At 45.9% G+C, this 144,179-nt stretch overlaps 1 protein-coding gene across 2 annotated transcripts; it reads left to right on the top strand.

The window, feature by feature from the left end:
• The first annotated feature begins 66,385 nt into the window (after positions 1-66,385).
• Positions 66,386-136,182, top strand: SYT8 (synaptotagmin 8). 2 transcript variants are annotated; one of them, XM_077287884.1, is made up of 9 exons: positions 66,386-66,472; positions 118,965-119,119; positions 119,801-119,964; positions 122,404-122,499; positions 123,640-123,807; positions 126,624-126,791; positions 131,911-132,028; positions 133,430-133,563; positions 133,920-136,182. In XM_077287884.1, exons 2-9 carry the CDS (start codon positions 119,011-119,013, stop codon positions 134,151-134,153), a joined length of 1,191 nt encoding a protein of 396 aa, XP_077143999.1. In that variant the 5' UTR covers positions 66,386-66,472; positions 118,965-119,010; the 3' UTR covers positions 134,154-136,182. The 2 variants fall into 2 exon arrangements, with proteins under 2 accessions (XP_077143999.1, XP_077144000.1); XM_077287885.1 differs by lacking the exon at positions 66,386-66,472 and adding an exon at positions 118,821-118,848.
• Positions 136,183-144,179: the final 7,997 nt, after the last annotated feature.

The following is a 144,179-nucleotide window of genomic DNA, read 5'->3' as shown; positions in this document are numbered from 1 at the left end:
GTATCACCTCGCGGTGTTCAGGAGTCATGCACATGATAACCTGTGTCCAATACTGCGGTTTATTTGCTGCCAATGGCGTAGCATCAATACCCCTAAGAGGAATAGGATTTTCTAATGGTTCAAGAGTAAAACCACAGTGCTTAGCAAATGACAGATCCATAAGACTCAGGGCAGCACCTGAATCTACAAACGCCATGACAGGATAAGACGACAGTGAGCAAATCAAAGTTACAGACAGAATAAATTTAGGTTGCAAATTACCAACGGTGACAGGACTAACAACCTTAGCTATACGTTTAGAGCATGCTGAGATAACATGTGTAGAATCACCACAGTAGTAGCACAAGCCATTCCGGCGTCTATGAATTTTCCGCTCATTTCTAGTCAGGATTCTATCACATTGCATTAAATCAGGTGTCTGTTCAGACAACACCATGAGGGAATTTGCGGTTTTTCTATCACATTGCACCGAATTAGGTGTCTGTTCAGACAACACCATGAGGGAATTTGCGGTTTTGCGCTCCCGCAACCGCCGGTCAATTTGAATAGCCAGTGCCATAGTATCATTGAGACCTGTGGGAATGGGAAAACCCACCATAACATTCTTAATGGCTTCAGATAGGCCATTTCTAAAATTAGCGGCCAGTGCACACTCGTTCCAATGTGTCAGCACGGACCATTTCCGAAATTTTTGGCAATACACTTCAGCCTCGTCCTGCCCCTGAGACATAGCCAGCAAGGCCTTTTCTGCCTGAATCTCAAGATTGGGTTCCTCATAAAGTAAACCGAGCGCCAGAAAAAACGCATCAATATCAGCCAATGCCGGATCTCCTGGCGCCAGCGAAAAAGCCCAATCCTGAGGGTCGCCCCGTAAGAACGAAATAACTATTTTTACTTGCTGAGCAGAGTCTCCAGATGAACAGGGTCTCAGGGACAAAAACAATTTACAATTATTCACAAAATTCCTAAACTTAAACCTGTCTCCGGAAAACAGTTCAGGAATCGGTATTTTAGGTTCTGACCTAGGATTTCTGATAACATAGTCTTGTATGCCCTGCACACGAGTAGCCAGCTGGTCCACACTTGTAATCAAGGTCTGGACATTCATGTCTGCAGCAAGCATAGCCACTCTGAGGTAAAGGGGAAGAAGAAAGAAAAAAAAAAAAAAACTCAGAATCTTCTTTCTTATAATCCCTCTTCTGCAACGCATTAAACATTTAATACTGGCCTGGCAAACTGTTATGACCCCAATGGCGAGGGTCTCAGAGGTACGTGGAAGTCTGCAGAATACAAAAATCCAGCTCATAGGGCAGTGGTAACTGGGTTGACCATATATCTACTCCTAACGCCAACACTAGAAGTAGCCGGGGATCATTCCTACGTTGATTCTAGATGACACGCTCCAGCCGGAGAATCTAGCTACCCCTAGTAGAGGAAAACAAAAGACCTTTCTTGCCTCCAGAGAAGGGGACCCCAAAGCTGGATAGAAGCCCCCCACAAATAATAACGGTGAGGTAAGAGGAAATGACAAACACAGAAATGAACCAGGTTTAGCACAGAGAGGCCCGCTTACTGATAGCAGAATAAAGAAAGGTAACTTATATGGTCAACAAAAACCCTATCAAAATCCACACTGGAAATTCAAGAACCCCCGAACCGTCTAACGGTCCGGGGGGAGAACACCAGCCCCCTAGAGCTTCCAGCAAAGGTCAGGATATAGATTTGGAACAAGCTGGACAAAAATACAAAACCAAAACAAATAGCAAAAAGCAAAAGGCAGACTTAGCTGATATAACTGGAACCAGGATCAGTAGACAAGAGCACAGCAGACTAGCTCTGATAACTACGTTGCCAGGCATTGAACTGAAGGTCTAGGGAGCTTATATAGCAACACCCCTAACTAACGACCCAGGTGCGGATAAAAGGAATGACAGAAAAACCAGAGTCAAAAAACTAGTAACCACTAGAGGGAGCAAAAAGCAAATTCACAACACCCCCAAGGCGTTTGTAGCTGAAAGAGCCAGCTTGTGCAGCACAAAAGATGCAAAAGGAAAAGGTGGCTCTTTTCATCATGCTCCTTGCAAACACAGAACTAAACACTTATAAAATGTGTCCCCTGAAACCGTGAAACCGTCCCGGAGGTGGGACTTTCCTTCGTAATATGACGCAGCACAGCCGTCATTCCTACCCCCCCGGCGCCGTGCCCCGGCTCCTCAGTGTTGTTTGATTCCGTCCCGGAGCCTGCGCTGTTATGTTATCCCGTGGCCAGGCACACTTAGCGCTGCCCATTTTCTGACATCATTTGGTGTCAGGCTGTCTGCGCCTGTGCGGCCGCGCTGGCCGAGAGCCCGCCTCGCAGTGTCTTCTGATTTAATCCCACTGGGGGCCTGGGATCCATGGCCATGCGCAGTGCATATCCTCGCCTCTCACTCCCCTCCCTACGGCTTCTTAAGACTGTGCGGTGTCACGGCCGTGGCATGCTATTAGGGACCAGCTGACACCGAACAGTCTGAAGAAGCCATAGGGAGATGAGTGAGAGGTGGAGGTTCAGATATGCACTGCGCATGTCCATGGATCCCAGGCCCCCAGTGGGATTAAATCAGAAGACACTGCGAGGCGGGCTCTCGGCCAGCACGGCCGCACAGGCGCAGCCATCCTGACACCAAATGATGCCAGAAGACGGGCAGCGCTAAGTGTGCCTGGTCACGGGATAACATAACAGCGCAGGCTCCGGGACGGAATCAAACAACGCTGAGGAGCCGGGGCACGGCGCCAAGGGGGTAGGAATGACGGCTGTGCTGCGTCATATTACGAAGGAAAGTCCCACCTCCGGGACGGTTTTACGGTATCAGTGGACACATTTTATAAGTGTTAAGTTCTGCGAGTGCAAGGAGCTAAACAAAAATAGCTACCTTTTCCTTGTGCAGCATTACTGCTGCACAAGGTGGCTCTTTCAGTAACAAACGCCTTGGGGGGGGGGGACAGATTCCCTTACATTTCAGTTGTTGTGTCAGCGTGGCGGTCGCAGGACACATTGCCGGCTACACAGCTGGGGATCAGCTGACGTTACTGAAACCCAATAACACTGGGTCGTATGTTTTGACTGTGCAGACGACACTTCTGAGCCTCAACTGGCGGTGTTGGAGCCCAGGAATTAAAGTTCAGGTGGTAGAAAGATGAACACAACAGGAGACCTGGATACTGTAGACAGTCACCTAATTATTTAATCAGGAAGAGGAGTGGCAAATTCCTGCGAGATCCAGGCCTTGTTCATTTTCAGGAAAGTAAGCCGGTCAACATTATCGGAGGATAGTCGCATGCGACGGTCAGTTAGTACACCACCTGCAGCACTAAAGACACGTTCCGATAATACACTGGCCGCAGGGCAAGACAGCACCTCCAATGCATACTGGCTTAGCTCTGGCCATGTATCCAGCTTTGAGACCCAAAACTTGAAAGGGGAAGAGCCGTCTGGGAGTACAGCAAGAGGGCAAGACATGTAGTCTGTCACCATCTGACGGAACCGTTGCCTCCTGCTGACTGGAGCCGTCTGTGATGGTGTAGACTTTTGTGGCGGGCACAGAAAACTGTGCCACAGTTCGGCCATACTGGTCTTGCCTTGGGCAGAGGCACTGCTTCTGCTCCCTCTTTGTGCAGAGCCTCCACCACTGCCTGGATGCACTGAGCTGCTTTGTAAAGCACTAGCAGCACTTCTCTCAGTTGGAATGGAGAAGATGATGGAATTGACCAGTGTGTCTTGGTACTCCCGCATTTTTCGCTCCCGGTTCAACGGTGTGATGAGGCTTTCTATGTTGTCCCGGTAGCGAGGATCGAGGAGGGTGAACACCCAATAATCAGACATGTTGAGAATGTGGGCGATGCGGCGGTCGTTTCTCAGGCACTGCAGCATGTAATCCACCATGTGCTGCAGACTGCCAACTGCCCAAGAAACGCTGTCCCCTGCTGGAGGCGTGATCTCTGCCCGCTCGTCATCACCCCACCCTCGCTGTACACACTGAGTACTGGACAATTGTGTAACTCCCTCCTCTGGACGGATGTCTTCCTCCTCCATTGACTCCTCCTCATCCTCCTCACAAACTGTCCCCTGCCTACGCGTTTGTGAGGAACCACGTGGCGCTGACTGTCCAGAAGATGATGGAAATGGTGAATCCTCATCCTCCACCTCTTCCACAACATCATCCCTTAGCGCTTGCAGTGATTTTTCAAGCAGGCAGATAAGGGGGACAGTCATGCTGACTAGTGCATCATCTGCACTCGCCATCCGCGTGGAATAATCAAAGGGACGCAAAACCTGGCAGACGTCATTCATAGTGGCCCACTCTGTGGTTGTGAAGTCTGTACGGCGCTGACTGCGACTTCTTTGCGCCTGAAGCAGCTGGTACTCCATTACAGCTTGCTGCTGCTCACACAACCGCTCCAACATATGTAACGTGGAATTCCACCTGGTAGGTAGGTCACATATGATGCGATGTTCCGGCAGGCGGTGTCGGCGCTGCAGAGCCGCAATGCGCGCTTTTGCCGTGCTGGAACGCCGCAAGTGAGCACACTCTAGGCGGACCTTGTGCAGCAGTGCATCAAGATCCGGATAGTCCCTCAAAAAGCTCTGCACGACCAAATTGAGCACATGTGCCAGACATGGGATGTGAGTGAGGTTGCCGAGGCCCAGAGCTGCCACCAGATTTCGGCCATTATCACACACTACCATGCCTGGCTGGAGATTCGCTGGCACAAACCACACATCGCTCTCCTGCTTGATGGCATTCCAGAGCTCCTGCGCTGTGTGGCTACGATTCCCCAAAAAAATTAATTTCAAGACGGCCTGTTGACGTTTGGCCACGGCTGTGCTCATGTCGGTCGTAACAGGTACACGTTCATCACGGGTCCATGTGGAGGTGGACTGTGACGGCTCCTGCAGCGATGATTCTGAGGAACTGGTGTAAGAGGAGGAGTCAATGCGTACAGAATGGATTCCTGCAATCCTTGGAGTGGGCAGGACACGTCCTGCGCCACTCGCACGGTCTGTACCCGGCTCAACGACATTAACCCAATGGGCAGTGAGGGAAAGGTATCGCCCCTGTCCATGTTGACTGGTCCACGCATCGGTGGTGAGGTGGACCTTGCTACTGACGGCGTTCAGTAGCGCGTGTTTTATGTGTCCCTCCACATGCTTGTGCAGGGCAGGGACGGCTTGCCTGCTGAAGTAAAAGCGGCTGGGCACATTGTACTGTGGGACTGCCAATGACATCAAGTCACGGAAGCTGTCAGTCTCCACCAGCCTGAATGACAGCATTTCCAGTGACAGAAGTTTGGCAATGCCTGCAGTCAGAGCCTGTGCTTGTGGGTGGTTTGACGAGAAAGGCCGCCTTTTCTCCCATGCCTGTACTACCGATGGCTGTAGACTGGGCTGGGAGTGTGTGGATGACTGGGAAAGTGGTGCTGCGGGTGGAATTACAGCGGGTCTCTGGACAACAGGGCCAGAGGTTCTTCCACGGCGATCCTGGGAGGAAGCCGAACCAGCTGCGTGTGAGCTGGAGGAAGAGGCAACACGAGCTGAAGCGGTGGTAGCTGCCGCTGTTGGTTGGCCTAGCTCTTCAGTGTGTTTTTCTAACTCCGCCGGGTGCCTGGTGCGCACATGTTTCCACATGTTGGAGGTATTGAGGTTGCTGACATTTCGACCTCTTTTGACTTTTTGATGACACACCTTGCATCTGACATAGCAAATGTCATCTGCAACTGTGTCAAAAAAGGACCAGGCACTGCAAGTCTTGGGAGCGCCCTTTTTGGCTTTTGGAAGAGACATGCTCCTAACGGGTGCCAAAGCGGAGGCTGCAGGATCCGCAGTCTTCCCCCTCCCTCTCCCTCTTTGGGCCGTACGGGGAATCTCTTCCTCAGAGCTGCTCCCACCACCTTCCTGTCCCTCACGCCAAGATGGGTCAAGGACCTCATCATCTACACTACCCTCTGCCCCCAACTGGGTAGTCTCAGCAGCAGAGCACGCACCAGTAAGTGGCACCTGAGTGTCATCATCAGCTGATGCGGCCTGCGATGTGGTGACCGGAGCCACTGGCCCACCCGCCTCTTCAGAGGAAGAGAGAAAAAGCTGTTGGGCATCACTGCACCCTGCCTCTTCTTCCATTTCTCCAATGCTGCTTGGCTGGCCCCCTGTTTCCAAGCCAAGAGATTCAGAGAACAGAAGTAGAGACGGCTCCTGCCCTGGGTGGAAAGACACTAATAGGATTTTTTTGAATAAATTAGCAGCAGACTACACTACTTGGAAAAAAAAAAAAAGGACAGTATGAGGCAATGAACCACCCTCCCTGAACTGAATACAACCAGCTATGGATGGCCTATGTGGCTGCACTCAGACTAGAGAGTGGGCTGCACTCACACACACACACACACACACAGACCTTGCAGATCGCTGTGAAAACAGCGCTGCAAGGCAAAAGCAAGGTGAATAGTAGGTGAACACAGCGGTTGCTAAATTAGCCTTTGGAAAGCACAAAGAAGCAAATCGCTATCTCTAAACTGGCCCTCAGTCAGCAAACAGCGTCCTGTCACTAACTGAATTCACAGCAGAGTGATCGCAAAATGGCGCCAGCGACTTTTAAACTGCATCATGACATCATTTCAGCAGCCAATCACAGCCATGCCAGTAGTTTCATGCCCTCCATGCTGAACAGGATGTGCCCACACTTGAAATCATTCTCATTGGCTGAATTTCTGCATTTTGAATCTGGGAACTTCCGATTCCGGTATCCGATACGCGGCAAGTACCGGAATCCCGGTATCGGAATTCCGATACCGCAAGTATCGGCCGATACCCGATACTTGCGGTATCGGAATGCCCAACACTACACGTGATGAAAAAGACAGACATAAATAATCATGGCACCGCTGAAAATGTCATCTTGTCCCGCAAAAAACAGGCCGCCATATAGCTCCTTCAGCGGAAAAATAAAAAGTTATAGCTCTCAGAATAAAGCGATCCAAAAATAATTATTTTTTATATAAAATAGTTTTTAATCTTATAAAAGCGGCAAAACATAAAAAAATTATATAAATGAGGTATCGCTATCATCGTACTGACCCGAAGAATAAAACTGCTTTATTAATTTTACCAGACGCAGAACGGTATAAATGCCCCCCCCCCAAAAAAAAAAAAAAAAATTAATTAATGAATTGCTGGTTTTTGTTCATTCTGCCTCCCAAAAATCGAAATAAAAAGCAATCAAAAAATATCATGTGCCCGAAAATGGTACCACTAAAAACCATCAAGTGGTCGCGCAAAAAAGCAAGCCCTTACATGACTCTGTGGGCCAAAATATAGAAGAATTATAGCTCTCAAAATGTGATGATGCAAAAAATAGTTTTTGCATTAAAAAGCTTCTTTGAGTGTGTGACAGCTGCCAAACATAAAAATCCACTACGAAAACCCGCTATAATGGAAACAGGAACACATGGGCTACTTGCACAGTGAACAAGTCTGTAGGAACATGTTCACACACCACCAATAAACTTAAAGACACAAAAGAGCATAGTAAAACCAAAAACACTCAGTTTAAAAAAAATCACAGTAATCTGCAAGTGCTAGTAAAAAGATGTAAAAAACAGGGTATTTGGTTGATACGTTTTTTGCAAAAAATGTATACTAAGCTGCTCCACCAAACGTCAAGGTATACCCATATAGAGCAGTCCTAACTTATGTATGCAATCCCTATCTGATGTATTTAAAAACCCGCTATAAATAAACCCCCCTTTATCACCCCCTTACTTAGGAAAAAAATTATAAAATAAAAAAAGTATTAATTTCCATTTTCCTATTAGGGTTAGGGCAGGGGCGGACACAGACAGCTTGGGGCTCCTGTGCAGGAAATGTGTCTGGGCCCCCCTCCTTTTAAGGCGGCAAAGATATATATACTGTATGTATGTATATATATATATATATATATATATATATATATACACATATATATACACACACACTAAGGGACTGTGCTATACATAAGTGAGTACACTATATACTAAGGGACTGTGTTAAACATAATAGTCGACAATAACGTTTCTTCCACCTCCCCGTTCCTAAATCCATTATAAATCCCCTTTCTTCCCATCCCAATCTCCTACACCCCTCATTGTCCTCCTCCCCCCGCATCCCATTATTTCCCTCTCCCCCACTCCCATGATTGCCCTCTTCACCACCTCCATTATTGCTTTCTCCCCTCCACCCCATTATTGTCCATTCATCAGCTCCATCATTTCTTCCTCCCCCACCACCCCTATCATTGCCCTCTCCGTCAACCCAATCATTGCCTTCCACCCCATCACCCCCATCATTGCCCTCTCCTCCACCAACACATGCACTGACACACACAGCACCATTCACCTCTCTGCATACACACACACTCACTCACCTCACCTTTGCGCACGGTATCCTGAAGCCCCACCATCGCCGGCAGCTTCCTCTCACACAGCCGCGGCGCTCAATGATGATGTCATTCAGCCACTGCTGTGTGAGACAAGAAGCAGGACAGATCCATTCCCCGCAGCTCCGCTCCCATTTTCTCCTGCAGGCAGCGGACCTGCAGGGATTGCTCCCTGCCCATCGCACATGAGGGCAATCCGGCCAGGGGCCCCACAGAGCCGGATAAACTGGCCAGAAAGCTCTCAATATTAGCCGCTCTGCAGGCAGGCCCGGTTTTAGGCAAAATGGGGCCCTAGGCAAAGTTTAAAATGGGGCCCAAATGCTAACAAATTGCACATCACACACAAGCATTTCTGTTGCAGTTACATGCGTTTTGGTATTGCGTATTGGTAGTCAATTGTGATTGATTGATGCCTTATCACAGCCTGAAAAATTGTCTTATGGGCCCTTTTAGGGCGCTGATTTTTTATTGCTTATTGTGTCTTGGTACCTGTTAATAGTTCATTAAAAGTTATGTTTTAATTCCCCCTTTTTTGCAAAATTCTTGTTAATACCTTCTGTGCTATAATATAAATATATATATATATATATATATATATATATATATATATTTATGAATCAAAATTGCTATTTTTGATTAACATGGAAACCTCAAGGTGAATGATTAGTGTAGAGCTAAGAATAAATGTGACCCAAACTTTATATAGACAGTTTTATTCTTCGGGTCCAGCACAATTACAGCGAGATCAGATTCATATTTTTTTATGTTTTGCTACTTTTACATACAAAAAACTGTTTCTTGTTGTCATATTCTCAGAGCTGTAATTTTTTATTTTTCCACCAATAGAGCTGCCCGGGGGCTTGCTTTTTGTGGGATGAGTAGAAGATTTTACTGACCATTTTGGGGTATATAACATTTTATAATAGCATTTTATTAAGATTTTTCAGACACAGAATGAAAAAAAGCCAACAGTACAGATCTGATTTTCTTTATCAATGTTCACTGCGGTAAAAGCGATAAGATTATTCATTATTCAGGTCAGCATAATCACAGTGATACCAGATTTTTTTTTTTTTTTTATGTTTTGCTACTTTTGCACACTAGAATCAAGCGATATTTTTACAAAAAAATGTACCGTAATTTGTTTGTTGCATCGCCATATTCCGAAAGCGATAACTCTTAATTTTAAGGGTTTTTTTTACATATGACTTTAGCACTTTTTATTCCAGATCTTGTGTGCCATTATTATAAAAAAAGCTTTTAGTTGTTTATTTTAATAGTGTTCACAGTCAGTATTGGATAAATAAGGTGACAGACTTAAATCTCCAGTTGTTCTGGATGTAGCAACATCGGTTATTTGTATGTTGTTTTTTTTTTTTTCATTTTTGCTTTTTTTAATAAATAGCAAAACATTTTCTTTTTTGTGTGTTTTTTTTTAAACATTTTTACAAAGTTTTGTTGACTTTTTTTTATTTAGTCCTATTATGGGACTTGACCATTTTTAACTTTAATTGATGATCCAATGCAATGCAGTACTTATGTATTGCAGGGTCTTAGTCACTGTTACACTGACTTATGGCCTGGTTCAAGATACCTTCAAAAGTATTTTGAGGTCCATGCCTTAATGAAAGGTACAAGAAGAGATGGGCCATCCTCGATGTATTGCAGGTAGTGATTAATGTGATGGCAGAGTATATTTATGAAGTTAATGATATAGAACATCCTTAGACAATGGGTCTCAAAATAGGACACTAAAGGTACCTTCACACTTAGCGACGCTGCAGCGATACAGACAACGATGCCGATCGCTGCAGCGTCGCTGTTTGGTCGCTGGAGAGCTGTCACACAGACTGCTCTCCAGCGACCAACGATGCAGAGGTCCCCGGGTAACCAGGGTAACCATCGGGTTGCTAAGCGCAGGGCCGCGCTTAGTAACCCGATGTTTACCCTGGTTACCAGTGTAAAATGTAAAAAAAAAAAACAGTACATACTCACCTTCGCGTCCCCCGGCGTCCGCTTCCTGCACTGACTGAGCAAGAAAATTGTTTGTAGTTATCTTATAGTTGAAGGGCAGGATTGCTAAACTAACCACACTCAGAAATGTAAAGGGACTATGTCACCAGGTTTTTGCCACCTAATTTGAGAGCAATATAATGTAGAGACAGAGACCCTAATTTTGGCGATATCTCACTTACTGGACTGCTTGCTGTAGGGTACCGTTACACAAAATGATTTACCAACGATCACGACCAGCGATACGACCTGGCCGTGATCGTTGGTAAGTCGTTGTGTGGTCGCTGGAGAGCTGTCACACAGACAGCTCTCCAACGACCAACGATGCCGAAGTCCCCGGGTAACCAGGGTAAACATCGGGTTACTAAGTGCAGGGCCGCGCTTAGTAACCCGATGTTTACCCTGGCTACCATCGTAAATGTAAAAAAAACCAAACAGTACATACTCACATTCCGGTGTCCGTCAGGTCCCTCGCTGTCCGCTTCCCGCACTGACTGAGTGCCGGCCGTAAAGTGAAAGCAGAGCACAGCAGTGACGCGGCCCTGCGCTTAGTAACCCGATGTTTACCCTGTTTACAAGCGAACGCATCGCTGGATCGGTGTCACACACACCGATCCAGCGATGACAGCGGGAGATCCAGTGACTAAATAAAGTTCCAAACGATCTGCTACGACGTACGATTCTCAGCGGGTCCCTGATCGCTGCTGCGTGTCAGACACAGCGATATCGTATGGATATCGCTGGAACATCACGGATCGTGCCGTCGTAGCGACAAAAGTGCCACTGTGAGACGGTACCTGTAGTTTTGACAAAATCAGTGTTTTATCAGCAGGAGATTATCCCTAGGGGACTAGTAAACCTGCTGCCAAGTAGTTCAGCCATGCCCCCAATACCGATTGGCAGCTTTCTACCTACCCACACAAAAAATTGCCAATGAGTGATGTGGGCGGGGTTACACAGAGCTCAGTATTAGGCCGGCGTCACACTCAGCGTAAGAAAATACAGTCCGTATTTTACGGCCGTAATACGCCACAAAAATCCAAAAATGGTGATCCGTATGTAATCCGTTGGCAAGGTGTGGTCGCGTATTTTGCACATGTAATGTTGCGTAAGTAATCCGTATGACAGCCGTAATGCGTTTTTTTTCACGCAACCTGACAAAATGGACATTTAACGGTTTTTCAGGCTGAAATTGATTTAAATCACCATCATCAACCCTATTAAAGGCCTCTACAACAGGTGGCACCCTCCCATATGGCCATTTTGTGGTTGTGCATCTGTTGGTGTGTTGTGGTAACGTTTGCACCATGTCTGACCTACTGCACTTCACCCCAATGCAGCGGGTTTTGTTTGGCCATCCATGTCCTGTGATTGTAGATCCGCGAAGGAGGAGAAGATTGTGAGTGCATCCTCTTCTGACTAAATGCCTCACTAAAGGCTATTTTCAGAGGCTCTATACAGCTTTGCGGGCACATCCTGACAAGTTCTATGTGCACTGTCACATGACCATCATAACATTTGATACATTGTTGGAGAGATTACATCCAGGTATCACCTATCAGGATACAAGGATGCGCAAAGCCATATCTGCAGAGGAGCGTCTTCTCCTTACCTTATGGTATGCATTCAACAACCTCACATACTGTATGTTGATGATTTTTTTTTGTTATGTGTTGGCTTCTAGCAGGTATTTTCATGGATATGTCTACATTATGTGACAAGCAGATCTAAAAAAGTGTGGGGAATGTTATAGTTAAGTACCCTAAGTAAATATTTCATTTTACAGCGTTAAGCATGTTTGAGAAAAGAAAAAATGTAATTGTACTTCTTCATGTTTTGTCTGAACTCTTGGAACCTACCGAATATTTTTTTTTTCAATTTCAGCTTCCTGACAACTGGATTGTCGTATGCGGGACTACACCTTGAGTTTTTGATTGGCCGCTCCACAATTTCGGGCATTGTGCGGTCAACCTGTAGGCAAATATGGGAGAAACTCAAGGACCTTGTGATGCCTGAGTCAAAACAGGCTGATTGGCTCAAAATATCCCGTGGTTACCAGGACAATTGTGACTTCCCAAACTGCATTGAAGCCGTGGATGGGAAACATATCAGGGTGCGTAAGCCGCCGAACTCTGGCTCCCAATTCTACAATTATAAGCAGTTTTTCTCTGTAGTTCTGTTAGCTGTAGTTGACAGTAACCTATGGGCGAACTGGAGACTCTATTGTCTTCAATTCGTCCATTATGGGTCGGCGGCTACGTGACAACCAGTTAGATCTCCCACCTCCACAACAACTCCCAGGCTCCACTGCAGAAGCAGTGCCTTTTGTTTTTATTGTAGATGAGGCATTCAAACTGACGAGAAACGTCATGAAGCCTTATCCCCGGCGCAACTTCGAACACCGGCGGAGGATCTTTAATTTGCGGCTTTCTAGGGCGCACACACTGGTGGAGTGTGCCTTTGGTATTCTGGTGGCCAAATGGCGTGTCCTCCAGTCTGCCATTCAGCTCAGTGAAACTTCAGTGACTGAAGTCATTAAAGCCTGTGTAATTTTGCACAATTATACCCACATACATGATTGCTCCTCAGATGATATTGATGAACACATGTTGTTGACCAATGTGATTAGGCCTACACTACATGGCCCTCCTCCGCGGCGTCCCCTTTCTGGCATAAAAGTTAGGGATGTATTCACAAATTATTTTGTCTCTCCTCAGGGTGCTACTCCCTGGCAAGATGATGCTGTGTCTCAGTTGTAATTTCCTTTGTTTAAAAAATCATTTGTAAAATAGATTTTTTTCTGCAAATGAAACAGTACTGTGTGTGTTGTATTTCATTAATTAACAGATGATTCTGAACAGAGCAAATGTGTGTGATGTTATAATGATTAGTCCACAAACATCAATTTGGTTTTGTGTAACTTTTTTAGTAACTGCAAAAGCCTTTTTTTGGCAACTTGCCACCATATTTGTGTCATATGGTTATTTTTTTTTTTGTTTTGGCAAAACACTCAACAGAACAAAGTGCATATACACCACAAACGAGCCAAATACATTGTTTGGCTGAACATATAACCAGAAAATTGGAACATAAAAAGCATTACAGATCCCTGTGTGTTGGTGGGGGAGATGGCGGCAGCTCAGGGTCCTGTTCAGGGGGCCTTTGTTGGTCCAATTGTCCTTCACCCTGTGGATGCTGTGGCTTGCTGAGCCAAATACAGGCCTTGGCCATATTGGCCAGGAGAAGTGGAATCTATACTGACCGCAAAACCTGAACTAACACCGCAACTAGAAGTAGCCGTGGGGTGTGCCTAACAAAACCCTAGACACCTCGACACAGCCGGAGGACTAAATACCCCTATAGATTGAAATAGGAATACTAACTTGCCTCAGAGCAGAACCCCAAAGGATAGGCAGCCCCCCACAAATATTGACTGTGAATAGGAGAGGAAGGACACACATAGGCAGAAAACAGATTTCAGCAAAAGAGGCCACTCTAGCTAAACAGGGAAAGATAGGACAGAATAATAAGCGGTCAGTATTAAAACTCTAAAAATATCCACAGCAGAAAATACAAAAAGTTCCACAATCTAACTGAAGACATGGAATGTACATCTGCACTCCTGAGAATCCAGCAAGACTGAGAAAATACTGATACAATCTAAGCTGGACAAAAAAACACTGAATAGAACTAAATTGTTAAGCACACCGCATGTGTGCCACAAAAACCAGACACTTATCTTTGCAGATTTGCAGCAAGGCAGAAGGAACCAGGCAAGGACAAAACCTCCAAAAACAATTGACAACTGGCAAGGACTAATGAATCCTGCAAGCCTAAATACCCCAGTCAGAACTGCAATTAGCAGAAACACCTGACCAGGACTGCAACTCAGGGACAACTGCATTACCACCAGCCACCACCGGAGGGAGCCCAAAAGCAGAATTCACAACACCAAACCCAGGTTGGGACCAGCCCACATCACTGGGTCTGGAAGTGGCCATATTGGGAATGTGGGTTGTAGGCTGCCATTTGGTACAGTGCAGGCCTTTGTACATTTTGGGGTGGGAGGGATTGAGGTGTAGGCATACGTGGAGGAGGTGCTTCAAATCCTGATTGATCCTGCACCTGTTGAGTAATTTGAAGGTGCAAGAGGTTTGTTTGGGAAAGCTGCCTTCTCTCCAGAAATTCAAATACCTCATAGGGGTTATTTGGAGGGGTGCTTAAATCAATCAGGATTTCAATGCACCCTCTCACACGTAGCCTCACCTCACGGGGAAAGGGACATAGGTAACGGGCAAGGCTGCGAGAAAACGCCTCCTCTCCATCATCCGTGGCTGCCCTGGCCAAATAATTCAGGACCCCAGCGTCAACATCCCTCCTTGTGGCTTGCAGCTCTCTCCTTCGGCGCCCTCTTTGTAAAGGCAGAGCTGCCTGTGGGGAAGACACCTGTGGGCCAGTAGGGCTGCTGCTATGTGCTTGCTCCTCCTGGCTTCCAGGTTCATGTGCTGCTGAGGGTGGTGGTGCTGGATCTCCCACACTTGCTGCTGGGTCTTGTGATACTGTAGCTGATGGTCCCGGAATGATGGAGGTAGAGGATGAACAAGATGGGCCTGACACCTGTTCTTCAACACCAACCGGATCTATTACTGCTTCAGAATCAGACCCGGTCTCCCTCTCTGTGAGGTTGGACTGTGTTCTGTAATTAAACAATAAAGCAAAAAAGAAGACATTAAATATTGGATTAATTTGATAACATTATTTTCTGACACATCTGTGACCTCATCTCATGATAATGATCTACACACAACCTCCGATCCTCACAAGATCTCCTTCTCTACTCCCATCTTATCTCCTACTCCCACAAGGTGATAAAAGATTTATCTCGTCTATCACCACAACTGTGGAAACAACTACCACAACACATCATACTGTCACCTATCAATGTAAGCTACACAAAGAGCCTGAAGACCCACCTCTTCCAACAATCAGAAAACCTGCAGTAACCACAGATCAAACAAACCACTGCATGAACAGCTGGACCCTCGCCTACTGTATTGTAACTCATCCCTTGTTGTAGCTTGTGAGTAGTGTTGAGCATTCCGATACCGCAAGTATCGGGTATCGGCCGATACTTGCGGTATCGGAATTCCGATACCGAGATCCGATACTTGCCGCGTATTGGATACCGGAATCGGAAGTTCCCAGAATTCAAACTGCACGAATTCAGCCAATGAGAATGATTCCAAGTGTGGGCACATCCTGTTCAGCATGGAGGGCATGAAACTACTGGCAAGGCTGTGATTGGTTGCTGAAATTATGTCATGCTGCAGTTTAAAAGTCGCTGCCACCCCCTATGCTGTCTTGCAGCTATGCTCTGCAAGACAGCATAGGGGGTGGCAGCACCATTTGTCTCCCTTTTCTAGCACGTAGGCACTCATCTCTCTGCACAAGCAGGTCCCCTGATGATTGGCTTGGAGGAAACGCGTCGGGACTGACTACAGGGAGAGTGCAGGGCATGATATTGCAGGCGTAGCTGTGGACTGCCCTTGTAAGGGAGGGAGCTCTGGGGTTAGTGTATTTGTAGCCCCATAGGGAATGACAGGGTATTGTCGTCCCTACCTATCAAGATCCGGATCATCCCTTGACCAGAGGCTTTCCGGTGCTCCAGCCCTTTTCATCTTGAAACCGGTGAGATTGTTCCTTTACCGTGTTACCGTGTTAATCACTAGCAATACCTTTGCTGCATTTTTTTACAAATAGTGATAATTTTCTTGCATGTAACCATTTGTATGGAGTATGGCCCTGCCACCCATGTGTTAATGATCTTGGTAGTTGTGGCTTCAAAACCATACTTTGGTCAGCGTTCACTCCGCAAAGACTAATGCAGGCGGAGTTGCTTGGAATCCTAATTGGGGTTTTTGGATAGGTCTCATTGTAGGACCCTACCCCATTTTTTATTTAACACTTTGGGTGACATATTTTTCACCTACTAATCACCTTGCTTTTGCCTTGCAGCGCTATTTTCACAGCGATCTGCAAGGTCTGTGTGTGTGTGTGTGTGTGTGTGAGTGCAGCCCACTCTCTAGTCTGTGTGCAGCCATAGGCCATAGCTGGTTGTATTCAGTTCAGGGAGGGTGGTTCATTGCCTCATACTGTTCTATTTTTTTTTTTCAAGTAGTGCAGGCTGCTGCACATTTTTTCTAATAATTCCTATTAGTGACTTTCCACCCGTATCCAGCTAACTTGTGGAAAAACACTACATAGGATAACGTAGAGGAGTGTTTTTGGGCTTTGCAGCGCCGTTTACGGCTGTCTGCACGGTCTCCGTGTGACTGCAGCTCGCCCTGTAGTCTGTGAGCAGCCATAGCCTGGTTGTATCCAGCTCAGGGTTCTCCACTGCGTCATACCGTAAAATCAATTTTCCTTTTGTTTTAAGTAGTGCAGGCTGCTGCACATTTTTTCAAAAAATTCCTATTAGTGTCTTTCCACCCGTATCCAGCTAACTTGTGGAAAAACACTACATAGGATAACGTAGAGGAGTGGTTTTGGGCCTTGCAGCGCCGTTTACGGCTGTCTGCACGGTCTCCGTGTGACTGCAGCTCGCCCTGTTGTCAGTTCAGCCCCCAAAAAATAAATAAATAATAAAGTTCACCAAACACACTACTTTACATTTGTGTAGGCCACATTAGCTCATATTAAAGTCTGGTCCACACTTTAGAAAATTAGTGTTTCTTATACCTGTTAGGAGCTGTTCAGGAATAAGCACACAAAGCCGTTAGTACTTTTCTGCTTATCTTTATCAGTCAACCAAGATGAAGAAGGCAGGGAGTAAGGCACGTAGGCGTGGGCGCGGAGCAGGGAGAAGACGTGGGGATTCTGTGCCTGCTGCGGGCACCGGTGACTCATCAGCACCCACTTTCAGCAGGGAACAGTCGTTCATGCGCAGCTTTGTCGGAGAGCGCCGTACACCGCTGCAGCGTGAAGAACAAATTGAAGCCGTTGTCGGATGGATGGCAGCTAATGCATCGACTTCAATTAGTGCCACATCCTCTCAGACACAGAGCACTGGAGAGCACCCATCTGTCTCTTCACCACCTGCCAAATTGCCCAGGCAGACAGAGAGCCCAGGACAGGAGCCGTCTCTACTTCTGTTCTCTGAATCTCTTGGCTTGGAAACAGGGGGCCAGCCAAGCAGCATTGGAGAAATGGAAGAAGAGGCAGGGTGCAGTGATGCCCAACAGCTTTTTCTCTCTGAGTCTGAAGAGGCGGGTGGGCCAGTGCCTCCGGTCACCACATCGCAGGACGCATCCGCTGATGACACTCAGGTGCCACTTTCTGGTGCGTGCTCTGCTACTGAGACTACCCAGGAGGAGCAGTTGGTGGCAGAGTGTAGTGTAGATGATGAGGTCCTTGACCCATCTTGGCGTGAGGGACAGGAAGGTGGTGGGAGCAGCTCTGAGGAAGAGATTCCCCGAACGGGCCAAAGAGGGAGAGGGAGGGGGAAGACTGCGGATCCTGCAGCCTCTACTTTGGCACCCGTTAGGAGCATGTCTCTTCCAAAAGCCAAAAAGGGCGCTCCCAAGACTTGCAGTGCCTGGTCCTTTTTTGACACAGTTCCAGATGACATTTGCTATGTCAAATGCAAGGTGTGTCATCACAAAGTCAAAAGAGGTCGAAATGTCAGCAACCTCAATACCTCCAACATGTGGAAACATGTGCGGACCAGGCACGCGGCGGAGTTAGAAAAACACACTGAAGAGCTAGGCCAACCAACAACGGCAGCTACCACCGCTTCAGCTCGTGTTGCCTCTTCCTCCAGCTCACACGAAGCTGGTTCGGCTTCCTCCCAGGATCGCCGTGGAAGAACCTCTGGCCCTGTTGTCCAGAGACCCACTGTAATTCCACCCGCAGCACCACGTTCCCAGTCATCCTCACACTCCCAGCCCAGTCTACAGCCATCGGTAGTACAGGCATGGGAGAAAAGGCGGCCTTTCTCGCCAAACCACCCACGAGCACAGGCTCTGACTGCAGGCATTGCCAAACTTCTGTCACTGGAAATGCTGTCATTCAGGCTGGTGGAGACTGACAGCTTCCATGACTTGATGTCATTGGCAGTCCCACAGTACAATGTGCCCAGCCGCTTTTACTTCAGCAGGCAAGCTGTCCTTCCCTGCACAAGCATGTGGAGGGACACATAAAACACGCGCTACTGAACGCCGTCAGTAGCAAGGTCCACCTCACCACCGATGCGTGGACCAGTCAACATGGACAGGGGCGATACCTTTCCCTCACAGCCCATTGGGTTAATGTTGTTGAGCCGGGTACAGATCGTGCGAGTGGCGCAGGACGTGTCCTGCCCACTCCAAGGATTGCAGGAATCCAGTCTGTACGCATTGACTCCTCCTCTTACACCAGTTCCTCAGAATCATCGCTGCAGGAGCCGTCACAGTCCACCTCCACATGGACCCGTGAACGTTTACCTGTTACGACCGACATGAGCACAGCCGTGGCCAAACGTCAACAGGCCGTCTTGAAATTAATTTATTTGGGGAATCGAAGCCACATAGCGCAGGAGCTCTGGAATGCCATCAAGCAGGAGAGCGATGTGTGGTTTGTGCCAGCGAATCTCCAGCCAGGCATGGTAGTGTGTGATAATGGCTGAAATCTGGTGGCAGCTCTGGGCCTCGGCAACCTCACTCACATCCCATGTCTGGCACATGTGCTCAATTTGGTCGTGCAGAGTTTTTTGAGGGACTATCCGGATCTTGATGCACTGCTGCACAAGGTCCGCCTAGAGTGTGCTCACTTGCGGTGTTCCAGCACGGCAAAATCGCGCATTGCGGCTCTGCAGCGTCGATTCCGCCTTCCGGAACATCGCACCATATGTGACCTACCTACCAGGTGGAATTCCACGTTACATATGTTGGAGCGGTTGTGTGAGCAGCAGCAAGCAGTAATGGAGTACCAGCTGCATCAGGCGCAAAGAAGTCGCACTCCGCGCAGTTCAGACTTCACAACCACAGAGTGGGCCACTATGAAGGACGTCTGCCAGGTTTTGCGTCCCTTCGATTATTCCACGCGGATTCCACGCGGATAGTCAGCATGACTGTCCCCCTTATCTGCCTGCTTGAAAAATCACTGCAAGCGCTAAGGGATGATGTTGTGGAAGAGGTGGAGGATGAGGATTCACCATTTCCATCATCTTCTGGACAGTCAGCGCCACTTGGTTCCTCACAAACGCGTAGGCAGGGTACACTTTGTGAGGAGGATGAGGAGGAGTCAATGGAGGAGGAAGACATCCGTCCAGAGGAGGGAGTTACACAATTGTCCAGTAGTCAGTGTGTACAGCGAGGGTGGGGTGATGACGAGCGGGCAGAGATCACGCCTCAAGCAGGGGACAGCATTTCTTGGCCAGTTGGCAGTCTGCAGCACATGGTGGATTACATGCTGCAGTGCCTGAGAAACGACCGCCGCATCGCCCACATTCTCAACATGTCTGATTATTGGGTGTTCACCCTCCTCGATCCTCGCTACCGGGACAACGTAGAAAGCCTCATCACACCGTTGAACCGGGAGCGAAAAATGCGGGAGTACCAAGACAAACTGGTGAATTCCATCATCTTCTCCATTCCAACTGAGAGAAGTGCTGCTTGTGCATTACAAAGCAGCTCAGTGCGTCCAGGCAGTGGAGGAGGCTCTGCACAAAGAGGGAGCAGAAGCAGTGTCTCTGCCCAAGGCAAGACCAGTATGGCCCAACTGTGGCACAGTTTTGTGTGCCCGCCACAAAAGTCTACACCATCACAGATGGCTCCAGTCAGCAGGAGGCAACGGTTCCGTCAGATGGTGACAGACTACATGTCTTGCCCTCTTGCTGTACTCCCAGACGGCTCTTCCCCTTTCAAGTTTTGGGTCTCAAAGCTGGATACATGGCCAGAGCTAAGCTAGTATGCATTGGAGGTGCTGGCTTGCCCTGCGGCTAGTGTATTATCGGAACGCGTCTTTAGTGCTGCAGGTGGTGTACTAACTGACCGTCGCATGCGACTATCCTCCGATAACGTTGAAAAAAACAGGAATGGCTGGCGCACAACCCAATAGACACAACGCCAATATAGCCCTCTGACTGCTTGGGCCATAGCAGTCTAATAAATGCTGTCCAAGAATGATAAAGCCAATTAGTCCTATATGGATAAAAAGCTATGACCAAGTAGCTAATAGCTGGTTACAACACATAATAGTGTGGAACAAACTACCCACAAGGGCAATGATGAAAACAAGAAGACCCTGAACAGGTAAGGGGCACCGGCACATAATAGTGCAAAACAAATCAAACTGCCCATGCAGGAAGATAGTGAGGCCAAATGAAACCCTGAACGGGTCAGCGTTTACTGGGAAACATCTGTGTGCCAGGCACTCCAATAGTCACCTGTATTCGAGATGATACAAAAGCAGCAAAAGGAAGAACAGGACCGTCAGGCAGGAGGTCCCAACGCGTATCGCGGCTGCAGGGGCCGCTTCGTCAGGGGAAGTACTCACTAGGGTTGAGCGACTTTCATTTTTTTAAGGTCGAGTCGGGTTTTGTGAAACCCGACTTTGTCCAGAGTCGAGTCGAGTGCAGTCGGCCGATTATCGCTAAAAGTCGGGGATCGACCGAAACACGAAACCCAATGCAAGTCAATGGGGAAGCATAGTCGGCAGTGAGTGGAGGCCAGGAAAACACCTACAGTGCCCATTTTAATGCCAAAAACATCCATTCTTGTTTCTGAAGCTTGTCAATCTTAATTAACTTTATAATAATAGTTGGGCATTGGAACTTGGGGGTCATTTGGCAAAAGTTGTGGGGGGTAGGGCTGGTTCAAGGTTTTAGTGGGCCCAGGAAACGTGGACTACGTCACGGCGGTGGAGCAGGGAGAGGTAAGTATTTCAACGTTGCAAGTGCTGTGATCCTGAGCAAGCAGGGGGGGCCCACTCGTTCGCATTGGCACTGGCACAGGGCCCCTCAAAGTACAGCGGTGTGTTTGCATGGCGGGGGCGCCTCCCACCAGCAGCGACACTTTTGCGTACTCTGAGGGGCCCTGTGCCAGTGACGTCGCCAACGAGTATGCCCCCCCCCCCACCTGATGAAGGAACCTGCACTTTCATCTGCACCTTCCTCTTTGTCCCTGTGTAAGGTGGTATAACATGCGGGAAGGGGAACCTTACTTTCAGCAGGGTCAGATTCTGGCTGTGTAGAGTGCAAGGGGATTGTAGTGGTCTAGGTCAATGTACCAGCAGACTCATCTAGCAGTGGCTGGGCAATGGGCAGGATGAGGAGGAAACAGATATAGGGCCAAAGAATAAAGTAGGCTAAATGCAGTTCAAAATTGGTAACAGGACTAAACAGGCGGCATTGCTTTGTTCAGTGGAGTAGCAAACCCAAGAGCAGCAGACACTGTTTTAAGGGCCCAACCACACTAGTAGGCCAAATGCAGTTTAATATCTGCTACTGTAGGCCAAAAGCCAGAAGGTTGAAGCTCAGCTTTATTCAGTTGAGGACAAACAACATGGAGGGGCAGACACCGTTAGTAGGCCCTAACCACCAATTTTTAAAAACACAGCACTTAATGAGAGCCAGAAGGTTGAAGCTCAGCTGTATTCAGTTGAGGTCAGACTCAACACCAGGGAGGGGCAGACACCGTTAGTAGGCCGTAACCAAAGTTGAAGGCCAAATGCAGTTTAATATCTGATACTATAGGCTGAAAGCCAGAAGGTTGAAGCTCAGCTGTATTCAGTTGAGGGCAAACACCAGGGAGGGGCAGACACCGTTAGTAGGCCCTAAACACCAATTTTTTTTTAAAAAAACAGCACTTAATGAGAGCCAGAAGGTTGAAGCTCAGATTTATTCAGTTTAGGACAAACACCAGGCAGGGGCAGACACCGTTAGTAGGTCCTAAACACCTATTTTTTTTTTAAAAAAAAAGCTTAATAAGAGCCAGAAGGTTGAAGCTCAGCTTTATTCAGATGAGGACAAACACCAGGGAGCAGCAAACAGAGGTATTAGGCCCCATCCAGCAATTAAAAAAAAAAAAAATTAGAGCCAGAAGGTGGAAGCTCAGCTTTATTCAGTTGAGGACAAAAACCAGGCAGGGGCAGACACCGTTAGTAGGCCCTAAACACCAAGTTTTTTTTAAAAAAAACAGCACTTAATGAGAGCCAGAAGGTTGAAGCTCAGATTTATTCATTTGAGGACAACTTGAATTAGGGACTGCAGACAGACTTACCAGGCTGTCCCCTGTGTGGACCATGCATCCAATGCATTAACCCATTGCGCCACAAAGGACACGTAACCTTCCGTGGCCATGCCTACAGGTCCATGTGTCTGTTGTCAGGTGTACCTTTGGACTCACAGATTGACAGAGTGCATGGACAATGCGGTCTTTTACATGCTGGTGGAGGGGTGGGATGGCTTTTCTCGCAAAAGAATTGTCAACTGGGTAGCTCATAGCGTGGTACAGCGTAGTCCATCATGGCTTTATTAATATTAAATAAAATAAAAAAATAGGCTCTATGCACTGTAAAATAGGTTCCAGGGGTAAACGGGCAGCATTGGTGTGGTCAGTGGAGGAGTAATGGAAGTAGGGACCGCAGACAGGCTAACAAAGGCCTAAAATAACAAACAATAGGCTCATGGCAGTTTTACATCGGTTACATGGATACACAGGCAGGCAGCATTGTGGTCAGTGGAGGAGTAATAGAAGTAGGGACCGCAGACAGGCTAACAAAGGCCTAAAATGACAAACAATAGGCTCATGGCAGTTTTAAATCGGTTACATGGATGCACAGGCAGCATTGTGGTCAGTGGAGGAGGAGTAATGCAAGTAGGGACCGCAGACAGGCTAACAAAGGCCTAAAATAACAAACAATAGGCTCATGGCAGTTTTACATCGGTTACATGGATACACAGGCAGGCAGCATTGTGGTCAGTGGAGGAGTAATGCAAGTAGGGACCGCAGACAGGCTAACAAAGGCCTAAAATAACAAACAATAGGCTCATGGCAGTTTTACATCGGTTACATGGATACACAGGCAGGCAGCATTGTGGTCAGTGGAGGAGGATTGCAAGGAGTGTCTGACACAGTTAGTACTCAAAAAAAAAATACATGTTAATGTCTCACAAAACAACTATAAGTAAAAAAAGGGTGGCATGTTTAGGTACAGGGGTGGGCTCATCTGCAGAGTTTATGACAAAGTAATTTGGCAGTAAATTAGTATTTACTGGTGTCAATATAGGACACTGCCCCAGACTACTTTAACTAGCATCATAGATGCAAACAAATTGGTATTGTTTGTCAGTGCCAGGCATTGAATGATGACAGTGCATAGACTGTTGTGAATTTGCTTTTTGCTCCCTCTAGTGGTTACTAGTTTTTTGACTCTGGTTTTTCTGTCATTCCTTTTATCCGCACCTGGGTCGTTAGTTAGGGGTGTTGCTATATAAGCTCCCTGGACCTTCAGTTCTATGCCTGGCAACGTAGTTATCAGAGCTAGTCTGCTGTGCTCTTGTCTACTGATCCTGGTTCCAGTTATATCAGCTAAGTCTGCCTTTTGCTTTTTGCTATTTGTTTTGGTTTTGTATTTTTTGTCCAGCTTGTTCCAAATCTATATCCTGACCTTTGCTGGAAGCTCTAGGGGGCTGGTGTTCTCCCCCCGGACCGTTAGACGGTTCGGGGGTTCTTGAATTTCCAGTGTGGATTTTGATAGGGTTTTTGTTGACCATATAAGTTACCTTTCTTTATTCTGCTATCAGTAAGCGGGCCTCTCTGTGCTAAACCTGGTTCATTTCTGTGTTTGTCATTTCCTCTTACCTCACCGTCATTATTTGTGGGGGGCTTCTATCCAGCTTTGGGGTCCCCTTCTCTGGAGGCAAGAAAGGTCTTTGTTTTCCTCTACTAGGGGTAGCTAGATTCTCCGGCTGGCGCGTGTCATCTAGAATCAACGTAGGAATGATCCCCGGCTACTTCTAGTGTTGGCGTTAGGAGTAGATATATGGTCAACCCAGTTACCACTGCCCTATGAGCTGGATTTTTGTATTCTGCAGACTTCCACGTTCCTCTGAGACCCTCGCCATTGGGGTCATAACAGTTTGCCAGGCCAGTATTAAATGTTTAATGCATTGCAGAAGAGGGATTATAAGAAAGAAGATTCTGAGTTTTTTTTTTTCTCCTTCCCCTTTACCTCAGAGTGGCTATGCTTGCTGCAGACATGAATGTCCAGACCTTGATTACAAGTGTGGACCAGCTGGCTACTCGTGTGCAGGGCATACAAGACTATGTTATCAGAAATCCTAGGTCAGAACCTAAAATACCGATTCCTGAACTGTTTTCCGGAGACAGGTTTAAGTTTAGGAATTTCGTGAATAATTGTAAATTGTTTTTGTCCCTGAGACCCTGTTCATCTGGAGATTCTGCTCAGCAAGTAAAAATTGTTATTTCGTTCTTACGGGGCGACCCTCAGGATTGGGCTTTTTCGCTGGCGCCAGGAGATCCGGCATTGGCTGATCTTGATGCGTTTTTTCTGGCGCTCGGTTTACTTTATGAGGAACCCAATCTTGAGATTCAGGCAGAAAAGGCCTTGCTGGCTATGTCTCAGGGGCAGGACGAGGCTGAAGTGTATTGCCAAAAATTTCGGAAATGGTCCGTGCTGACACATTGGAACGAGTGTGCACTGGCCGCTAATTTTAGAAATGGCCTTTCTGAAGCCATTAAGAATGTTATGGTGGGTTTTCCCATTCCCACAGGTCTGAATGATACTATGGCACTGGCTATTCAAATTGACCGGCGGTTGCGGGAGCGCAAAACCGCAAATTCCCTCATGGTGTTGTCTGAACAGACACCTAATTCGGTGCAATGTGATAGAAAAACCGCAAATTCCCTCATGGTGTTGTCTGAACAGACACCTGATTTAATGCAATGTGATAGAATCCTGACTAGAAATAAGCGGAAAATTCATAGACGCCGGAATGGCTTGTGCTACTACTGTGGTGATTCTACACATGTTATCTCAGCATGCTCTAAACGTATAGCTAAGGTTGTTAGTCCTGTCACCGTTGGTAATTTGCAACCTAAATTTATTCTGTCTGTAACTTTGATTTGCTCACTGTCATCTTATCCTGTCATGGCGTTTGTAGATTCAGGTGCTGCCCTGAGTCTCATGGATCTCTCATTTGCTAAGCGCTGTGGATTTACTCTTGAACCATTAGAAAATCCTATTCCTCTTAGGGGTATTGATGCTACACCATTGGCAGCAAATAAACCGCAGTATTGGACTCAGGTTACCATGTGCATGGCTCCTGAACACCGCGAGGTGATACGTTTCCTGGTTTTACATAAAATGCATGATTTGGTTGTTTTAGGGCTGCCATGGTTACAGACCCATAATCCAGTCCTGGACTGGAAGGCTATGTCAGTCTCAAGTTGGGGCTGTCGTGGTATTCATGAGGATTCCCTGCCTGTGTCTATTGCTTCTTCTACGCCTTCGGAAGTTCCGGAGTATTTGTCTGATTATCAGGATGTCTTCAGTGAGTCTGAGTCCAGTGCACTGCCTCCTCATAGGGACTGTGACTGTGCTATAGATTTGATCCCGGGCAGTAAATTTCCTAAGGGAAGACTGTTTAATCTGTCGGTACCTGAACATACCGCTATGCGTTCATATATCAAGGAGTCTCTGGAAAAAGGACATATTCGTCCGTCTTCTTCCCCTCTTGGTGCGGGATTCTTTTTTGTGGCAAAAAAGGACGGATCTTTGAGACCTTGTATTGATTATCGGCTTTTGAATAAGATCACTGTCAAATTTCAGTATCCTTTACCGCTGTTGTCTGACTTGTTTGCCCGGATTAAGGGTGCCAAGTGGTTCACCAAGATAGACCTTCGTGGTGCGTACAACCTTGTGCGCATTAAGCAAGGTGATGAATGGAAAACCGCATTCAATACGCCCGAAGGTCATTTTGAGTACTTGGTGATGCTTTTTGGGCTCTCCAATGCGCCTTCAGTTTTTCAGTCCTTTATGCATGACATTTTCCGGAAGTATCTGGATAAATTTTTGATTGTTTATCTGGATGATATTTTGGTTTTTTCTGATAATTGGGATTCGCATGTGGAGCAGGTCAGGTTGGTCTTTAAAATTTTGCGTGAAAATTCTTTGTTTGTCAAGGGCTCAAAGTGTCTCTTTGGTGTACAGAAGGTTCCCTTTTTGGGGTTCATTTTTTCCCCTTCTGCTGTGGAGATGGACCCAGTCAAGGTCCGAGCTATTCTTGATTGGACTCAGCCCTCGTCAGTTAAGAGTCTTCAGAAGTTCTTGGGCTTCGCTAACTTCTACCGTCGTTTTATCGCTAATTTTTCTAGCATTGTGAAACCTTTGACGGATATGACCAAGAAGGGCTCCGATGTAGCTAACTGGGCTCCTGCTGCCGTGGAGGCTTTCCAGGAGTTGAAACGCCGGTTTACTTCGGCGCCTGTTTTGTGCCAGCCTGACGTCTCACTTCCCTTTCAGGTTGAGGTGGATGCTTCGGAGATTGGGGCAGGGGCCGTGTTGTCGCAGAGAGGCCCTGGTTGCTCTGTTATGAAACCTTGTGCCTTTTTCTCTAGGAAGTTTTCGCCTGCCGAGCGAAATTATGATGTGGGCAATCGGGAGTTGTTGGCCATGAAATGGGCATTTGAGGAGTGGCGTCATTGGCTCGAGGGTGCTAAGCATCGTGTGGTGGTCTTGACTGATCACAAAAATCTGATGTATCTCGAGTCTGCTAAACGCCTTAATCCGAGACAGGCCCGCTGGTCATTGTTTTTCTCCCGCTTTGATTTTGTTGTCTCGTATTTACCAGGTTCAAAGAATGTGAAGGCCGATGCTCTTTCTAGGAGCTTTGTGCCTGATGCTCCTGGAGTCGCTGATCCTGTTGGTATTCTTAAAGATGGAGTTATCTTGTCAGCTATTTCTCCGGATCTGCGACGTGTGTTGCAGAGATTTCAGGCTGATAGGCCTGAGTCTTGTCCACCTGACAGACTGTTTGTCCCGGATAAGTGGACCAGCAGAGTCATTTCCGAGGTTCATTCCTCGGTGTTGGCAGGTCACCCGGGAATTTTTGGCACCAGAGATCTGGTGGCCAGGTCCTTTTGGTGGCCTTCCTTGTCAAGGGATGTGCGGTCATTTGTGCAGTCCTGTGGGACTTGTGCTCGAGCTAAGCCTTGCTGTTCTCGTGCCAGCGGTTTGCTCTTGCCCTTGCCTGTCCCGAAGAGACCTTGGACACATATCTCCATGGATTTCATTTCTGATCTTCCGCTATCTCAGGGCATGTCCGTTATCTGGGTGATATGTGATCGCTTCTCCAAGATGGTCCATTTGGTTCCTTTGCCTAAGCTGCCTTCCTCTTCCGATCTGGTTCCTGTGTTTTTCCAGAACGTGGTTCGTTTGCACGGCATCCCTGAGAATATTGTGTCAGACAGAGGATCCCAGTTCGTTTCCAGGTTCTGGCGATCCTTTTGTAGTAGGATGGGCATTGATTTGTCGTTTTCGTCTGCTTTCCATCCTCAGACTAATGGACAGACGGAGCGAACCAATCAGACTTTGGAGGCTTATTTGAGGTGTTTTGTCTCTGCTGATCAGGACGATTGGGTGACATTCTTGCCGTTGGCTGAGTTTGCCCTTAATAATCGGGCTAGTTCCGCCACCTTGGTTTCGCCTTTTTTCTGCAACTCTGGTTTCCATCCTCGCTTTTCTTCGGGTCATGTGGAGCCTTCTGACTGTCCTGGGGTGGATTCTGTGGTGGATAGGTTGCAGCAGATCTGGAATCATGTGGTGGACAACTTGAAGTTGTCACAGGAGAAGGCTCAGCGCTTTGCCAACCGCCGCCGCGGTGTGGGTCCCCGACTACGCGTTGGGGATTTGGTGTGGCTTTCTTCCCGCTTTGTTCCTATGAAGGTCTCCTCTCCCAAATTTAAACCTCGTTTTATTGGGCCTTACAAGATATTGGAAATCCTTAATCCTGTATCTTTTCGTCTGGATCTTCCTGTGTCGTTTGCTATTCACAATGTATTTCATAGGTCCTTGTTGCGGCGGTACATTGTGCCTGTAGTTCCTTCTGCAGAGCCTCCTGCTCCGGTGTTGGTTGAGGGCGAGTTGGAGTACGTGGTGGAGAAGATCTTGGATTCTCGCCTCTCCAGGCGGAGGCTTCAGTACCTGGTCAAGTGGAAGGGCTATGGTCAGGAGGATAATTCCTGGGTGGTCGCCTCTGATGTTCATGCGGCCGATTTAGTTCGTGCCTTTCATGCCGCTCATCCTGATCGCCCTGGTGGTCGTGGTGAGGGTTCGGTGACCCCTCACTAAGGGGGGGGTACTGTTGTGAATTTGCTTTTTGCTCCCTCTAGTGGTTACTAGTTTTTTGACTCTGGTTTTTCTGTCATTCCTTTTATCCGCACCTGGGTCGTTAGTTAGGGGTGTTGCTATATAAGCTCCCTGGACCTTCAGTTCTATGCCTGGCAACGTAGTTATCAGAGCTAGTCTGCTGTGCTCTTGTCTACTGATCCTGGTTCCAGTTATATCAGCTAAGTCTGCCTTTTGCTTTTTGCTATTTGTTTTGGTTTTGTATTTTTTGTCCAGCTTGTTCCAAATCTATATCCTGACCTTTGCTGGAAGCTCTAGGGGGCTGGTGTTCTCCCCCCGGACCGTTAGACGGTTCGGGGGTTCTTGAATTTCCAGTGTGGATTTTGATAGGGTTTTTGTTGACCATATAAGTTACCTTTCTTTATTCTGCTATCAGTAAGCGGGCCTCTCTGTGCTAAACCTGGTTCATTTCTGTGTTTGTCATTTCCTCTTACCTCACCGTCATTATTTGTGGGGGGCTTCTATCCAGCTTTGGGGTCCCCTTCTCTGGAGGCAAGAAAGGTCTTTGTTTTCCTCTACTAGGGGTAGCTAGATTCTCCGGCTGGCGCGTGTCATCTAGAATCAACGTAGGAATGATCCCCGGCTACTTCTAGTGTTGGCGTTAGGAGTAGATATATGGTCAACCCAGTTACCACTGCCCTATGAGCTGGATTTTTGTATTCTGCAGACTTCCACGTTCCTCTGAGACCCTCGCCATTGGGGTCATAACAATAGACTAAACATTGGTGGAGCTGTGCGAGATAATTTTGCACGTGGTAGAGCACAGTTTGAGCTGGGGGGGGGAACTCTCTTGTGGCCGGCGGTACCGCCCCAGGGCCCCTCATGTTACAACGGTGTGTCTGATGTTAGGTGCGCACCACCACCGCCAGAGACACTACATTGTACTATGAGGGACCCAGTGGCAGTGCCGTCGACCAAAAGCGGGCACACCCACCTCTTCAGACAAACAGCACTGTAACGGGTGCTTGCGCCAAGTGGCGAGACAACGGCCCCGTGGGGGGATTTTTCCCATTGGGGGAGGTGTAAACATGTCGTATGCTGGACAAACAGCTGCTGCAAATTAAGAGATTGGAACACTCAGTAAGACCAGTCCACAAGCAAGACCTTTTTATAGGAAAGCTAGGTGTCAGCCGGGAAAGGTGGGGCAAAATAATTTGAAATCCAGGAGTGGTTCATTTTAATGAAGGTGAGATCATCCACATTTTGGGTAGCCAGACGAGTCCTTTTTTCGGTTAATATTGAACCAGCAGCACTGAATACTCTTTCTGATAGCACACTAGCTGCTGGGCAAGCAAGCTCCTGCAACGCATATTCTGCCAATTCAGGCCAGGTGTCTAATTTTGATGCCCAGTAATCAAATGGGAATGACGGTTGAGGGAGAACATCGATAAGGGAAGAAAAATAGTTAGTAACCATACTGGACAAATGTTGTCTCCTGTCACTTTGAATAGATGCTGCAGTACCTGTCCTGTCTGCGGTCATTGCGAAATCACTCCACAACCTGGTCAGAAAACCCCTCTGTCCAACGCCACTTCTGATCTGTGAACCTCTAACACCTCTGCCATGTAGCCCCCTACAGCTTGTGTGAGACTGAGAACCATCACCGGCGCTGTGTGCTGGGAATGCCTGAATCAAACGGTCTACAAGAGTAGCTTGTTTGGTTGCTAATATTTGTTCGAGGTTCTCATGTGGCATAATATTTTGCAATTTGGCTTTATAGCGAGGGTCAAGGATGCAGGCCAACCAGTAATCGTCATCGCTCATCATTTTAATAATGCGTGTGTCCCTTTTGAGGATACGTAAGGCATAATCCGCCATGTGGGCCAAAGTTCCAGTTGTCAAATCTGCGGTTGTGCTGGTTGGAGGGGCTGTTACAGGCAAATCTACGTCACTTGTCTCCCTTAAAAAAACAGAACCCGGCCTTGCAACGCCACTAATTTCTGTTGGCCCAGGAGAAGCTTCCTCATTCAAAAAGTACTCATCCCCATCATCCTCCTCGTCCTCCTCCTCCTCTTCGCCCGCTACTGCGTCCTCTACACGGCCCTGACCAGACAATGGCTGACTGTCATCAAGGCTTTCCTCTTCCTCGGCTGCAGACGCCTGCTCCTTTATGTGCGTCAAACTCTGCATCAGCAGACGCATTAGGGGGATGCTCATGCTTATTATGGCGTTGTCTGCACTAACCAGCCGTGTGCATTCCTCAAAACACTGAAGAACTTGACACAGGTCTTGTAGCTTCGACCACTGCACACCTGACAACTCCATGTCTGCCATCCAACTGCCTGCCCGTGTATGTGTATCCTCCCACAAAAACATAACAGCACGCCTCTGTTCGCACAGTCTCTGAAGCATGTGCAGTGTGGAGTTCCACCTTATTGAAATGTTGATGATTAGGCGATGCTGGGGAAGGTTCAAAGACCGCTGATAGTTCTGCATACGGCTGGAGTGTACGGGCGAACGGTGGATATGCGAGCAAAGTCTGCGCACTTTGAGGAGCAGGTCGGGTAACCCCGGGTAACTTTTCAGGAAGCACTGCACCACCAGGTTTAAGGTGTGAGCCAGGCAAGGAATGTGTTTCAGTTGGGAAAGGGCTATGGCAGCCATGAAATTCCTTCCGTTATCACTCACAACCTTGCCTGCCTCAAGATGTACAGTGCCCAGCCATGACTGAGTTTCATTCTGCAAGAACTCGGACAGAACTTCCGCGGTGTGTCTGTTGTCGCCCAAACACTTCATTGCCAATACAGCCTGCTGACGCTTGCCACTAGCTGTCCCATAATGGCACACCTGGTGTGCAACAGTGGCAGCTGCAGATGGAGTGGATGTGCGACTGCGGTGTGTGGACGAGCTCTTGCTTCTGCATGAGGAGGAGGAAGAGGAGGAGGGGGGGCGAACGCCTACAGCCAACTCTTTCCTTGACCGTGGACTAGGCAAAACTGTCCCAATATTGCTGTCCCCTGTGGACCCTGCATCCACCACATTCACCCAGTGTGCCGTGATGGACACGTAACGTCCCTGGCCATGCCTACTGGTCCATGCATCTGTTGTCAGGTGCACCTTTGTAGTCACAGACTGCCTGAGTGCATGGACGATGCGGTCTTTAACATGCTGTTGGAGGGCTGGGATGGCTTTTCTAGAAAAGAAGTGCCGACTGGGTAGCTCGTAGCGTGGTACAGCGTAGTCCATCAGCGCTTTGAAAGCTTCGCTTTCAACTAACCGGTAGGGCATCATCTCTAATGAGATTAGTATAGCAATGTGGGCGTTCAAACCCTGTGTACGCGGATGCGAGGATGAGTACTTCCTTTTCCTAACAAGAGTCTCATGTAGGGTGAGCTGGACTGGAGAGCTGGAGATCGTGGAACTAGCGGTGTTGCCGGTGGACATGGGTGAGTGAGAGAGGGTTGGAGATGGTATTCTTGCTGGTGCCCTACATGCAGTGTTTCCTACTGCAAACCTGGTGATTCCCTGACTGCTTTGGCCTGGCGACGAAAGCTGCACAGATACTGCCGGTGGTGTGGGAAATGGTGGGTTTACAGTGAGGGAAGGGATGTAGCGTTGCTGACTAGCTTCATTGGCCGAGGGTGCTGCAACCTTTAGGGACATTTGGTAGTTATTCCAGGCTTGCAAATGCATGGTGGATAAATGTCTATGCATGCAACTTGTATTTAGACTTTTAAGATTCTGACCTCTGCTTAAAGTAGTTGAACATTTTTGACAGATGACTTTGCGCTGATCATTTGGATGTTGTTTAAAAAAATGCCAGACTGCACTCTTTCTACTATCGGATAACTTTTCAGGCATTGCAGACTGAGCTTCTGTAACCGGATGGCCACGCTGTCCTCCAGCAGGTTTTGCCACACGTTTTTGGCCAGATATGGGCCCGGTAGATGGAACCTGTTGTGATGTTGATGCCTGCTGCGGCTCCTCCTCCTCCGCTTCTGAACTACTGCCGCCTGCACCCTGTTCCCCCAATGGCTGCCAATCGGGGTCAACAACTGGGTCATCTATGACCTCCTCTTCTATGTCGTGTGCAACTTCGTCTGTGTCACCGTGTAAGCCGGTGGTATAGCGTTCGTGACGGGGCACCATAGTCTCCGCTGGGTTTGATTCTGCCTCAGTACACTGCGAGGGCAATGTTCTGGTCTGAGTCAAAGGAACAGCATAGTAATCTGGCTGTGGCTGTGCATCTGTGCACTCCATGTCCGATTCAACTTCTAATGGGCATGGCCTGTTAACTGTTTCACTGTCTAACCCAGGAACGGTATGTGTAAAGAGCTCCATGGAGTAACCTGTTGTGTCGACTGACACATCCTTCACTGTTGTTCTGGGTGAAGGACACAAGGAAGCGACTTGTTCCTGACCGGGAGCATCCACTGATGATGCACTGCTCTGACATTTGGCACTTTCCGAGGAGGAGGCGAAAGAGCTAGAGGCAGAGTGAGCAATGAAAGCCAATACTTGTTCCTCCTGCTCCGGCTTCAAAAGTGGTTTTCCTACTCCCAGAAAAGAGAGCGTTCGAGGCCTTGTGTAGGCAGACGACGTTTTTGGCTCAACAACTCGAGACTTAGGTGCTGTACTGCTTTTACCACGACCACCTGATGCTCCACCACCACTACCATCATTACCAGCTGACAATGACCGCCCACGGCCACGACCTCTTCCACTAGACTTCCTCATTGTTTGCAAAACGTAACCAAAGTAACGCTATTTGTTACTGTAAAACAACTTATAAGGTGAACTCAAACTTCTGTAGGATTTATATATACCTTTATAGGTGCCTGACACTGAAAGGAAAATCAGGCCCAATGTTACACACTAGGTTTTCTGTGCCCCAATAATTTGAGACAGATGGCACACACAGGAGCAGCACTCAAGCAGACTTGCCAATATTTATCTCCCACTAATTATTTTTTTTTGAAAAGGGAGAATGTACCCAAAAACAAAAAAAATCGCCAAGTATCACACACTGGTTTTCGGTGGCACACAATGAGAGACAGATGCCACACACAGGACTGGCACAGAGGCAGAGTTGCCAATATTTATCTCCCACTTATTTTTTTTTTTTTAAAAGGGAGAATTTACCCCCAAAAAAACAAAAAGGCCCAGTATTACACAGTGCTTTTCGGTGGCACACAATGAGAGACAGATGCCACACACAGGACTGGCACGGAAGCAGACTTGCCAATATTTATCTCCCACTAATTATTTTTTTTTGAAAAGGGAGAATGTACCCAAAAACAAAAAAAATCGCCAAGTATCACACACTGGTTTTCGGTGGCACACAATGAGAGACAGATGCCACACACAGGACTGGCACAGAGGCAGAGTTGCCAATATTTATCTCCCACTTATTTTTTTTTTTTTAAAAGGGAGAATTTACCCCCAAAAAAACAAAAAGGCCCAGTATTACACAGTGCTTTTCGGTGGCACACAATGAGAGACAGATGCCACACACAGGACTGGCACGGAGGCAGACTTGCCAATATTTATCTCCCACTAATTATTTTTTTTTGAAAAGGGAGAATGTACCCAAAAACAAAAAAAATGGCCAAGTATCACACAGTGTTTTTCGGTGGCACACAATGAGAGACAGATGCCACACACAGGACTGGCACGGAGGCAGACTTGCCAATATTTATCTCCCACTTTTTTTTTTTTTGAAAAGGGAGAATGTACCCAAAAACAAAAAAAATAGCCAAGTATCACACACTGGTTTTCGGTGGCACACAATGAGAGAGAGATGCCACCCACAGCAATGGCACGGAGGCAGACTTGCCAATATTTATCTCCCACTAATTTTTTTTTTTGAAAAGGGAGAATTTAGAAAAAACAAAAAAAATGGCCAAGTATCACACAGTGTTTTTCGGTGGCACACAATGAGAGACAGATGCCACACACAGGACTGGCACGGAGGCAGACTTGCCAATATTTATCTCCCACTAATTATTTTTTTTTTAAAAGGGAGAATGTACCCCAAAAAAAAGGCCAAGTATCACACAGTGTTTTTCGGTGGCACACAATGAGAGAGAGATGCCACCCACTGCAATGGCACGGAGGCAGACTTGCCAATATTTATCTCCCACAAATTTTTTTTTTTGGAAAGGGAGAATTTAGCAAAAAAAAAAAAAAATGGCCAAGTATGACACAGTGGTTTTCGGTGCCACACAATGAGAGAGAGATGCCACCCACAGCAATGGCACAGAGGCAGACTTGCCAATATTTATCTCTCTGCAGTAATCTCAGAAAAGTATGGCAGGCAGCTATAAAAAGGACTGCTGCACACAAAAGTGTGGACAAGCACACAAGATAGCTGTGCAGAAAGGAAGGAAAAACAGGATTTGTGCTTTGAAAAAAGCAGTTGGTTTGCACAGCGTCGTACACACACAGCAACGCAGCTATCAGGGTCAGGGAGCCTTCTAGGGCAGCCCAATGAGCGACAGTGCTGAGGAAAAAAAAATGTAGCTTCCACTGTCCCTGCAAACAAAAGGTGTTGTTGGACAGTGGAAATCGCTACAGCACAAGCGGTTTGTAGCTTTATGTACCCTGCCTATCACTATCCCTGCTTCTGAAGAACCGGCAGCAACCTCTCCCTACGCTAAGATCAGCAGCAGTAAGATGGCGGTCGGCGGGAACGCCCCTTTATAGCTCCTGTGACGCCGCAGAAAGCAAGCCAATCACTGCAATGCCCTTCTCTAAGATGGTGGGGACTGAGATCTATGTCATCACGCTGCCCACACTCTGCGTCCACCTTCATTGGCTGAGAAATGGCGCTTTTAGCGTCATCGAAACGCAACTTTGGCGCGAAAGTCGCGTACCGCATGGCAGACCCCACACAGGGATCGGCTCGGTTTCATGAGACGCCGACTTTGCCAAAAGTCGGCGACTTATGAAAATGAACGATCCGTTTCGCTCAACCCTAGTACTCACCACTAAAGATGTCATCCTTAAATACATGGCACAACAGCCGGTAATCGCTGACAGGTGCGATGGAGGGAACGGAAAGCCGGAGGGCCAGGAAACAGGAAGTGAGGCGGCCGGAACGACGCAATGCCGCTAGCGCATGCGCAAATGAAGTGGTGTGCTGAGTGTGGGCAGACGTCTCTGCCCATACTGCTCTAGTGCGCACGCGCCGGTGATGGACCGGCGGTCCACAATAGAGCCAGGGGGAATACCTAATGGGCCGGTCATATAGAAGGAAATATGCGGAGCTAATGATAGACAACGCCAGGGGGAGATGAATAAACAACCTGGCGCCTACTGAAAATGGACGGCTGGAAAATAACAAGAAATATACAAATAGGCTGCAGAACCAGCATACAGCCCAAGCACACATGGTGCGTAAAGCTCTTGGAGGAGCAGTAAGTGAGTGGAACATATACCAAACATAAGAATTAATTGGCAAACAGACATATATATAAACATATCGATAAAGTACATAGTACATATGTCTATATATGTGTAAGACATATATATAAAATACATGGTACAAACTGTATAATATAATGTACTACCCATATAAAAAATATCTAACATAGTGGGTACGCTCCCACACATAAGTCCAATAGCCAATGAGCGGTCCCATCCCGTGAAGTCCTGGATGTAGGAACCTCTCATATTCATGACATGAGCCAGATAAATGGTCCAATTTCAAGGCTTAGTCCAACCAAGAGGAGGTAAACAGAACCGCAGATAAATGATCAGCCCAAAAAGCCCGTGAAGTGCAAGTCCTCATTGATTCCTTGTGGCGCTATAGAATGAAGTAGGTAGATCCAACGGGATTCCACTTGCAGGAGCCTTTTGTGTAGAGACCCACCTCTGCCAGATCTCATGATGTGTTCCAGACCAATAATCCTCGTATTCGCACACTTGCCCCCATGATGCGATAAAAAATGTGAGGCCACCGTACTCAGTGTTTTGCCCTTCAGACTATCCATAGCTGCCGTATTGATGGTAGACACGTGGCTTTGTATTCTCCGTCGCAACTCTTGCGAGGTCTGACCTACGTAGATACAAGGACAGGGGCAGATCAAGGCATAGACAACATGAGAGGTTTTGCAATTTATGTAAGATCTAAGCTTGTGCTGCATCTGGTCAATAGGATTGCAAAACACATCCCGAACTGGATACATATATGGACAAATACTACAGTCACCGCACGGGAAGGAACCCTTCAGAGTCATACCACGGTTAAGCCTCCGTGTAGGTCTCCTGTAGTGACTCTGGGTAAGTATATCCCTAAAGTTAGGAGCCCTCCTGGCCGTAATCAAGGGCCTAGCACTGATGACCTGTGAGGTCAGCGTATCGGTAGCTAAGATCCTCCAATGATCATTCAAAATTTTGCTCACCTTGGACCAATGGGTATGATAACCCGTGATGAAACGCACATAGCTATCTGGTCTCCTCCTGTTGGTGATGAGCAATGAATCCTGCGTATGCCGGCACGCCCTCTGGTAGGCCTGGGAGATGCAGTTCTTAGGGTAGTTCCTAGCTTTGAACCTTGCCGTGAGGTCCCGGGCTTCTTTCCTGAAATCAGAGTCTAGAGAACAGTTGCGCCTCGCTCTGAGGAATTGTCCCGTCGGGATCCCATCTCTCGTATGTTTGGGGTGAAAACTCCGATAATCAAGAAAACCCGTGACAGCAGTTGGCTTCCGATAGAGAGACGTAGCGAGAACGCCGTCACAACACCTGACCTCCAGATCCAAAAAATTCACTGTAGTGGAAGAAAAATGAAAAGTCAAAAAAATATTCAAAGAGTTATTATTGAGGGCCTCCATGAATTGGGAAAGCTCCTCCTCTGAACCAGACCAAATAAAGAAAACATCGTCAATGAAACGCGACCAGTGTCGCACCTTACTCAAAAAAAGATCAGAAACAAAGACCACAGAAGACTCCCACCACCCCAAAGAAAGATTTGCAAACGAGGGGGCACAACGCGCCCCCATGGCCACACCAGAGGTCTGTAAATAATAACTCCGATCAAACAGGAAAAAATTATGCCTCAACGCAAAATCAAGCAAATCAATAATGAAAGAATCATGTAGTCTATCCGAATTTACCTGTTGGTCAAGGAAAAATAAGACCGCCTGCATGCCATCGTCGTGATTAATTATCCTCCGATAACGTTGACCGGCTTACTTTCCTGAAAATGAACAAGGCCTGGATCTCGCAGGAATTTGCCACTCCTCTTCCTGATTAAATAATTAGGTGACTGTCTACAGTATCCAGGTCTCCTGTTGTGTTCATCTTTCTACCACCTGAACTTTAATTCCTGGGCTCCAACACGGCCAGTTGAGGCTCAGAAGTGCCGTCTGCACAGTCAAAACATACGACCCAGTGTTATTGGGTTTCAGTAATGTCAGCTGATCCCCAGCTGTGTAGCCGGCAATGTGTCCTGCGACCGCCACGCTGACACAACAACTGAAATGTAAGGGAACCTGTCCCCACCCCCCCAAGGCATTTGTTACTGAAAGAGCCACCTTGTGCAGCAGTAATGCTGCACAAGGAAAAGGTAGCTATTTTTGTTTAGCTCCTTGCACACGCAGAACTTAACACTTATAAAATGTGTCCACTGATACCATAAAACCGTCCCGGAGGTGGGACTTTGCTTCGTAATGTGACGCAGCACAGCCGTCATTCTTACCCCCCCGGCGCCGTGCGCCGGCTCCTCAGCGTTGTTTGATTCTGTCTCGAAGCCTGCGCTGTTATGTTATCCCTTGGCCAGGTACACTTAGCGCTGCCCCTCTTCTGACATCATTTGGTGTCAGGCTGACTGCGCCTGTGCGGCCGCGCTGGCCGAGATCCCGCCTCGCAGTGTCTTCTGATTTAATCACACTGCGGGCCTGGGATCCATGGGCATGCGCAATGCATATCTTCACCTCCGCCTCTCACTCATCTCCCTTCGCCTTCTTCAGACTGTGCACCGTCAGCTGATCCCTAATAGCATGCCACGGCCGTGACACCGCACAGTCTGAAGAAGCCGGAGGGAGGGGAGTGAGAGGCGAGGATATGCACTGCGCATGGCCATGGATCCCAGGCCCGTGGTGGGATTACATTAGATGACACTGCGAGGCGGGCTCTCGGCCAGCGTGGCCGCACAGGCGCAGCCAGACTGACACCAAATGATGTCAGAAGATGGGCAGCGCTAAGTGTGCCTGGCCAAGGGATAACATAACAGCGCAGGCTCCGGGACGGAATCAAACAACGCTGAGGAGCCGGGGCACGGCGCCAAGGGGGTAGGAATGACGGCTGTGCTGCGTCATATTACGAAGGAAAGTCCCACCTCCGGGACGGTCTCACGGTATCAGGGGACACATTTTATAATATGTGTTTAGTTCTGTGTTTGCAAGGAGCATAATGAAAAGAGCCACCTTTTCCTTTTGCATCCTTTGTGCTGCACAAGCTGGCTCTTTCAGCTACAAACACCTTGGGGGGGGGTTAAAGGTTCCCTTTCGACTTTCTCCCATCGGGCTTCGGCCTACATTGTGTTCCTCTGCTCCTCCTGCTGTCCCTGGGCTCCAACACCGCTAGTTGTTGTCCAGAAGTGCTGTCCGCACAGTCACCAGTCGCTCCTCTGTTATTGGGTTTTAGTAACGTCAGCTGTTCCCCAGCTGTGTGTGTGGCAATCCCTCCTATCTCTTCCACCTCCTCCTCCTGCTGTCCCTGGGCTCCAACACCGCTAGTTGTTGTCCAGAAGTGCTGTCCGCACAGTCACCAGTCGCTCCTCTGTTATTGGGGTTCAGTAACGTCAGCTGTTCCCCAGCTGTGTGTGTGGCAATCCCTCCTATCTCCTCCACCTCCTCCTCCTGCTGTCCCTGGGCTCCAACACTGCTAGTTGTTGTCCAGAAGTGCTGTCCGCACAGTCACCAGTCGCTCCTCTGTTATTGGGGTTCAGTAATGTCAGCTGTTCCCCAGCTGTGTGTGTGGCAATCCCTCCTATCTCCTCCACCTCCTCCTCCTGCTGTCCCTGGGCTCCAACACCGCTAGTTGTTGTCCAGAAGTGCTGTCCGCACAGTCACCAGTCGCTCCTCTGTTATTGGGGTTCAGTAACGTCAGCTGTTCCCCAGCTGTGTGTGTGGCAATCCCTCCTATCTCCTCCACCTCCTCCTCCTGCTGTCCCTGGGCTCCAACACCGCTAGTTGTTGTCCAGAAGTGCTGTCCGCACAGTCACCAGTCGCTCCTCTGTTATTGGGGTTCAGTAATGTCAGCTGTTCCCCAGCTGTGTGTGTGGCAATCCCTCCTATCTCCTCCACCTCCTCCTCCTGCTGTCCCTGGGCTCCAATACCGCTAGTTGTTGTCCAGAAGTGCTGTCCGCACAGGCACCAGTCGCTCCTCTGTTATTGGGGTTCAGTAACGTCAGATGTTCCCCAGCCGTGTGTGTGGCAATCCCTTTTATCTCCTCCACCTCCTCCTCCTGCTGTCCCTGGGCTCCAACACCGCTAGTTTTTGTCCAGAAGTGCTGTCCGCACAGTCACCAGTCGCTCCTCTGTTATTGGGGTTCAGTAACGTCAGCTGTTCCCCAGCTGTGTGTGTGGCAATCCCTCCTATCTCCTCCACCTCCTCCTCCTGCTGTCCCTGGGCTCCAACACCGCTAGTTGTTGTCCAGAAGTGCTGTCCGCACAGTCACCAGTCGCTCCTCTGTTATTGGGGTTCAGTAATGTCAGCTGTTCCCCAGCTGTGTGTGTGGCAATCCCTCCTATCTCCTCCACCTCCTCCTCCTGCTGTCCCTGGGCTCCAACACCGCTAGTTGTTGTCCAGAAGTGCTGTCCGCACAGTCACCAGTCACTCCTCTGTTATTGGGGTTCAGTAACGTCAGCTGTTCCCCAGCTGTGTGTGTGGCAATCCCTCCTATCTCCTCCACCTCCTCCTCCTGCTGTCCCTGGGCTCCAACACCGCTAGTTGTTGTCCAGAAGTGCTGTCCGCACAGTCACCAGTCGCTCCTCTGTTATTGGGGTTCAGTAACGTCAGCTGTTCCCCAGCTGTGTGTGTGGCAATCCCTCCTATCTCCTCCTCCTCCTCCTGCTGTCCCTGGGCTCCAACACCGCTAGTTGTTGTCCAGAAGTCCTGTCCGCACAGTCACCAGTCGCTCCTCTGTAATTGGGGTTCAGTAACGTCAGCTGTTCCCCAGCTGTGTGTGTGGCAATCCCTCCTATCTCCTCCACCTCCTCCTCCTGCTGTCCCTGGGCTCCAACACCGCTAGTTGTTGTCCAGAAGTGCTGTCCGCACAGTCACCAGTCGATCCTCTGTTATTGGGGTTCAGTAATGTCAGCTGTTATCCAGCTGTGTGTGTGGCAATCCCTCCTATCTCCTCCACCACCTCCTCCTGCTGTCCCTGGGCTCCAACACCGCTAGTTGTCCGGAAGTGCTGTCCGCACAGAGCCAAACACCTCGCCAATGTGTTAGTGGGGTTCTGTAATGCCTGCTGCTCCCCTGCTGTGTATATGGCAACGTGTCATGCGACCGCCACGCAGGCACAACAACTTAAATTTAAGGGAACCTGTCCCCCCCCAAGGCGTTTGTTACTGAAAGAGCCACCTTCTGCAGCAGTAATGATGCAAAAGGAAAAAGTGCCTCTTTTCGTGGTGCTCCTTGCAAACGCTGAACTTGACACTTATGAAATGTGTCCCCTCACACCGTTAAACCGTCCGGTTGGTGGAACTTTCCTTTGTCATGTGACGCAGCACAGCCGTCATTCTTACCCCCTTGGCGCCGTGCGCCGCCTCCTCAGCGTTGTTTGAATCTGTCCCGGAGCCTGCGCTGTTAGGTTAGCCCTTGGCCATGCACACATTTTGCGCTGCCCGTCTTCTGACATCATTTGGTGCAAGGCTGGCTGCGCCTGTGCGGCCGCGCTGGACGAGATCCCGCCTCGCAGTGTCTTCTGATTTAATTCAACTGCGGGCCTGTGATTCATGGACATGCGCAGTGCATATCTGAACCTCCGGCTCTCACTCATTTCCCTACGCCTTCTTCAGACTGTGCAACGTCAGCTGATCCCTAATAGCATGCCACGGCCGTGACGCCGCACAGTCTGAAGAAGCCGTAGGGAGGGGAGTGAGAGGAGAGGATATGCACTGCTCATGCCCATGGATCCCAGGTCCGCAGAGTGATTACATTAGATGACACAGCGAGGCGGGATCTCGCCCAGCGCGGCCGCACAGGCGCAGCCAGCCTGACACCAAATGATGTCAGAAGACGGGCAGCGCAAAATGTGTGCATGGCCAAGGGCTAACCTAACAGCGCAGGCTTCGGGACAGATTCAAACAATGCTGAGGAGGCGGCGCACGGCGCCAAGGGAATAAGAATGACGGCTGTGCTGCGTCACATGACAAAGGAAAGTTCCACCGACTGGACGGTTTAATGGTGTGAGGGGACACATTTCATAAGTGTCAAGTTCAGCGTTTGCAAGGACCATAATTAAAAGAGCTAAGTTTACCTTTTCCAGCATTAGTGCTGTACAAGATGGCTCTTTCAGCTACAAACGCCTGGGGGGGGGTAAAGGTTCCCTTTCAACTTGCTCCAGTGCAGGCTTCAGCCTACACTCTGCTCCCTCTACTCCTCCTGCTGACCCTGGGCGCTAACAACGCCAGTTGGCGCCAGGAAGTGCTGGCTGCACAGAGAAAACGACTCGCCACTCTGTCAGTGGGGTTCAGCACCGCCAGCTGTTCCCCTGCTGTGTAGCCGGCAACGTGTCCTGCAAAAGCCACGCAGACACAAAGCTGCCGCCAGTGCAGGCTTCGGCCTACACTCTGCTCCCTCTGCTCCTCCTGCTGACCCTAGGCTCTAACACCGCCAGTTGTCGCCCAGAAGTGCTAGCTGTACAGAGAAAAACACCAGCCAATGTGTCAGTGGGGTTCAGCAACGCCAGCTGTGCCCCTGCTGTGTAGCCGGCATCGTGTCCTGCAACAGCCACGCAGACACAAGAACTGAAATTGAAGGGAACATGTCCCCCCTCCCCCAGGCGTTTGTATGTTTTTTCAGCCACCTTGTACAGCAGTAATGCTGCATGTGTGCAAGGTGGCTCATAATCTTATTTTCCTTGCACATGTTGACCTGAACACGTCTAAAATGTGTCCTCTGACACCATTAAAAAGTCCCTGAGGTGTGACTTTCCTTTGTAATGACACGCAACAACCACCTTGGTAGCGCTGCCCGTCTTCTGACATCATTGTTTGGCTGGCTGCGCTTCTGCTGCCGCCCTGCCCGACACAACGCCCCTCGATGTCTTATTTATTTTGACTGCGAGGGTGTGATTGACGGGCATGAGCAGTGCATATCTTCGCCAGGCTGTCACTCATCTCCATCCGCCTTCTTCAGACTGTGCGGCTTCATGGCCGTGGCATGCGATAAGGGATCAGCTGAGGCCGCACAGTCTGAAGCAGGTGTAAGGACCCGAGCGAGAGGGAAACATATGTACTGCGCCAGGCCATGAATCCCAGCCCCGCAGTGTGAATAAATGAGAAGACACTGCGGGGCTGGTATTCATGGTCATTGCGAACCGCATCGGCCGAAATCAAATGATGTCAGAAGACGTACAGCGCATGGCCAAGGGATAACGCCACAGCGCAGACTCCTGTGCAGCAAAATGCGACGCTCAGGAGCCCGCGCCCAGCAGCAAGGTGGTTTTTTTAACAGCTGTGCTGCGTCTCATTAAGAAGGAAACTCCCGCCTCCAACACAGTTTGACTGTATAAAGGGCTAAATGTTATACTTGTTTCATTCAGCGTGTGCAAGGAGAAAAATTAAAAGAGCAACCTTTGACTTGTGCAGCATTACTGCTGCCCAAGGTGTGGCTCTTCTAGTTTGTAACACCTGAGGGGGGGTTAAAGGTTACCTTTAAAATTGGTTCAATTAGGCTTCGGCCTACACTCTGCTCCTCCCGCAGAGCCTGGGCTCTAACACCGCCAGTTGGGTCTCGGAAGTGCTGGCTGCACAGAGAAAACGACTCGCCACTCTGTCAGTGGGGTTCAGCACCGCCAGCTGTATCCCTGCTGTGTAGCCGGCATTGTGTCCTGCAAACGCCACGCAGACACATAGCTGCCTCCAGTGCAGGCTTCGGCCTACACTCTGCTCCCTCTGCTCCTCCTGCTGACCCCGGGCTCTAACACCGCCAGTTGGGGCCCGGAAGTGCTGGCTGCACAGAGAAAAACACCCGCCAATGTGTCAGTGGGGTTCAGCAACGCCAGCTGTACCCCTGCTGTGTAGCCGGCAACGTGTCCTGCAAAAGCCACGCAGACACAAAGCTGCCGCCAGTGCAGGCTTCGGCCTACTCTCTGCTCCCTCTACTCCTCCTGCTGACCCTGGGCTCTAACAACGCCAGTTGGGGCCTGGAAGTGCTGGCTGCACAGAGCCAAACACCTCGCCAATGTGTCAGTGGGGTTCAGTAACGCCAGCTGTTCCCCTGCTGTGTAGCCGGCAACGTGTCCTGCAAAAGCCACGCAGACACAAAGCTGCCACCAGTGCAGGCTTCGGCCTACACTCTGCTCCCTCTACTCCTCCAGCTGACCCTGGGCTCTAACAACGCCAGTTGGGGCCCGGAAGTGCTGGCTGCACAGAGCCAAACACCTCGCCAATGTGTCAGTGGGGTTCAGTAACGCCATCTGTTCCCCTGCTGTGTAGCCGGCAACGTGTCCTGCAACAGCCACGCAGACACAAGAACTGAAATTGAAGGGAACCTGTCCCCCCTCCCCCAGGCGTTTGTATGTTTTACAGCCACCTTGTACAGCAGTAATGCTGCATGTGTGCAAGGTGGCTCATAAACTTATTCTCCTTGCACATGTGGAACTGAACACGTCTAAAATGTGTCCTCTGAGACCATTAAAACATCCCTGAGGTCTGACTTTCCTTTGTAATGACACGCTGCAACCCCCTTGGTGGCGCAGCCCTTCTTCTGACATCATTGTTTGGCTGGCTGCGCCTCTGCGGCCTCCCTGCTCGACACAACGCCCCTCGGTGTCTTATTTATTTTGACTGCGGGGGTGTGATTGATGGGCATGAGCGATGCATTTTTTCGCCTGTCCCTCATCTCCTTCCGCCTTCTTCAGACTGTGCGTCTTCATGGCCGTGGCATGCGATAAGGGATCAGCTGACGCCGCATAGTCTGAAGCAGGTGTAAGAACCCAAGCGAGAGGCGAACATATGTACTGCGCCAGGCCATGAATCCCAGCCCCGCAGTGTGAATAAATGAGAAGACATTGCGGGGCTGGTATTCATGGTCATCGCGAACCGCACCGGCCGACATCAAATGATGTCAGAAGACGGGCAGCGCTAACAGCGCAAGGCCAAGGGATAACACGACAGCGCAGACTCCTGTGCAGCAAATAACGATGCTCAGGAGGCCGCGCCAAGCACCAAGGTGGTATTTTTGCCAGCTGTGCTGCGTCTCATTACGAAGGGAACTCCCGCCTCCAAGACAGATTGACTGTATAAGGGCCAAAATGTTGTACTTGTTTCATTCAGCTTGTGCAGGGAACAAAATTAAAAGAGCAACCTTTGACTTGTGCAGCACTACTGCTGCTTAAGGTGTGGCTCTTCTAGTTTGTAACACCTGAGGGGGGGTTAAAGGTTACCTTTAAAATTGGTTCAATTAGGCTTTGGCCTACACTCTGCTCCCTCTGCTCCTGCTGACCCTGGGTTCTAACACCGCCAGTTGGTGCCCGGAAGTGCTGGCTGCACAGAGAAAAACACCCGCCAATGTGTCAGTGGGGTTCAGCAACGCCAGCTGTACCCCTGCTGTGTAGCCGGCAACGTGTCCTGCAGAAGCCACGCAGACACAAAGCTGCCGCCAGTGCAGGCTTCGGCCTACACTCTGCTCCCTCTACTCCTCCTGCTGACCCTGGGCTCTAACAATGCCAGTTGGGGCCCGGAAGTGCTGGCTGCACAGAGAAAAACACCCGCCAATGTGTCAGTGGGGTTCAGCAACGCCAGCTGTACCCCTGCTGTGTAGCCGGCAACGTGTCCTGCAAAAGCCACGCAGACACAAAGCTGCCACCAGTGCAGGCTTCGGCCTACACTCTGCTCCCTCTACTCCTCCTGCTGACCCTGGGCTCTAACAACGCCAGTTGGGGCCCGGAAGTGCTGGCTGCACAGAGCCAAACACCTCGCCAATGTGTCAGTGGGGTTCAGTAACGCCATCTGTTCCCCTGCTGTGTAGCCGGCAACGTGTCCTGCAACAGCCACGCAGACACAAGAACTGAAATTGAAGGGAACCTGTCCCCCCTCCCCCAGGCGTTTGTATGTTTTACAGCCACCTTGTACAGCAGTAATGCTGCATGTGTGCAAGGTGGCTCATAAACTTATTCTCCTTGCACATGTGGAACTGAACACGTCTAAAATGTGTCCTCTGAGACCATTAAAACGTCCCTGAGGTCTGACTTTCCTTTGTAATGACACGCTGCAACCCCCTTGGTGGCGCAGCCCTTCTTCTGACATCATTGTTTGGCTGGCTGCGCCTCTGCGGCCGCCCTGCCTGACACAACGCCCCTCGGTGTCTTATTTATTTTGACTGCGAGGGTGTGATTGATGGACATGAGCGATGCATTTCTTCGCCTGTCCCTCATCTCCTTCCGCCTTCTTCAGACTGTGCGGCTTCATGGCCGTGGCATGCGATAAGGGATCAGCTGACGCCGCATAGTCTGAAGCAGGTGTAAGAACCCAAGCGAGAGGCGAACATATGTACTGCGCCAGGCCATGAATCCCAGCCCCGCAGTGTGAATAAATGAGAAGACACTGCGGGGCTGGTATTCATGGTCATCGCGAACCGCACCGGCCGACATCAAATGATGTCAGAAGACGGGCAGCACTAACAGCGCAAGGCCAAGGGATAACACGACAGCACAGACTCCTGTGCAGCAAATAGCGATGCTCAGGAGGCCGCGCCAAGCACCAAGTTGGTATTTTTGCCAGCTGTGCTGCGTCTCATTACGAAGGGAACTCCCGCCTCCAAGACAGATTGACTGTATAAGGGCCAAAATGTTGTACGTGTTTCATTCAGCTTGTGCAAGGAACAAAATTAAAAGAGCAACCTTTGACTTGTGCAGCACTACTGCTGCATAAGGTGTGGCTCTTCTAGTTTCTAACACCTGAGGGGGGGTTAAAGGTTACCTTTAAAATTGGTTCAATTAGGCTTTGGCCTACACTCTGCTCCCTCTGCTCCTGCTGACCCTGGGCTCTAACAACGCCAGTTGGTGCCCGGAAGTGCTGGCTGCACAGAGAAAAACACCCGCCAGTGTGTCAGTGGGGTTCAGCAACGCCAGCTGTACCCCTGCTGTGTAGCCGGCAACATGTCCTGCAAAAGCCACGCAGACACAAAGCTGCCGCCAGTGCAGGCTTCGGCCTACACTCTGCTCCCTCTACTCCTCCTGCTGACCCTGGGCTCTAACAACGCCAGTTGGGGCCCGGAAGTGCTGGCTGCACAGAGCCAAACACCTCGCCAATGTGTCAGTGGGGTTCAGTAACGCCAGCTGTTCCCCTGCTGTGTAGCCGGCAACGTGTCCTGCAACAGCCACGCAGACACAAGAACTGAAATTGAAGGGAACCTGTCCCCCCTCCCCCAGGCGTTTGTATGTTTTACAGCCACCTTGTACAGCAGTAATGCTGCATGTGTGCAAGGTGGCTCATAAACTTATTCTCCTTGCACATGTGGAACTGAACACGTCTAAAATGTGTCCTCTGAGACCATTAAAACGTCCCTGAGGTCTGACTTTCCTTTGTAATGACACGCTGCAACCCCCATGGTGGCGCAGCCCTTCTTCTGACATCATTGTTTGGCTGGTTGCGCCTCTGCGGCCGCCCTGCCCGACACAACGCCCCTCGGTGTCTTATTTATTTTGACTGCGAGGGTGTGATTGATGGGCATGAGCGATGCATTTCTTCGCCTGTCCCTCATCTCCTTCCGCCTTCTTCAGACTGTGCGGCTTCATGGCCGTGGCATGCGATAAGGGATCAGATGACGCCGCATAGTCTGAAGCAGGTGTAAGAACCCAAGCGAGAGGCGAACATATGTACTGCGCCAGGCCATGAATCCCAGCCCCACAGTGTGAATAAATGAGAAGACACTGCGGGGCTGGTATTCATGGTCATCGCGAACCGCACCGGCCGACATCAAATGATGTCAGAAGACGGGCAGCGCTAACAGCGCAAGGCCAAGGGATAACACGACAGCGCAGACTCCTGTGCAGCAAAATGCGACGCTCAGGAGCCCGCGCCCAGCACCAAGGTGGTTTTTTTAACTGCTGTGCTGCGTCTCATTAAGAAGGAAACTCCCGCCTCCAACACAGTTTGACTGTATAAAGGGCTAAATGTTATACTTGTTTCATTCAGCGTGTGCAAGGAGAAAAATTAAAAGAGCAACCTTTGACTTGTGCAGCATTACTGCTGCCCAAGGTGTGGCTCTTCTAGTTTGTAACCCCTGAGGGGGGGTTAAAAGTTACCTTTAAAATCGGTTCAATTAGGCTTCGGCCTACACTCTGCTCCTCTTGCAGAGCCTGGGCTCTAACACTGCCAGTTGGGGCCCGGAAGTGCTGGCTGCACAGAGCAAAACACCCGCCACTCTGTCAGTGGGGTTCAGCACCGCCAGCTGTTCCCCTGCTGTGTAGCCGGCAACGTGTCCTGCAAAAGCCACGCAGACACAAAGCTGCCGCCAGTGCAGGCTTCGGCCTACACTCTGCTCCCTCTACTCCTCCTGCTGACCCTGGGCTCTAACACTGCCAGTTGGGGCCCTGAAGTGCTGGCTGCACAGAGCAAAACACCCGCCACTCTATCAGTGGGGTTCAGCACCGCCAGCTGTTCCCCTGCTGTGTAGCCGGCATCGTGTCCTGCAAACGCCACGCAGACACAACAGACCTACAAATGCCTCCAGTGCAGGCTTCGGCCTACACTCTGCTCCCCCTGCTGACCCTTTGCTCCAACACTGCTAGTTGGGGCTCTAGGAAGACAAGCTTGAATAGGTCCCCATCCTGGTTCCAGCACCGTCAGCTGGTTCCGGGCAGAGCCTTTGGCTTAGGTGCCTCCTTCTGGGTATCCGAGTTCCACCAACGTCAGGTGGTCCTTGGTAGTGCTTTCAGGCACGGGTACCTCCTGCTTAGTAACCGGGTTCCAGTAACGTCAGCTGGTCCTCGGTAGTTCCATTGGCTCTTGGACCTTCGGCTACCCATCCGGGTTCCAGTACCGTCTGCTGGTTCTCGGCAGTGTCTTTTGCTCTTGTACCTTCTGCTCCCCCATCCTGGTTCCAGTACCAGCAGCTGGTTCCGGGCAGAGCCTTTGGCTTAGGTGCCTCCCTCTGGGTATCCGAGTTCCACCAACGTCAGGTGGTCCTTGGTAGTGCTTTCAGGCACGGGTACCTCCTGCTTAGTAACCGGGTTCCAGTAACGTCAGCTGGTCCTCGGTAGTTCCATTGGCTCTTGGACCTTCGGGTAGCCATCCGAGTTCCAGTTCCATCAGCTGTTTCTCAGCATTTTCTCAGCCTTCTTGTACCTTCTGCTAAATTTCCAAGTTCAAGAGACTAAAGACGATGACCCGGAAGACCACCCCTAAGATGACGATGACACCAGAGACGACAACCACTGAGATGACGACGACCCTGGAGTCGATGACCCTGAAGACCACCCCGATGACGACGACCCCGGAGACGACGACCCTGGAGACGACGACCTGGAAGACCGAGAAGCAGAAGAACAAGAGGCTGCAGAACAAAGAGCAGAAGAACATTAAGCATAAAACTAAATATCAGAGCAAAAGATATTATCTAAATTATAAGCAGAAGAAGACTAAGCAGTGTATGGGGGTGAGTCCGTTCCTCCTCGTGGTGCCCCTGGATAAAGCCTGATGCTGCAGGCCAAACTGAACGCGGACAAATGTAACTCTTTTGTGACAGGCAGAACGGAAGGTGTAATCTTCAAACTTTTATAGATAACAACTACGGGAATGCCTGTCACAAATAAGAATATGATGAAGAAGTTGAATATGAAGAAGAATAATTGTTAAATATAACGAATATGAACAATGTAACAAAAAAAATAATAGGTAGAAGATGAAGAAGAAGATGAATAAGGTGAAGAAGAAGTTGATGTCAAAGATGCTGATGATGATGAAGAAGAAAGTGTGGGAGAAGTAAAAAAGAGGGTGAATGGCGTGGAAGTAGTGAAACATCAATATCTGACAAAATAAAAAAAATCTTAACATAGTCAATATCTTTGTAACTCCGAACGTCTTAAAATTTTTTTAAAATTCCTGCTATTCTATTTGATTGGGCTAAACCTCTATGCCTTTAATGTCTCCGCCACCTCCCCCAATACATCCTACATTATTCTTAGTTGTTTTCCTTCATGTAGAATGAACCTACAAGGAAAGAAAGGGTTTATTTTAATTCTGATATTTTGACTTTGACTTTGCATTGGGATCGGGTGTCGGAATCGGCGAGATCCGATACTTTGCCGGTATCGGCCGATACTTTCCGATACCGATACTTTCCGATATCGGAAGGTATCGCTCAACACTACTTGTGAGGCTTTGCGGGCAGGGTCCTCTCTCATCCTGGCCCATTTTGGTAATTTTTTTGGGGGGGGGTTAAAATATGTTTACCCCTCATTACATCTAAAGCGCCATGGAATAACCAGAAAAAAAAAAAAAAAAAAATAGATTTTAATAAAAAATTGTGTTGTGTGATTCCGACTTACTGCCTAAGGGTACCGTCTCACTATACGATTTACCAACGATCACGACCTGCGATACGACCTGGCCGTGATCGTTGGTAAGTCGTTGTGTGGTCGCTGGGGAGCTGTCACACAGACCGCTCTCCAGCGACCAACGATGCCGAGGTTCGCTGGTAACCAGGGTAAACATCGGGTTACTAAGCGCAGGGCCGCGCTTAGTAACCCAATGTTTACCGTGGTTACCAGCGTAAAAGTAAAAAAAAAAAACCGTACATACTCACCATCTGATGTCCGTCAGGTCCCTTGCCGTCTGCTTCCCGCTCTGACTGAGTGCCGCCGTAAAGTGAAAGCAGATCACAGCGGCGACGTCACCGCTGTGATCTGCTCTCACTTTCCGGCCGGCAGACAGTCAGAGCGGGAAGCGGACGGCAAGGGACCTGACGGACATCAGATGGTGAGTATGTACGGTTTTTTTTTTTTTACTTTTACGCTGGTAACCACGGTAAACATCGGGTTACTAAGCGCGGCCCTGCGCTTAGTAACCCGATGTTTACCCTGGTTACAAGCGATCGCATCGCTGGATCGCTGTCACACACAACGATCCAGCGATGACAGCGGGAGATCCAGCGACGAAAGAAAGTTTCAAACGATCTGCTACGACGTACGATTCTCAGCAGGGTCCCTGATCGCAGTAGCGTGTCAGACACTGCGAGATCGTAACTATATCGCTAGAACGTCACGAATCGTGCCGTCGTAGCGATGAAAATGCCACTGTGTGACGGTACCCTTAGATCCATACTGCCATCCAAAAAGGAAAGACGGTCATAATGGATGTATTTCCTTTTTTTTGGTGGTGCTGCTGACCCACTTCTTGCACGCATCTGACGTTCCTGCCGGTACTGGTCCCTGATGCTGCGCCATCTTGTCATAACATCATCCACTGCAATGACATGGTAACAAATATTGTTTAACCCCTTCCTGACATCAGACGTACTATCCCGTCGAGGTGGGGTGGGCCCCCATGACCGCCGACGGGATAGTACGTCATACGTGATCGGCCGCGCTCACGGGGGGAGCGCGGCCGATCGCGGCCGGGTGTCGGCTGCATATCGCAGCTGACATCCGGCACTATGTGCCAGGAGCGGTCACGGACCGCCCCCGGCACATTAACCCCCGGCACACCGCGATCAAACATGATCGCGGTGTACCGGCGGTACAGGGAAGCATCGCGCAGGGAGGGGGCTCCCTGCGTGCTTCCCTGAGACGATCGGTACAAGGTGATGTACTCACCTCGTACCGAACGTCTTCTCCCTGCAGGCCCCGGATCCAAAATGGCCGAGGGGCTGTATCCGGGTCCTGCAGGGAGCACTTCCGGGTCGGAGCAGGCTGCAGATGAAAGCTGCAGCCTGCTCCAATGAAAGTATGATCGCCGATCTGATAGAGTGCTGTGCACACTATCAGATCTGCGATCTGTGATGTCCCCCCCTGGGACAAAGTAAAAAAGTAAAAAAAAAAATTTCCACATGTGTAAAAAAAAAAAAAAAAAAAATTCCTAAATAAATAATAATAAAAAAAAAAATATTATTCCCATAAATACTTTTCTTTATCTAAAAAAAACAAACAAAAACAATAAAAGTACACATATTTAGTATCGCCGCGTCCGTAACGACCCAACCTATAAAACTGGCCCACTAGTTAACCCCTTCAGTAAACACCGTAAGAAAAAAAAAAAAAAAACGAGTCAAAAAACAACGCTTTATTACCATACCGCCGAACAAAAAGTGGAATAACACGCGATCAAAAAGACGGATATAAATAACCATGTTACCGCTGAAAACGTCATCTTGTCCCGCAAAAAACGAGCCACCATACAGCATCATCAGCAAAAAAATAAAAAAGTTATAGTCCTCAGAATAAAGCGATGCCAAAATAATTATTTTTTTCTATAAAATAGTTTTTATCGTATAAAAGCGTCAAAACATAAAAAAATGATATAAATGAGGTATCGCTGTAATCGTACTGACCCGACGAATAAAACTGCTTTATCAATTTTACCAAGCGCAGAACGGTATAAACTCCTCTCCCAAAAGAAATTCATGAATAGCTGGTTTTTGGTTATTCTGCCTCACAAAAATCGGAATAAAAAGTGATAAAAAATGGTCACGTGTCCGAAAATGTTACCAATAAAAACGTCAACTCGTCCCGCAAAAAACAAGACCTCACATGACTCTGTGGACCAAAATGTGGAAAAATTATAGGTCTCAAAATGTGGAGACGCAAAAACTTTTTTGCTATAAAAAGCGTCTTTTAGTCTGGTTTCACACTTGCGTTTTTATCTGCATGCGTTTTTAAAAAAAACCACATGTGTGAAAAAATGCATGTAAACGCGGTAAAACGCATGCGTTTTTATAGAAAAACACAAGAAAACAAGAAAAAAACAAAAAACCCTAACCCTACCCCTAACCTGAAATACGTGGCACTGAAATACGTGGCACTGAAATATACGTGTATATACGTATATAAGTGCCACAATATTTCAGTGGCCACGTATTTAAGTGCCACGTATTTAAGTGCCACGTATTTAAGTGCCACGTATTTAAGTGCCACGTATTTAAGTGCCACGTATTTACGTGCCACGTATTTTTCAGTGCCTGAAATACGTGGCACTGAAATACGTGGCACTGAAATACGTGGCACTGAAATACGTGGCACTGAAATATACGTTTATATACGTATATACGTATATAAGTGCCACGATATTTCAGTGGCCACGTATATAAGTGCCACGTATTTAAGTGCCACGTATTTAAGTGCCACGTATTTAAGTGCCACGTATTTAAGTGCCACGTATTTACGTGCCACGTATTTTTCAGTGCCTGAAATACGTGGCACTGAAATACGTGGCACTGAAATATCGTGGCACTGAAATATCGTGGCACTGAAATATCGTGGCACTGAAGTATTTACGTGCCACGTATTTTTCAGTGCCTGAAATACGTGGCACTGAAATACGTGGCACTGAAATACGTGGCACTGAAATACGTGGCACTGAAATATCGTGGCACTGAAATACGTGGCACTTAAATACGTGGCACTTAAATACGTGGCTCTTAAATACGTGGCACTTATATACGTGGCACTTATATACGTGGCACTTATATACGTGGCACTTATGACTGTCAGAAAATGTTCAGTAAACGATTAGGGGTGAGGTTAGGGGTAGGGTTTCAGGTAGAATTGGGGAGTTTCCACTGTTCAGGCACATCAGGGGCTCTCCAAACGCGACATGGCGTCCAATCTCAATTCCAGCCAATTCTGCGTTGAAAAAGTAAAACAGTGCTCCTTCCCTTCCGAGCTCTCCCGTGCGTCCAAAAAGGGGTTTACCCCAACATATGGGGTATCAGCGTACTAGGGACAAATTGAACAACAACTTCTGGGGTCCAAGTTCTCTTGTTATCCTTGGGAAAATAAAAATTTGGGGGGCTAAAAATCATTTTTGTGGGAAAAAAATATGTTTTATTTTCACGGCTCTGCGTTGTAAACTGTAGTGAAACACTTGGGGGTTCAAAGTTCTCACAACACATCTAGATAAGTTCCTTGGGAGGTCTAGTTTCCAATATGGGGTCACTTGTGGGGGGTTTGTACTATTTGGGTACATCAGGGGCTCTGCAAATGCAACGTGACGCCTGCAGACCAATCCATTTAAGTCTGCATTCCAAATGGCGCTCCTTCCCTTCCGAGCTCTGTCATGCGCCCAAACAGTGGTTCCCCCCCACATAGGGGGTATCAGCGTACTCAGGACAAATTGGACAACAACTTTTAGGGTCCAATTTATCCTGATACCCTTGTGAAAATACAAAACTGGGGGCTAAAAAATCATTTTTGTGAAAAAAAAAATAATTTTTATTTTCACGGCTCTGCGTTATAAACTGTAGTGAAACACTTGGGGGTTCAAAGTTCTCACAACACATCTAGATAAGTTCCTTGGGGGTCTAGTTTCCAATATGGGGTCACTTGTGGGGGGTTTGTACTGTTTGGGTACATCAGGGGCTCTGCAAATGCAACGTGACGCCTGCAGACCAATCCATTTAAGTCTGCATTCCAAATGGTGCTCCTTCCCTTCCGAGCTCTGTCATGCGCCCAAACAGTGGTTCCCCCCCACATAGGGGGTATCAGCGTACTCAGGACAAATTGGACAACAACTTTTAGGGTCCAATTTATCCTGATACCCTTGTGAAAATACAAAACTGGGGGCTAAAAAATCATTTTTGTGAAAAAAAAAAAATAATTTTTATTTTCACGGCTCTGCGTTATAAACTGTAGTGAAACACTTGGGGTTTCAAAGCTCTCAAAACACATCTAGATAAGTTCCTTAGGGGGTCTACTTTCCAAAATGGTGTCACTTGTGGGGGGGTTTAATGTTTAGGCACATCAGGGGCTCTCCAAACGCAACATGGCATCCCATCTTAATTCCAGTCAATTTTGCATTGAAAAGTAAAATAGCGCTTCTTCCCTTCTGAGCTCTGCTATGCGCCCAAACAATGGTTTACACCCACATATGGGGTATCGTCGTACTCAGGACAAATTGCACAACAACTTTTGTGGTCTAATTTCTTCTCTTACCCTTGGGGAAATAAAAAAATGGGGGTGAAAAGATCATTTTTGTGAAAAAATATGATTTTTTATTTTTACGGCTCTGCATTATAAACTTCTGTGAAGCACTTGTTGGGTCAAAGTGCTCAACACACATCTAGATAAGTTCCTTAAGGGGTCTACTTTCCAAAATGGTGTCACTCGTGGGGGGTTTCAATGTTTAGGCACATTAGGGGCTCTCCAAACGCAACATGGCGTCCCATCTCAATTCCAGTCAATTTTGCATTGAAAAGTCAAATGGCGCTCCTTCCCTTCTGAGCTTTGCCCTGCGCCCAAACAATGGTTTACACCCACATATGGGGTATCAGTGTACTCAGGACAAATTGCACAACAATTTTTGGGGTCCAATTTCTTCTCTTACCCTTGGGAAAATAAAAAATTGGGGGTGAAAAGATCATTTTTGTGAAAAAATATGATTTTTTATTTTTACGGCTCTGCATTATAAACTTCTGTAAAGCACTTGTTGGGTCAAAGTGCTCACCACACATCTAGATAAGTTCCTTAGGGGGTCTACTTTCCAAAATGGTGTCACTTGTTAGGGGTTTCAATGTTTAGGCACATCAAGGGCTCTCTAAATGCAACATGGCGTCCCATCTCAATTCCAGTCAATTTTGCATTGAAAAGTCAAATGGCGCTCCTTCCCTTCCGAGCTCTGCCCTGCGCCCAAACAATGGTTTACACCCACATATGGGGTATCAGCGTACTCAGGACAAATTGCACAACAATTTTTGGGGTCCAATTTCTTCTCTCACCCTTGGGAAAATAAAAAATTGGGGGTGAAAAGATCATTTTTGTGAAAAAATATGATTTTTTATTTTTACGGCTCTGCATTATAAACTTCTGTAAAGCACTTGTTGGGTCAAAGTGCTCACCACACATCTAGATAAGTTCCTTAGGGGGTCTACTTTCCAAAATGGTGTCACTTGTTAGGGGTTTCAATGTTTAGGCACATCAGGGGCTCTCCAAATGCAACATGGCGTCCCATCTCAATTCCAGTCAATTTTGCATTGAAAAGTCAAATGGCGCTCCTTTGCTTCCAAGCTCTGCCATGCGCCCAAACTGTGGTTTACCCCCACATATGGGGTATCAGCGTACTCAGGACAAATTGTACAACAACTTTTGGGGTCTATTTTCTCCTGTTACCCTTGGTAAAATAAAACAAATTGGAGCTGAAATAAATTTTGTGTGAAAAAAAGTTAAATGTTCATTTTTATTTAAACATTCCAAAAATTCCTGTGAAACACCTGAAGGGTTAATAAACTTCTTGAAAGTGGTTTTGAGTACCTTGAGGGGTGCAGTTTTTAGAATGGTGTCACACTTGGGTATTTTCTATCATATAGACCCGTCAAAATGACTTCAAATGAGATGTGGTCCCTAAAAAAAAATGGTGTTGTAAAAATGAGAAATTGCTGGTCAACTTTTAACCCTTATAACTCCGTCACAAAAAAAAATTTTGGTTCCAAAATTGTGCTGATGTAAAGTAGACATGTGGGAAATGTTATTTATTAAGTATTTTGTGTGACATATGTCTGTGATTTAAGGGCATAAAAATTCAAAGTTGGAAATTGCGAAATTTTCAAAATTTTCGCCAAATATTCGTTTTTTTCACAAATAAATAAAGTTATATCGAAGAAATTTTACCACTAACATGAAGTACCATATGTCACGAGAAAACAATGTCAGAATCGCCAAGATCCGTTGAAGCGTTCCAGAGTTATAACCTCATAAAGGGACAGTGGTCAGAATTGTAAAAATTGGCCCGGTCATTAACGTGCAAACCACCCTTGGGGGTGAAGGGGTTAGACTCATTCTGCACATTGCTTAATACAGTTGGCATTGATTGATCATTATTATTATAATTATTTATTTATATAGCACCATTAATTCCATGGTGCTGTACATGAGAAAGGGTTACATACAGTGTTATAGATATCGTTTACAGTAAACACATTTACAGTGACAGACTGGTACAGAGGGGAGAGGACCCTGTCCTTGCGGAATTACATTCGATCATATTTGAACGAGGATAATAAAATGCCTTCTTAAATGATTACCATCAATGTACTAATCATTTTAAAATAAACAAAAAAACAGGGTCAACACCCCTGTGTACGAGTTTTGCCTTAACACAAATAGTACCCAACGCAACATCAAGATTAGCTATGGACGTATACAGTTTATCATGTTAATCATCTTTGTTTTTTTAACAAAATGAAAAAAAAGACATACTAAAACTAAAAAAAAATATTCCTGTAATTATGTAGGGCAAGCATTTTTGAAGGTTACATAATGTTAATACATTAGTGTACTTACAAAGTTGTGTCCGCTCATGGCCGTTGCGCATAATCTGGGAATAAGATCCCACATATGGTCCTCCAAGCTGCCTCTTTCCTGGCCCGGTTGGAATAATTAGGATCCCTCTGGTCCCAGATTTCTGGCCGTTCTTGGACCAGGATGAGGAGCATATCCATGTTGATGATGCTGGCCATGCTGCTTGGAACTCCGTGGAGGTGTGCACCAGACTTCCGGGATGTCTGTGTGGCTTTTTCAGCTAATTAGCATGTCTGAGCTTCCTGATTGAGGGTTTGGCACAATTCTTTGCACCTAACGATGTCTGGAGATGTCTTGAGATGTCTGGTGTATTTCTCACAAGTCACACTGCTGTTCCGTGTGTAATCCGTATTTTTCTCGCCCCCATAGACTTTCATTGGCGATTTTTTTGCGCAATACGGTGACTAACGCAGCATGCTGCGATTTTCCAAGGCCGTAGAACACCGTATAATACTGATCAGTAAAATACGGCAGATAGGAGTAGCCCCATAGAGAATCATTGTACCGTATGCAATCCGTATTTTCTGCACCTCTCATACGTCCGTAAAACTCGCTAGTGTGACGCCGGCCTTAGAGAACTGGTAGATATGCAGCAGAGAAAACAGGGATTTTATCAAAAAGACAGCAAGCAGCCCAGTGAGTGACACATCACTTGAATAAGGATCTCTGCTCCTACATTATCATGCTCTCAGATGAGGTAGAAAAAACATAGTGACATATTCCCTTTAATAATCAGGGCCAGAATTAAAGAAGACTTCTACTGTTCAAAATAATTATTTTTGTCAAACTTCAATTATTAGTGTTCAGAAAAAAAAGCAATTCACATGAAGAAGACATGAAGAGGTTATAAGTATGTATCTACTTAAAATTCCCTTCTTCATGCATTGCTACATTTTTTTATTGTTACAATTTTGTTTGAGAAATATACACATTAGGGGTGAATAGTTTTTTAGAGCAATATAGTAATACATTTCTGAAGACCAGCTTATGCTCCATCAAGACCACAACTGCTCTAGACCACACCTGCCCCAGACCACACCTGGCCAAGTCCGTACCTTACTAAGGCCGGGGTCACACTAGACCGTAATACGGACGAGTGCTATGCGCTAAAAAATCGCATAGCACTCGGCCCAATGTTAACCTATGGTGCAGCTCCCATCATCCGATATTTTCTCCGCCGTATTTCGGATCCGAGGGAACTCGCAGCATGCTGCGATTGTCAGCGTATCTCGGCCGAGACTCGCCAATGAAAGTCTATGGGGGCGAGAATAAATCGGATTACACACGGACTATGCGAGTGCATTGCGAGAAATACGGAAGACTTCTCCAGGTGACAGGAAATTGAATCATCCATCATCAGGAAGCTTTGGCATGCTAATTTATGGCCCACGCTGGATTGCAAAGCAGGAAGCACGCCTCCACGGAGTGTACTGTGTAGCAGCATGGCCAGACACATAAATGTTGAGATGCTGATTGCTCTGGTCCATGATAGACCAGAGTTATGGGACCAACGCGATGCACATTATGCGGACCGCGCATGAAAAGACGCAGCATGGAGGGCAATCTGTCGCCACATGTTCCCCGATTTTGATGAGCGACCTCAAGAGGTTCAGCAAGAAATTTGTAAGTACCATCCTTTAGCAAAAAATGTGCTTTAAGTTTTTTGTCTTGAGAAAAATAGGCATGAACACATCATATGTGGTGTGTTTATGAGTGATGTAAATGTTCCAAGCTCTTGGTTGAGGCTACAAAAACATTAACAAGACACACCAATATGGTTCCAATATAGTAGCTAGAGTCCTTTCAGATCTTACCAAGGGAGTTTTATGTCCCCTTAGGCTCCAGGGCCTGTGTGTGATTGCAAACCCTGGACCTGTTGGAGTTATGTGCTTGGCCAGCATGGTGGCTCAGTGGATAGGAGTCCTGGGTTCAAATTCCACCAAGGACAAAATATGCATAGAGTTTGTATGTTCTCTCCGTGTTTGCGTGGGTTTCCTCTGGCCACTCCGCTTTCCTCACACAATCCAAAGTCATACTCCTAGGGATTTTATATTGGGAGCCACATTGGTGACAGCAATGATAATGTATTTTCTAAACTGCCGAATATGTTATTGTTATCTAAAAATAAAGAATCTTTATTATTATTTGTTATTCCCCAAACAACTTTTGATTCTTTGCAGTGAATGATGTCACTAGACGCTGGCGGAGTTGCCGGGATCAATACCGGCGGGAACGTCAAGTTTCTGGGCGGAGTGGTGATGCAGCACCCAAAAAACGAAAATATGTTTATTTTGATCGGCTGAATTTTCTTGCCCTGGTGATGGAGCTCAGACCGTAAGTGGATGCATGTCCCAAAAACTCATACACATCTTCTAACGTGAATATGTTTCTAATTTTTTCCTCTCAAATCATTTGTGAAATACAGAACAGAGTCCAATCTGACAGAAAGAGAGACTGCATCTGACTCAGAGGTGGTGATTGACCCCATTGGTGAAGATTCCGAAATGGCTGGACCATCAGGGCAAGCACCAAGCAGCAACCAACCACAACCAGCAGCAGCGTCTTCTGCCACACAGGAGGCCAATCCAGAGGTTGAGGAAGGAGGCCAGAGCAGCAGTCCAACCTTGGCTCTGGATACATCACCACAGCCTACTACCAGACCAAACCGTGGTCGGCGCAGAAGGGTGGCTTCTAACACTGGCACCAGGAGGCAAGTGGATACAGGGGTGTTGGACTATTTGTCAAGGGCTGCACATGACGATGGTGAGGAAGCGTACTTCCGCAGTCTTGCACGCTATTTACGCCCCATTCCACGTTCGCTCAGGCTGCGGACCAGAGGTTGTCTACAAATTGTAATTGATGCGGCCACACCCCCAAACAACCACATTCGTTTGTTCAACTACCTAGAACAGTGGCAAATGTCACCTACAAATGTTCTGGCGGTGCAAGACCTTCCAGAGGAACCCAACCAAACAGTTGCAGCACCCCCCTTGCCACGTATAGCTCCACAACAACAGCCTGCCCCAAACACCCAACAACAACCAAACAGGCCAATTAATGAATATCCAGCCACTGCCCAATCTGACCAATTGAACAGACACATGTTTGCTCGACATGGCCATATTGGGGGGTATGACCAAATGGGTCAATACAGTACACAGGACTTTATGCCCTTCTACCCTCAACATCCAGTTTTACCTCACACTCAGGATATAAACTTGCAACAACACCCTTCATATATATCTGCCATACCACAGGTTGACAGTCTGGTTGGTCCACCACCTAGGCCAAGTTCAGCACATGCTGGACACCCGCCATCACCATCGCCACCCCCAACCTACCAGAACCTGTAATTTCTGTTCCAAACATTTCGGCAGGTCATTTATGTTTTTTTTTTTTTTTTTTAATTTGGCGCCATCGGCCTGTTCTTTGTTCTGGTTGACTCTGGTTAATATGCCTAAAATTACATATGATGTCAATATGTCTTGGGCAAATATATATATGCTTGGAGCAGTAAAAATGTTTGTCAAAATATGAGTGTTGTGTATTTTTAGGACTACAAAGATGATGTGGCAACTTAACAACTTTTTGTTAAAGGAAAAGGAGAAACATACTACACAATTCAAACATGAACATTAAGCTATTTATTAACTAACAATATAAAGAAACTTTAAAGCACAACAGCATGGTCTTGCCAATCAGTCGCTCCCTCTGGTGACACAAAATAATTTGTTAACACATCACGAACTTTTAGGCCTGAGGGCTGACGACGAGAAGGAAGAACACGTGGAGTAGTCAAGACAGTATTATCATAATCAATTTCATCAGCAGCAGATGATGGGCAATCATGGTATCTAGTAAAGTTGTGAAGAACAACACATGCTTTGATTACACCATTGACATTGCCTTCAGTCAGTTGTATTGCGGACTGAAGTACCCGCCATTTAGCAGTGAGAATGCCAAATGAACACTCTACCAGACGGCGGGCACGGGAAAGGCGCAAATTAAAAATTTGCCGCTGGTAGTCCAGGCCTCTCCGTGGATATGGCCTCATGACGTTCCTGGATAATTGAAACGCCTCATCTGCTACCATCATGTAAGGCACCGCATCTAAATTCGCCCCTGGTACGTTCCTTGGGGGTGGGAGATCCAAATCATTGTTGCGCAGCCGCCGATCCATTAAGGAAGAACTGAAGACTCTAGAGTCTCCAGTTCTCCTATAGGCCCCAATATCTACAATTATAAACCTGTAGTTGCTGTCGACCAGGGCCAACAGCACTACAGAGAAAAACTGTTTATAATTATAGAATTGGGTCCCTGAGCCCGGCGGCTTACGGACACGGATGTGCTTTCCGTCTAGAGCCCCAATACAGTGCAGAAACTGGCAGGTGTCCTGAAATCCTTGGGCAATCCGTAACCAATCGGACATTTTCGGCTCAGGCATCACCTCTTGATGGAGTCTTCTCCATATTTCCGTGCATGTATCCCGCACAATTCCCGAAATTGTAGATTTGCCAAGCAAAAACTCTAAATGCAGTGCTGCATATGATAGTCCAGTGGCAAGGAAGCTAAAAGAAACAAGATAATTTGTTTACCAGATAAAATTAAAACATTACACTGTTCTCTGTGGCAAAAATACAATTTGATAAATAATATGCCATGATTCCTCAAACATTAAGGACATGCGATGGCTTTGATGTTCGATTTGATTACATATTCTAAATTTACCCTAAATTACGGTATTTTCTGGCGTATAAGACTACTTTTTAACCCCAGAAAATCTTCGTAAAAGTCGGGGGTCGTCTTTTACGCCGGGTGCCGTCTTGTACGCCGAGTGCAGACACCAATGTGTATATGGTGGGTGGGGGGGAGTGGTCCCGATGACGAAGAGGGGGCGTCTCACAGGAAAGTGTGAGTGGAGTATCCCCATTACCTCATTGTAGCTGCAGCATGGGGTCTCTGTGCTGGGGAAAGGCGGCAGCTGCTGCTTCTCTTTGTGCCGCATGGGTGCTGTGCTGTGGGGCGGTGGCCGCCGCCGCTCCCCAGCACCCCACACTGCAGCTACAATGAGGTAATGGGGATACTCCACTCACACTTTCCTGGGACATGACCCCTCTTCCTCATCAGGACCACTCCCCCCCAAAAGGCACATTAGTCCCCGGCCCTAAAAGACGACATACAAAAATATATATATAAAAAGACCCCCGACTTTTCTGAAGATTTTATATTTTAACTTGAAAATTTGGGGGTCGTCTTATACGCCCAGTCGTCTTATATGCCGGAAAATACGGGTATGTAGAAGTTTAATAACCCTTTAAATAGCTACTTTTCACAATGGCTAATACCATTAAACACAAATCTTTGTTTTGAAACAGAGGATTTAGACATACCGTAAAGTAAGGATAAGGCGCTCCTCGGCAGAAATTGATTTTCGCATCCTGGTGTCCTTCTTGGTAATCCCTGGTCGCAAAATCTCCAACAAAATATCAAATGTTTGGATCCGCATTCAACAATAGTTGAAGAACTTGTCAGGATTGTTCCTCAGAGCAGCATACAGACGGTTGAAATGTCCTTTCTTGATCCGTTGCTTCATAAGTGGATGTACCCACATCCGTCTACGCCTCCTCGGATCAACAATTACTGGGTATGGCTCTCCAAAACGTTGGGAAAGTACCCAGTTGTAAAGCACACGCTCTGTGGTGTTAAAAGTCAGTAGATCCGACATGTTTCTCATCAAGCAGAAGTGCACCAACACAAGCAGGGACTCTGCTGCCTTGATTGGTGGCTGCCACCTGTTTTAGGGCCCTTAAATAATGTACTGGGTGATGAATTAAATTTTTAAAGGTGGCAAAACCGTTATATGTCCATTTTGCAAGCTTGCGAGAAAATCTCAGCATACGGATGGCATACGGATGACACACAGATGTCACACGGATCATTTGATGCGAGGAAATCGCATCCTCGCACTGCACACGGATCACTGTTTTTGAAACATTTGTGCGATTCTCGGCCGTGAAAAACGGACCGATTTTTTATACATTGTGTGTGTCCCCGGCCTAAGACTCCACCTGCCAAGACCATACTTTACCAAGACCACACCTGCCCCAGACCACACCTGGCCAAGTCCATAGCTGCACAGACTATACCAGGCCAAGTCCACACCTGCTCCAGACCACACCTGGCCAAGTCCGTACCTTACTAAGACTACACCTGCCAAGACCATACTTTACCAAGACCACACCTGCTCCAGACCACACCTGGCCAAGTCCATAGCTGTACAAGACGATACCAGGCCAAGTCCACACCTGCTCCAGACCGTACCTGGCCAAATTCATACCTTACCAAGACTACACCTCCTCAAGACCATATTTTACCAAGACCACACCTACCCAAAACCACATATGTCGAAGTCCATAGCTGCCCAAGACCATACCAGGCCAAGTCCACACCTGCTCCAGACCGCATCTGCCCCAGACCATACCTCCCTAAGACTACACCTTCCCAAGTCCATACCTTACCAAGACCACACCTGCCTAAGACCATACCTGGCCTTTAACATGAGAGAATTCCATGGAAACATATTGTACAAAATATGAAATGCAAACTCTGCCTCTTAGATAAAAAAAAAAATGGTTAACAAGGTTCTAGTTAGAAATGTGTCAATTGCAGTTGTACATGTCTATAGGAGCTGACGGGAACATTAATAATCCCTTCGTGAGAAAAAGCAAATTGACGCTCCTTCACTATTTTTATTGCTAAGCTGAGCTGTTCAAATATACAGTTTGGGTTTGGTCTCACAAGGTAAATGCTGCCCTTACCAGCAATATTCACTTTACGTTGTGATCCTGATCATCAAAGAATAAAACGTGACAATGAAGAAAACTCCTTTTGTTCTTGGAATAGTTGATTTGAGAATATGTTATGCTTTGTAGCTGAGAGACTTTTTCCCAGATGTATCCCTAAAGATAATATATGATGGGTACAATGTTTATTTTAAGGCATTACATACTTCCAAGACAAGTGACTTAGGTGACTTGTGTAGAGCATGGATTGGAGAGGTCCATCAGAGTTTCACTAGGGCCACTAGAAAGAATTCATTAGTTGAAGACCCCCTCTATGACATACTTGTACCCTACGACTATGTTTACACTGAGTTTTTGAGGCGTACAAAATCCTGAGATTTTCAATCGGAAATGGTTTCAAGAAATGCTCCTTTTTAGGATATTTCGGGAGTTTTTCCTTTCCTCAAGTGTTTATGACATGGTTTGAAATGTTTTGGAAGTTTTTACATAAAGTATTTTTTTGTAGCCTTGTGATTAAACAATGCTTAGTTTGCAGCAGATTCCATCAGGATCTGCTTAAAATATGTGACATGCACTTTTTTTTTCCCACTTGGAGTTTTTAAAAAAAATCTTCAGGGAAATAAAAATGCTCAAAACTTCTCATATGAAGAGCAAAGTGGATTTCTCATTCAAAAGAATAAGAAGAGTTTTCCAATTATTTGGTTTTTGAGGAGGATCCATTAAAGGAAAAGTTTAAAAAAAAACTATGTGTGAAGATAGCCTAGATGACAAAACAGCTGCCGAGTTTATCCAGGCGAAGCCATTTCAGGAAATCACTGTCAGTGGTTCTCCTGAGGGTGGATTCGCCATTATTCTTGTGGTGGCTCGGCAACTCTATAATGATAAGAAGAAGAATGAACGGGTCCTTTATTTTAATCACTTCAGGGCTCTCGAACTGTGAAGCGGTTAGAAGAAGGGACATAAGACAGAACACACTATTGCTTTGACGTTGCTGTGCACCACGTTCATTTTATGGGACACTTTTACAGCGCTTTTTCAGGCTGATTGCGGGTGACAAGACGCTGCCTAATAACAAGAACAGAATTGGGCTCTTTTGGTGAAAGAATCTCCTAAAACTGTATTCAAGAATACTAAAGATAATTTGTTCAGTGGTCAACTAGAGTTTCTGCTCTGTCTGTCCGTAGTCTTTCTAGTCAACCACATTACTGCGATCAGGTTGGTTTCACCAGTTTACCCCAATATTTTTGGCATTTACGCTTTGCACTGTATGAAAGTTATTACATTGAAATTAACCAAATAGCCAAAAGGGTTTTACTGGAGAGTCGTATTTGTGAAGGGACATAACTTGACAACCAGTAGGACATTTTTAGCTGTGTGTCCTTCAAAGAAGACAATAGATAGGACTTACTTATAAAACAACTGAGACTAGAACAAGTGAGTCACTCTTTGTGTGTGTTAGAACATTGTGGGGAAAGAATGCAAAAAATGAATTTTAATGTCAGTCTTTAATGCAGATCTTCATGAGATCTCTTCCTTTAGCAGATCACAATCACTGTAGTCTATGTTACATGTAATCTCCACAACAAAATAATCTGGGGTTTGTAGTTCAATTATGCATAAGGCAATTCACAGATACCCAATTGTGATCACAGAGCAATCAAAGAACTATGGCCACTTCTGTCAAAACTTGAATATTCACACATACACTTTAAGTAGTGGACCACTTTAGAAAATCCATATCTGATAGAAGGGATCTGGAACTCAACAGCTGGATCTAATTTTCTAGCGTGTTCAATTTGACTGTGGTGCCTCTAAAGGAGAAATGAAGAATTACACAGTTCCTGCTGAAATGTATAGATATGCTGGGTCCTCCAGAACCAGGAAAGCTCTTTGTAAGTGGTCTATCTCATATGTTGAAATATTAAAATCAGTGGGCTGTCCTATTTATGGGCCTCTGTTTATTCTCTTCCAGCTACATACTTTCTAAGGGAGCCTCTCATTTGTGACAGTTTTCACAGTGCGTCACTGTAATGGTCTGTGTGTGACCGTGGGTGTGGTGTTATTCTAGTTTGCAATATAGTTGAATTTCCAGTTCTGTGTGAGTTGGATACGGGGACAGGAGTGACAAGAAAGCAAGGCTTTTGCCGGCAGAGAGGACATACTGCATGGTTCTGGTAAGGCATTGTTGACCATGTAACGTTTGTGTATTGTTAGTGGGGTTCGGACATATTGTTCCTCGTTTTCCCGAACATTGTATGTTTTTGGTTTCACTTGTGAGAGGTTTATCTCTATTGAATATATAGCTTATAAAAATAAAAATTGATAAGTCTTGACTTCGAAAAGCTATAACTTTAGAAAACTTTCAAAATCCACTTTGTTTCTGCTAACAGCAGCAGGTCAACGCAATAGCACATTACCCCATATCATAGTCACAGGGTCCATGAAGGTAATATATGGGAGGCTGATTCCCAGACAGCAGGTATTGGTGTAAATGATTTGTTTCCCCGACTTTAGCAGCTTTATTACTGGGTTAACTAATTAGCTGAAGTCACATCTGAGCTTCTGCTATAGAAATATTCAATATACAGTTTATACAGAAGTAAAGGTAAAACCTGGCTCAAAAATGGAAGTTATTGAGAGAGGATTTTCAAAGTTATCCACTGAAAACAATACTAGTTATATACACTGACTTTGGGAAAACATAGAAGTATTAATTTACATTTCTTTGGCTAGGTTATATGATTTTAGTTTTCTGCTATTTAAGGCAAAGTCCTTTTTGAAGAAAAAAGATTAAAATTGCATAAAATCTTCGTTAAGTCTTCTTCATACACTGTTTTAATAGAATTCTATAGGGAAAAATGGAACGTGGTTATTGTATGTAATTTATCATCATGGAGCCATGGATTTCTTTTTTTTTTTTTGTTGAAATGCTGGATTTATTAAGTTGACACATTAACTACATCAAAGCTTTTTACAGACCTTTGATGACCTGTAAATGTACATTATTATGGAATATAACCAGAGACATAACTTTAAATCCCCTTGACCCCAATGGAGAATGTGTAGCTGGGCCTCCATCTTCCATAGACACTGGTACTCGGCTAGCAGAGCCAAGGAACAATTTCCCCCTCCATATAATTCCAATTTAGGCTACGATGTCTTGTACAAATAGTGGTGTGGTAGAAAGTCAGACTACTAATGAGCTATGAAAATGCTACACTACATGTAAGGAACTACATTAACAGCTTTTACGTGCACTTTTTAATGTTATGTGGGGAATACCATGACAAATCACACAGTATAAAAATAAAATAAAACTGTGATTTCCCTCAAAACAAGGTTGTTTTCCGTTGTTCAGTGTGCAAATGAGATTTAATAAAATCTTCTTTAGAGCTATATAACATCTGACTGTAGCAGTCGTTTACCTTTGTACAAAACGTACCAAAGATGTCACATTCAGAAACACTCTTACATTAAAATTGGGGAGTGTAAACAACTGGATGGCTATGTTATAGCTGGTTGTACACATGGGTCACCTTAAACAGGACCTGTTCACGCTCTTGACATGCCTGCTTTTGTAAACATATATGTTAATCATGAGATAATAATTCTGCTGGATTATCTCTTAGAAATCCACATTCATTGTAGTGCTCTTCTGTTATTCCTCGGGGGGGGGGGGGGGTGTCATTAAATGCTGACATTGTCTAATCAGAACCTTTCAATAAGGGAATTGGTAACACCCAGGTGTCAATTTATTCAGAAAAACAGTTATGAATAGTGTTGAGCATTCCGATACCGCAAGTATCGGGTATCGGCCGATACTTGCGGTATCGGAATTCCGATACCGGGATTCCGATACTTGCCGCGTATCGGATACCGGAATCGGAAGTTCCCAGATTCAAAATGCACAAATTCATCCAATGAGAATGATTCCAATTGTGGGCACATCCTGTTCAGCATGGAGGGCATGAAACTACTGGCAAGGCTGTGATTGGCTGCTGAAATGATGTCATGATGCAGTTTAAAAGTCGCTGGCGCCATTTTGCGATCACTCTGCTGTGAATTCAGTTAGTGACAGGACGCTGTTTGCTGACTGAGGGCCAGTTTAGAGATAGCGATTTGCTTCTTTGTGCTTTCCAAAGGCTAATTTAGCAACCGCTGTGTTCACCTACTATTCACATTGCTTTTGCCTTGTAGCACTGTTTTCACAGCGATCTGCAAGGTCTGTGTGTGTGTGTGTGAGTGCAGCCCACTCTCTAGTCTGAGTGCAGCCACATAGGCCATCCATAGCTGGTTGTATTCAGTTCAGGGAGGGTGGTTCATTGCCTCATACTGTTCTTTTTTTTTTTTTTTCCAAGTAGTGTAGTCTGCTGCTAATTTTTAACAAAAAATCCTATTAGTGTCTTTCCACCCGTCTCCAGCTAATTTGTGGAAAAACACTACATAGGATAACGTAGAGGAGGGTTTTTGGACCTTGCAGCGCCGTTTACGGCTGTCTGCACGGTCTCCGTGTGACTGCAGCTCGCCCTGTAGTCTGTGAGCAGCCATAGCCTGGTTGTCTCCAGCTCAGGGTTGTTCACTGCGTCATACCGCAAAATCAATTTTCATTTTGTTTTAAGTAGTGCAGGCTGCTGCACATTTTTTCAAAAAAATCCTATTAGTGTCTTTCCACCCGTCTCCAGCTAATTTGTGGAAAAACACTACATAGGATAACGTAGAGGAGGGTTTTTGGGCCTTGCAGCGCCGTTTACGGCTGTCTGCACGGTCTCCGTGTGACTGCAGCTCGCCCTGTAGTCTGTGAGCAGCCATAGCCTGGTTGTCTCCAGCTCAGGGTTCTTCACTGCTTCATACCGCAAAATCAATTTTCATTTTGTTTTAAGTAGTGCAGGCTGCTGCACACTTTTTCAAAAAATTCCTATTAGTGTCTTTCCACCCGTCTCCAGCTAACTTGTGGAAAAACACTACATAGGATAACGTAGAGGAGGGTTTTTGGGCCTTGCAGCGCCGTTTACGTCTGTCTGCACGGTCTCCGTGTGACTGCAGCTCTATCTGTTGTCAGTTCAGCCCCCAAAAAATAAATAAATAATAAAGTTCACCAAACACACCAGTGACACCACTTTACATTTGTGTAGGCCACATTAGCTCATATTAAAGTCTAGTCCACACTTTAGAAAATTAGTGTTTCTTATACCTGTTAGGAGGAGTTGTTCAGGAATAAGCACACAAATCCGTTAGTACTTTTCTGCTTATCTTTATCAGTCAACCAAGATGAAGAAGGCAGTGAGTAAGGCATGTGAGCGTGGGCGTGGGTGCGGAGCAGGGAGGGGACGTGGGGATTCTGTGCCTGCTGCGGGCACCGGTGACTCATCAGCACCCACTTTCACAAGGGAACAGTCATTCATGCGCAGCTTTGTCGCAGAGCGCCGTACACCGCTGCTGCGTGAAGAACAAATTGAAGCCGTTGTCGGATGGATGGCAGCTAATGCATCAACTTCAATTAGTGCCACATCCTCTCAGACACAGAGCACTGGAGAGCAGCCATCTGTCTCTTCACCACCTGCCAAATTGCCCAGGCAGACAGAGAGCCCAGGACAGGAGCCGTCTCTACTTCTGTTCTCTGAATCTCTTGGCTTGGAAACAGGGGGCCAGCCAAGCAGCATTGGAGAAATGGAAGAAGAGGCAGGGTGCAGTGATGCCCAACAGCTTTTTCTCTCTGAGTCTGAAGAGGCGGGTGGGCCAGTGGCTCCGGTCACCACATCGCAGGCCGCATCAGCTGATGATGACACTCAGGTGCCACTTACTGGTGCGTGCTCTGCTGTTGAGACTACCCAGGAGGAGCAGTTGGGGGCAGAGGGTAGTGTAGATGATGAGGTCCTTGACCCATCTTGGCGTGAGGGACAGGAAGGTGGTGGGAGCAGCTCTGAGGAAGAGATTCCCCGTACGGCCCAAAGAGGGAGAGGGAGGGGGAAGACTGCGGATCCTGCAGCCTCCGCTTTGGCAGCCGTTAGGAGCATGTCTCTTCCAAAAGCCAAAAAGGGCGCTCCCAAGACTTGCAGTGCCTGGTCCTTTTTTGACACAGTTGCAGCTGACATTTGCTATGTCAAATGCAAGGTGTGTCATCACAAAGTCAAAAGAGGTCGAAATGTCAGCAACCTCAATACCTCCAACATGTGGAAACATGTGCGCACCAGGCACCCGGCGGAGTTAGAAAAACACACTGAAGAGCTAGGCCAACCAACAGCGGCAGCTACCACCTCTTCAGCTCGTGTTGCCTCTTCCTCCAGCTCACACGCAGCTGGTTCGGCTTCCTCCCAGGATCGCCGTGGAAGAACCTCTGGCCCTGTTGTCCAGAGACCCGCTGTAATTCCACCCGCAGCACCACTTTCCCAGTCATCCACACACTCCCAGCCCAGTCTACAGCCATCGGTAGTACAGGCATGGGAGAAAAGGCGGCCTTTCTCGTCAAACCACCCACGAGCACAGGCTCTGACTGCAGGCATTGCCAAACTTCTGTCACTGGAAATGCTGTCATTCAGGCTGGTGGAGACTGACAGCTTCCGTGACTTGATGTCATTGGCAGTCCCACAGTACAATGTGCCCAGCCGCTTTTACTTCAGCAGGCAAGCCGTCCCTGCCCTGCACAAGCATGTGGAGGGACACATAAAACACGCGCTACTGAACGCCGTCAGTAGCAAGGTCCACCTCACCACCGATGCGTGGACCAGTCAACATGGACAGGGGCGATACCTTTCCCTCACTGCCCATTGGGTTAATGTCGTTGAGCCGGGTACAGACCGTGCGAGTGGCGCAGGACGTGTCCTGCCCACTCCAAGGATTGCAGGAATCCATTCTGTACGCATTGACTCCTCCTCCTACACCAGTTCCTCAGAATCATCGCTGCAGGAGCCGTCACAGTCCACCTCCACATGGACCCGTGATGAACGTGTACCTGTTATGACCGACATGAGCACAGCCGTGGCCAAACGTCAACAGGCCGTCTTGAAATTAATTTATTTGGGGAATCGAAGCCACACAGCGCAGGAGCTCTGGAATGCCATCAAGCAGGAGAGCGATGTGTGGTTTGTGCCAGCGAATCTCCAGCCAGGCATGGTAGTGTGTGATAATGGCCGAAATCTGGTGGCAGCTCTGGGCCTCGGCAACCTCACTCACATCCCATGTCTGGCACATGTGCTCAATTTGGTCGTGCAGAGTTTTCTGAGGGACTATCCGGATCTTGATGCACTGCTGCACAAGGTCCGCCTAGAGTGTGCTCACTTGCGGCGTTCCAGCACGGCAAAAGCGCGCATTGCGGCTCTGCAGCGCCGACACCGCCTGACGGAACATCGCATCATATGTGACCTACCTACCAGGTGGAATTCCACGTTACATATGTTGGAGCGGTTGTGTGAGCAGCAGCAAGCTGTAATGGAGTACCATCTGCTTCAGGCGCAAAGAAGTCGCAGTCAGCGCTGTACAGACTTCACAACCACAGAGTGGGCCACTATGAATGACGTCTGCCAGGTTTTGCGTCCCTTTGATTATTCCACGCGGATGGCGAGTGCAGATGATGCACTAGTCAGCATGACTGTCCCCCTTATCTGCCTGCTTGAAAAATCACTGCAAGCGCTAAGGGATGATGTTGTGGAAGAGGATGAGGATTCAGCATTTCCATCATCTTCTGGACAGTCAGCGCCACGTGGTTCCTCACAAACGCGTAGGCAGGGGACAGTTTGTGAGGAGGATGAGGAGGAGTCAATGGAGGAGGAAGACATCCATCCAGAGGAGGGAGTTACACAATTGTCCAGTACTCAGTGTGTACAGCGAGGGTGGGGTGATGACGAGCGGGCAGAGATCACGCCTCCAGCAGGGGACAGCGTTTCTTGGGCAGTTGGCAGTCTGCAGCACATGGTGGATTACATGCTGCAGTGCCTGAGAAACGACCGCCGCATCGCCCACATTCTCAACATGTCTGATTATTGGGTGTTCACCCTCCTCGATCCTCGCTACCGGGACAACGTAGAAAGCCTCATCACACCGTTGAACCGGGAGCGAAAAATGCGGGAGTACCAAGACACACTGGTCAATTCTATCATCTTCTCCATTCCAACTGAGAGAAGTGCTGCTAGTGCATTCCAAAGCAGCTCAGTGCGTCCAGGCAGTGGTGGAGGCTCTGCACAAAGAGGGAGCAGAAGCAGTGCCTCTGCCCAAGGCAAGACCAGTATGGCCCAACTGTGGCACAGTTTTCTGTGCCCGCCACAAAAGTCTACACCATCACAGACGGCTCCAGTCAACAGGAGGCAACGGTTCCGTCAGATGGTGACAGACTACATGTCTTGCCCTCTTGCTGTACTCCCAGACGGCTCTTCCCCTTTCAAGTTTTGGGTCTCAAAGCTGGATACATGGCCAGAGCTAAGCCAGTATGCATTGGAGGTGCTGTCTTGCCCTGCGGCCAGTGTATTATCGGAACGTGTCTTTAGTGCTGCAGGTGGTGTACTAACTGACCGTCGCATGCGACTATCCTCCGATAACGTTGACCGGCTTACTTTCCTGAAAATGAACAAGGCCTGGATCTCGCAGGAATTTGCCACTCCTCTTCCTGATTAAATAATTAGGTGACTGTCTACAGTATCCAGGTCTCCTGTTGTGTTCATCTTTCTACCACCTGAACTTAAATTCCTGGGCTCCAACACTGCCAGTTGAGGCTCAGAAGTGCCGTCTGCACAGTCAAAACATACGACCCAGTGTTATTGGGTTTCAGTAACGTCAGCTGATCCCCAGCTGTGTAGCCGGCAATGTGTCCTGCGACCGCCACGCTGACACAACAACTGAAATGTAAGGGAACCTGTCCCCCCCCCCCAAGGCGTTTGTTACTGAAAGAGCCACCTTGTACAGCAGTAATGCTGCACAAGGAAAAGGTAGCTATTTTTGTTTAGCTCCTTGCACACGCAGAACTTAACACTTATAAAATGTGTCCACTAATACCGTAAAACCGTCCCGGAGGTGGGACTTTCCTTCGTAATATGATGCAGCACAGCCGTCATTCCTACCCCCTTGGCGCCGTGCCCCGGCTCCTCAGCGTTGTTTGATTCCGTCCCGGAGCCTGCGCTGTTAAGTTATCCCTTGGCCAGGCACACTTAGCGCTGCCCGTCTTCTGACATCATTTGGTGTCAGGATGGCTGCGCCTGTGCGGCCGCGCTGGCCGAGAACCCGCCTCGCAGTGTCTTCTGATTTAATCCCACTGGGGGCCTGAGATCCATGGACATGCGCAGTGCATATCTGAACCTCCACCTCTCACTCATCTCCCTACGGCTTCTTCAGACTGTGCGGTGTCAGCTGGTCCCTAATAGCATGCCACGGCCGTGACACCGCACAGTCTTAAGAAGCCGTAGGGAGGGGAGTGAGAGGCGAGGATATGCACTGCGCATGGCCACGGATCTCAGGCCCGCGGTGGGATTAAATCAGAAGACACTGCGAGGCGGGCTCTCGGCCAGCGCGGCCGCACAGGCGCAGCCAGCCTGACACCAAATGATGTCAGAAGATGGGCAGCGCTAAGTGTGCCTGGCCAAGGGATAACATAACAGCGCAGGCTCCGGGACGGAATCAAACAACGCTGAGGAGCCGGGGCACGGCGCCAAGGGGGTAGGAATGACGGCTGTGCTGCGTCATATTACGAAGGAAAGTCCCACCTCCGGGACGGTCACACGGTATCAGGGGACACATTTTATAAGTGTTTAGTTCTGTGTTTGCAAGGAGCATCATGAAAAGAGCCACCTTTTCCTTTTGCATCTTTTTTGCTGCACAAGCTGGCTCTTTCAGCTACAAACGCCTTGGGGGGGGGGTTAAAGGTTCCCTTTCGACTTTCTCCAATCAGGCTTCGGCCTACATTGTGTTCCTCTGCTTCTCCTCCTGTCCCTGGGCTCCAACACCGCTAGTTGTTGCCTGGTAGTGCTGTACGCACAGTCAACAGTCCCTCCTCTGTTATTGGGGTTCAGTAACGTCAGCTGTTCCCCTGCTGTGTGTGTGGCAATCCCTCCCATCTCCTCCACCTCCACCTCCCCCTCCTGTCCCTGGGCTCCAACACCGCTAGTTGCCGTCCAGTAGTGCTGTACGCACAGTCAACAGTCCCTCCTCTGTTATTGGGGTTCAATAACGTCTGCTGTTCCCCAGCTGTGTGTGTGGCAATCCCTCCTATCTCCTCCACCTCCACCTCCCCCTCCTGTCCCTGGGATCCAACACCGCTAGTTGCCGTCCAGTAGTGCTGTACGCACAGTCAACAGTCCCTCCTCTGTTATTGGGGTTCAGTAACGTCTGCTGTTCCCCAGCTGTGTGTGTGGCAATCCCTCCTATCTCCTCCACCTCCTCCTCCTCCACCTGTCCCTGGGCTCCAACACCGCTAGTTGCCGTCCAGTAGTGCTGTACGCACAGTCAACAGTCCCTCCTCTGTTATTGGGGTTCAGTAACGTCAGCTGTTCCCCTGCTGTGTGTGTGGCAATCCCTCCTATCTCCTCCACCTCCTCCTCCTCCACCTGTCCCTGGGCTCCAACACCGCTAGTTGCCGTCCAGTAGTGCTGTACGCACAGTCAACAGTCCCTCCTCTGTTATTGGGGTTCAGTAACGTCTGCTGTTCCCCAGCTGTGTGTGTGGCAATCCCTCCTATCTCCTCCACCTCCTCCTCCTCCACCTGTCCCTGGGCTCCAACACCGCTAGTTGCCGTCCAGTAGTGCTGTACGCACAGTCAACAGTCCCTCCTCTGTTATTGGGGTTCAGTAACGTCAGCTGTTCCCCTGCTGTGTGTGTGGCAATCCCTCCTATCTCCTCCACCTCCACCTCCCCCTCCTGTCCCTGGGCTCCAACACCGCTAGTTGCCGTCCAGTAGTGCTGTACGCACAGTCAACAGTCCCTCCTCTGTTATTGGGGTTCAGTAACGTCTGCTGTTCCCCAGCTGTGTGTGTGGCAATCCCTCCTATCTCCTCCACCTCCTCCTCCTCCACCTGTCCCTGGGCTCCAACACCGCTAGTTGCCGTCCAGTAGTGCTGTACGCACAGTCAACAGTCCCTCCTCTGTTATTGGGGTTCAGTAACGTCTGCTGTTCCCCAGATGTGTGTGTGGCAATCCCTCCTATCTCCTCCACCTCCTCCTCCTCCACCTGTCCCTGGGCTCCAACACCACTAGTTGCCGTCCAGTAGTGCTGTATGCACAGTCAACAGTCCCTCCTCTGTTATTGGGGTTCAGTAACGTCTGCTGTTCCCCAGCTGTGTGTGTGGCAATCCCTCCTATCTCCTCCACCTCCTCCTCCTCCACCTGTCCCTGGGCTCCAACACCGCTAGTTGCCGTCCAGTAGTGCTGTACGCACAGTCAACAGTCCCTCCTCTGTTATTGGGGTTCAGTAACGTCAGCTGTTCCCCTGCTGTGTGTGTGGCAATCCCTCCTATCTCCTCCACCTCCTCCTCCTCCACCTGTCCCTGGGCTCCAACACCGCTAGTTGCCGTCCAGTAGTGCTGTACGCACAGTCAACAGTCCCTCCTCTGTTATTGGGGTTCAGTAACGTCTGCTGTTCCCCAGCTGTGTGTGTGGCAATCCCTCCTATCTCCTCCACCTCCACCTCCCCCTCCTGTCCCTGGGCTCCAACACCGCTAGTTGCCGTCCAGAAGTGCTGTCCGCACAGAGCCAAACACCTCGCCAATGTGTTAGTGGGGTTCAGCACCGCCAGCTGTTCCCCTGCTGTGCAGCCGGCAACGTGTACTGCGACCGCCACGCAGGCACAACAAGTTAAATTTAAGGGAACCTGTCCCCCCCCCCAGGCGTTTGTTACTGAAGGAGCCACCTTGTGCAGCAGTAATGATGCAAAGGGAAAAAGTGCCTCTTTTCGTGGTGCTCCTTGCACATGCTGAACCTAACACTTATGAAAAGTGTCCCCTCCTACCGTGATACCGTCCGGTTGGTGGAACTTTCCTTTGTGATGTGACGCAGCACAGCCGTCATTCTTACCCCCTTGGCGCCGTGCGCCGCCTCATCAGCGTTGTTTGAATCAGTCCCGGAGCCTGCGCTGTTAGGTTAGCCCTTGGCCATGCACACATTTTGCGCTGCCCGTCTTCTGACATCATTTGGTGTCAGGCTGGCTGCGCCTGTGCGGCCGCGCTGGCCGAGAGCCCGCCCCGTACTGTCTTCTGATTTAATCCCACTGGGGGCCTGAGATCCATGGACATGCGCAGTGCATATCTGAACCTCCACCTCTCACTCATCTCCCTACGGCTTCTTCAAACTGTGCGGTGTCAGCTGGTCCCTAATAGCATGCCACGGCCGTGACACCGCACAGTCTTAAGAAGCCATAGGGAGGGGAGTGAGAGGCGAGGATATGCACTGCGCATGGCCACGGATCTCAGGCCCCCAGTGGGATTAAATCAGAAGACACTACGAGGCGGGATCTCGTCCAGCGCGGCCGCACAGGCTCAGCCAGCCTGACACCAAATGATGTCAGAAGACGGGCAGCGCAAAATGTGTGCATGGCCAAGGGCTAACCTAACAGCGCAGGCTCCGGGACTGATTCAAACAACGCTGAGGAGGCGGCGCACGGCGCCAAGGGGGTAAGAATGACGGCTGTGCTGCGTCACATCACAAAGGAAAGTTCCACCTACCGGACGGTATCACGGTAGGAGGGGACACTTTTTATAAGTGTTAGGTTCAGCATGTGCAAGGACCATAATTAAAAGAGCTAAGTTTACCTTTTCCAGCATTAGTGCTGTACACGATGGCTGTTTCAGCTACAAACGCCTGGGGGGGGGGTTAAAGTTTCCCTTTCAACTTGCTCCAGTGCAGGCTTCGGCCTACACTCTGCTCCCTCTCCTCCTCCTGCTGACCCTGGGCTCTAACACCGCCAGTTGGGGCCCAGATGTGCTAGCTGCACAGAGCCAAACACCAGCCAATGTGTCAGTGGGGTTCAGCACCGCCAGCTGTTCCCCTGCTGTGTAGCCGGCAACGTGTCCTGCAACAGCCACGCAGACACAAGAACTGAAATTGAAGGAAACCTGTCCCCCCTCCCCCAGGCGTTTTTACGTTTTACAGCCACCTTGTACGACAGTAATGCTGCATGTGTGCAAGGTGGCTCAGAAACTTATTCTCCTTGCCCATGTTGAAGTGAACACGTCTAAAAATGAGTCCTCTGAGACCATTAAAACGTCCCTCAGGTGTGATTTTCCTTTGTATTGACACGCAACAAGCTCCTTGGTAGCGCTGCCCGTCTTCTGGCATCATTGTTTGGCTGCCTGCGCCTCTGCGGCCGCCTTGCCCCACACAACGCCCCTCGGTGTCTTATTTATTTGGACTGCGAGGGTGTCATTGATGGGCATGAACGGTGCATTTCTTCGCCTGTCCCTCATCTCCTTCCGCCTTCTTCGGACTGTGCGTCTTCATGGCCGTGGCATGCGATAAGGGATCAGCTGACGCCGCATAGTCTGAAGCGGGTGTAAGAACCCAAGCGAGAGGCGAACATATGTACTGCGCCAGGCCATGAATACCAGCCCCGCAGTGTTTTAACAATGTTAAGACACTGGGGGGCTGGGATTCATGGTCATCGCAAACCGCAACAGCCGACATAACATGATGTCAGAGGATGGTCAGCGCTAACAGCGGAAGGCCAAGGGATAACACAAAAGCGCAGACTCCTGTGCAACAAATAACGATGCTCAGGAGGCCGTGCAAAGCACCAAGGTGGCATTTTTGCCAGCTGTACTGCGTCTCTTTACGAAGGGAACTCACGCCTCCAACACAGTTTGACTGTATAAAGGGCTAAATGTTATACGTGTTTCATTCAGCGTGTGCAAGGAGAAAAATTAAAAGAGCAACCTTTGACTTGTGCAGCACTACTGCTGCATAAGCTGTGGCTCTTCTACTTTGTAACCCCTGAGGGGGGGTTAAAGGTTACCTTTGAAATTGGTTCAATTAGGCTTCGGCCTACACTCTGCTCCCCCTGCAGAGCCCTGGGCTCCAACACCGCCAGTTGGGGCCCGGTACTGCTAGCTGCACAGAGAAAAACACCAGCCAATGTGTCAGTGGGGTTCAGCACCGCCAGCTGTTCCCCTGCTGTGCAGCCGGCAACGTGTCCTGCAACTGCCACGCAGGCACAACAGACCCAAAAGCTGCCGCCAGTGCAGGCTTCGGCCTACACTCTGCTCCCTCTCCTCCTCCTGCTGACCCCGGGCTCTAACACCGCCAGTTGGGGCCTGGTACTGCTAGCTGCACAGAGAAAAACACCAGCCAATGGTCAGTGGGGTTCAGCACCGCCAGCTGTTCCCCTGCTGTGTAGCCGGCATCGTGTCCTGCAAAAGCCACGCAGACACAAGAACTGAAATTGAAGGGAACCTGTCCCCCCTCCCCCAGGCGTTTGTACGTTTTACAGCCACCTTGTACAGCGGTAATGCTGCATGTGTGCAAGGTGGCTCATAAACGTATTCTCCTCGCACATGTGGAACTGAAAACACGTCTGAAATGTGTCCTCTGTGTGACCATTTAACCGTCCCGGTGGTGTGACTTTCCTTTGTAATGACACGCTGCAACCCCCTTGGTAGCGCTGCCCGTCTTCTGGCATCATTGTTTGGCTGCCTGCGCCTCTGCGGCTGCCCTGACCCACACAACGCCCCTCGGTGTCTTATTTATTGGGACTGCGAGGTGTGATTGATGGGCATGAGCAGTGCATCAGTTCGCCTGTCCCTCATCTCCTTCCGCCTTCTTCAGACTGTGCGGCTTCATGGCCGTGGCATGCGATAAGGGATCAGCTGACGCCGCACAGTCTGAAGCGGGTGTAAGGACCCGAGTGTGAGAGGCGAACATATGTGCTGCGCCAGGCCATGAATCCCAGCCCCGCAGTGTTTTAACAATGTTAAGACACTGCGGGGCTGGGATTCATGGTCATCGCGAACCGCACCGGCCGACATTAAATGATGTCAGAAGATGGGCAGCGCTAATAGCCCTAGGCCAGGGGATAACACGACAGCGCAGACTCCTGTACAGCAAATAACAACGCTCAGGAGGCTGCACCCAGCACCAAGGTGGGATTCTTGACATCTGTGCTGCGTCTCATTACGAAGGGAACTCGCGCCTCCAACACAGATTGACTGTATAAAGGGCTAAATGTTATACGTGTTTCATTCAGCGTGTGCAAGGAGAAAAATTAAAAGAGCAACCTTTGACTTGTGCAGCACTACTGCTGCATAAGCTGTGGCTCTTCTACTTTGTAACCCCTGAGGGGGGGTTAAAGGTTACCTTTGAAATTGGTTCAATTAGGCTTCGGCCTACACTCTGCTCCCCCTGCAGAGCCCGGGCTCCAACACCGCCAGTTGGGGCCCGGTACTGCTAGCTGCACAGAGAAAAACACCAGCCAATGTGTCAGTGGGGTTCAGCACCGCCAGCTGTTCCCCTGCTGTGCAGCCGGCAACGTGTCCTGCAACAGCCACGCAGGCACAACAGACCCAAAGCTGCCGCCAGTGCAGGCTTCGGCCTACACTCTGCTCCATCTCCTCCTCCTGCTGACCCCGGGCTCTAACACCGCCAGTTGGGGCTCTAGGAAGACAAGCTTGAATAGGTCCCCATCCTGGTTCCAGTACCGTCAGCTGGTTCCGGGCAGAGCCTTTGGCTTAGGTGCCTCCCTCTGGGTATCCGAGTTCCACCAACGTCAGGTGGTCCTTGGTAGTGCTTTCAGGCACGGGTACCTCCTGCTTAGTAACCGGGTTCCAGTAACGTCAGCTGGTCCTCGGTAGTTCCATTGGCTCTTGGACCTTCGGCTACCCATCCGGGTTCCAGCACCGTCAGCTGGTTCTCGGCAGTGTCTTTTGCTCTTGTACCTTCTGCTCCCCATCCTGGTTCCAGTACCGTCAGCTGGTTCCGGGCAGAGCCTTTGGCTTAGGTGCCTCCCTCTGGGTATCCGAGTTCCACCAACGTCAGGTGGTCCTTGGTAGTGCTTTCAGGCACGGGTACCTCCTGCTTAGTAACCGGGTTCCAGTAATGTCAGCTGGTCCTCGGTAGTTCCATTGGCTCTTGGACCTTCGGGTAGCCATCCGAGTTCCAGTTCCATCAGCTGTTTCTCGGCATTTTCTCAGCCTTCTTGTACCTTCTGCTACATTTCCAAGTTCAAGAGACTAAACACGATGACCCGGAAGACCACCCCTAAGATGACGACGACACCAGAGACGACAACCACCGTGATGACGACGACCCTGGAGATGATGACCCTGAAGACCACCCCGATGACGACGACCCCGGAGACGACAACCACCGTGATGACGACGACCCTGGAGACGATGACCCTGAAGACCACCCCGATGACGACGACCCCGGAGACGACGACCCTGGAGACGACGACGACCTGGAAGACCGAGAAGCAGAAGAACAAGAGGCTGCAGAACAAAGAGCAGAAGAACATTAAGCATAACACTAAATATCAGAGCAAAAGATATTATCTAAATTATAAGCAGAAGAAGACTAAGCAGTGTATGGGGGTGAGTCCGTTCCTCCTCGTGGTGCCCCTGGATAAAGCCTGATGCTGCAGGCCAAACTGAACGCGGACAAATGTAACTGTTTTGTGACAGGCAGAACGGAAGGTGTAATCTTCAAACTTTTATAGATAACAACTACGGAAATGCCTGTCACAAATAAGAATATGATGAAGAAGTTGAATATGAAGAAGATAATAGTAAAATAAAAAGAATATGAACAATGTAACAAAAAAAAAAATAGGTAGAAGATGAAGAAGAAGATGAATAAGGTGAAGAAGTTGATGTCAAAGAAGCTGATGATGAGGATAATGAAGAAGAAAGTGTGGGAGAAGTAAAAAAGAAGGTGAAGGGCGTGGAAGTAGTGAAACATCAATATCTGACAAAATAAAATAAAAAAAAAATAACAGTCAAAATCTTTCTAACGCCGAACGTCATAAAAAAAAATAAAAATCCTGCTATTCTATTTGATTGGGCTAAACCTCTGTGCCTTTAATGTCTCCGCCACCTCCCCCAATACATCCTACATTATTCTTAGTTGTTTTCCTTCATGTAGAATGAACCTACAAGTTTATAAAGGGTTTATTTTAATTCCGATATTTTCGTCCCATTGACTTGCATTGGGATCGGGTATCGGTATCGGATTAGATCCGATACTTTGACGGTATCGGCCGATACTTTCCGATACCGATACTTTCCGATATCGGAAGGTATCGCTCAACACTAGTTATGAAACAAAAGATGCTCCAGTATTCTAAGTACATGGGGAATTCAAGTAGTTACTAAAACAGATATTTCAGGACTAGTCACAACTCTTTGTTAACCTGGAATCAGACTATTAGGTGCCTAACTGTCCCCTGGGGTTAAGGGAAAGGTGGATTAGGCATGATGGATTTCTACATACCTGTCCCTGCAGGAGATAGTCTATGACACAAAACACCTTAAGGAATTGTCTTACAGAAAAAAGTTAAAACTCACCATTCTCCAGTTGACAAAATGTTTAACTGAGGTGTTACGCTTTTTATGTGTGATGGTTAAACATTTAGCTATGTACATCTTTTGTATGTACATTGTGTGAGCATTAGACACAACACATTATAATTTTTCAATATGCGTTAGACTTTTGCAATTATTTACTATATCAGAGGTAGCTGTGGAGTAAAATATATATACACCCAAGGCAAGTTTTTTTTGTTTGGTGGAAACTGGAAAATTGCCCAGGGCCCCAACCCCAAAAGCGACCCCAACTTGTACAAGCCAGAAGCTTCACTGATAAGATTAGTTATGCATTATCTAAGCAAAATGTCGCTACTTTGAAGAACCTAGAATATAAGATATAATTTCAGTTGTTTCACACTTTTTTGTTAAGTATATAATTCCACATGTGTTATTTCATAGTTTTGATGCCTTCAGTGTGAACTTACAATTTTCATAGTCATGAAAATACAGAAAAATCTTTAAATGAGAAGGTGTGTCCAAACTTTTGGTCTGTACTGTAAATTGTGTGTGTAACATCCACATTTTAAAACGCAGACATCACAGTCAAGCATTTGTAGGTGTAAACATGAATACACACTACTTCTGTAATGCAGGGATATGTGATCCATCTGTTCAGGATGCCATCTGAAGGCAGTGCGTGATATAGGATTCATTTTCATGTCTTGCTGGCACAGAGTCGCCTTCCTGACTTGGCAATATATATTTTTTATATATATTAGTTATATATTTTTTTGTGAAAGAGTATTTCTATGCCTCTTGAGACATCCCTTTTACTGAATATTTGTTACAGTGAATGGATTTCCAAACAGAGCATTTTATTAATTTCTGCATTTTTTTTTTAACGGGAATCTATCAATAAGATCAGCCCTTCAACCACACCACATTTGTGGGTATGCAGGAACATTTCAGAGCAAAAAAATAGACCTGGCTGCAATTGTCCAGTCAGACCTGGTTCATACGGTCTGCGTTTTAGACAGCATGAATCAGATGACCAGATGACTGGTTCCCTTTAGATATGTAACTATGAGGGTCCAAATGCAGAAGGCTCCCACTCCTTCATTAAAAAGGGGTTGTATTGTTTGGGCCCAGGAGTAAGGGTATGTGTCCACGTTCAGGATTGCTTCAGGCTTTGGTCAGGATTTTATGCAGGTAAAATCCTGACCAAAAATGCACCTGAGGTCACTGGCAGGTCACCTGCGGTGTTCCTGCGTGTTTTGCTCATTGTAGCAACATGCTGCGTTCTTAAAAAACGCAATGCGTTTTTTAATGCACAGTGGAGACGGGATTTCATTAAATCCCCTCCACTATGCTGTAACATCTGGATGCTGCGTTTTTGACGCTGCGTTTCCTGAACGTGGACACATACCCTAAGGCTACGTTCACAGGATGAGTATTTGCTCAGTATTTGCTCAGTATTTTACCTCAGTATTTGTAAGCCAAAACCAGGAGAAGAACAATCAGATACAAAAGTATAATAGAAACACGTAACCACTTCTGTATTTATCACCCACTCTTGGCTTTGGCTTACAAATACTGAGGTAAAAAACTCAGCAAATACTGAACGGATGAACGTGGCCTAACTACTACCGCTATAGTTACTCCACTAAACTGATAAATCCCAGAATGGAAGGAAAGATATTTTCACCTGCTCTCACTGGCATCAATTTCTTTACCTAAAAACAGTGAATCCTTTAAAAACCATATACAAAAATTAGTGTGAGCGCAGCCTGCTTTACAGGGACTGTAGAAATAAGAAAAGGATTATGTATCAACACATCACTAACTGGAGTCACAGTAAGGGTATGTGTCCACGTGCCGTTTTACATCCGGAATAGCAGCGGATTGAACGCTGCGTGGAGCCGCAGCGTTCAATGCGCAGCGTCCAGATGTTACAGCATAGTGGAGGGGATTTTATGAAATCCCGTCTCTACTATGCGTGGTAACACGCACCCGGCGGCCCTGCGATTCCGGACATGCGGCACGTCTTTTTAGATCGCAGCATGTCCGTGTACCTTGCGGCGACGCTACGCCGCCGCAAGGTAAAGCACAGGGCCCTATGTGTGGGGTGCGATGATGCCGGATGTGTGCAATGAACCATCCTGAAAGTGGACACATACCCTAAGGCCGCATTCTTACGTTCAGTTTTTGGTCAGTATTTTACCTCAGTATTTGTAAACTAAAATCAGGAGTGGAATAATCTGAGGAAAAGTATAATAGAAACACGTAACCACTTCTGTATTTATCACCCACTCCTGGTTTTGGCTTAAAAATACTGAGGTAAAATGCTGAACATGTGAACATGGCCATAGCTGCTGTAGAAAGAAATCCACACTTCTTTTATACTGTTGAGTTCCTCATCACCGCATCTCTGCCTTAGACAATAGTATTATGACACTGGTAAATAAATCATCTACTCTTGGCCACGACCAATCAGCGACGGGCACAGTCTGGCGGCAAAATGGCCGCTCCTTACTCCCCGCAGTCAGTGCCCGCTCCATACTCCCCGCAGTCAGCGCTCACACAGGTTTAATGGCAGCGTTAGCGGACCGTGTTATGCCGCAGTGTAACGCACTCCGTTAACTCTGCTATTAACACTGTGTGACCAACTTTTCACTATTGATGCTGCCTGTGAAGCATCAATAGTAAAAAGATCTAATGTTAAAAATAATAAAAAAAATAAAAAATAGTTATATACTCACCGTCCGTCGGCCCATTAGATCCAGAATAGGCCTTTCCCGCTCCTCGCGACGCTCCGGTGACTGCTCCATTCATTGCGGTCTCGCGAGATGATGACGTGCGGTCTCGCGACACCACTACGTCATCATCTTGCGAGACCGCAATGCACTCTTGGGACCGGAGCGCGCGAGGAGCATCGGTAAACCCTTTGCCTGCATCCGGGGGCCAACGGAAGGTGAGTATATAGCTATTTTTTATTTTAATTCTTTTTTTTTAACAGGGATATGATGCCCACATTGCAATATACTACGTGGGCTGTGCAATATACTACGTGGGCTGTGCAATGTACTACGTGGGCTGTGCAATGTACTACGTGGGCTGTGCAATGTACTCCATGGGCTGTGCTATATACTCTGTGGGCTGTGCTTTATATTACGTGGCTGTGCTATATACTACGTGGCTGTGCAATATAGCACGTGGCTGTGCTATGTACTACCTGGCTGTGCTATTTACTACGTGGGCTGTTATATACTACGTGGCTGTGCTATATACTACATGGCCAGCCGCGAACAATTAGCAACAGATGCAGTCCGGCCGCGAATTGGCGCGGGATTTGAACCATGCTTCGTTAATTGGTCACGGCCAGCCGAATCCTGTGTATAAATTGCATTATTCTAAAATCTTCATAAATAAACTACAAACATATTCTAGATTACCCGATGCATTAGAATCGGGCTACCATCTAGTAAGTGTATAATGTATAAGATATATAACACATAGCTATGGTAAAGCTAGGGTCCCACCACTGTTTTTTATCTCATCCGAGAGATTCGAGAAGATTATACAAATCACACTCTGTGATCCGATTCTTTTGAATGCGGAGAAGATGGAGAAAAAAAATTCTCCATCTTCTCCATTCTGTCATCCGAGTGCAGTCCAATGATTTCTACGGACTCATTGACTTGTATGGTTGAGTTTGATCCAAATATTGGATCAAACTCAGGGATGCTGCGATTTTTTTTCCGGCTCTGTCTGAGGAAAAAAATCTGACATAAATGAGTCGCCCTGCCAGCCCCGTGGGGTACTCGGTACCGGGTCCTGCGTTCACTGAGGGATGTCACGATGGCGACCCGGTCCATGGCCCTGGGCATCCTTGTAAAAGGGAAAGGTCTTTAAAGGGAATAAAGTTTATATGTTCATGACGCCACCTGTGGTATTCGGTCAGTGGGGACCAACGAAGCTTAAAGGGGTCCTCTGGGGTGATGTTAAGGCAGCTAGATGGTATACCTTCCCGCAGGTGAAGTATATCCCCAGGGCTCCCGGGGTATAGCTGGAAGATGGTGGAAGGTGCAGTAAAGAACAAGGACATAGGTTTGCAGTCTCTTTACCTTGTTTATTGATGACTTCAGGCAGCCACGGTCCAGAGCACCAGATCACAGGGCAGGCAGGGTCCGGCTGGCTTGGAGGCAAGATAGGAGTCCCCTTATCCAGGGGGAAATCAAAGCCTTCTCTAGCGCCGTGGTGTTGTAGTCCCTTACTGCCTATGGCTTCAGATAAGGTCCTCACAGATGTTCTCTCTCTCTCTGTCCCCCGTATAGAATAGAACATAACCCGTATGACTGGTGACTTGAGTCTGTTTATAGGGACTCTAGCACGCCTCGGGCTCTAAAGGGGTCACCGTGTCTCCTGGGTATTAAGGCGGACAGGTAACGTCAAGTTCAGCTGTCCTGCCGGTCTCTGATGTAAGTCATGGAGGGCCTTACAACCTCGGTGTTCCGATCTCTGCGCCTCAGAAGGAGGCAGCCTGCTCGTGGCTGGTCTCCCGCTGGTATCCTCTCCTGTGCTTTGCTCTCCTGCACGCTCTCTGCAATCAATTCGGCTTTCTGTATATCTCTTTCCAGGAACTGCTGCACTGTGGCTACACAGCTCCGTAAACCCTCTTCTGCTTCAGACTGATCCAGTCTGTTTCCTGGCAAGAACTGTTCTGAATGATGTTCTTTTCTTCTCAGTTTCCTCTTTCTGCCAGGAGCTGCAGACCCCCACGTCTGCTCAGCTATTCTTCTATCGTACCAGGTCCGCCTCAGCTGATGTTCCACGACAAGCTCCCTTCTGGCAATCTCTCTCTCTAGTACATCTTTCTGCTTCCTCCCCCTCTGTCTCTCTGACAGGAACTCACTAACTTTCCCTCCAAAACTACCATAAATATATATGGGGAGTCACCTACTAAATAGGATCAAAAGCTCCCACTGGTGGCCTGGAGTGTGAATGTGTTGCATGCTTGTGTTTACCTGGTTACAGTTATCCTTTCTTACCTCCAAATGTAACATCACTCTCCCCGTGAGGAAAGCAATGCTACTGTGATGGCCAGGACCCTGGGGCGCCACATATACACGGCCCCATAAAATAACACTGGTCCGAGTACAAGCCGATGTTTTGTTGGATCACACTCTGACCGAAAATACACTCATGTGCACAAGCCCTAAAGCTGAGGAAAAACACTGGGCAATTCTATGTTTATTTAGCTGTATGCCAAAGAAAATGCTTAACTAAAATGGGTCACCGATCAATTGTTCATAGAAGAATCTGATCAGCAAGGTAGGCTGATAATGAGGATCCTATTCAACCCATTTAAAGGGAATCTGTCACCACTTTTTTGGGATATCATGTAAAAATATCATTCAATTCAGTGTCACCTATGCATTATACAAGTACATTTGATACCCCTTGACTCCCCACCTATGATCCATAAATACTGTTTTTATTCCTCCCGCGGTGTATGTAAATATCCTCTGTCTGGTCAGATGGGCGGGGCTTATTGTCTGTCTCCACCCCCCCTCCACGGCTTGCTGTACGTAGGTGCTCATAGTGATCCAGCAATGACAACCACAAGGGTCTCCTGCTGAGCCCAGGTTGTCATGTCAACCCATCGGCGACCCGCGGTCATGTGACACGGGTGCCAGTGGGGAGAGGTAATGAGGGGTTTCCTGCATGTGCATGTTAAATGCCGATGTCAGCATTTGACATTGGCATTTAACATGTTAACAGCACCGGGTGAATCGCGATTCCACATGCAGCAGTTTCGGGCACATGTCAGCTGATCAGATCAGCTGTCATGTGCCAGAAAAGGTGCGGACTCATCGCAGGAACCCGCACAGGTCCGTCATTGGACGTTAAGGGGTTAAAGAAATTGTACGGCGAAAACAAGTCATCACCCTATCCACAGATAGGTAAAAAGTTATTGACTGGTGAGGATCGGAGCTCTGGAATCGGCAGAAACGGCACTGTTAGAATGGAGTGACAGGTTGGATGCCTGACTACTTCTCCATTCATTTTCCATGGTGCTCCTGGTAAAAGCAAAGTGCAGCATTCGACAGGAGCACACGTCAAGCATATGTACTGCTGCTCCATTCTAAAATGGACAAAAGTGCCCTGGTTTGTTGGGTGTTACAGTTCCCAGCAGTCACACCCCACCAATCATTACACCCCATCAATCATTACACCTCATGAATTATTACACTTCACCAATCATTACACCCCACCAATCATTACACCCCATCAATCATTACACCTCACCAATCATTACACCTCACCAATCATTACACCCTATCAATCATTAAGTTATAACTTACGCTCTGCCCAACTCTTTAGGATAGAGCTTAGAGCTACTAAACATCAAGGACTAAAAATGGGGTATCACATGAAAATCGCAGTCGCGCTGTTTATACAAATTTTGTTAGCTGTCTTCTGATAATAATAATAATAATTAATAGATGTTCTCACAATTCCCATGTGGCACTTTTTGTTTCCATCTAGCCCAGGTCATGTCAAAAGATTTTTGAAAAAGTTCCTTCCCTAAAGGGGAAATTTTATAAGTGAAATAGCAAGTTCTGGATTAGTCACATCAACCACATCTTCTCCAACACTTCACACAAAGAGGAAATGTAATTTCATGGGTCAGTCATGCGTGACATATGTATACCTGGGATAACATGATTTCTGGCCACTGAGTAAATAGCCATGGCATTCATCCACTGATCAGAACAAAGGGAGATAAGATTACAAATCTAAAAAAAACCTTATCCTATGGTTCATGATTTTTAGGGGCCTGTACACAGTGGAACAGATTTATTATTATTACTGTGTAGAGTTGGTGGTAATCGATTCACTGGGGCCGGTCCATCAGCCATGACAGTAATCTGCTGTCGCTAGATGGGAGCCCTGAGAATCTCCTCCTGACAGCATCCATAGCTCTTCTCTCTTCTTTTTATCAGCTGACCTGGCATTACATTACATATGCGTCAAACCTCAACAATGATGTTGCTTCAGGTTGGTGAATCATAAGAAAAGCCTCAGATTACGAGAGGTAGGAAGTGGTTCTCAGGGCTCCTGTCCAGCGGCCGATGGACTGGGTTCTGGGAATCGATTTGCACCAACATTATTACTTTGTAGAGGTGGCCATATGCATTAGATACGAGGGGTGTTCATTAAAGAATTTCCCCTGACCCACTTCCTGTGGACTGAGAGCAATGAAATTTGGCACAGTTATTAGTCCTTCTCTACACCTAGGAACACCCACTTTTCTCTTCTCTTTAAGTAACTGTAAACACCTCGCTTGTAGAAGTCGACAGGTTGCTCCAAACACCACATTGAGACATCGGAAATCAGAGTCTCATCTGGAAAATGCTTGCCCTTCAAAAATAACTTCATTGTTGGAAAGAGGTGGAAGTCCGATGGTGCGAGGTCGGGTGAATAAGGGGGATGCGTTAGAATTTCAAAGAAGAAGAATGTCCAGCTCCACAAAATCCGTGAAGATAAAGGTCATGATTAAGGGAGCTTAGTCTCCAGAAACTCGTTGATATACACACTTATTCGGTTTCTGCTGAAGTCTGCGTCCTCTATGCTACAAGTTTTGTGAATAAAGAATCTTTATCTTCACTGATTTGGTGGAGCTGGACATTCTTCTTCTTTGGATTATACACGCTTGGACACAGTGGGTCCGTGCTCCCGAAACCCAGCTAATGCATTGACGGGTGAGCTGGTATATATATATTTTCTTCTCAAGTCGTTACAATTTCAACCCATAGCAGCATGCTTCCGTTTGGGCAATATGTGAGTTGTGGAATGGTGCATTGTCTTGCAGAAGGCGGACACCTTTGGTAAGCATGCCACATCTCTTGGTTTTGATGGCCTCCCACAATTTCCGCAGCAGTGAAGCATAGCATGCCCCAGTGATCATGATACCCTTTGCTAGGAAATTCATCAATATTACTCCATGCTGGTCCCAAAATACAGTGAGCATGACCTCGCCTGCCAAGAGTTGGGCACGTGCCTTCTTTGGAGGCGGTGAGTAATGATGCTTCCATTGCATCGACTGGACTTTAGTCTCAGGATCATAGTGATGGACCCAGCTTTCATCCTGTGTGATCAGTCTGTTGAAAAAGTCCTCCTGGTTTCCATGGCATGTCGTGAATAGAACTTGAGAGCATTAGATTCATTCCTGCTTCTGGAAAGGCGTGAGCAGCTGGGGACCCCATACCGTATGCATATGAAGATGGTCTTGGATGATTTTTTCCACGGACCCTACAGTAACCTCTTGACATTTTGGGCTAGGTGGCGAATGGTTACGCGACCATTTTCTAATATAGTGACTTTCATTTGCAGGATGGTGTGTTCATTAATAGCAGAGTGGGGTCGCCCTGGAATTGGAGCTGTTTGCACCAAAGTCCGACCACATTTGAATTGACGATGCCAGTTCTTGATCACATCATATGATGCAGAATCATCATCATAAACCTCTTTCATCCCACCAAACGTCTCCATTGGTGTGGAGCCTTTCAAGTAAAGGACCTTGATGACTGCTCTGTATTCCACTGGGTCCATTATCAAACCTCACACCACTTCAGTATCTATAAAATCAAGACCGTTATCATTTCTGAGTTGCAAATTGGCACATAACCTATAGAGAGTTATATCATTATGCAGCGCCCCAGAGTCCTGGTCGTTGCAGTACTGTGGCTCCGCCGCTAAGGGGGGCTATGGTACGTCTGATGGCACTGAAGGAGTTCATCTGACCAGGTATCACAGACACCAATACATTTCACAGTCTGGCCTCCAGGGGGAGCTAAGGGTACTATTCATTAGGCCACTCCTCACAGTCTGGTAAAACTGGGGGTTAGGCAGGAAGTTAGAGAGAACGCTGACTGGGTTGGAACCAGGCAACACCTTGTGGCAGAGGGTGTTGTAGGGGAAGATTCGGTAGGGTCCCTGTCAGGGGTGGGATCCTGACAGAGGCCTGGCAATCAGAGAGAAAGCTACGGGACCGCGCCTGCACTTCATAGCGGCGGTGCCCTAAGAAAGGACAAGAAGGGAGATTTATTGTGCTGAGTGAGAAACGAGATCAACGCAACAGGGAGAAATACCAGTAGGAGTCGTGCTGTTAGACCGAGGCAACATCCTACTGAGGCATAAATAACCGGTGGCCGGAACGCCGAGGAAGTACAGAGCTCTAAGCATTACTTCAAACCAGCGGCAGGACAGAGAGCTATAGGCTGGCTGTCTCACCTACATCACCTACGCAGACATAGGGGGCAACCTTTGGAGAGGGGCGACTCTAGGGTCCCGGAAGAGCTCCGAGCCTTCCCGTCATACGGGTGCGTCCTACCATAAGACCTGGGGGGCGAGAAGAAGAAGAACATCAGAATCGAGTTGTTGTGAGGGAACACGAGGAACAGACACAACAGTTGTGGGGTACTATCCCGTAAGCACAGCAGGGGAGGACCACAACACACAAACGCTAGAAGGAAGGCACAGATTTCCACCTGCAACGGGAACTCTGGAGGTGCCATCGGACCGGCCGGACTTGCGCAGCCCGGTTAACAGTGCTCTGGACTGAGGACCCAGAAGCCTTCAGTAAAGAGGTAAAGAGACTGCAACCTGGTGTCCTCGTTATTTACTGCACCGCACCACTACCACCACTACCACCATCCACACCTATTATTTGGGCGCCCCTTAGCAGGGTCACGGACCGGGTCTAGCCACCGTGACAACCCCAGAGCAGAGACTCAGAGGCCCGGTACCGGGTACCCCTCGGCCCTGCGGCAGTGGGGGCGCTGCAAAACTTGGTGCCACGAACAGGATCTACTTAAGCCTGAAGAATCGGGTCATGTGTGCCTTGGAACTGTGATTTATTATACTTGGACTGTGACTTATTGCAAAGACTGTGTGTTGCTACTTGCCGGCAAAAGTTCCCGCCAAAACCCGCCGCCATTGCAGCGCCACAGGGAGCGCAGAGGGAGAAGGAGGGTGTGCCATGGGAGGAGACTACCAAAGCGGCGCCAGAAGTAGCGACCGCCCCCTCCGACTTCTGCTGCGAGATGACGACTTGCCCAGCAGCAGAGGAGAACCACCCCCTGATTTGCAACGGCAGGAACGAGGTGAAGAGGGAGCTCGACCTCGGAGAAATGGCGGAGACAGGTGCATGCGTTGCCGCCGAATGCCAGACAGCGACGATGAGCAGCAAGCACCCGAACAACGGCGAGGTGATCCCGGCTTGCCCTCACCCATCAGAGGCGGACTCGCGTCCACCGCCGGTGAAGGACCTGAACTCCTTGGAGCCGCCAGTGGAGGAGCTGAGCCTACCTATCCCAGCCACGGAGCCATGGAGGGCGGAGCCACATCAAGAGGCCACTCCGGAAGAGCCGCGGTCCGGGCTGCAGCCAATTCCAGTGTCCTCGTCAATGGAACAGATCGACATCGGTGGAATCACATCAGGCGCAGGTATGGACGGCACCCCTACTCCCCCGGCCGATTCTGCTCTCCCGACCGATCCGGTTCCCCTGCCCGATCCCGCTCCTGTGACCGCTCCTCACCCCAGCAACAATAACTGCGCCTTTACGGTAGAACGGGTGGTCCTCACCCCCGAAGTGATGGGGAAGCTGGTACCTCCCCTACCGACCAAGATGGGGGAACCCATAGATGTGGGCCCAGACGGGGTGATCCTCCGGTGGGACACCCCCTGGAACGAGCCGGATGGAGCTCCGGGGGAGAGCCTCACCCTTGCTGTGCTCACTTGGGAACAGTATAAACAATGTCTGATCCAACACTGGAAAAACCGAGACGAAACAAAACAATCTGATATGCCGAAGACGCAACGCAGGAAGCCTGCGCACAACAGGAAAGACGTGGTAAAGCGGGGGACCGTGCTAGCCTTCCACCCGAAGAGGGGTTGGGGCTCCATACAGGAACCGGGACTACCAACTGATGTCTTCGTTACTAGTTACAACGTAAAAACTCCCTGCTGCAGTCGAGATGGTGACCCATTGCAAAGGGGGGATCAGGTGACCTACACTCGCCGCCGGAATGCACAAGGATGGTGCGCTCGGAACGTCCACCGGTGTGAGCCTGAGGGAGCGTCACCTGTTGCTGCGACCCCGATTGATCCAGATTTGACAGATCTCGTTACTATCACCACCATCCGCCTTGTAGCAGCCACTGAGCTTGCAAGCAGGGTTAGCCTCCAAATCCAGACACCGGCTGATCTGATGGCACCTGAGAGACCAACCACCAGCACAGACATTGCCTCGGCCGGGGACAGAAGACCACCCCCTGCACAGCCACCATCAGAGTAAGCAAAAATGCTTTAATGAATGTACATAGTTAATTGTTTTCTCTGCTATTTTGCTGCTAAAACCCGTCCAGGGTTAACTCTTAAAGGGATCCCTTTGTTGACCCGGGATCCCTATTGTTTTTGTTTGTTTTCTACTTTTTGCACCAGTTATCAAGAACTGCTGAATCATGAACAATGCATGATACAAACTCCTTGTATATAGTTTGCACCTTCTTAAAGGTGCTCTCTACTGGTTTTATATAAAAAGACGGACTCTTTGCGAAGATACGGTTCTTGGAACTTGCACTGGAGTCCTTGCTGCATACGGACTTGCGGCTTGAGAAGTTGCACTACCTCGTAGAGACTTGGTCCCCTTCTTAAAGGGGATGTTCACATCTTGCACTTATGTACAGTGTTGCCTTAAGATGGTTAGATGGCAATAATGTCTTGAAAGAAAAAGTAATGATGCTAATATGAAGAAGTTATATGTAGCCAACTAGTTGATTGTAAGAAATGTTTGATAATGTGTTAGAAAATGAGGACAGAAAGTGAACCCGTAGGGGTTAGTCAGTGAGTCCTCCTAGGAGCCATACAGAGATGGCTCAGTGATCTTAAACTGAAAGAAAAATGATATGTTCTATACTGTGTACAGTAGTGGAAGGACAGTAGGCCCGGGCGGAAAGGGGCGGTCCTGTAACAGAAAGGAGAGGCAGTAGGTCTGGAGCAGTTAGGACAGGCGGTCCTGCAGACTTAAAGTAGGAGAATGTAAAAATGTTCAGTAACCTTATAATGTGATTATAAGAAGGTCTTTAGTGGATTCAGCAGGTACGTCCTTAAAGGCAAAGTTGGATTAGTGTTCAAAATTTTGCACTTAGTAGAATACCCGGTTGGGTAAGAAAAGTTCTTTATAGTAAAGTTATTTAAAAGTATTTAACCATGTTTGTAACATTCAAGTGTCCTCACCTCCCATAAAGGGAAGCTCTGTTAAAAAGTTGACTTGTACTTGCATTTTCAAAATTGTATGTCTTTTTGCTGACATGTATTGTTGTTTTCTTCCCAGTCCAGGAGTACTGGATTTAACCGGGGGGGAGTGCAGCGCCCCAGAGTCCTGGTCGTTGCAGTACTGTGGCTCCGCCGCTAAGGGGGGCTATGGTACGTCTGATGGCACTGAAGGAGTTCATCTGACCAGGTATCACAGACACCAATACATTTCACAGTCTGGCCTCCAGGGGGAGCTAAGGGTACTATTCATTAGGCCACTCCTCACAGTCTGGTAAAACTGGGGGTTAGGCAGGAAGTTAGAGAGAACGCTAACTGGGTTGGAACCAGGCAACACCTTGTGGCAGAGGGTGTTGTAGGGGAAGATTCGGTAGGGTCCCTGTCAGGGGTGGGATCCTGACAGAGGCCTGGCAATCAGAGAGAAAGCTACGGGACCGCGCCTGCACTTCATAGCGGCGGTGCCCTAAGAAAGGACAAGAAGGGAGATTTATTGTGCTGAGTGAGAAACGAGATCAACGCAACAGGGAGAAATACCAGTAGGAGTCGTGCTGTTAGACCGAGGCAACATCCTACTGAGGCGTAAATAACCGGTGGCCGGAACGCCGAGGAAGTACAGAGCTCTAAGCATTACTTCAAACCAGCGGCAGGACAGAGAGCTATAGGCTGGCTGTCTCACCTACATCACCTACGCAGACATAGGGGGCAACCTTTGGAGAGGGGCGACTCTAGGGTCCCGGAAGAGCTTCGAGCCTTCCCGTCATACGGGTGCGTCCTACCATAAGACCTGGGGGGCGAGAAGAAGAAGAACATCAGAATCGAGTTGTTGTGAGGGAACACGAGGAACAGACACAACAGTTGTGGGGTACTATCCCGTAAGCACAGCAGGGGAGGACCACAACACACAAACGCTAGAAGGAAGGCACAGATTTCCACCTGCAACGGGAACTCTGGAGGTACCATCGGACCGGCCGGACTTGCGCAGCCCGGTTAACAGTGCTCTGGACTGAGGACCCAGAAGCCTTCAGTAAAGAGGTAAAGAGACTGCAACCTGGTGTCCTCGTTATTTACTGCACCGCACCACTACCACCACTACCACCATCCACACCTATTATTTGGGCGCCCCTCAGCAGGGTCACGGACCGGGTCTAGCCACCGTGACAACCCCAGAGCAGAGACTCAGAGGCCCGGTACCGGGTACCCCTCGGCCCTGCGGCAGTGGGGGCGCTGCAATTACATATGTGCAGATTCAGCATTCTGTGTTAAATAGAAGTGGGTCAGGGGAAATCTTTACCCCTCATAGCCGTCAGCTGTCGGCTGGGCACACATGTGCAGTCTATGAAAGAGTCACTGCGAGAATATTCTGGCAACTTATTGCTCGAAGAACAAAAGCATCAGCTGCTGAAATTCAACACTCTGAATCAGTAGCGTAGTTACCGGGGGGAAGGCAGAGGGGGTGGTGGCCCAGGGCCCCACGCTCTGAGGGGCCTACCCGGAGCTACGCTATGTAACTGTATTGGCATGTACAGCGCGCTGATACAGTTACATTCTGTGGCAGAGCAGGAAGACACGATCTCCCTGCTCTACCGCCCAGCCGCTATGGGGCCCCTGAGAAGGCGATGGGGGGCCATGTGCCAGGATTGGGCCCCCTGCCCGTCATTGCAGGGTCAGCTGTATTGGCTGGATGCTGATACAGCTGACCGCATTGATGAGAGAAGGAGAGTTACACTCTTTCTCCCATCATCCCCCTGTCAGGGTCTGATGTCACGACGCCGACACTGACAGGGGGTCGCGATGACATCAGTATTCGGCGCCCGCTGTCTGGAGATGAGCGGGCGCTCAGAGCAGCAGAGGAACCAGGAGGAAGAAAGGTGAGTATTGGATTTTTTTTTCTGGTGCATTATGCTGTACTGGCTGTCTAATGGGGGTGGATTATACTATACAAGCTGCCTAATGGGGGTGCATTATACTATAGAGGCTGCCTAAAGAGGATGTACACTCACTGGCCACTTTATTAGGTACACCTGTCCAACTTCTTGTTAACACTTAATTTCTAATCAGCCAATCACATGGCGGCAACTCAGTGCATTTAGGCATGTAGACATGGTCAAGACAATCTCCTGCAGTTCAAACCGAGCATCAGTATGGGGAAGAAAGGTGATTTGAGTGCCTTTGAACGTGGCATGGTTGTTGGTGCCAGAAGGGCTGGTCTGAGTATTTCAGAAACTGCTGATCTACTGGGATTTTCACGCACAACCATCTCTAGGGTTTACAGAGAATGGTCTGAAAAAGACAAAAAATCCAGTGAGCGGCAGTTCTGTGGGCGGAAATGCCTTGTTGATGCCAGAGGTCAGAGGAGAATGGGCAGACTGGTTCGGGCTGATAGAAAGGCAACAGTGACTCAAATCGCCACCCGTTACAACCAAGGTAGGCCTAAGAGCATCTCTGAACGCACAGTGCGTCGAACTTTGAGGCAGATGGGCTACAGCAGCAGAAGACCACACCGGGTACCACTCCTTTCAGCTAAGAACAGGAAACTGAGGCTACAATTTGTACAAGCTCATCGAAATTGGACAGTAGAAGATTGGAAAAACGTTGCTTGGTCTGATGAGTCTCGATTTCTGCTGCGACATTCGGATGGTAGGGTCAGAATTTGGCGTAAACAACATGAAAGCATGGATCCATCCTGCCTTGTATGGAGCATCTTTGGGATGTGCAGCCGACAAATCTGCGGCAATTGTGTGATGCCATCATGTCAATATGGACCAAAATCTCTGAGGAATGCTTCCAGCACCTTGTTGAATCTATGCCACGAAGAATTGAGGCAGTTCTGAAGGCAAAAGGGGGTCCAACCCGTTACTAGCATGGTGTACCTAATAAAGTGGCCGGTGAGTGTATTATGCTATACGGACTGCCTAATGGGGGTGCCTTATACTATACAGGCTGCCTAATAGGGGTGCATTATATTGTACTGGCTGTCTAATGGGGGTGCATTATACTACATAGACTGCCTAATGGGAGTACATTATACTATACAGACTGCCTATGGGGGTGCATTATACTATACAGGCCTATAGGAAGTGCATTATACTATACAGGCCTATGGGGAGTGCATTATACTATACAGGCCTATAGGGAGTGCATTATACTATGCAGGCCTATGGGGAGTGCATTATATTATACAGGCCTATGGGGAGTGCATTATACTATACAGGCCTGTGGGTAGTACATTATACTATGCAGGCCTATGGGGAGTGCATTATACTATACAATCCTATGGGGACTGCATTATACTATACCTATGGGGAATGCATTATACCATACAGGCCTATGGGGAGTGCATTATACTATACAGGCCTATGGGGGTGCATTATACTATGCAGGCCTATGGGGAATGCATTATACTATACAGGCCCATGGGGAGTGCATTATACTTTTCCAGCCTATGGGGAATGTATTATACTATATTGAGGACTATCTGGCACATTATACTATACTAGACTGTGGCCCGATTCTAATGCATTGGGTATTCTAGAATATGCATGTCCCCGTAGTATATGGACAATGATGATTCCAGAATTTGCGGCAGACTGTGCCCATCGCTGATTGGTCAAGGCAACCTTTATGACACCATCATCGCCATGGCAACCATTATGACATCTACGTCGATACTGTGCCCGTCACTGATTGGTCGAGGCCTGGCGGCAGACTGTGCCCGTCACTGATTGGTCGAGGCAACCTTTATGACATCATCGTCTCCATGCTGTGCCCGTCTCTGATTGGTCGAGGCCTGGCGGCCTCGACCAATCAGAGACGCAGGATTTCCAGGACAGACAGACAGACAGACAGACAGAAAGACAGACAGACAGAAAGACAGACAGACAGACGGAAAAACCCTTAGACAATTATATATATAGATGGAGGCTATCTAGGGGGCAATCATACAGTGTGGGGATTACAGTGAAGGGGCCATCACACAGTGTTGGGGCCATCAAGCAGTTTGTAGGCTACTAAGGGGTCAGTATACTGTGTGGGGGTACTTTACAGTGAGGAGGCGTCATGTTATGTATAAGAGAGCATCATGCTGTGTATAGGGATAGGGGAGAACTACAGGGGGTGACTCGGAACACTATTCAATGTAAAGTGGGCACTTATTGATATAGGGGAACTCAGGTTACTGTGACTATGAAAGGGGCACAAAGGGCAATATTACTTTCTAGGGAGCAAAATGTGGGCACTGTTTTTTAGGGCAATTGCACTCGGCATTACTATATTCTAGAGAGTTGCTTTCGAATTTAGAAGGCACAGAGAACAACACAGCAGGTGCGGTAATAGGGACACATACTGCAGCAGCATTGGGGTACTAGTAGGATGCGGAAGTTGTGCAGGTTGGGAATAGATGATGATGTGCTGAAAGTATGAGAAGTGAAATGTGTCTTTGTTGTATTCTCTGCAGACGAGTCCTGGGTGGAAGAAGTTGTGTCGGTCTAGGCCAGATGGAAAAGACGGGAAAAATGAATTATTCCATCAGAAAGAACGTCAGTGGTATGTCACCATCTGTAACTGTACTTTGATCTGTTATATGTTCTGTAGGACTGGTAATATCAATATTGCTCTTTGTATAGAGATTATTTTCAGCAACATCGCAATCATCTGTTGAGGTTCTCCTCCACCATTAAGGTGCGTCACCCAGTTGTAATCAACGTTACCTGGTAAGGGGCCCACTCAGAAGCTTCGCCCCCCCGAACCAAAACCCTAGCTACATCACTGCTCTTAATCCTTCTCTCCCCTGATATTATGGTCAGGAGGTAAAGTCAGGATCACCTCTTACAAAAAAACTAATACCATAAAACTGTATACATTTTTATTCCAATAAATTTAAAAACCAAACTAGAACTGAAAAAACGTAATGCAAAACCAGGCCACTAGATTTGACCCCCAATACTAGACCACATCAAGGATAGGTTAGGGTGTAGGTACAGTATACCTGTTTCGCCCTCTCCACCTCTGACTGAACTCTACCTATCTGCGGAGGGTGGCACCCTCTTGAACGCAATGTGGCGCCCCCGCTCCTTGTGGTGTCTCAGACGCCTCCGCGTCAGATCCGTTCAACTCGCCTCTCAAAGCGCATGTGCCGGCGTCCTTCCCTATCCTCGTGGTGTCTCAGACGCCTCCGCGTCAGGTCCGTTCAACTCGCCTCTCAAAGCGCATGTGCCGGTGTCCTTCCCTATCCTCGTGGTGTCTCAGACACCTCCGCGTCAGGTCCGTTGAACCCGCCTCTCAAAGCGCAAGTGCCGGCGTCCTTCCCTATCCTCGTGGTGTCTCAGACGCCTCCGTGTCAGGTCTGTTCAACTCGCCTCTCAAAGCGCATGTGCCGGCGTCCTTCCCTATCCTCGTGGTGTCTCAGACGCCTCCGTGTCAGGTCCGTTCAACTCGCCTCTCAAAGCGCATGTGCCGGCGTCCTTCCCTATCCTCGTGGTGTCTCAGACGCCTCCGCGTCAGGTCCGTTTAACTCGCCTCTCAAAGCACATGTGCCGGTGTCCTTCCCTATCCTCGTGGTGTCTCAGACACCTCCGCGTCAGGTCCGTTGAACTCGCCTCTCAAAGCGCATGCGCCGGCGTCCTTCCCTATCCTCGTGGTGTCTCAGACGCCACGTCAGGTCAGCACAGTTAGGTGCACAGGCCTCTGCATCCTGGGATACCAGGGACAGCCACCGAGGAGCGGGGGCGCCATATTGCATCCAAGAGGGTGCCAACCTCTGCTGGAAGGTAGCGATCACTATAGGGTTAACCATAGGATGCCATTCACTTCCAGAGTGCCAGATCTATTTTTCTATTTCTTTACTAGACAGTTTTTTGTGGTGGTAGTCTGTCTAGAATCTCTTGGTTAGTTGTATATTGTTTAGACACTAGCTAATATTGTGTATTGTGTCTGTCTTGTAGGGGTATATTTGGAAAACCCCCTTCTTGGTGTAATAACTAGGGATTTCTAGGGATAGGAGGGCAAGCCCCCGAGGAGCGGGGGCGCCACATTGCGTTCAAGAGGGTGCCAACCTCCGCAGATAGGTCCAGGGTTCAGTCAGAGGTGGAAAGGGAAAAACAGGTATACCTACACCCTAACCTATCCTTGATGTGGTCTAGTATTGGGGGTCAAATCTAGTGACCTGGTGTTGTATTATTTTTTTTCAGTTCTAGTTTGGTTTTTAAATTTATTGGAATAACAATTTATACAGTTTTATTGTATTAGTTTTTTGTAAGTCGTGATCCTGACTTTACCTCCTGACCATAATATCAGGGGAGAGAAGGATTAAGAGCAGTGACGTAGCTAGGGTTTTGGTTCGGGGGGGCGAAGCTTCTGAGTGGGCCCCTAACCAGGTAACCTTGATTACAACTGGGTGACGCACCTTAAAGTATGTGCACACGTTGCAGATTTCTTGCAGAAATTTCCTGAAGAAAACCGGAAATTTTCTGCAAGAAATCCGCATTTTTTTTTTTGCGTTTTTTTTCCGGTTTTTTTGCGTTTTTTTAGCATTCTGCAAGCGTAATTAGCTTGCAGAATGCTAAAGTTTTCCAAGCGACCTGTAGCATCGCTTGGAAAACTGACTGACAAGTTGGTCACACTTGTCAAACATAGCGTTTGACAAGTGTGACCAACTTGTTACTATAGATGCAGCTTTTGCAGCATCTATAGTAAAAGATAGAACGTTTAAAAATAATAAAAAAAATAAAAAAAATGCTTATACTCACCCGCAGACATCAGATCTCCTCACCGGCGTCCGTTCCGTATAGATGGTGTGTGCGCGCAGGGCCTTCCATGACGTCACGGTCACGTGAGCGGTCTCGGCCAATCACAGGACAGTGACGTCATTCGGCAAGGTCCTTCACCGCACACCAGCTACAGGAACCGAAGCCAGCGTGCAGCACAGAGGCGGGAACACTTCGGGGGCCATCAGAGGGTGAGTATAGGACTATTTTTTATTTTAATTCTTATTTTTTTACCAATTATATGGTGCCCAGTGCGTGGAGGAGAGTCTCCTCTCCTCCACCCTGGGTACCAACCGCACATAATCTGCTTACTTCCCGCATGGTGGGCACAGCCCCGTGCGGGAAGTAAGCAGATCAATGGACCCCTAGGTGTGCGGAATCCCCTGCAATTCCGCATTTTAATGAACATGTTGCTTTTTTTTCCGCGATGCGATTTTTTCGCGGAAAAAAAGGCTACATTTGCACAAAAAATGCGGAATACACTGAAAATAATGGGAGGCATATGTTAGCGTTTTTTTCGCGTTTTTATCACGTTTTTATAGCGAAAAAACGCGAAAAAAACGCGAAAAATACTGAACGTGTGCACATGGCCTAATAGTGGAGGAGAACCTCAACAGATGATTGCGATGTTGCTGAAAATAATCTCTATACAAAGAGCAACATTGATATTGCCAGTCCTACAAAACATATAACAGATCAAAGTACAGTTGCAGATGGTGACAGATTTGTACAGATTTGTAAGTCGTGCTTTATACTAATACAGAATTATAGTAAATATACTTTTTGTAAAGTCAGGATCAGCTACAAAATGCTGATATCAAAATGTCCTCTGAAAAGCTGTGTCCACAGAGCAGGGCCAGCATTATGGGGGTGCAGACTGGGCAGCTGCACAGGGGCCACAGGCATAGAGGGGCTCCCCTGCTTGTCCTCTCTAGTCTAAGCTGTAAGGAGTCTTCAGAGCTGCATGCAGTTTCACTTCTGGCAGCCGACGACCAGACAGAAGAAAATGCAGAGAACACGGCCACAGTACAGAGTACCCCCACATAAACTGTTGTTTTCTTTTGTAAACTGGGTGCAAAAATCTAAACTATTCAATATTACACCATATCTTTAAAGTCATGTACACAATAGACTTTTTTAGGTGCCTGGAAACCACCTGAAAAAGTGCTACAAAGAATGATCACAATGAACAGCAATCTACAAAAAACTTGTAGTGTACGGGTTGTCTTTTGTTACTTCTTTTAACCACATTTGAAAGCTGGGAAGCGGTTTCAAGAAGTAGCATGTTCATTCCTTGAGGGGTTTCTAAGATCACTACTTAAATTTAAGTATAAAAGCCAGCAGAAAACGCTAGTTGTGAAGCTGCCGCAAAAATTATGGGAAACATGTCCAACATTGTTTTAAAAATCATAAAAGTCGCTTTTGCCACTTTAAAGCACCACCACTTTCTAACAATGTTTTTCCCACCTGAAGAGTCATACCCATTTTGGCCTTAGTGTTCCTGAGGCTGGACTACATCACGCATCATGATTAGCCTGTTCTGAGTCCTGTGCGTCCACTGTTGGCTTTTCGCTCTGAGACATGCCCCATGAAGTTGGGTGGACTTGTATTGATTGCAATGGTGTGAACAATGGAAGCCACCAGTCTGCCTGAAGAGGAATTTGAAATGAGCCTGCCCAGGAACTGAAGACAATGGTGTTCGTGCAGAAGATGGTTAGAAAGCGAAACAACTAGTATATAAGACATTGGTGGCGCCTTAGGTTAAGCTCCCATGATGCTGCATATTTTCGCTGCTCAAAAAACGCAGCGTCTTACAGTGCCAAAAAAATGGATGGGATTTATAGAAATCTCATTCTCACTGTTCTTTTTTTTTGCGCTTCATAAACTGGCCTGTAGTGCGTGTTTGAGATCTGCAAAATGGCAATTTCTCTTATGGATACACTAAGTTTTATGTGCCGATTTTATCCATAGAATTACATTAAATATGGAAAAACACATATGCGTTTCTTTTGCGGCGGAATATGCAAAATTGACTTTTCAGAGAGGAAGAGCACTTGAACCCTAGTGCCACCTATTGGAAGCAACGACCCTAAAAGTCAACATTGACCCTTTAACGAGCCTTGCCATATGACTTAGGATAAAAGGCAAGACAAAATCTCAATTTACAGGCACAGTGTTTCGGGGTGTTGCCTCTCGTCAGTGCAAAGTATGAGATCTGATTTCGCTAGGTGAGAGGCTTAAAACTGAGGTCTAAGGGGTAATGCTTCTCCTTACGGAGAGTAACGATCTAAGGAGTAACGACAAGCCTGTCGTGTCACAGTGAGGAGACTTATACGCCAAGCATGCTCCTCTGGGAAATTAAATATGCTAAGTCATATGACATACGCTTGTTAAAGGATCGATATTGACTGTTAGGATCGCTACTTCCAACAGGTGGCGATAGAGTTCAAGTTCTCTTCTTCTCTGAAGAGGCAATTTGCATATTTATTTTTCAAGAGGAGCATTGCATGGGTATAAGTCTCCTCACTGTGACATGCCTGGATTGTGGTTACTCCTTAAATCCCTTTTGCAGTGGAAACCCACTAAAAATTCATGTAATCCGTTCATGACTGTATCAATAAAGGTTTACCAAAGCCAAATATAATGAAGTATCAAAAACAATCAAAAGCAAAGCACTTTTTAAAACATGATGAACCAAAAAGACAAAAATCGCAGCATCAAAACCGCAATAAAAATGAACGTATAAAAAACGTAATTAAAAAAACACAAGAAACCTACCGTAATTTATATAATAGGTGCAGAAATGCTGCAGAAAATCTGCAATATCAAAAACTCAACATATACTCATCTTGGGAACGTAGCCTTCAAGACGTAATACCTAATTATGGATTTCCTTTAAATGTTGTTGCCACTGGTAAACGGAATTTTCTGACCACACTGAGTCACAGCTTTGAATTATTCCCTCCAACAAGATGGTGACTGACAAGGCTGCCCGTAGGGGAGTCAGAAAAGTCTTTCCTGCAGTCTCATACAAGTGACATTCCACCATGTCGTTGGGCTGGGTCGTCTCCAATTATTATTATAATGATATTTAAGTGTTGGCAAAAGTTTTTTTGGGCACATTGCCCGGGATTGCGCTAAAAAAAGTTTTGTACAAGTTTATTGCAATCTGTATGTGATTTTGGCAAACGAACAGTAAATGGTGTGAGTGTCTGATGTGCATGGATGCAGGATTTTGGCTCCGAGCAATAATCCTGGGTGAGTTTGTACGCAGCCCTGAGACAGCTGAAGGCACAAATGAGATTATTTTTGTGTTCTTGCGTTCATGTGCCTGATTAGCATGAAAAAGAGTTAAGTGTATTGAAAGGCATATGATTTGGACAGGAAGTAAAGCATGAAACCATTTCCAGAGAGTTGGAACATCTACAGGAAGAGCGGACACAGACAGATGAGGGCCCCTCATGAGGGCCAGAACACTATACGGACCTTTAGCAGTCCAATAGCGCCTCACAATGCACAATTCCACTTTCTTTGGAGGTGGTAATGAGCCCCTTTAATTCTTGTGCCCCTGCATAGTTGCACAGGTTGCATCAATGATATGTCCACCCCTGGTCTACAGCACTCTGTTTCCGTCACCCAGTATCAGTCTTGAAAGACTTAGTTACAGGTAGAAGCTACGCATTTTGCAATAGCATGTATTATCTATCTGAGGGATAGATAGATGCAAAAATTTGGTGTGCTGACTCAGCCAGGTCAGTGGAGGGGTGGTTGTCTCTGGGGTTGTCCAGGAAACGAAACACTGGCTGCACAGAGTAGACCACAACCGATAGAGAATGAGAAGTGTGGAGAAGAAAAGGACACAAAGGCAGAGTTGCCCACAGGACACCAGTGAATGAGGGACCGGGAGAGGGCTCACCCTGTGGTAGTATAGACTTCTTGTGGTCTTCTGAAGGCAAGAGCATGTGCTGCTCCTGTGAGACTAAGAGAGCCTCTAAGGCCATAGAAAGTCACAAGGAGCCAGTCAGGAACTCCTTATTGTTTGTAGAAGATGAAAATGAACCCTTCTACAAAATGACTACAAATGTGTTGCCACATTTCAAGTATTTACTGTCCTAGTAAAGAGGATCATTGAACTGTGTCCTGCCATGTTTTATTTTGTGGGTCCTGTTCTACCACAGATTCTTGACCACATATGGCAGAGCAACATCTTTTTACATGTCACGTGTCTTTCAGTTTTCCCCGGACCTGGAATGACCCACTTAGAGACTGATAAATAACCTGATTACAAGGAGGAAGGATATATGCTGTGCCTCATCAGCAGAATTTGCATCCACCGATTTTTGATTTCTCAGTAAGCCTAATTGACCAGTCAGTGTTGTGTGCTCTGTTTCACCAGTAAGCGCGGGGAGCTCTGTTTCACCAGTAAGCATGATGATCTCCGTTTCACCAATAAGCGCGGGGAGCTCTGTTTCACCAGTAAGCGCGGGGACCTCTGTTTCACCAGTAAGCATAGTGAGCTCCGTTTCACCAGTAAGCATGGTAAGCTCCGTTTCACCAGTCGAGCTGGGAGCTCCGTTTCACCAGTAAGCGCCGGGAGCTCCATTTCACCAGTAAGCGTGGGGAGCTCCGTTTCACCAGTAAGCATAGTGAGCTCCATTTCACCAGTAAACGTGATGAGCTCCGTTTCACCGGTAAGAGCGGGGAGCTCCGTTTCACCAGTAAGCGCCGGGAGCTCCGTTTCACCAGAAAGCGTGGTGAGCTACGTTTCACCAGTAAGCGTGGTAAGCTCTGTTTCACCAGTAAGTGCAGGGAGCTCCATTTCACCAGTAAGCATTGTAAGCTCCGTTTCTTCCTTATTGAAATACCCTGATCCTTATAATTAGATAATTAATAATAGAAGCATTATGAACTTAGCCATTATAGAAGTTGCTGGAAGTCCAAATGGACATCTACAATCATATCCAGTAGACAGTAGAAATATGCCACAAGCTTCTATTTATCTACATCCTTAAACGTTTACACACCGACAATGACAAACTCCGAGAGGACGATCATTCTACCACTTCAGCGTGATAAAGTGCTTTGGCTACGATATCCCAAAATGTTGCCATATGTTGAGGCTGTTTGCATAATAGAAACTATTTCCATGGAACAAGTATTTATTCGGATGAATTTCAGCTATGGCTTCAGGTGATGTGTTTTCACTAGTCATCAACATGTTGTTCTGCTGATAAGGTGTGCATCAATTACCTCTGGCTTCTCACAATCCTCTCCTTCAGTCTGCATCAATGGTGCGTATCTGAATATGTGATCGTCTGTTTTTTCTGTTTCTGTGAGCCTGTGTGTACTTAGATCTGCACTATCATTCTTTATTGGAACTAAATTCAGTATGTTGGCCAAAATCCCAAAACTGTACCATTTGATGAGCAAGAAGTAGGATAGGGAGGGCCTCTTTCCTTTTTTTAAACTGATGATAAAATGAAAGCCGAGTCCTGATGTTCAGGACCTACCCTGTATGTAGTTTGGGTTGACTACAACTGTGCAAGCTATTCTGCTGAACTAAGCTTTATGAATGTTGACTAGTAATACATCTATGCCAGGACAGTGACAAGGAGCCTGACATAAGCCATGCGTAGATATTATTAATATTGGCACTTTTTTGGTATTCTGATTACTTTGGTCAGCAGCAGTCGGTGTTGTTGGCTATGTAGTGGTATGAATACAAGCAATCTAAGGGGTAACATTTCTCCTTGTGAAGAGTGACATGTCGGCATAATGAGAACTATAAGCCATGCAATGCTATCCACAAGGAGAAACATTACCCTTTAGATCCCCTGTCAGAGGCCTCTCACCCAGCCAAGGCAGATTTCCTGCTTTGCACTGATGAGAGGCAAGGACCGCAAAACACGTGTCTGCAAACTGAGCTTCTGGTTTGGCTTATCATCCTAAATCATGTGGCAATAGGTGGTGTTAGAGTTCTAGTCCTCTTCCTCTCTGAAGAGGCTATCTGAATATATAAATTTTCAGGGAAGCATTGCATGGCCTATAAGTCTTCTTATGCCGACATGGCATTCTTTACAAGGAAAAGCGTTACCCTATGATCTCTCTGCCAGAGGACTCTTACCCAGCCAAATCAGACTTCCTGCTTCGCACTGATGAGGGGCAAACAACCCAAAACACGTATCTGCCAACTGGGTTGTCTAACTGGCTATCACATGTAATGTGGCCAGGCTGCTAAAGGGTCGATATTGACTTTTAGGATTGCTACATTCAATAGGTGGCGCTAGAGACCTCTTCTCTAAAGAGAATATTTCCATGAATTTGAGGAAATAATAGAACAAAGAGAATAAAGTAAATTGAGACCCAATGTACTAAGCAAAAAGGAATTTGTGCGATTACTGAAATAGACGTACGTGTTACAGGCAGTGATGCTTAAATGATTCTTTTGTGCATCTATCCCAATCTGATAATTTACAGCATTGAAACTGAGCAACAGGATTAGGGAGACATTATTATTCTTTACTGGCCAATCTGCACAGGGTTGCTGTCATATAGAAAGTTGTTTGACCATTGGAAATACCACTGCTCGTTCTCACTACAATTAAATTATATGCTAAATTGAAATTATAGCCAACTTCCTAATACTTGTTGGCATCCTAGGTAACATCATGTTACAAGGGCTGACTAATCAGAGAGGCATCAAGGATGCCAACAGGTAGCATGAAGTTCCCTGTACTCTGGTCCGGCTGCTACGAAGTAGTGAAATGATCGCTGGTCCTTAGTCTTATAAACAGTTATGTTCAATCTTAGTGTATATATATATATAGCTTCCATCAACTGCATCTATGGGCATGAATGGAATGGAAAGGATAGGGGCGTAATGATAGTGGTTGCAGAAGACGTGACCGGGCCCATGCAGGTGAAAGGTTCGCCAATGCCCAGCGCAAACTTCAACTGGATGTGTGTCCACGGATGCAAATTCAGCTGAAGTGTATTGTGGTGCAGAGATGTGCCGGGTCTGTGCGCTGCAATACACACTGCTGGCCAATCAAAAGCCTGCGGCTGACATCAGCATGCACGTGACTGGGGACTAATCGCAGTGACGTCATTTGCTCCAGTCATTTGCACGCTGAAGTCAGCTGCTGGCTTCAGATGAGGTTGTGCCATGCAACGGGGCAGCGGAGGGAAGTATAATTGTGTTTTTTTTTTTCGGCATTAAAGAAGAGCGCCAGAACAGGGGACATATAACAGGAAGAGCCTAGGATGGAGAATACATAAACCAGGATGGTTCCAAGGATAAGGGACATATATAACAGGATGGGGAATATATATACCAGGATGGGGCCCAGGATAATGAACATACATATCAGGATGGAGGACATATATACCAGGTTGGGACCCAGCAAAGGGAAATATATACCAGGATGGGGTATTTATACCAGGATGGGCAACATATATACCAAGATTTGGAACATATGTGCCTGGATGGGGAACATATATAAACCAGGATAGGGAACATATATACCAGGAGGGAGAATATATACACCAGGATGGGGAACATATATATTAAGATGGGCCCAGGAGGGGGAACATATATGGATCGCCCCCAGAGTAGGGCAATGGGGTACTCGGCACCGGGTCCTGCGGTTCGGGGGATGTCACGGTGGCTGACCCGGTCCGTGGCCCTCAGGGGTGTCCAGTAAAAGAGTTTATATATGGGCAAGGCGCAATAAAGAACGAGGAGACAAGTTTGCAGTCTTTTACCTTGTTTACTGAAGACTTCAGATGGTATCCTCAGCCTGGAGCGCCAGATGACAGGACAGGCAGAGTCCGGTCGGTCTGAAGGCAATTCCAGAGTCCCCTTGTCCAGGTGGAAATCAGTAGCCTTCCTACTAGCGCCTGTGTGTTGTAGTACCTCCCTGCTGAGCTCCTCGGTAAGGTCCTCACAACTGATGTTGGTGTTCTAGATGTTATTTCTTCCTCTCTGTCCCCCAGATGGTATGGATAGGACAAACCCGTATGACTGATGGCCTGAGGCTTGTTTATAGGGACCCTGGAGACGCCCCGGCCCCCACAAGTTGCCACTGTGTCTTCTTAGGTATTAAGGTCGGGCAGCCAACTTGGAATTGACTGTCCTGCCGGTCTCTGGAGCAAGGCTTAGAGACAGTTGCTCCCTCGGTGTTCCTGACTACTGGCTTCTGCGCCTCAGAAAGGAGCAGCTTATTCCTGGCTGGTCTCCCTCTGATATTCCTCTCCTGTGCTCTGCTTTCCTGCACACTCTCTGCAGTATGTTCACCTTTTAGTGTCTTTTCCCAGGAGTTGCAGCACGTAAGGCCAGCAGAGCTACTCTTCTTCTGTCTGCCTGACAGGAACTGAACTCTGAACCTTTTTTCCCTCCAGATCAGGATGTAAATAGGGGAGTTCACCCCCCTACAGGCTTAGAGCTCCCCCTTCTGGTCTGGAGTGTGAACATGTTGCATGTGTGTAATACCTGAATGTGGTTGTCTTTCATTGCCTTCAGACATGACATCACTTCTCCCCTGAAAGGATAATGACATCACTGCGACGACCAGGACACTGGGGCGCCGCATATATACCAGGATTGGGATCATTTACACCAGGATAGGGAACATATATACCAGGATGGGGATCATGTACACCAGGATGTGGAAAATATATACCAGGATGGGGCCCAGGATTAGGAACATATATTCCAGGACAGGGAGCATATATACCAGAATGGGCCCAGGATGAGGAACATAAATACCAGGATGGAGGTCTGTCATGATTCCCCAATGGCATGGGAACATCAGAAACACAAAAATAACAGACTAGCTCTCGGGTGATGGAAACTCAAGCTGACCGTGACCTAAATCTACCACACAACTAACAGTAGCCAGGAAGCATTCCTACGGCTGCCTAGATGCCATGCGCCAGCCGGAGAACTAACTACGCCTGGAAGAGGAAGGAACAGACCTGGCTTACCTCTAGAGAAATTCCCCAAAGATGATAGTAGCCCCCACGTATATTAACGGTGAGTTCAGAGGAAAAGACATACACACTATGAAGGTAGATTTAGCAAAGCGAGGTCCACTTACTAGATAGAGGAAGGATACAAAAGAGGACTTCACGGTCAGCTGAAAAACCCTTTCAAAAAACCCATCCTGAAATTACTTTAAGACTCCTGTGTCAACTCATGACACAGGAGTGGCAATTTCAGTCCACAAGAGCTTCCAGTAACAGGAAATGACAAAACTGTAAACTGGACAAGAAAAACAAAACAATAAGGACAAGAGTCCACTTAGCTGATCAGCAGACTAGTAGCAGGAACATGCAACTGAATGACTCAGGTTACAATGATGACCGGCAAGGAAGTGACTGGAGAGCAAGGCTAAATAGGGAACTCCCAAAACTGATGGAAGCAGGTGAGCTGAGGCAGAAAAGCACACACAAGTCTCCAGTACCACCAGCCACCACCAGGGGAGCCAAAAAGCGGATCACAACAGTGGTCATAAATGCCAGGATGAGGAACATATATACTGGGATGGGCGACATATATACCAGGAAGGAGCCCAGGATGGGGGACATTACTGCGTAATGGAGGAGGGGTAGGAGGAAATTGTCTGTACTTATAGGATTTAGAACCCTACAAAGGACCATACATCTGACCAAAATGCAGATGGGGGGGCAGGTCCAAATTTTGCACCACGGCCCAGCGCATTATAGTTACGCCACTGGGAAAAGAAGACGACTGAAAGGTAGGGCGGGTAGCAATTTTGATTTTTATTAGATGCCTGATCTAATATATGATTGTTATTTGCACTCGTTGTTTCTCTACTTTCCGTGATTAGAAGTCAGTAGTTATCAGAAGGAGGATCCGCTATGGAAAAGTAAACAAAAGGCTTTATAGACAGAATGACAAGAAGCAAGAGGAATGCGCAGAATTCCTGTAAAACTGGTACACGGCAGGGTGTGCGAGAGGTAGGACAGGCTGCGTATGTAACAAATGAAAGGGCAAACACATAAAAAAAAAATTGTAAAGGTAATGGTAAACCATGGCTCTCTGCCAATAAGTCCTTGAATAGGTAAGTGTAAGGCCGGCTTCACACTAGGCGTATGAAAATACGGTCCGTTTTTTTACCACCGTAATACGCAGTAATTGTCCCAAAACACTGTTCCGTATTCAATGCAAGGATGTGATTTTTACGCACAAATTTATCCGTGTGTCATCCGTATGGCTTCCGTACAGCGATTTGCAAAATGGACAAATCAAGGATCCATCGGCTCAAATATTCTTAAAAACATATATACAGTCTATATATATACACTCACCGGCCACTTTATTAGGTACACCATGCTAGTAACGGGTTGGACCCCCTTTTGCCTTCAGAACTGCCTCAATTCTTCGTGGCATAGATTCAACAAGGTGCTGGAAGCATTCCTCAGAGATTTTGGTCCATATTGACATGATGGCATCACACAGTTGCCGCAGATTTGTCGGCTGCACATCCCAAAGATGCTCCATACAAGGCAGGATGGATCCATGCTTTCATGTTGTTTACGCCAAATTCTGACCCTACCATCCGAATGTCGCAGCAGAAATCGAGACTCATCAGACCAAGCAACGTTTTTCCAATCTTCTACTGTCCAATTTCGATGAGCTTGTACAAATTGTAGCCTCAGTTTCCTGTTCTTAGCTGAAAGGAGTGGTACCCGGTGTGGTCTTCTGCTGCTGTAGCCCATCTGCCTCAAAGTTCGACGCACTGTGCGTTCAGAGATGCTCTTAGGCCTACCTTGGTTGTAACGGGTGGCGATTTGAGTCACTGTTGCCTTTCTATCAGCTCGAACCAGTCTGCCCATTCTCCTCTGACCTCTGGCATCAACAAGGCATTTCCGCCCACAGAACTGCCGCTCACTGGATTTTTTTTCTTTTTCGGACCATTCTCTGTAAACCCTAGAGATGGTTGTGCGTGAAAATCCCAGTAGATCAGCAGTTTCTGAAATACTCAGACCAGCCCTTCTGGCACCAACAACCATGCCACGTTCAAAGGCACTCAAATCACCTTTCTTCCCCATACTGATGCTCGGTTTGAACTGCAGGAGATTGTCTTGACCATGTCTACATGCCTAAATGCACTGAGTTGCCGCCATGTGATTGGCTGATTAGAAATTAAGTGTTAACAAGAAGTTGGACAGGTGTACCTAATAAAGTGGCCAGTGAGTGTATATACATATATATATGTCAGTGAGACACATATATACTGTATATATATTTATATTTAATTCAGCGCTAGATAGCATAAAAGCCGGTAATTCAATTGCCGGCTTTTCCTCTCTCCTTCACAAACCCATATGATATGAGACATCATTTACATACAATAAATCATCTCATATCCCTTCTTTTATTGCATATTCCTCTTTACTAATGTAACAAGTGTCTCTGTGTAAAATTTGGGGTCTCTAGCTATTAAATTAAAGGGTTAAATCCAGGAAAAAATTGGCATGGGCTCCCGCGCAATTTTCTCCACCAGAGTGGGAAAGCCAGTGACTGAGGGCAGCTATTAATAGCCTAGAGAGGGTACATGGTTATAAGACCCACCCTGGCTAAGAACATCTGCCTTCAGCCACCCCAGAAAAGGCACATCTGGAAGATGCGCCTATTCTGGCACTTAGCCTCTCTCTTCCCACTCCCGTGTAATGGTGGGATATGGGGTAATGAAGGGTTAATGTCACCTTGCTATTGTAAGGTGACATTAAGCCAGGTTAATAATGGAGAGGCGTCAATTATGACACCTATCCATTATTAATCCAATAGTATGAAATGGTTAATAAAACACACACATTATTAAAAAGTATTTTAATGAAATAAAGACACATGGTGTTTTAATATTTTATTATACTCTTAATCCACCTGAAGACCCTTGTCACCTGAAATAAAGTTAAACAAAACAAACAACAATATTCCATACCTTCCATCGTTCAGTCTTGTCCCACGCTGTAAATCCATCTGAAGGGGTTAAATCATTTTACACCCAGGAGCTCTGCTAATGCAGCTGTGCTCCTGTCTGTAAAACTTGGTGAATGAATGGAATGCAGGGGAATGTACTGTGCGCCCTCTGCTGGATGAACTCATATGAACTCGAGCCTGGGAAAATATTCTGAAAAGTTCCCAGGCTCAAGTTCATATGAGTTCATCCAGCAGAGGGCACATCACCGCGACTCGAGGTAACTACAGTACATGCTGTGCCCGTAACATGCCGTATATTACGGATGTGTAATATACGGCAGATAGGAGCTGCTCCATAGAGAATCATTGGGCCGTGTGCAATGCGTATTTTCTGGATGTATTTTCTGCGCTCATACGTCCGTAAAACTCGCTAGTATGACACCGGCCTAAGGCTGTGTGCACATATTGCAGATTTTTAGCGTTTTTTCGCGTTTTTTCGCTATAAAAACGCTATAAAAATGCATAAAAACTGCATACATTATGCATCCCATCATTTAGAATGCATTCCGCAATTTTTGTGCATATGATGCGTTTTTTTCCGCGAAAAAAACGCATCGGAGTAAAAAAACGCAGCATGTTCATTAATTTTGCGGATTTTTTGTGGATTTCCTACTATATAATGCATTGAGAAATGGCCGGAAAAATCCGCAAAAAAAACTCACCAAAAACACGCAAAAAACGCGCAAAAAACGCATGCAGATTTCTTGCAGGTTTTTCTCAGGAAATTTCTACACGAAATCCTGAACGTGTGCACATAGCCTTAAAGGGGTTCCCCATTATTATGTAAACAAAGTACATATTTGGTATCACTCTCTACACCTATTATTTATCCTTTATGGTGATCAATGTAAATAAAAAAGATCAAAAGACAGTCAAAATTGGTGTTTGCTCATCCTGCTTAACAAAAATGGAAAGACAAAATGATCAAGCAGACATCTGTACCCCAGAATTAGTATTTTATACATTTGGCGTCGACCTGCAGAAAAATGATGTCATGTGAATTATATAACAAGGTGAAAACCATAACTAATATAAAAAAGTCAATACCAGAATTGCTCTTTTTTGCTCATGTCTAGTCTTTATAGAAGGTATAGGAAGTATAGAAATAAGAAAAAGTCCTATATGCTCTAATATGGTACTGATGAAAGAAACCAAGATCTCACACAGCTCCATTAACGAGAACTTTCAACATTTATGTCTCTCAGATTATGAGGTCACAAAGACAAAAAATCCCCCCAAAAAACTATTCTAAAGTACATAAACAAAATGTTATAACTTTGGTATGAAAATAATCATACCTACCTACAGCGTAAAGTGTATGTTTCGCAGGGTGACTGTCATAAAATGTAATACATAAACAATGGCAATCCCTCTATAAAGAGTTATTGCAAGTTAATAAGTTACAAGCATCCCAAAATGGTGCATTTCTGCAATTCGTCCCACAAAAAAATAAGCCTCCTTATGGCTATATCGACAAGAAAAAATAAAATGGTTCTGGCTTTTGGAATACAATAATGAAGAATGGAAAGGAAAATTGTTCTGAAGGACCATAATAGGCCGGTCCCTTAAGATCATAAAATTGCAACTTTACTGTATGTAGGTGACAGGTAGTGGAATATGACAGGACAGATGTTATGAGTAGAGTGACCTGACACTTATGCGTAACCCTGAAATGCAGGGAAATGTTTCATGTCCCGCAGGGTAAAAAACACAACCAGACTATTCTGTAGGGTAAACCTTTGTATAACCTACATCACTGTCAGACTTGGGGCCTCCAGAGGAAATTGCCCTCACAGAACGTGCACTTTGGTATTATCAGGGAACACACAGCACATATATCATCAAAAAGGTCTCAACCTATAAGGAATTGATATCTTGGAGTATAGGACCAATTATTATTTCAGAGCAGGATCCACTGGAAGACCTTCTAGTTCTCTGGTGGGCCCGTCCTACTCTGCTCTACCAGTATTGTGTCCAAAGGACTATATTGAAGTGCCCAGTAAATACAAGTTTCACAGTAACACCACAGTAACAAAGCTGATGATTATTGCAACATTTGAAAACATGAAATATGTGATGAACACCGTACCTGACTCACTACCAGAGACTGCATGTGTCCAGGAATGTGCTGGGGAACCCCGGGGAGAAGTCCTACAGAGACATGTGAGCGCGGTTGGGAATGTGCTGCTGGTGAACAGGACCTGCAGCACATGACCGCTGGGGGAGTGGCTGGAGGCAGAGCAAGGTCCCGGTTTCCCGGGGACAATAGCAGGACAGGAAAGCCTGCAGGAGTGTTAAAACTAGCTAAGGCTGGTTTCACATTTGCGTTTTTTGCCGCTGCGTTTTTGCGCAAAAAAAGCATGCGTTTTTTTCCCTATGTTTAACATTAAAAACGCATGTGTTTTTTTTGCATGCGTTTTGCCGCGTTTGACGACGCATGCGTTTTTTATATGCTTGCGTTTTTTTGCGGAAATGCAACATGTAGTAATTTCTAGAGGCGTTTTTTTGCCGCAAAAAAAGGTATGCTTTTTTTGCGGCAAAAAAACGTATTGCTGTCTATGTAAATGAATGCGTTTTTAAGCACATGCGTTTGCTTGCGTTTTAAACGCATGCGTTTTTATAGAAAAAAACAAGAATACACCCTGATAAGCCACCCCCCACCATCAAGGTGATAAAGGGATCCTAACCCTAACCCTAACCCTAGGAATCCAAACCCTAACCCTAACCCTATCCCTAACCCTAACCCTAACAATATGACAGTGAATACTCTACGAGTTTATATTTTTAGTACTCTATAGCAATACCGTATTTCTTGGGGTGTCCACATTGAACAAAGCTTTTTATTAGAAGAATGTCCTGGTCACCAGGTCAACATAATAGCCAATCCCTATGGATCCCTAGGATCCCTAGGGTTAGGGTTAGGGTTAGGGTTAGGCTTTGGATCCCTAGGGTTAGGGTTAGGGGTAGGGTTAGGGTTAGGGTTTGGATCCCTAGGGTTAGGGGTAGGGTTAGGGTTTGGATCCCTAGGGTTAGGGTTAAGGGTAGGGTTAGTGTTAGGGGTAGGGTTAGGGTTAGGGTTTGGATCCCTAGGGTTAGGGTTAGGGTTTGGATCCCTAGGGTTAGGGTTAGGGGTAGGGTTAGGGTTTGGATCCTCAGGGTTAGGGTTAGGGTTAAGGGTAGGGTTAGGGTTAGGGTTTGGATCCCTAGGGTTAGGGGTAGGGTTAGGGTTAGGGTTTGGATCCCCAGGGTTAGGGTTAGGGTTAGGGTTATGGTTTGGATCCCTAGGGTTAGGGTTTGGATCCCTAGGGTTAGGGTTATTGGTAGGGTTAGGGTTAGGGTTTGAATCCCTTTATCACCTTGATGGTGGGGGTGGCTTATCAGTGACCTGGTGACCAGGACATTCTTCTAATAAAAAGCTACCCCTAACCCTAACCCTTGGGAATCCTAACCCTAACCCTAACCCTAACCCTAGCTATTTCTATTTCTAGTGGGTTTTCTAGTTGATTTTGATGATTGGCAGCTGTCACACACTTCTCAGCATGCGTTTCAAAAACGCAAACGCAAGAAAAAATGCATGTAAACGCGTCAAAACGCCGCGTTTTGTTTTCCACATGCAAAAATGCATGCGTCTAAAAAACGCAGCGTTTGCACGCGTTTACATGCATTTTTTCACCACCTGCGGTTTTTTTAAAAACGCTGCGTTTTTAAATGCAAGTGTGAAACCAGCCTAAGAGAAGCCAAAGAACAGCGTGATAACCAAAAGGGGAGGATGAGTAGAGTGGTCAGAGACAAGCCGGGGTCGGAATTTAGAAGACGGAGTAGTACCAGACGGACTAGTAAGAGGGAACTCAGGGGACGTAGCTGAGGTCAAAACCAAGTGTGTAGCAGACAGTACAAAGTCAACAGGCAGATAGCAAACGAGGAACAGATCAGGTCATTCACAGGCAAACATACAAGACAGGCATATGTGCACAGAAATACAGGGGTCAGCTGCCCAGCCGAAAACGGACGTATAACTGACAACCAACACAGCACAGAGGTGGGTAGATATAGCCCTCCCCCAACCAAGGAGAGGCCACATAGTATTAACCCTAGAAGTACTGCCAAATAACTTTTGGGCAAACCATAACAAAGTAATTGCACAACAGTCTTGGAAAACTTGGATTTTGCAAATGTCAATGGAAATTATTATGGCTTACCTCATGAAGTGGACCCACCAGGCCCTAGGTCCGGGCGGGTAGATGGGCCCCGAACGTTGTTGCAGATGGCAGGATGACACGTGGAGAACAAGGACACAACACCCTCAGGAATCTTGGGAGCAGCAGGATGTATGTGGGGAAGTCAAAAGGGCAGCAGAGATAGAGGTAAAAACACAAAAATTGAGCTTGGTTTAAGTTGGCATACATGCACGACAAAATCGCATGTTCACATTAGCCATAAAGCATGCAAAACTTACAAGAAGCAAAATGAACATAAACCCTGCTGTAACTAAGTAAATAAAAAACAAAAGTGTATTTAAATAACACAGTGTTCTTAGTAATACTGTTTTTGATCAAAAATAGTATGAAAGCCATCCCACCATGGCAAGGTGACCCTGGTCGGGATGGTCCTACACTGTCTAATATTAAAAACCTTACCATGTGTCAGAGTTGACCTTAATGTGTGACTAAGGGCAGACAAAGGATTGGGTCCCAAACTGTGGGCACCGGCCTTGGGATGATATTTAAATGTAATTTCCACACCATGGCTTGCACAAAATGCAAATGCAAAATACAAAAAAAAACAAAACACAAAAATCGACTTTGGCTTAAGTTGGTATACATGCAGCACATAAACGCATGTTCACATTGGCCATAAATGATACAAAACCTACAAGAAGCAAAATTCACACACAGAGGTCAAATCTAACACATGGTAAGGTGTTTAATATTAGATAGTGTAGGACCTTCCCGAACAAGGTCACCTTGCCGTGGTGGGATGACTTTAATGCTATTTTTTTAAATAAAAAACAGTGTTACTAAGAACCCTGTGTTATTTAAAAGCACTTTTGCTATTCATTTATTTAGTGACAAACAGGGTTTATGTTCATTTTACTTCTTGTAGATGAGTAACACGGTGTGCACTGGTGGAGGAGACTAACTCAATAAAGTATTTAATAACAATCCGGAGACACGGGTGTTTGTTGTAATGGGCCTTAAAAGTCCTGGGGAGATAATGTTACACGCCAGGCAACCTGCAAAGCCCAATGTGGAGCACAACAGAGAGCGGTGGATCAAGATGAAGGGAGGAGAGCCAGGTCCTGGGACACGTGTAACAGAAATATTGCAGATCATGCATTAATTGATTTCTATCTGGACAAAAGATTTAGAATTATGTCCCACATAGACCTGCCCTGCCGGGGGTCATACACTGTGATCCAAAATACCTCCATTATAAGAGGAAGCAGTGAAACAAGTACTGAATCCATCACAAAACGGACAGTGGCACCAACATTCCTATCCCACAGTCTTATAATAGCGTACAGTGTCCATCGTTTTGGCTGGATCTGCAAGTAGCGCTATTTTTCTCCTAAAACTAACAGAATCTGCGACAGATGAGCCGTTGTCTTTCTTTTTGCATTTATTATTATTATTATTTATTTATATAGCACCATTAATTCCATGGTGCTGTACATGAGAAAGGGGTTACAAACAGGGTTATAAATATCATTTACAGTAATCAAGTTTACAGTGACAGACTGGTACAGAGGTACTATGTTTTAGTATACGTGTATACAGACGTTGAGCAACCACCTCCATTAGGCAATGCAAACAAGCTGCAATCAGTGACCACAGACAAACCTTAGCGCGTGTGAACTAAGAAGCCATTACTGAAGAAAATGGGTAACATTATGGGACAAAGGAAGAGGTTTAGAGTCATCCATGGTTCCTGCCTTTCTTTTAGTCAGGAAGTGATTTCCTTCCTTTAACTTCCAACACATCCACACTGATTACAGCTTAAACTTTGGAGAAGACGTCTTGTAAGATTTCTGCAGCTCCTGGGCTATTACATATGGGCTGCTTATAAATATATTAATTTTTTTCTATCTTTCCATATTGCATTAATCTGTAGTAACAGTGTAAAATTTTATTCCAGGTTGTGCACATTGGAGGGGGAATCGTTCCTCTATCCAATCCCAAAAATGACTAATCGCACAAATACAACGCACCCTACGTCGGCCTCCACCACCCACAGTTCCACCGGATCGGTGATAATCGCCTGGATTGATGGCATTCTGAACCGCATTCCATGTGAGTATTACAGTTCAGAGGGAGTTTGGTGCATTTCACTAACATGGAAATGAAGATATTTCTGATATTCTGACCTTGATACATCAATTGGAGCAAAAATTTCTGTTTCTGAGGTTTGTTTTGAATCAGTTTCATCACTCTGAAAATGATAATACTCAGCATTCCTTCAATCATAGCATGGTGTGGCTAGGGAAGCACATTTTCTGCTACTTGATTTGGGAACTCTGGGTTATTAGAGAGTAGATTCTCTATTCCGGACATCATTTATTAGTCAGAGGAGCACGAACCGAGAACATCTCTCAATTTGTAGAAACAACATTGTTCATTTCATAGTCAACCACCTTGTTTTCAATGGGACTTGTGCAATGCTTCATTTCCCAGGTGGTGTCTCGGTAGGGAAGTTGAACCCTTACTGACGGGTTTCCCAACACATTTTATCTAGTAGATTGGAATTCCACCCATAGGACATTGTAACATAAAGTTATTTTAAATAGATCTTTCTAACAAAAACTGTACCCTTCCTTTAAGAAAGAGACTGAAAAGATGCCTTTTGAGTTATTGATGTTTTTTTACCTTTGTTGAATAACTGTCCTTTTACGTTTACCTGTTAGTTGTTCTTTCTGTTTTGAATGGTTGCTATTATTCTGCTATAATCTATCCATTCTAAAACATTCTTTCCAGTACCACGATGGGCCATCTACACATTGTTTGCTGTGGGACTTTTTTTAATTCTTCTGCTGATAATCTGCTGTTGCTGCTGCTGCTGTAAACGGAAGAAAAATAAGGACAAAGAAAAAGAGAAAATCAAACTTGGGAATGTGAAGAACAGTGTAACTACAAGCTTGGTAAGGACTCAGCTGATCATAGTTAAAATCACGATAGATAATAGATAGATATGAGATAGATAGATAATAGATAGAGAGATAGATGATAGATAGATAGATAGATAGATAGATAGATAGATAGATAGATAGATAGATGTAAACAAAAGGAAATAGCGGGCACCACATAAAATATCAAATAAGGGATCAACCATATGCATATAGCTAAGTATTAAACAAAGGAAAGAGAAAAAGATATGCAGACTAATGGGATCAACCTTCAATACATTTTATTAGATACAATGGTACAAAAAGGCAAAGCGAAACACACAATTAAAACCATTTAAAAGGCTAAAAGAGCCATGAGAAAATCCCCATTAGACAATAAACAGGACGGGTTGTGGAGTGTCAATTAAATATATAAACATTGGTACACATCCAGTTGAAAAAATATATCAAAAAAATATAGACCACAATAGTATACCGTTTTATGGCTGTATTCTGTGTTTATGCCTTATGATGTTGGATATAGACCCCCTTATTGGGAATTGGTGTCTACATACTTAGGCTTATTTGTTAGGTTGGACGCCACAATATTGCTACATTATTGCCATTTGGTATGGAACTCTCAGCTTGCAATATGTGTGGGTTGTTTTCATTTCTGTCTACCTGGATGTATACATGCCATGAAATATTGCATTATTGGTGAATCCAGTGTATATCTGTGTGGGTTACCTTTATGGGTTGCTCTCTCATTGTCTAACAGGGCAGTTGGCAGCAAAAATGTGGTGTTAGTGCTGATATATTTTTTCAACTGGATGTGTACCAATGTTTATATATTTAATTGACACTCCAAAACCCGTCCTGTTTATTGTCTAATGGGGATTTTCTCATGGCTCTTTTAGCCTTTTAAATGGTTTTAATTGTGTGTTTCACTTTGCCTTTTTGTACCATTGTATATAATAAATAGATAGATAATAGATAGAAAGATAGATAGATACACAGATAGATATGATATGGATAGACAGATAATAGATACATAGATAGATGGTAGATAATAGATAATAGATAGATAGATCGATAGATAATAGATAGATAGATAATAGATAGAAAGATAGATAATAGATAGATGATAGATAATGCTTAGATAATAGATAGGTAGATAGATACATGGAAAGATAGATAATAGATAGAAAATAGATAGATAATAGATAGGTAGATAGAAATCCAAAAAATAGGAGCAGCACACCGTTATTTGTGATAAAAGAGGTGTTTTATTTAGCCCATGGTGGCGACGTTTCGGTTCAAAGTATTGAACCTTTTTCAAGCTCCAAAAAGGTTCACTCCTTTAGACCAAAATGTCACCATCATGGGCTAAATATAACACCTCTTTTATCACAAATAACGGTGTGCTGCTCCTGTCTTTGGGATTCCTACATTCAAGGTTTGGTGAAATGTTTTTACGTGCAATATAATCATTATAATTTGTTTTAACTAATCACAGCTACTATGCCCGGGCAACACTGGGCTCTTCAGCTAGTAACTATATAATTATAATATAGCACAGGTTAATGGCAGGTCCAGGAAATATAGAGCACCAAATTGACACATAATAAGAGTGGTACAATAATAGGAATGAACAATAGAAGCACATAAAGTCATACATCGGACAAAATATATCATCCATTACCTGTGGTCATGATGCAATGGGTGTGTGTACTGCTGACTCGCACCTCGACGCGCGTTTCATTGCATCTGCAACTTCGTCGGGAGGTAGACATCCGGCAACTGCAATGGATAATCGAAAAGCATTATTCATTAGTAATTATTCAGATATCAAAAGGTAAAAAAAATAAAAACAAGGCTTAGGCTTGAGCACTAAGGCTCTTAATCATTAATTGATTTGATCATAATTAATCATAGTTAATTAAGAGCCTTAGGACTCGAAACGCATAGGCCTAGTGTGTTTGTTTTAATTTTTGACATTTGAATAGTTATTAATAAATAATCTTTTTATAGTCCTTTCCATCGGCTCTTGCATAGATTTCCTGGGTATTCTTTGATAGAGTTGTCGTGACACACTTTTGCTGATCTGAGAAGGTAAAACTGCAGGGTAAGAGAGCGCAGCAACCTGAACCAATGAGCCTCCAGAACTACTTACTTTACTTAGTTGCTTTTATGATTTTTTTTGCCACCAAATAATATTGCAATTTTAATTTGCTAGACTGGAAATTTCTAAAATCTTTAGAATAGACTGATATCCTTTTCATAACAGCAATACATTTTTTTGGGGAAAGGGCTGTGGAATATGTTGACGCTATAAAAATATAAATATTATTATTAGTTTATATTAGTCCAATGTCATTTTACCACATAAAGTTATAAAATGCACTTTGATAAAAAAAAAAAAGGTGTGTGAATTGAAGGTTACATATTATAATATATTATATCGTCATCTTCTAGGTACAGCCAGATATAGAAGGACTGCACAAATCACAGGAAAATGCCTACCGTGGGCGACTGCAATATTCGGTGGAGTATAACTTTCCGAGTGAGGAGGTATTGAATTTGATATTTAATACAAATGCATCAAATTAGGTAAAATGGGGATAGGATTTGCAGTACCTATTCTCGCAAAAAACAATCCATCCCTCTCCTGCTGACTAACAAGAAGGGATCAGTGAGGATTGTGTAGCCAGCATGTGCATTTTCAGGGGCTGTTGATTGTGTCGATTCCAATTTGAATTACAGATCATTTCATTTAAAAGGATCTGTGGTATCAAGAAGATCTGTATTGCCATATTAATAGGGATTTTTTTTATACTGGAATTTATTGGTGGTCTCTGTTGCTATTGTCAAAATCCAAAAGAACTCGAACTTCTGCAGGTTTTTTCTCCAAGCTTAAAGGGGTGGTCTGAAACTCACATTTATTTTAATCCTAAATCGCTATTTAATTTAATAGTCTAATCTCTTTTCTAATGTAAGTTAATTAAAAAGTATCTACTGTTCCCTCTGACTGCTTTATTTTTACTTTTTTACCTCCTTCCTGATTAATGATGCTTCGTTTGAGAACCCCCATTGCATCCTGGGATATTGAAAAGAGAAGTTATTAAGAGGCTGCGGTCACTCCTGCAGCCTCTGACCCTACCCTGAAACAAAGAGTCATCAGTGACATCAGTTTCAGAGACTGCTCTACTGAGCATGCGTTAGTTTTCAATTCTGACGTATGCTCAATAGGATCTTATTGCTGTGCAATATTCTGTTTAATGTACAGTGACAGTGCGCTCCTTCACCGGCTCTTATGAAAAGTGCCAAGCCGGCAAGAAAGTGCACTGTCATTGGTCAGTGTGCATTGTAAGGAGAAAACCCGGTGAGCAGAGTCAAGCCTTGCCCCTGCAAGTGATGATACTATTGGGGGCAAGGTTGGTCTCTGCTTTTCCTGCTTGCTGGGTTCTCTCCTTACAATGTGCACTGACAGTGCACTCTTTTGCTGGCTCATCACTTCTTATCAGAAGTTCTCACTGTTTACAGTGATCCAGACAAGCAAGTATCGTAAGGAGATAGTGCTGATTTCTATGCCACGCTGATTTGGATCTGGAGACGGGTTGTGCTCGTCAGACTGGATCTGAATGGAGATCCCAAAATGAGTATTTCCAGGAGTAATGGGCAGGTGTCTTTACATGGTGCTTTCCATTTCAGATAACTGTGGCGGTGAAACAAGCTGCTAGTTTGAAGGCCATGGACAGCGGAGGAACTTCAGATCCATATGTCATAGTCTACCTCACCAATGATACCCGCAAGAAACATGAGACCAAGGTGCATCGCAAGACGCTAAGCCCAGTTTTTAACGAATTCTTCACATTCAAGGTGTGCTAACTTAAAACATAGGACAATGCCATATTTTTTCTACAAAATGTAACAATTCAGTTATTCTGTAAAATCACTAAACAACATTAAAAAATAACTAAGTGACACCTCCGTGAAGAGGCAGTCTAATTATCAAGGTAGCCAACAATTTAAAAACCTGGAAAGATATAACATTTTATTCATTTTCTTATGTAATGGATACATAAAAAGTATAATGATGTAAGAAGGCACATTCTGATATCAAATATATACATTTAAAAGAGAACAGTGATATACAGTGGGGAAAAGAAGTGTTTGATACACTGCTGATTTTGCAAGTTTTTCCACCTACAAAGAATGGAGAGGTCTGTAATTTTTATCGTAGGTGCACTTCACTGTGAGAGACATAATCTTAAAACAAAATCTAGAAAATCACATTGTATGATTTTTACATAATTTGCATTTTATTGCATGAAATAAGTATTTGATACAATAGGAAATAAAAACTTAAAATTTGGTACAGAAACCTCTGTTTCCAATTACTGAGGTCAGATGTTTCCTGTAGTTCTTGACCAAGTTTGCCCACACTGCAGCAGGGATTTTGGGCCTCTCCTTTATACAGATCTTCTCCAGGTCATTTAGGTTCCTGGGTTGTATCTGGGCAACATTAAGTTTCAGCTCCCTGCAAAAATTTTCAATTGGGTTCAGGTCTGAAAACTGGCTAGGCCACTCCAGGACCTTTAAATGCTTCTTACGGAGCCACTCCTTAGTTTCCCTGGCTGTGTGTTTCATATCATTCTTATGCTGGAAGACCCAGCCAAGACCCATCTTCAATGCTCTTACTTAGGGGAAGAGGTTGTTGGCCAAATTCTCACTAAAGAAAATACCACCAAACCTGCCTTCGATATGGTGCAGTCGTCCTGTCCCCTTTGCGGAAAATCACCCCCCAAAATATGATGCTTCACGGTTGGGATGGTGTTCTTAGGGTTGTACTCATCTTTCGTCTTCCTCCAAACACAACGAGTAGAGTTGATACCAAAAAGTTCTATTTTAGTCTCATCTGGCCCCATGACCTTTTTCCACGCATCCTCACGTATGCTTCCAATGATCATTGAGATGGTCATTCACCAACTTCAAACGGTTCTGGACATGTGCTTGCATGAGCAGGAGGACCTTGTGTACCCTGCAGGATTTTAATTCATGACAATGTAGTGTGTTACTAACAGTAATGTATGAGACTGTGGTCCCAGCTCTCTTCAGGTCATTGACCAGGTCCTCCTGTGTAGTTCTGAGCTGATTCCTGACCTTTCTCAGAATGATCCTTACCCCATGAGGCGAGATCTTGAATGGAGCCCCAAATCGAGAAAGACTGACAGTCTTCTTGGGTTTCTTCCATTTTCTAATAATTATACCAACAGTTGTTGCCTTCTCACCAAGCTGCTTGCCTATTGTCCTGTAGCCCACCCCAACCTTGTGCAGGTCTATAATTTTGCCCCTGGTGTCCTTAGAGAGCTCTTTGGTCTTGGCCATGGTGGAGATGTTAGAGTGTGATTGAATGTGTACACAGATGTCTTTTATACAGGTAACAAGTTCAAACAGGGGCAATTAATACAGGTAATGAGTGCAGAGTAGGAGGGCTTCCTAAAACAAAAATAACAGGTCTGTGGGAGCCAAATTCTCTCTGGTTGGTAGGTGATCAAATACTTATTTCATGCAATAAAATGCAATTTAATTATGTAAAAATCATACAATGTGATTTTCTAGTTTTTATTTTTAGATTCTCTCACAGTTGTACCTATGATAAAAATTACAGACCTCTCCATTTTTTGTAGGTGGGAAAACTTGCAAAATCATCAGTGTATGAAATACTTATTGTCCCTATTGTACCTTGAACACAGAGTTTAGTAGTTTTGTAAATACATTCTTATTCGGCATTAATCCTGGGTTACAGCTTGTGTTGTAATCGAGAGCATTTTAGGCCTCCTTCACGCATCCATGCTTCCAGTACTTGTGACATCCGCTTTTTTTCATGAATACATCACGTACTTATCATAACCTTTGGTCCGTGTGACCTTTCAAAACACACAGAGACATGTCAGTTTTTTTCCATGTGCCATCAATGTTTAATATGGCAATGTATAGGAGAAGCTTTGTAATTTCTTTCTTTCTTTGTCCATACCAGAAAAACATTGATGACACTGATGGTAAAAACAGACACACGGATGGCACACTGATCCAAAACACTGATGACACCAGCACTGTTTTTTTGCGTACATGGTTAAACAATGATGTGTGAAGAAGGCCTAATACACATTTCTGCTGGCTATAAGATGGCATAGGTTTGCGTTATAATTTTGGGCAATTTCTGACATGAATTTAAGTCTACATCCTGCCCACTTTTCTTGCCAGTGTTAAAAAGTGTTGGGAAGTGCACAAAAAGTTGCAAAAAATCGGGCATATGTGGTGTGCAGCATAATTTCCTACTTATTTGCAGAACTGTTTTTGGCAGAAAGAGGTAAGATAAGTCTTGTATATAGGAAGAAAAAGCAGTGGCACTCACCGGTCCTTTAAAAGACATTGGATTTGCAAGGACCGGTGAGTGCCACTACTTTTTCTTCCTATATACATGTTAGCATCTCATTTTGTGAGCACCCGGTACCTGCAGGCTTGATTGCTCAGTCCAAAGTTTGGTTTAAGGACAAGTTCACACACACAGGTTGAATGGTACCAGCTTTCTCCTTGTTTTTGTTTCGGTAAGATAAATCCTCATTTTCTTTTTCTGCACTCTATACATTCTGTAGATCACACTGAGAGTGTTATTATGTTCTATACTCCAGCTTCCACAGACAGAAGTACAGGACACGGAGGCTGTGATGCAGATCTATGACTTTAATCGTTTCTCCAAGCACGATGTCATCGGTGAGGTGAGGCTCCTCCTGCGGGACATGGATCTGCAGCACGTCATCGAGGAGTGGAAGGAGCTGAATGATCCATCAAGTATGGAGGTGAGAGGCAATTACCGTATGTCAATGCTGGCACTACAATAAGTGCACCAAGGTCACTGTGCCTGGAGCAAAAGGCGTTCCTGCTACATAAGCGGAGAGGGACGCAATAACCTAGAGGTCCAGGTGCATAGTAGCTACCCCAAATCATGTAAAGGTAGCATGTCCTCTTTAGAGTCCATATGGCTCTTCTGCAGTAGGACACCTATGGTCAGTTGATAATAAAGAGAATACAACCAGATCTAAGGCTTCTATGGGTATGTTTCCACGGTCAGGAAACGCTGCTTGTTTGACGCTGCGCAGAGCTGCAGCGTCAAACAAGCAGCGTCCAGATGTTCCAGCATAGTGGAGGGGATTTTATGAAATCCCGTCTCCACTATGCGTGGAAACCCGCACGCGGCGGCCCTGCGACTCCGGACATGCTGCGCGTCTTTTCAGATCGCAGCATGTCCGTACACCTTGCGGGGACGCAGCGTCCCCGCAAGGCATATCACAGGGCCCTATGGGACAGAGCGATCATCCCGGATGTGAAGAGTTAACACATCCGGCATGATCGTGTCCCAGAAAGGGGGCGGGGCTTAGCGCCGAGCGGCTTCGCCGCTGCGGCGATACCGCCGGCCATCCTGAACGTGGAGACATAGCCTAACACCTATCCGACACCATCTTTCACAATATAAGCTGCATATATTAACCCTTTCCCTACTCAGTCAATTTTAATTTTTTCCTTTCCCTTTTTAAATAACCATAACTTTTTTTTTTACTTTTCAAATGCTGTGAAATGGTGAAAAAAAATGCAATTATATCATTGTTGTTTGGTTTTATTTTTACCATATTCGTGGTATAGTAAAAATGACCCGGAAACATGATTCTCAAAGTCAGTACAACTATGGAGATACCAAAGATATATAGTTTCTCTACTATTTTATTGGCTGTAAAAAAAAATATTCTGAATTTTGTAAAAAAAAAAAAAATAGATAGTGTTGATATTTTCCAATCCCCAAAACTTTTTTATATTAACAGAACTGTGTTTGGATTGTTTCTTTGTGTGCAGAGTCAGTGTTTTTGTTCATACAGTTTTGGAGCACATATGATGCTTTAATCGCTTTTTTTATTGCATGTATTATTATTATTATTAATGAGGTGACCGAAAAACGTCAGTTGTGGTGTTTTGATTTCTTTACAGCATGTACCTATCTGCTCAATTAAGTTCATATTTTGATAGATCGGATTTTTCTGGACCCAATAATATCAAATATGTACACATTTTATTTTTTTGCATTTTCTTATTTTTAACTGGAGAAAAGGAGGGTGATTCAATTTTGTATTTACTTTATTTTTTAGCCCCCTTAGGGGACTTGAACCTGCTGTCACCTGATTGATTTTATTATAGTTACATAGTTATTAAGGTTGAAGGAAGACTGTAAGTCCATCTAGTTCAACCCATAGCCTAACCTAACATGTTGATCCAGAGGAAGGCAAAAAAAACCCATGTGGCAAAGAGTAACTCCACCATGGGGAAAAAAATTCCTTCCCGACTCCACATACGGCAATCAGACTGGTTCCCTGGATCAACGCCTTATCAAGGAATCTAGTGTATATACCCTGTAACATTATACTTTTCCAGAAAGGTATCCAGTCCCCTCTTAAATTTAATTAATGAATCACTCATTACAACATCATACGGCAGAGAGTTCCATAGTCTCACTGCTCTTACAGTAAAGAATCCGCGTCTGTTATTATGCTTAAACCTTCTTTCCTCCAGACGTAGAGGATGCCCCCTTGTCCCTGTCTCAGATCTATGATTAAAAAGATCATCAGAAAGGTCTTTGTACTGTCCCCTCATATATTTATACATTAAAATAAGATCACCCCTTAGCCTTCGTTTTTCCAAACTAAACAGCCCCAAGTGTAATAACCTATCTTGGTATGGCAGACCCCCCAGTCCTCTAATAACCTTGGTCGCTCTTCTCTGCACCCGCTCCAGTTCAGCTATGTCTTTCTTATACACCGGAGACCAGAACTGTGCACAGTATTCTAAGTGTGGTCGAACTAGTGACTAGTATAGAGGTAAAATTATGTTCTCCTCATGAGCATCTATGCCTCTTTTAATACATCCCATTATTTTATTTGCCTTTGTAGCAGCTGCCTGACACTGGCCACTGAATATGAGTTTGTCATCCACCCATACACCCAGGTCTTTTTCATTGACGGTTTTGCCCAGAGTTTTAGAATTAAGCACATAGTTATACATCTTATTACTTCTACCCAAGTGCATGACCTTACATTTATCCCCATTAAAGCTCATTTGCCATTTATCAGCCCAAGCTTCTAGTTTACATAAATCATCCTGTAATATAAAATTGTCCTCCCCTGTATTGATTACCCTGCAGAGTTTAGTGTCATCTGCAAATATTGAAATTCTACTCTGAATGCCCCCTACAAGGTCATTAATAAATATGTTAAAAAGAAGAGGGCCCAATACTGACCCCTGTGGTACACTCAGAAGGACAAATATCAATGCCCACCAAGTCCCATGCGGGGATCCAACTTAGAAATAACAAAAGAGTAACATTCCAAATGCGTTAGTTACCCACAAATGAACTGAGACCAGAACCAGTAAGTCCATAATCCTTCCATGAAACAAGCAGACCTAATAGCCCTCAAATAATACCAGACATGATTAGAATTTTCATTTGGAATGTTACTCTTTTGTTATTTCTAAGTTGGATCCCCGCATGGGACTTGGTGGGCATTGATATTTGTCCTTCTGATTGTATTATGAGTGTGGGCACATGCACTTTATGGTTGCTCACTTTAAGGCCTTATTATAGATCTATTTTCAATCTTTGTAAGATATACCCACGTTATATACACATATATGTCTTCCACACTTGCTAGGGTTGTGTGTTGACTATTTTTGTCTACTTACCCTTGGTTTAAGGAATATGCTGTCCATATGGATTTTCCATGATTAGGGATATATGCATATATGTATGTATTATTTTCATTTCCCATATTATTGGTTCCAGGCATGTGCCTTATTTTGGGCTATGACTTTTCTCTCTTTAACTGTTTTTAATGTTTTTAATATTTTCACCATCTATGTTATACCTCAATAAAATTGTGTCATTTTTTTGCATACCATCCTGCTGCCTGGTGATCCCCATTCTTTATGACCAATGCTTGTTTCTTCAGAGTTGTGGTTTCCATTTTTCATTGGTTAAGGTTGGATCCCAGTATTAAATTATCCTTGGTGCCCCCAAAAAACTTTTATATGACCCCTGTGGTACCCCACTGCTAACCGCGACCCAGTCCGAGTGTGCTCCATTAATAACCACCCTTTGTTTCCTATCCCTGAGCCAGCTCTCAACCCACTTACACATATTTTCCCCTATCCCCATTACTCTCATTTTATGTAACAACCTTTTGTGTGGCACCGTATCAAAAGCTTTGGAAAAGTCCATATACACTACGTCCACTGGGTTCCCTTGGTCCAGTCCGGAACTTACCTCTTCATAGAAGCTGATCAGATTAGTCTGACATGAACGGTCCCTAGTAAACCCGTGCTGATACTGGGTCATGAGGTTATTCCTCTTCAGATACTCCAGTATAGCATCCCTTAGAATGCCCTCCAGGATTTTACCCACAGTAGAGGTTAAGCTTACTGGCCTATAATTTCCGAGTTCAGTTTTTGCCCCTTTTTTGAATATTGGCACCACATTTGCTATACGCCAGTCCTGTGGTACAGACCCTGTTATTATGGAGTCTTTAAAGATTAAAAATAATGGTCTATCAATGACTGTACTTAGTTCCTACAGTACTCGGGGGTGTATCCCATCCGGGCCCGGAGATTTGTCAATTTTAGTGATTTTTAGACGCCGTCGTACTTCCTGCTGGGTTAAGCAGGTGACATTTAATGGGGAATTTTTATCACTAGTCATTTTGTCTGCCATGGGATTTTCTTTTGTAAATACTGATGAAAAAAAGTCATTTAGCATATTGGCTTTTTCCTCATCCTCATCCACCATTTCACCCAGACTATTTTTAAGGGGGCCAACACTGTCATTTTTTAGTTTCTTACTATTTATATAGTTAAGAATATTTTGGGATTATTTTTACTCTCTCTGGCAATGAGTCTCTCTGTCTCAATCTTTGCTGCCTTGATTTGCTTTTTACAGAATTTATTTAATTTTCTGTATTTATTTAATGCCTCCTCACTACCTACTTCCTTTAATTCTCTAAATGCTTTCTTTTTGTCCCTTATTGCGCCCCTTACAGCTCTATTTAGCCATATTGGTTTCCTCCTATTTCTAGTATGTTTATTCCCATACGGTATATACTGTGCACAGGTCCTATCCAGGATGCTAATAAACAGCATATATACAGCAATCATACAATATTACCATGTGATGGTCTCCTGTGGTGCCCAACCATAAGCTGGATGTCATAAAATGGATTACTTGAGAGGCACGGGGGTGTTCAGCCAGCCTCAGCTCTCATAGGTGCCCAGTGGCTCCCTGCAATCGAGTCGCAGTGGAGACCTGTCAATCAACTAGAGCAGTGGGATGAGAAGCCGGCCAGGAAAAACCCTAGACTAGTCTCATCTCTTCCAATAGTCTCTGGCCAGCTTCACAAAAAATGTTTCCTCTGAAATGTTGTAACATGCCCGGTTGCAATTGTGTGCAGCCCAACGTCCAAATCATACTGTCTTTGGTTTTGGCAGCATGAATGAGGTGACAGTTTCCCCTTAAATAGATATATTAGACCTGATGACATTGGTATACTTACTATGAAAACCAATGTCAAAATGACTGTACCGCCTCTCTGGTGCTACTGAAATCTCACACTGCTCAGTACAAGCTGCAGCTGACCGTCAGACTGGATGGACGAAGATTTACTACACTTAGACTCATGAGCGCTCACAGTCTTTAGCTCGCTCGTGCTCATTTTAGTATCAGGATTATACAGAAATTTATTTATTAGTATTTATACCAGTCTCGTCTGGTCTAAGATCTTTTTAATAAGTTAACCAATTTGTGGTGTGAAATCTGGAGACAGATCCCTTTAAGATTAGTTACAATAAAAACTTTTTCTTGTTTATTACTTAAATTTTTTTTCACAGCAAGAACGGCTTGGAGAAATCTGCTTCTCGCTAAAATACATCCCTGTGACATCAAAACTAGTTGTTGTCATCCTTGAGGCAAAGAAGCTGAAGAAGATGGACAATGATGGATTTTCAGGTAACGTGAAAATAAGAGGAGAGGGCTGTATTCACACTACTTTTATAGCTGAATCATGAAACATCCTGAAATATTCCATTGACATGGAGGAGTTGTATCATACTTACATCACCACGCTCCTGCCCGCACTGCATGCCGTGGCTGCCTTCTCAGTGGTGCTGGTATAGAGGCTGGGTGGTTCATGTGCAGAGCGCCCATGCTTGGTCTTCGGACCAATCAGTGAGCCTTGTGTCCCTTTTAATTTTTTTTTAAATTAAATTCTTGTGCCCATTATTGTGTCTTGGATACTTCGGGTGCACTTTATTAACCTAAATTATCTGTACTCTGACCTGGCTGTCGTTAGACTACTCTATTGGCTTTGACCTTGGATGGGTTGACCGTCACTTGCTTTGTTGTTCTGTTCATCTTCATGGGGTTCTAGCCCAGCCTTACCAGGACTTTATGTTTGAACTCTGATTTTGCCATTATCTGTGACTGCAGACTTGTGAATAATCACAGGATTCTCGGGTACTGGCGTAGGGAAAGGGCGATCATGTGACCGATTTGCATACTTCTGACCAAATTCCGATTAGACTTGTCCATTCTTGCTCAATTGAATTGTATTGAGCGAGGCCACACATCTAGTCGGCACCTGACTGCATATATGCAAATCACTTACTTGTGGTCATGTGTTGGTCGCTGCTGACACTGGAGAATACTCACAGCGTGTATTGTACATAGAGTGACTGCAGACTTGTAACCTAAGGCCGGACAACCCTTTAACTAATCATTTTCTGGTTTTGGCTCATGACTTCAAACTCCTTTGGGCTCGATCCACCATTCAGTGGTTATTCTGCAGATATAAATTGGAATCCCTGGAGCCAAGTACAGATCCTTGTATAGTGGCTACATGTGAAAACCACTACTCCAAACAAAGTGGCCTGCCTGTGTCCCTCTTTTGAATTGATGGGTACCGTTATGGGGTCCATTAACATGTTATTTTTTTGTGTGTTTTAATAAGAAATTAACCAAATATTAGAGTCTGGCAAATTAACAGGACACTGGTAAAATGTCCATGTGGGTACACCGTGGCAGTCAGACAAGGGTCCTACAAACTTCCTCGTCTGACACTCAGGCAGTCAACATTAATGGTATTTCTTGCACTTACAAGACCAACATGATGTCATGATGTTGTGTGAGGTCTTGAAAACGCCAAAGGCATCTAGGATGTCATCATTTGAGTTCTGTCCGAGGAATTGTACAGAACCCTGGCTGGTGGCCACGGAGTACAATCATGCACACCAGACCAGGGTCCTGTGAATCTTTATGTTCATCTCTACTTAATAAAAATATATAAAATTCTAAAAATTATTTTTTTTAATGTAATTCTACAGTCAAATTAATATCTCTTCATCCGTTTAGACCCATATGTGAAGGTGCAACTTGCTCTGAATAAGAAGAAGTGGAAGCGTAAGAAGACGGGAGTGAAGAAGAACACGCTGAACCCATACTTTAATGAGGAATTTACCTTTGATGTGACTCTGGAGCAAATTCAGGTCAGGTTTCCAACTAACATTTAGTTCTTGACTAATCTTTGATTTATTTGCACAACACTTAGGTCACACAACCGTATTTTCTGTCATCAGAGAGAATCGGTCTGATTATGCTATTCACACTCTGATCAGAATTTGATCACAGAGTGAATCAATGTTGTCAGATGAGGAGAAAATGGAAAAAAATGTCTCCATCTTCTCCATTCTGTTTTGCGGGATCGTACTCGGACCAAAATGATAGTCGTATGCGACCAAAATGGATCATAAATGCAAACAGGGGACTTAGAAACTATCTCCAATCAGGGACAATTACTAGACCACACATATAACTCTTTTTCTCTCTTCTTTCTGTCTTTCAGAATGTGGACCTCATCATCTCGGTGTGGGACCACGATAAAGTGAACAAGAATGAACAGATCGGGAAACTGTTTCTTGGCTGTCGAGCTTCAGGAAATGCTTTAAGACACTGGTCAGACATGCTGGCACACCCACGAAGACCAGTCGCCCAGTGGCACAATCTGCAGCCAGCAGAAATTGTTGATAAGATCCTTGCCCTAAAGTCTCATTTAAAATTCCCTCGACCCAACAGATAATGGAAGTCCAACTATGAAGATTGTTAACAAAGTGGATGGACTCTTTCTGAGGTTCCTGATATCTACAAATGACTCCTATATTGGTCCTCTGTGGATCCATGTGAATCCATCAATTATATCTATGAATCCATTACATCCACCCATATAATGACTTACAAAAGGTTTGCATACTTCAAGACCAAGCTTAGAAAACGCTCATGCGTTCGAAATGTAATTTAGATAAAAGAACTATAAGATTTCATAAAATCAGAGATTATAATTCTCCATAATACCCTAAGATACAATAAAGAGGTTGTACTGTTAAAACAGGCTATTACCATAGGACAGGTAATCATCTGTTTATTGGTAGGGTCCGATTATTGGGACCCACCTTGATTGGCAGAATAGGGAACTATTAGCCCTGTTAGATTGAAGCGGCAGGGCACATTCACGACCTGACCACTATTTATTCTCTATCGGGCTCCCGCTGCTTTTTCCAGCAACCCCATAAGGAACGAATGGAGCGGCGGGTGGGCGTCCGACCTGTCACGCCATCTTATACCAGGGATCAAAGCTCCCTGAATCTACAGATTGTGGGTATCTGATAACTTGTTGTAACCTGACAAACCCTTTAATTACCTTTTACAGATTCCATTACTTAAAGGGGTTCTCAACTTCGGAAAATTTCTACTTCTTAAGGTTATCACATCGTGCCTCCCTTGAGATCAGGTGTAATCTGTCAGGATGTCCATCATATTTTTAATTTCTTTGCAGGTCCACCTGAGGGTGTCATGGTGTCAAATCAACGGGTTGACAGTGTTTTGTAAGATAGGTCAGATCTTCCAGAGCAAGAGCGGGGGTGCATTTTGTAGCCGTTCTCCAGATAATGAGTGATGAGGATCTAATTGATAACTGATTATGTCCACATTATCAACTGATTTTGTTTGTTATTCTCTGAGTGCCGATATCAAAATCTAGAAATTTCTCAATATGTCTTCCTATTGTTTTTTTCCCACAGCTTCTATGCTGACAATGCATTTCCTCAGTAACAAATGACAAACAAGCTGCGTATCCTGTAGTCAAACTTTTTTCCATTTAGCTCCTACACATGTTTGGTCAGTTAGCAGGAATTAAAAGGAGAGTAGATGAGAGAATGACTGCAGGTTCTGACTACACAGGGTTTGTTTGTAGTCTGTTACCATGGAGACACATACAGTAGATCTATATTGGAGCTGTAGAAGTAAAAGAGTAGAATTTTTTTTTTTTAATTAAGACATTACAAAGTTACCGTATGTCATTTCTCCTTATAATAATATTGGACAATACAATTAGAGTTAAAGGTTAACATGGGCTCTAATGCTTAACAATAAACCCCCATTTAAGGCTCTGCTTACACTACCATCATGACTACTGCGCTTCACAGAGTCATAACAACTTATGCATTTGCCATACCAATTCCTCACCAGGTTGTAACTTCCATGTTATATTAAAAATGTTATACTTATTGATGATTTTAAGAAGATCCGGAAGCTGGAATCCTTTTCCTTGACTTATAATCCCTCGACACTGCCGGTCTCCGAGACTTCTATGTAGGTGAGCTGACTCTTCCTTGTTCTCTACTTAGTCCCAACAACACATGACAGATCACATTGACTTAAAAAGGGGTCTCTCAAGTTTCCATTGGGATCTTGGTGCTTTTGAAAGCAAGAATTGAGTAGGTTGTGGTGCAATTCTTGCCATAAAAACACTGGAACCTCAAGAAAAACATCAATGTTATTACATCCCAGTAACTGGTTTACATTGTTCATTTTGTATGTAGGAAGCAAACAGGAGGCCACTTGTAGATACTACTGACATTTATGGTGGACCCTACAAATGCTGTATTGTACTTGCTTATATCTAGAACATAAATTATATCTAGAACATAAATTGTCATTTAGTTCTTTATTTATTTTCTCCTTGGATGCCATTTTACTGGACACCTATCTTACATGAATAAAAAATAGCACTGTCTGAATGACATAAAATAAAATAGATATGATAGCTGTGATATTACATGTCCATGAATCCTTAAATTATATCTACACGTCATGCACATCTATATATATATCTATAGAAGGGTTCTTACATAAAAGCAAAATAAAATATTTCCTGCTTCTGTGACTACTGTAAATAGGTAGCTGTATTTGGGATACTAAGGGTAAATTCACACTAGGCGTTTTTTCAGCGTTTTTTTTTTTTTGCAAGAAAACCTTATTTCTTGGTAGGAAAGAAGCTGCAGAAAAAAGCAGGCTTTCCTTGGCTTTTCCTAAAGGCTGAGTCACACATAATGATATCGTTAACGATATCGTTGCAACGTCACACTGTCAGCGCCGGCCGTAAAGCAGAGCACAGCGGTGACGTCACCGCTGTTACTGCCGGCACTGACACATTCAGTGCAGGGAAGCTCTCGGCAGCAGCACGTGCATTAGCAGTGCTCTTGTCGAAAGCAGTTTTAACCCTGTGGACGCCGGCGGGGGACGTGACAGACATCAGAATGTGAGTATGTAGTGTTTTTTTTTACTTTTACAATGGTAACCAGGGTAAATATCGGGTTACTAAGCGCGGCCCTGCACTTAGTAACCCGATGTTTACCCTGGTTACCCGGGTGCTGCAGGGGGACTTCGGCATCGTTAAAAACAGTTTCAACGATGCCGAAGTCGTTCCCCTGATCGTTGGTCGCTGGAGAGAGCTGTCTGTGTGACAGCTCCCCAGCGACTACACAACGACGTACCAACGATCATGGCCAGGTCGTATCGCTGGTCGTGATCGTTGGTAAGTCGTTTAGTGTAACGGTACCTTTAGTCTCTTGTGCATGCTGATAAAGTTTAGTGTGCAAACAAAAAAGTCCTATTGTACAGAATCAGGCTTTGGCAGAAAAAAACACAGCAAAACCTAATACCTATGCTTCTGTTGTGGATTTTCAGCGTTTTTTCACCACCCATTCATGTCAATGGGTGAAAAAACTGCTGAAAAAAACACTGAGAGAAGTGACATGCTCTATTATGTAAAAAAATAAGCAAAGCACAAAATACTGATGACAAAAAAAAACAAAGTGTGTGCTTGAGATTTCTGAAATCTCATAGACTTTGCTGGTATTGTAAAACGCAGCTGAATTTGTATTAAAAAATGCTGAAAAAACGCCTAGTGCGAACTTGGCCTAACTGAAGGGAATGGACTCAACAGCACATGTGCACCCACCTTTCCATTAACAGCAACCTAAGCTTTAAACAAGACAGGGTATTGCCGAATATGGCAATATGGGACCTGCATCTTCAGACATTTATGGCACATCATGTGAATATGGCATAAAAGTCTAGAATGACAATACCGCTAAATATCCCTGCAGCTTATAATCAGTGGTAGAACTTTTCAACTATCTCTGCTCCAGCGGGATATTGCTGGATTTGGAAAGCTGTCATACTGTCCCAGGAAGTTAACGGCATGTCCCAATTTCAACTGTATCGATGTCCTCACGATGGGTGTCGGCTCTGTGCTCGCTGCATTGCCTGAGGCTTGGCGTAGCAAAGACAATGACGTCACTAGATTGCAGTTCTTCCACTTTATCTGTTCTTCAGCTGATGTACTTGTCTGATCACATGTTCATCCATCTATGTAGTATGGAAGTAAAGGTGTACTGACAAGCGCAAGGGGAGAAACGGTAATACTTTCATATTAGTAAATTCCACAAAATCATGCCCCCAAATGATTTATTTAAATAAAGATAACATGGACAATTCCTTTAAGTTCACATTCACATCTAGCGCCCCCTTTTGTTAGCTACCCTGCAAGTCAATGTCCAACTCATTTCTGTTTTCAAGTTGTTTTTCTAAATCCTTGTCATCTATGAGATCTCCTCCCAATTTTGTTCAGGATTCTGAGGGTGTTTTTTTCTGAGACTGAGTGGGAACTTCTTCTCCTGCAGAGGTCTTATGATCATGCTCAGATGGATCCCGTTAAGGTACAGCCGTTACAGCCATCCTTGATTGGGCACAACCAACAAATCTTAAAGATTTGCAGAGGTTCTTAGGGTTTGCTCATTTTTATCGTAAGTTCATTAAGAACTTTTCAGTCATAGTCAAACCTCTTACTGATATGACCAAGAAGGGACTGACTTTTCCTCTTGGTCTACTGTGGCTGTTGAAGCTTTTGATGCCCTCAATATATCCTTTTCTAAAGCGCCTGTCCTCAGTCAACTTGATGTTGATTTCTCTGTGACATATCTCCCTGATACTAAGAATGATGAGGTAGATGCTTTATCATGTAGTTTAGTTCTGACTGAGGTGGACAGCCGTATTTGACCCTTGGGGCTCATACTCATCTGCGAAGAAAACAGAAGAGTGCAATCCAATAAAAAATCAGATTGCACTCTGAACACTGTTAATCTATGATACCCTGCTCATCTCCAATTTTTTTTCAGCTCAGATCGGACTGAGAAAAAAAATCACAGCATGCTATGATTGTCCTTGTATCTAGGGTTGAGACTTGTCAATACAAGTCAATCAGTGCGATTATAAAATCACAATGCACTCGGACCATGCGAGTGCCATCTGATTTTTACACATCTATCTCCTTGAAAACTTGACATTTCATCAACCGTGTACAGTAAAATTACAGCGTGACAGGTTAGAATAAAATAGATAGAATATATATATATATATATATATATATATATATATATATATATATATATATATATACACACATAGAATAGATAGATTTAAAAATGTCATTGACATACTGTATATAATTAGTGAAGTGCTTGCGTAGCTTACTCTACAAGTATTTAATTAATTAATAAATACATTTCTGAAAAAGAAATGGCATGGGATCCCCTGAAATTTTATTAACCAGCAGAAGGAAAGCAGACAGCTGGAGACAGATGTTTATTGCCTCGGAAGGGGGTAATACCCATGGAGCTTCCCAGGCTATTAATATCAACTTACAGCTGTATACTTAGCCTTTACTGGTTATTAAAATGGGGTGCCACTCATAAAAATGACGTGGGGTCCCCCTTATAATTAATAACTAGGAAAGTCTAGGCAGTCAGCTGCGGGCTGATATTAAAAGCCTAGGAAGGGGCCATGGATATTGACCCCCTCCCAGACTAAAACAGCAGCTCTCAGACACCCCAGAAAAGGCACATCCATAAGATGAACCAATTCTGGTGCTTAGCCTTGCTCTTTCCACTTGTGTTGGCAATTGGGGTGATAGTTGGGAGATTGATGTCAGCTTTGTTAAGCCCAGGGGTTAGTAATGGAGAGGCGTTTATAAGATGCCACCATTACTAACCTCATAGTTAAATTGTAAAAAATATCACCCAGAATAAAGTCCAATTAACTCATTTCACCTCACTGACGTCACCGCAACGTCAGAAAAGTCATCGGAGTTCAGAGCCGATAGACTCATTTCAACTCAATGATGTTAGAAGTTTTCCCACGGCACTTACGCTGACATCAGTGAGGTGAAAGTAGTTAATTGGATATGAGCTCCGCTTTTCTTTAGCATGTCACCTCGAGGCACCGAGCTGGCAAGCACGCGCAGCTCAATGTTTCTGCTGGATGGCAGGCTGTATAGTCGTATCATGCAACAATTCAGCCTGCAATCTAGATGCTGCATAGCTAGACACATCACAGTCCAATTAGATTATTATCTTCACGTCGGAAAGGTGAGAGATATGGTTGTTTATTATTTTAATTCTTTTACAGGGAACATTGGCTTCGGCGGAATGAATGTTGAGGTGAGTATAAGTGTTTGTGGTAAATTTAGATTCAATAAAAGAGTCTGTGTCATTATTTCAAATAAAGGACTTTATTATTGGTGTTTTTTTTTTTACAATTCGACTATGGGGTTAGTAATGGGGGAGTCTTATAATGGGGGCGTCTCCATTACTAACCCCTGAGCTTGATGTCAGCTGCCAAAACAATGCTGACAACAACCTTCCCAACTACCCCCCTCCAATTCATGTAAGTTATGGCACCGGAATCCTGTGTCTGCACCCAGTACTCCCTCCACAATACATACCTTTTCCTCTCTTCTATGGGAACTGCATTCAAGGATCTTCTGCACAGGCGCCGGTGAGTGACTGTGACCTCTTCCATGAAGGCCGATAAAGTGGTCTTCCCGCTTGCTCCCTGCATAGTCACCGCTAGGAACCATACATGTACAGAATTATGTCAATTCAGGGAGGGAGTGGGGAGAGCACCTTATCAGCAAGCACGCCGGAGGTCACTGGAGTGTAGGTCGCCGGCACCTGCGTAGAAGATCCCTGAATGCAGTGCCCACTGAAGTTGAATCAGCCTGTAAAATGATTTTCCACTTTGATTTTGAGAATCATTCCAAACGCAGACCTTCTTGGGATATTAATTTTGATTTACATTGATCATTTTTATGTTTTTTTTGCTCTCAACACATTCCACTATGTAATGAATAAAGATTCGCAACTGGAATATTTCATTCAATGATATCTAGGATGTGGTATTTTAGTGTTCCCTTCATTTATTGGAGCAGTATATATATACAGTATATATATATATTTATGGAAAAAGATTTCCTTTGAAAACTATTTTTTGTAAAAGACAGAGAATTACTCTATTTAAAAGCCGATGTTAAAATTGCATTGCAATTGGATCGAATTTGCATGTCAATCGAAGGTCATTTGAATGCTAGAAATTGAGATGTAATCACATGAAAATTGCACGACACTTGCATGACTCTCGTCCCACTTTTCAGGACTGATATGGGACCTGGGATATGGGTATGAGCGCATAGCAAGACTCTTTTGAATATATTCTTTCAAAGCCTCCCTCTCTGGAGGAGAAAGGTAAAAGAAACGAGTTTTAGGCATCTTAGCTCCTTGTATGAAGTCAATAGTACATTCATATGACCTAAGCGGCGGAAGAACATCACACTTAGTTTCAGACAAAAACATCACAGAAGTCATGAATGAATTCTGGAAGGTGAGTCTTCACAGATGCCAAAGACATTATCTGAAATCCAGAAAAGCAGGAGTCGCCCCATGACCTGATCTCTTGAGTCCTCCAGTTGATTACAGGATTGAGCTTAATTAACCATGACAGGCTTTGCACTAACTTTGCAGGTAGAGAAAGAAAAACCATGAATGAAATGGTATATATATATATATATATATAACACTCCTATTTCACCGTAGAGACACTGTACTTTATCAGATATAATAACATATTACTTTTAATAGTTATTTAGAAATAGAACACATATGTGAACAATACATACAGTTGTGCTCAAAAGTTTACATACCCCGGCAGAATTTTTGCTTTGATGACCTTTTTTTGGAGAATATGATTGATAACACCAAAACTTTTTCTCCACTCATGGTTAGTGGTTGGGTGAAGCCATTTATTGTCAAACGACTGTGTTTTCTCTTCTTAAGTCATAATGACAACCCAAAACATCCAAATAACCCTGATCAAAAGTTCACATACCCCATTTCTTAATACCGTGCATTGCACCCCTCTAACATCAATGACAGCTTGAAGTCTTTTGTGGTAGTTGTGGATGAGGTTTTTTATTTTCTCAGATGGTAAAGCTGCCCACTTTTCTTGGCAAAAAAACTCCAGTTCCTGTAAATTCCTGGGCTGTCTAGCATGAACTGCATGCTTGACATCTCCCCAGAGTGGCTCAATGATATTGAGGTCAGGAGACTGAGATGGCCAGTCCAGAACCTTCACTTTGCACTGCTGTAGCCAATGACAGGTCGACTTGGCCTTGTGTTTTGGATCGTTGTCATGTTGGAATGCTCAAGTATGTCCCATGCGCAGCTTCCGGGGTGATAACTGCCAATTTGCCTCCAGTATTTGCAGATAACATGCTGCATTTATCTTTCCTTCAACTGTGACCAAGTTTCCTGTGCCTTTGTAGCTCACACATCCCCAAAACATCAGCGATCCACCTCCATGCTTTACAGTAGGAATGGTGTTCCTTTCAACATAGGCCTTGCTGACCTCTCTCCAAATGTAATGTTTATGGTTGTGGACAAAAAGTTCAATTTTGGTCTCATTACTCCAAATTACTATATTCCAGAAGGTTTGAGGCTTGTCTCTGTGCTGTTTTGCGTATTGTAGGAGAGATACTTTGTGGCATTTGTGCAGTAGTGGCTTTCTTCTGGCAACTCGACCATGTAGCCCATTTTTCTTCAAGTGCCTCCTTATTGTGCATCTTGAAACAGCCACACCGCTAGATTTCAGAGAGTCCTGTATTTCAGCTGATGTTACTTGTGGGTTTTTGTGCCCCTGATTTTCCATTTGCTAATCACAGTTTGAACGCTACTGACTGGCATTATCAATTCCTTGGATCTTTTTGTATCCCTTTCCTGTTTTATACAGTTCATCTACCTTTTCCCGTAGATCCATTGACAATTATTTTGCTTTCTCCATGACTCACAATCCAGAAACATCAGTGGCTGGATGAAAGATGCAAGAGTCTGTCTAGATCCCAGAAACTCACTCAGCTTTTATGCACACACACTGATTACAAGCAAACAGGTCACAGGTGAGGATGTTACCTTTTGTAGATATTCAAACCCATTTGTGTCAACTTCTGTGCATGTTATTAGGCCAAAATCACCAGGGTATGTGAACTTTTGATCAGGGTCATTTGGATATTTTGGGTTGTCATTATGATTTAAAAAGAGAAAACACAGTAGTTTGACAATAAATGGCTTAACCCAACCAGTAACCATGAGTGGAGAAGTTTTTCTGTTATCATTCATATTCTTTGAAAAAAGGCCAAGGAAGCAAAAATTCTGTCGGGTATATAAACTTTTGAGCACAACTTTAAATAGAAACACCACCACAATTAAATGCTGAAGAAACAGGAAAAAATACACATCAGGGGGCAGTGCCTCACCCTATTCTATCACTGCCGCATCCCTGCTTTGCCGCGAGGTTGGCACCCTACAACAGTGTAAATGGTGCCCCACACTCAACGATGGCTGACCCTTCTGGCCCTATTCGGCTCTGATTGGTGTGACCAGGACCACAATGGTCAAGCTGCTAGGTGATATCACAAGAAATCTTCAAAAAACAGGTAAAGTGACAAGTACATCTGTATACATCAGTTAATTCCATACACTTTATAAATGCTGGAACAAAAAGAAAATATAGAAAACACTGATGTCTTCATTCAGCCAGGATCTGTGTGGCCAAGACAAGGCAAATTGGTCCTTATTATTGACCATCCATACAAATCATATGGTTTTGCGATAAATGACGACAACTGTCAACTAAGTAGTATATTATCGTTTTCATACTAAATTTCAATTTCTGTACCACTCCTGATGAACCTTTTAAATAAATGGAAAATGTGTTGAGTGTTATGGTAATGGAGTGTTATGACAAAAAAGCTTCTAACATTAATTGCTCTTGAAAAAAAATGACTTTATTTGAATTGTATACTGTATAATTGATTTTTTATTGCCAGTTTGCCTTGTCCTGGCCAGACAGACGCTGGCTTAATAAAGACATTACTGTTTTCTATCATTTATTTTTGTTCCAGCATTTATAAAGTGTATGGAATTAATTGATATATACAGATGCATCATTGTTTTCTATCATTTATTTTTGTTCCAGCATTTATAAAGTGTATGGAATTAATTGATATATACAGATGCATCATTGTTTTCTATCATTTATTTTTGTTCCATCATTTATAAAGTGTATGGAATTAATGATATATACAGATGCACTTAGCACTGTATCTGTTTTTTGGAATGTTCTTGTGATATAATTTAGCAGTTTGACAATTATGGTCTTGGTCACACCCATCAGAGCCGAATAGAGCCAAATGGGTCAGCCATTGTTGAGCTGGGGCGCCATTTGTAGGGTGCCAACCTCTGCTGCAAGGTAGGGATACAGCAGTGATGGAATAGGCGAGGCACTGCCCCCCTGGTGTGTATTATTTGCTATTGTTCCTTCAGCATTTTATGGTGGTGGTTATTCTATTTATGTATTGTTCACATATGTGTTCTCT

This window comes from Ranitomeya variabilis, chromosome 2 (assembly GCF_051348905.1).
Source record: "Ranitomeya variabilis isolate aRanVar5 chromosome 2, aRanVar5.hap1, whole genome shotgun sequence".
In the NCBI taxonomy this organism is placed as follows: domain Eukaryota; kingdom Metazoa; phylum Chordata; class Amphibia; order Anura; family Dendrobatidae; genus Ranitomeya; species Ranitomeya variabilis.
Note: the sequence above shows the minus strand (reverse complement) of the source record. Positions and strands in the feature narration are given on the sequence as shown.

Excerpts from the sequence above, each read along its gene's own strand:
- SYT8 (XM_077287884.1), top strand. The coding sequence starts at position 119,011 with ATGACTAATCGCACAAATACAACGCACCCTACGTCGGCCTCCACCACC. Across the intron at positions 126,792-131,910 it reads ATGATCCATCAAGTATGGAG|CAAGAACGGCTTGGAGAAAT; the intron begins GTGAGAGGCAAT and ends TTTTTTTCACAG. Across the intron at positions 132,029-133,429 it reads GGACAATGATGGATTTTCAG|ACCCATATGTGAAGGTGCAA; the intron begins GTAACGTGAAAA and ends TCATCCGTTTAG.